The sequence below is a fragment of the Mirounga angustirostris genome, unplaced genomic scaffold (genome assembly GCF_029215605.1).
Source record: "Mirounga angustirostris isolate CCGP_5_RB_7025 unplaced genomic scaffold, mMirAng1.0.hap1 SCAF_16, whole genome shotgun sequence".
In the NCBI taxonomy this organism is placed as follows: Eukaryota; Metazoa; Chordata; class Mammalia; order Carnivora; family Phocidae; genus Mirounga; species Mirounga angustirostris.
The window spans coordinates 50,863,394-50,964,767 of record NW_026991724.1 but is presented as its reverse complement, the minus strand read 5'-3'; the positions used below and the strand labels follow the sequence as shown (position 1 = coordinate 50,964,767).

The following is a 101,374-nucleotide window of genomic DNA, read 5'->3' as shown; positions in this document are numbered from 1 at the left end:
TATAAAAAATAAATAAGTAATTATTCTCATAATTTTAGAACTGTCATTACTAAATATTTAGTTAAATGAACAAGGGTATAAATAATACCAGAATGAGCACGTTTGCCAGTTTCCCCCCCCACCTACCCTCCAGCTTGAGTGAAAACATTCCCTGATCATTTAGGTCCCTCTCAGCCATGTTCTTCTGGGGTCCTTACCTTAGGATATTTGCACTTGCTGTTTCCTGGGCCCTTTGCATGGTTCCCTTCTTGTCGTTCCAAACTGGTCCAGATGTCACTGCGTCTAAGAAGACTTACCCGGTTCCACCTAGCAAAAGTAGTTTTCCCCTCACACACACTCACCAGTCACTATCACATTCCTTTGGTTTATTAGTGTATCAGTTAGCATTCGCTGCGTAGCAAACAGCCCCCAGAGTGGTTTAAAGATAGTGCTTTCCCTAAAACTGTATTCCTCATGACAATGTAAGCCCCCCAAGGGTGGGCACCTTGTCTGTCTTGTCCACTATTATAGTCTCAGAACCTAGACAGTGTTTGCCACAGAGAGATGTTAAATCGTTCTTTGTTATATGAATAAATATATGTGTCTTGGGTTGGAAATGGAGTGGGCCATTTGGACCACTGTAAGTCTAACTAAAGCCAGAGAGTGAGACGCTCTTTAAAAAAAAGAAGAGGAAAGAGAGAAGGTTGCCTCTGTCTGCAGCCCTGGGAAAAAGCGAGAACAAAGGAGTGCTTATTCATCAGTGTAGACTCCATGGGAGAAACTCCCGCCCTCCCTCTGCCTTGGGAGGAGGGTTTTCCCAGTGCCAGGCGGTGAGGCCAGTCACTCCAGATGGCCCTGAGTCCTGTGGGTGGCCGTTCTCGGGGAAATGTCCAATGTGATCTCTCCCAAAGTGTGGCTCCCCCAGGTGCATCAAGTGGGGAGTAGTGACCACTAACATAGCCTTCTTTATATTCCCTCACCGTCCCCCCAACACACATATGTTTTCATGAAACTCCATCACTTGCATCCGGCCTTAAAACAAACATTTGTTTTTCAGCCTGGCAAACTTTCCCAGCAGATTTCTTGAATTCCCTCTCCCTAACGGTCCAGCTGAAAAAATCACCAGATGGGAAGAGCCAAGGAGAGCCATCTTCTAGGAAAACCCATGTGGGCCTGGCTCCTGGGTGTGCGGGGAACGGGAGAAAGGGAGGCCCTGAGTTAGGGGGGTGAGCTCTGGGGTGGGGCTGAGCTCTTGCAATTTATCACCACCATCACCATCATTAGCAAATTAATATATTCAAATAGTATAATATCAAATGCCTGCTATTATTTATTTTTTTAAAAGATTTTATTTATTTATTTGACAGAGACACAGCTAGAGAGGGAACACAAGCAGGCGGAATGGGAGAGGAAGAAGCAGGCTTCCCGCAGAGCAGGGAGCCCGACGTGGGGCTCGATCCCAGGACCCTGGGATCATGACCTGAGCCGAAGGCAGACGCTTAACGACTGAGCCACCCAGGCGCCCCTGCCTGCTATTATTTTTAAAGCATGGTTCTAATACCATGGGTACAGCAGTGAGCAAAACAAAATCCGTGGCTTTTAGTGGAGGAGATAAACCATAAACACATAAATGGAACAACAAATCCTGTTGGGGATGAAAGGTGCCATGAAGTGAAATAAGGCAGCGGAGAGGGATGAGAAAGTATATTTTCGAGAGTGCCGTCACAGAAGGCTTCTCTGAGAAGGTGACTTTTAAATGGAGACCTGAATGAAGGGAGAGAATGAGCTTTAGACATATGTGCGGTAAAGGCTTTCCAGGTGGGGGAAACGGCCCGTGCAAAGGCCCTGAGGTCAGAGCTTGTGAGCAGTTTGAGAAGCAGTGAGGAGGCCAGTGTGCAGAATGAGGGAAGGGGAGAGGGTGGGAGAGGTGGCCAGAGAGGGAAGAGAACAGTGTTTTGTTGGGCTCTGGGAGGACTTGGCTTTTCCTCAGAGGAACATGGAGCCACTGTGGTGATCTGAGCAGAGGTGTGATCTGGTCTGTATTTAACCCTTACAGTAGGCACATTGAATAGAGATTATGAACCCATTCTACAGATGAGGATACTGAGGCTCAGAGACTACAGTTCAATTTGTATAGGGAGCCAGGATTTGGACCTGCATCTATCTGGCTCCCTGTGCCCCTAACTGCAGGCTTGGACCCCAAGCGAAGAGGATATAAAGCCAGCTTGGTGACATTGGCTCTGGAACTGAGCAGAGGAGACAGGAAGGACGGAGATCCGCAGGGTCCCCTGAGCAGGGCTGGGCCCGGTACGGACTGACGGCTGCTCTCATCAGAGATGCTCCTCTGTTCCACCACCCACCACTCTACCAAGCCTCAGGGCCAGGCCTGAAATAATGTGATTACCTTAGAGTAGTTCTGGAGAGGCTCTGGAATGTACTTTTATTGTTTGGTTTGGACTTGTACATTTATTGTAAGTTTTTGTGGACTCTCTTAGTCCCCTGGGCTTCTCTCTGCAAAGCATTGATCACTCTTGACCTGGGACACGCCTCCTTGTCCTTCAGATCTCAGCTTATTCACCTCCTCCTCCAGGAAGCCCTCCTTGATCCCCTAAGCTGGGTTCAGTGCCCCATTTAGGCTCCTTTGTCTCACCTCTGTCCGCTCTGGGCCGTCACTGTCTTCAGATGGGTCTGTCTCCCCCGCTGGATTGTGAATCCAGGGAGGGCAGGCCCGGGACTGTCAGTGGTCACCTCTGTGTCCCCAGCACTGGCAGGACCCAGAGAAAGGGCTTAGGGGATATTTTTATTGGACGGATCCCATAAATTCTCCAAAGACATAATGCAAGCTGGGAGGAGGATTGAGGTGATGGTTAAGACAACTTGGGTCAGGCTCAGGTTCATATCTGGGTTCTGTGACCTCAGAGGCGTGTAGCTTTGAGCACATCACCCCATCTCTCTGAGCCTCAGTTTCTCTGTCTGGAAAGTGGGACATGGGGATTTTGGAGACAATGCAGATGAATCACGGGGCCTGGCGTCTGCCAGAACGTGTGTTTTCATCCTTTTTTATTATCCAAGATGGGGCAAGAAATGACACAAATGCTTTTCTTAAGCATTTAGTTTTGTCTTTTCCTGATTTGGGGGGGCAGGGCAGAGGGAAGCAGGTATGAATAAGCATTTTTATCTGATTATAGAATACTAGAAAAAAAAAAGCAACATATACCGATTATGAAGAGTTGAACAAATCCTGAAAAGAGGGAAATAAAAATCTCCCATAAACCCATGCTGCACGGAGAACTCTGTTGGCAGGTTTCTAAAATCATGACTCTCGTACAATTATCAAATGGAAGCATGTCAAGCATTTTAGTTATGATAACTCCATAAGATAGTATAGTCGGTTCAAAGGACAAATCCCAAGGGCCACGAGATACGTATGTAGGCATTCATGGAGGAATGCTGAAAGGAATTTGCTGAGTATATCAAGAAAATTGGCTTTTCCTCCAGGGGAAGAGCGAAATCAACTGAACCTCCAGCAGACAAAATTCGCTTGCATGTCTGCAAAGACCATTTGCATCGCTTTGTTATTTACAATTTACAGAAGCTAAAGAGCTCCAAGATGCAGAGACCCCAGAGGATCAGAGCACTTGGAAAGGTGCTCTGGACTGTGAGTTATTTCCCAGTAAAGACCCTGATGTGGGAAACAAAGGCAGAAGAAAAATTATTAAATTTCCTGACTAGTTACAGTCCATTGACAAGTCCTTGAAACAGGCAGAATGACATTCCTCTCGGGACTCAACAGCCTCGATGTTAATACTTCGCTAAGGGCAAAATGCAACCCTGGCCTGACCCTCCCCCCCACCCCCAATCCTGTGAGTCTACTTTAACATATAAAAATTCCTTTGGAAATTTCCTTTATCTCTAAACCCCCCAAGCATACGGCCCACTGATATATATCTGAAGGGTCTCATGACTAAGGTTTTATTAGACAGTAATAAATGACCTTTTCTTAACAATAGCTAGCCCCCTCAAGGTCCTGGAAACCTTGCTTCAGAAATTCCTTAGAGGGCGCCTGGGTGGCTCAGGTGGTTAAGCGACTGCCTTTGGCTCAGGTCATGATCCTGGAGTCCCGGGATCGAGTCCCGCATCGAGTCCCGCATCGGGCTCCCTGCTCAGCAGGGAGTCTGCTTCTCCCTCTCCCACTCCCCGTTTGTGTTCCCTCTCTCGCTGTGTCTTTCTCTGTCAAATAAATAAATAAAATCTTTAAAAAAAAAAAAAGAAGAAGAAATTCCTTAGAGACTTAAGCTATCCTTAACCCCTCCCAACTTGAAAGTATATAATGGGCCACTCCTCAGGACCCCCGTGCGGCTTTCTCCCCAGGGGTCCTGTCCCCATGCTTTAATAAAACCACCTTTTTGCACCAAAGACATCTCAAGAATTCTTTCTTGGCCATTGGCTTCAAACCCTAATGTTCTTTCCTACATCAGACCCCACGTATCTTGTTGGTATATTTCAAGTTTTCCCTATGGAAACAACAGAAGACAAAATAATCTGAATTCATCTCACATGGTAATATGTTTTAGGAAGTTTAAGTGTGTGTGTGTGTGTGTCCTAGGTCACAGTAAAATGTATTCTTACCATGGATCACGGCCAATAACGTGTGACAGTCTCTGCCAAATTCGTTAGTTACGGATAGATCTGTAAGTTTCTCCAGTTCTTTGCCATTTCAAATGAAGAGCGGACATTCGTGGGCGGGTGGTACCCTCAGATTTTGACGTGGCTTGGATTCAGAAGTGACTTCTCAGCTTGTTTGAAATGGTGATTTTTAAAAAAATTTTTATTGATTTATTTGACAGAGAGAGACACAGCAAGAGAGGGAACACAAGCAGGGGGAGTGGGAGAGGGAGAAGCAGGCTTCCTGCCGAGCAGGGAGCCCGATGCGGGGCTCGATCCCAGGACAGACCCCAGAGGCAGACGCCTATTGACTGAGCCACCCAGGCGCCCTGAAATGGTGATGTTTTTAAAAGACAGAGCGTCTGGTTTGTACATTTTCACTGCACCGACCGGGAATCTAAAATACAGCCTCACGCTTCAGTACCACAGACCTGGCAACCCTCTGTTCCTCCCCGGGGGCCATTCTGAGCTCCTCTCCCTCTCTCTGGAAGTAATCACAAAACCTTGGGATTTTGCGAAGGGAGAGAAGTGTTCTCATCTGAGCCAGGGCTCAAATGACAGCCTCCAGCTGCAGGCGCTGAATGAAATCTCCTGGCCTCCAGTCTACAGCCAGGGGAACAAGCTTCCAAGTGAGGAAATGTGGCCAGGAACCCCAGGGGCCCCCCGCGTGCTTTTTCTTTGCTTAATTTATTTTTCCTAAAAAAACAGCCACGCAGCAAAATAATCCATATAGTAAGATTGCATTAGCATAATGTTCAAAACAGTCAACACTGCAGGGTTGAGAAATATACAGCTTGGTAATAGCATACTTATCTATAGAAAAGTCAAGTTCTGTTTATCCTAAAAGAAGATATTATTTGCCCTGGGGGAGGGAGGGGTTTGTGATGGGCAGGACACAAGAGGGAGTTCTAGGCTTTTCCTGATCCGTCGTAGTATCCCGGAGTTTGCTATATAATTATCTGTTAAACTGTATGTTTCTGTTTGGTGCGTGTTTCCATACAGGTGTTAAATATGCCAGGATTTTTTTTTTTTAAGATTTTATTTATTTGACAGAGAGAGACACAGTGAGAGAGGGAACACAAGCAGGGGGAGTGGGAGAGGGAGAAGCAGGCTTCCGGCTGAGCAGGGAGCCCAATGCGGGGCTCGATCCCAGGACCCTGGGATCATGACCGGAGCCGAAGGCAGACACTTGACTGAGCCACCCAGGCGCCCCCAGGATTTTTTTTTTTAATGTTTTTAAAAAACAGTCACACACAGTACAGCAGTGAAATAAATGTTATACCTATTTTCTAGAATGTTCTGCAGATGAAAATCTGCACCCAGCGGTACAAATGTGCATTTTTAAAAAGACTCATAAATGAAATGCACACACACACACACACAAAAACAGTCAGGTGAAGCTTCTCTCCTGTGTGTTGGGAAGCTGATCATGTTTCCTCCTGGGGGGGGTCTGGAAAATGTCACGTGGGCAGAATAGCCTTGGCTGGTGACTAATCCTGCTTTTTGTCCGAAGCTCTTAACCAAGGAAAAAAAGAAAGAGAATGAGCTGTGTTGTTTATTATTTTTTTTAAAAGAAGATGTGTATTATAGTCTTTAAATTCTAAATGTATGATTTATGTTCGACAAATGTTATAAATATCTACTTAAAGATGGCACCATGTCAGAAAAACACCTCGTAAACCAAATTTAATAAACATAATGAAGAGAGGGTCTCTTTGCCAGGTGTTAAGGAGGGAGATCATATTCTCGTGGGGGCCTGGAAGATCTGTGGAGGGAACAAAAATCATGTATATGTAAGTCCTAAATGTAAGGAAACGGGATATGCAGGACATCAGGACTGGAGCTATCCTAATGAAGAGCATGCCTATGAGCCAGGAGATTTTATTGCAACTGAAATAAGGTTTACGCAGGAATAAGGCTGCCCTCTGGGGCCACCCACACACACTGGGAAGGTTTCTAGCTTAGAGGTTGAAGGGAAAAATGAATCATTTGTACATCTTTCGTTCTTTTTTTTTTTTCCTGGCTAGAGCTAGCATTTCCATTAAAGTGCTTCGTGTCCATCCCACCCTACTCGGCCCACTTGTTTTCGTTTCTTTCCCCCAGTGCTGTTGAGATGACATTCTTCATCTGTCTATAAAAGTAATTATGATCCAGGCGCCTGGGTGGCTCAGTTGGTTAAGCATCTGCCTTCAGTTCAGGTCATGATCCCGGGGTCCTGGGATTGAGCCCCAAGTCCGGCTCCCTGCTCGGTGAAGAGCCTGCTTCTCCCTCTGCCCCTCCCCCTGCTCATGCTCACTCACGCTCTCTCTCTCAAATAAATAAATAAGTAAATAAATAAATCTTAAAAAAAGTAATTATGACTGCTATAGAAAACCTCCAGTAAATACGGAAAAATTACCCATCATTTTTCCACACATGTAACTAACATTTTACTGCTGAACATTTTGCTTCTTAAAGTTAGAATACTGGTTTTAATTCAAAGACTGTGGAAGCCTTTATTTTTTTTAAAGATTTCATTTTATTTATTTGAGAGAGAGAGAGCACAAAAGGGGTAGGGTCAGAGGGAGAAGCAGACTCCCCGCTGAGCAGGAAGCCCGATGCAGGGCTTGATGCAGGGCTTGATCCCAGGACTCTGGGATCATGACCTGAGCCAAAGACAGTCGCTTAACCAACTGAGCCACCCAGGAACGACAGGGCCCAGGGGCGACATATGTAGTGCAAAGAAGCTTGGAGTGGGAGTCAAGACTCCTGGATTCGGGCGCCTGGCTAGCTCAGTCAGTTGAGCATCTGACTCTTGATCTTGTGCTGTGAGTTCGAGCCCCATGTTGGGTGTAAAAATTACTTAAAAATAAAATCTTTGGGGGAAAAAAAAGGTTTGTTAACTCACATGCTGGGACTTTTCTAGGGAGACCGGGGCAGGCATAGTAAGCCAGTCCCGTTGGTTTGAACAAAATCAGAGGGAGGGCGTTGGGCCTTTATAGTGGCTGGGGGCTGGGGCTGCAGGTTTGCAAGGCTTGACCTTCATACCAGCCCCAAGGGAGGGAGACTTTTCTTTCTTTTTCTAAAGATTTTATTTATTTATTCATGAGAGACAGAGAGAGAGGCAGAGGGAGAAGCAAGCTCCCAAGGAGCAGGGAGCCCGATGTGGGACTCGATCCCAAGACCCTGGGATCATGACCTGAGCCGAAGGCAGACGCTTAACCATCTGAGCCACCCAGGCGCCCGGGAGGTCGACTTTTCTATCAGCCTTCCTAGGTGTGGGGCATGGGGTTGGCAATTTAAAAGCTGTCCGTGGTCGGGCACCTGGGTCGCTCAGTCAGTAGGGGTCAGATTCTTGGTCTCAGCCTAGGTCTTGATCTCAGGGTCATGAGTTCAAGCACCCCTTAGGGTTCCGCGCTGGGCTCCGAGCCTACTTAAAAAAAAAAAAAGCTGTCAAACCTCAAAAAAACAGTCAGTCTTTTATTGCAGGGGCTTTACTTTTGGGAGTGCTATTTATGCATGATTTTAAAATGTAAGTGGCACGAAGACTGGACTGCTACACTTAACACAAATCCCGCTGGGTGCTGGGTACTGTCCTAAATCCTCTGTCCTTAATCCCTCATTGAAACCTCAGGGAGGCCCTGCGGGGGCGGGGCTACTTCCGGCACCGCCCCCTACCCCTCCCCCCCCGCCCGGTGGAAGCCTACGCCCACCGAGCTGAGTGACCAGCCTAAGGTCACAAAGGCAATGAGTTGCGGGGGCTGGGAGAGGTTAGGACCTGAACTCAGGTCGGACCTCCAGAGATGAGACTCCTGCCCACAGTGCTGTTTTCTCTCTTTATGAGAACCCGATGAAAACCATCTGTTGTTTATCCACATGTGTATTTCTTCTTTTTTTGGTAACTCGAATGGTAACACACAAATTAGTAACGCCTCCAAATCACCTGAGCCCCCTGTTACAAGGTAGCCCCTGACGCGGTAGGTCTGGGTGGCACCTGCGGGTCAGCTGTGTAACCAGCTCCTGGACTGTACATGTCCCTCTGTTGTAAAGGGATATAACGTACACCGTTCCACACTTTGCTATTTCCGATTAACAACGTACTTTGTTCTATCATCTACCATGGATCCATTTTTTTAATGCAGTGAAACATAGTATTTGAGAGTATCGTCTCTGCCATTAGACACCCCCCCACCCCCCATTAATCCCTCCTGGAGGCTTGATTTTTTGACAATTAATTAACTTCTCTGTGCCTCCGTTTTCTCATCTGAGTTTTTTGGGGGAGGTCCAGAAGCAGGACAGCTTGGAAAGGAGAGGCTCATTTTACAATTTTCCTTTTAAAAAGCGTTTCTACTTAATTTCTTTACACGCACATAAAACTTGACGTGAGCGGACAAACATTATCACGGGGTGGTGATCTTTTACCATCTTTGTGGTCTGGACCCACAAACCCCCTCTGGCAAGGCAGATCCTTTTTTTTTTTTTTTTTTTTAAGATTTTATTTATTCATTTGAGACACAGAGATAGAGAGAGAGAGCATGAGCAGGGAGAGAGGCAGAGGGAGAGGGAGAAGCAGGCTCCTCGCTGAGCCAGGAGCCCGATGTGGGGCTCGACCCCAGGACCCTGGGATCATGACCTGAGCCGAAGGCAGACGCTTAACCATCTGAGCCACCCAGGCGCCCCAAGGCAGATCCTTTTATCCCCATTTTACAGATGAGGACACTGAGGCCCCAAAAGGCCACACAGCCGAGTCACGAAGCCAAGATTTGGCTATGCTCCTGCTGCTACCTCTTGAGCTCCTGATTCAGCCTTAACGTTTTCTTTGTTCGACAAAGCCTGATATGGACACATACACAGATACAGAGGTTATTTGGGGGGTATTTAAAAACATTTTTTTTATTAAGTAAACTCTACCCCCAACATGGGGCTCGAACTCAGACCCCGATATCAAGAGTTGCATGCTCCCCTGAGCCAGTCCGGTGCCCCTGGGGTATCTTATTCTTTGACCAAAAAAGGAGATCCTATTACAACTTTTTTGGCTTCTCACAGCATTTACTAAAAAGGACCCCATGGAACCTATGCAGGCTGCGTGGAGCCCGCAGGCGGCTACACCCTCCAATCAATGGACGCGCTGAATTAGATATTTGCTGGGTCAGAGCGCCCTCTGGTGGGCACAGGAAACCACAAGGGAAAGGCCTATAGAACCAAAGTCTAAACGGAGAATTAATCCATTTCTTCATTCAACGAACTTCCTTGAACCCCTTCTACATCCTGGATGGTGCTGGGGACCCATCAGTGCCCATGACAGTCCTGGACCCGCCCTCCTGCGGCTCACAGTTCAGAGGCTGAGACATTAGTGACGGCCCAGAGGGGGGCACCTGACGGGGTCCAGGCACTTGAAGCTGAAATGAATGAGACCAGGGAGGAGTACACACCAGACCTTTTCAGACCTCCGGGGCCATGATGAAGGGCCGGGCTCTGTCCTGAGGGCACTGGGGAGCTGTGGTAGGACTTTCTGCCTCACAAGTAAGCCATCCCGATGCTCGAGACCCAAGGTCTGGGGTGCACTAGGAACCCTTCCTCTTTCCCGAGCCCCCTGCTTGTCTATAACAGCAGTGATCGCGTCACCTGATGGGCTGTGTGTATTCGAGCCTTCATCCGTTAAATGTACCTGATCAAACTATACCACCGTTTTGGGCGTGCTCAACATGTTTTGTCACTTCGTTTTTTTTTTTTAAATGAACTAGGAGCCAATTTTAAAAAGCGAAGAGATCCTGACTTTTCTGGTGGGCAAGAGGGAGCCTGGAGAGTTACCTGAGCCTCACTATCCAGGATTTTTCTGGGAGTTGGTCCCCTAGGCACAGAGCACGCATGTGGCGGGCCTGAGTTATCAGCCTTCATTCCCTCCAGAGGTCGGACTGATATAGGGAGGCTGGAGGCAGAGACAGGGGTCCAGCATAAATCACGTTAGCGTAGACTCTCTGGCCGGCCCGAGTCCCCAGGTTAGCAAAGACACCATTACAAAGAAAGACATTCCGGGGGCTTAGTGGTTCCCTCCCAGGAGGCCAGTTTCGTTTGTTGGCTTTTTTTTGGAATGTGCACGGGCCTGAGCCCACTAGGTTAACGCTCTCTGCACAAGGGACATCTCTGGAGCTGCCTGCAGAGGAGTCTTGGGCGCCAGGATGGGGGGGCGGGGTGAGGGTACACCACTGGCCACAGCCTAAGGAGACATCACCTGTTTGGGAATCTGCAGGGTGGGAGGCTGTGGGAGAAGCAGAGATGGTGGAGACACCACAGAGAAGAGTTCAGAGAGCAGGGAGGGGGCCACTGCCCCCTGCCCAGGGACTCAGCAAGGAGCACACACTATGGTGTTTTCCAGGAAAGCCTGCTCAAAGCCAGTGTGTCTTGCTGTCCTTTGATCACAGGAGCCCAGCCTTGTTACTCATGAAACTCTCCCTGATGAGGAAGCTGTTTCTTCTCTCCCTTCCTCCCCGCCCCCCCAACACACCCACAATCACAACCACACACACACATTTACACAGACCTGAGACTTGGGACAAAGTTGTTTCCTACCGAGTCTCAGTCTGTCCCTCCCTTGAGTGGACACAACCTTCTCTGCCCTCCCATCCCCAGAATCTCCAGCATGAGCGTCCATCCAGCGAGGCCCCAGAAACGGGAGGGCCCCTGGTAACCTAAGATGTGACATCAGGGCTTTCAATACTGTTTTTAACCCAAGGGGGGTTCAAATGGTGCTTGCAGGGCTCAGTCTCCAAAATGCAGCCGGTTGGCTTCTCCAGGGTTGTGATTTCAAATGTGCCAGGATTTTCAGGAAGGAAGCCCCAGGAAATGGAAACCATCCTTTATCTGGAACAGCCCAGCTGCCCCTCACCATCACCAAGGAGAAAAACAGTAAACACAGACAAGGAGGGGAGAGATGCCGCCCCATGACAGGTGGGGACCCCAACCCAGTCTCCATGGTGATGTGCCTGAAAAACAAAACCATTAGGGGGACAGGCTGAGGGGGGGGTTTGGATTATCCCCAGGCGCTGCCCCTTACAAGCTGTGTCACTATCAGCTGCTTACTTAACCTCTCTGTGCCTGCAATTCTCATCCCAAGGGCGGATCATTATAGAGCTTTCCTCCCAAGATTTGCGGAGACAATGGAAGAAGACGTAATGTGTTGGAGTTCAAATCAACCCCAACAGACCTCATCTCTCATCGTCCTATTCCTGTTCTACATCAGAGGTGGCCAGAACTTCACGAGACATCTCAGCCCTGATGAGGGCCCCTGGGACAGGGGCTGCCAATCCTGGCTGTGTGTGGAATGACCCGGGAGCTTTCCAACACCCCTGCCCAGCCTGCACGCTCAGAGATTCTCGTGCAAGTGGTGCAGGGTGTGGCTGGGGCTCCCAGAGCCCCGAGGCTTGCTGGGTGATTCCAACATGCACCCGGGACCGACAGCTGCCACCCCAGGGCTCCAGGAGATAATCAGACCCCACAGCAGACCCCTCTCAAGCTGGTGGCGCAGCAGAATCCATCGGAAGCTCTTCTAAAACACAGACTGCTGGATCCCAACCCCAAGTGATTCCCTAGGTGTGGGGTGGGCTCAAGAATATGCTTTTCTATCAAGCTCCAGGTGATGCTAATGCTGCTGATCCCGGGACCTCACACGAAGGACCGCTGGCCTCCAGAAACGTCCACTTTCCGCAGCCTGACATTCAGAGGTGGAGCTTTGGGCCTGGAAGGCCCTGGGCCAGTGCGTGCAGCATCCTGCGCCCTCGGCGGGAGGCTTCGCCGCGGCGCCTTTAACGAGCGGTCCTGCAGCGCCCCCTGGTGGGAACTGCGGGGGCTGCAGTTAGTGCGGGCTTTCTCCCGTCTCGCGGGTGGCGGGTGGTGGGGAGCCGGCGGCGTCAGCTGGTCCTGGAGCCCCCAATCTTCCCTCTAGAAGTTCTGGGACCCGACCCCATTGGCAGGAGTCCCGGGACTCGACGGGGCCGAGGGGCCGGGACGGGACAGGTTGGGCCTGGGAGTGCGGGGCGAGCTTGGGTAGGGGATGGGGCTGGGGGGCACCGCGGCCACAGGCTCTGGAACGGTAAGCGGTTATGCGAGGGAGCCCCGGAGGAGGACAAACCCAAGTTCGAGCTCCCTTCCCCGCCTCCAGAGCCTCACTTTCCTCATCTGGGAAATGGGAGTGAAAACCTGCCTTCCTCCTATTCCCCCAGCCCTACTCTATGCACAGAATCAAACAAAGACACATACAACCCAACCCTAATCTCGTCACCCCACAGACCCCCACAGGGACACCATCAGCACGGGAGGTGGCACTGGAGGGGTCCGTGATCACCCGTGAATGACCCCTCGGATCAGGGGCCTGAGCCGTTCCGCGGCCTGGACGCGCCTCCGTCGGGCACCCGCCGGCCCAGCCCTCCCCTCTTCGGGTCTTCGCTCAAAGGTCACCTTCTCCGTGACGGCGCCCCCGAACCACCCGAAATGCGCGAGGCTGGCAAACCCTGCCCAGCCGACGGCTCGCCCTGCCGCCTCCCCGGGTCGCGCCACAGCGCGCGCTGCTCCGGAAGCGTCTTCTCGGCGTCCCCGCCCCACGGCGCCCCGCGAGGGTCCGCGTTTGTGGGTGTCCGGCCGGCCGCCGCGCCAGCGCCGAGCGGGCCCCGGGCCTGGCTCCGCGTCCCCGCGGCCCGCACCGTCCGTCCCGCCTCCGCCCGGCGCCGCCTCCTGCCGCCGCCGGGCCCGCGGGCGCTCGGCTCGGTGTCCTCGGGGCTGCGCGCCACCGTGCGCGGGCACCGTGCTGGCGCCGGGGACGCGGCGGGGGACAGGGCGACCCCAGCCCGGGTCCCGGGGGCGGCGCCTGAGCGCTCCCGCGGCCCCTCGGCCCACGGTCGCCCACCCCCGGCTCCCGATTCCTCTGCCCGGTGCGCGGCGGCCGTCGGAAAGCCGGGGGCGGGGACGCTCTCCGGAAGCTGCTCGGCCTGCGCTGTGGGCGGCGGGGACGTGGCCCAGGGGCGCCTGGGTCCCTGGCCGGGGAACGCGGCTGCCTGGTGGATCCTCTGGAGCGCAGCGAGCCGGGCTCTGGGCCGCAGCGGCGCTTCCCGGGGCCGGAGCAGCTTGCTGCACTCCTCACCTTGGGGCAACCTGACCTTCCCTTCTGCACTTTGACCTGCAGTACCCGTGTCCTCAGCGGGGTGTCTGGCAACAAATTAGTGTGGCGGGTGACAACCCATCAGAGCTTGGAAAAGTGGGGGTGTGGGGGAAGTGTTACATTTAGATAGGGTGGTCAGGGAAGCCCTCCCTGGGAATGGGACAGTTGCACAAAGACTGGGAGGAAGTGGAGGGTGGGGCTATGCAAATATCCTGGGGAAAGGCACTCCAGGCCAGGGGGACCGCAAGTGCAAAGGCCCTGAGGCAGGAATGGGCTCCAAGTGCTCCCTGAACAGCAAGGAGATCTGGGTGTCTGAAGGCGCGGGAAAATGGGGACAGAGGAACCACACTGGTGCTGTCCCAGAGAACTTTCTGTGATGGTGGAAATGTCCTATACTTGCGCTGGAATGGTATGTTCAGTCTTACATTGAATCAGTTCAATCAATTAAATTTGATTTTAAATTGTCCCAATTGCCCAGTGGTATTGGACAGAGCATGTCTAACCCTTATGAAGACTTATGATTTGACCTTTAGAGACCTACGAAAACGTTAGAGAGTTTGAGGAAGGGAGTGATTGCCTGGGACTTGACTTCTTGGGGGAAACCGAGTCATAAGGCCGGACCAAATTCAAGCGGAGGGGAAACAGACTCGACCTCTTGATGGGGGCAATACCGGGCGCTACGGACCTGGGAGGGAGTGGAGCGGCCATTTTGGAGACAATTCTCCGCAGTGCGCCCTCTGGCGGCGGCTTGGAGAGATGACCCAGAGTCCGTCTGCCTGGCTCCAGCAGGGGACATGACCCTCTCTGAGGTCTCGAGTCCAGCGTGAGCACCAGCAGGGGGCTCAGATGTGGAATGCTCACTTTGGTGACCTGGAGATGGCAGCAAGAACGTTCACCATTTATAAAGCCAGGAGGGTGTAAATGGTGCCTGCAGGGCCTAGTCCCCAGATTCAGCCCGTGGATCCTTCTGGGGTTGTGGTTTCGGACTCAGCAGGATTATTAAGGCGGTAGTCCCAGGAAACAGGGATTTCAACTCCAAACCAGCGTTTATCTGCACCGGCCCAGGCTCCCGTGGCTGTCATCAAAGAGAATGTCGAGGGACGCCTGGGTGCCTCAGTCGGTTAAGCGTCTGCCTTCGGCTCAGGTCATGATCCCAGGGTCCTGGGATCGAGCCCCGCATCGGGCTCCCTGCTCGGTGGGAAGCCTGCTTCTCCCTCTCCCTCTGCTGTGCTCTCTCTCTCTGACAAAGAAATAAATAAAATCTTAAAAAAAGAGAGAATGTCGACAGAACACAGACGGAGGGGGAGAGCACCTGCCTGGGCTTGGGGGAGGGAGATAGATGGGGATATTTTCGCCCCCCCATCCTTATGTGGGGGGGAGGCGGGCAGGGCGAGATGCTGAAACAATAAAGCGTGGCTACAGGTATTTGGAGTGGAGCTGCCTGGGCTCACTCCCACTCTCTGCCCATCCTCCTTATGACCTTCGGCTGGTTACTGACCTCTCAGTGTCTCCATTCACTCACCCAAAAACGGGGATCATGTTTTCTTAGCGCCCTCAGGAAGATAGGAGAGTGTGAAGTACCCAGGCTTAGAGCAGGGCACCAGACTGCGTGGGGCTCCCCCCACCCGCAAACAGCGAGTCTTATCCACAGAGTGGCGCGTGGGACTCTGCCCGGTGACTCAGGGTCCTCCTGATCTGCCCTAGCTCACCTCAAGCACCTCCCCTACACCCCGCTTTCCCCCTTCTGCCGAAACCCTGCCGGAGGGTTGAGGGACCACAAGGGAGGAACATCACGGATTCTGGAGTCACACACATGTAGTTTGGGTCAAGGTAGACCACCTGCATTCAGATTCCAGTGCTGTGTCACCTTAGGCAAGTCATCTACCTTCTCTGAGTCTCCATTTCCTCCTGTATAGAATGTGAACAATAAGAGCCCAAAGTTGTGCTAAAACAATCTGAGTGTCATTGCTAAAACATGGCAGGAACCCAAGTGCCCATCCATCGATGGCTGGATAAGCAAAAAGATTATATACACACAACGGAATATTATTCAGCCTCAGCAAGAAGTTAATTCTGCAATATGCTAGAAGGGGATGCACCTTGAGGACATTGTTAAAGTGTAATAAGCCAGCCACAAAAAGACAAATGCTTCCGAATGGTTCCAGTTACAGGAGGTCCTTAGAGTAGCCCAAATCATAAAGACAAGAAGGTCTAACGGTTGTTGGCAGGGGTTGGGGAGCGGGGGGAAGGGGACAGGGAGAATGGGAGTTTTTGTTCAATAAGTATAGTTTCAGGCTGCACAAGGCGGGTGGATTTAATACCACCGAGCTGTACAATTAAAAATGGCTCTGAAGGCAAATTTTGTGTTAGGTGTATTGTAACTAAAAAAATAAGAATAAATTTAAAAAACAATTGGGGCACCTCAAACAGTGCTTGGAATATAGGAAGAACTATAGAGGAAATAGTGTTGTTTTTGTAATTAGTGTTGAATCCCACCTCCCCACCCCCCCCAGTTCAGAGCTGAACCGATCCCGGCAGGTTATTTCGCCTGCACACCCGCGGGCTCCGGGGCCTCCTGGTCGGCGAGTCCTCAGCCAGCGGTCCTGGAGCGCCCCCTTGTGGGGATTCTGGGCACCGCCACTTGCGTAGACAGCCTCCTGGATCTTGCAGACGGGGCGGGGGGGGGGGGGGGCGGGTACCGAGGGGAGGGGTTCGCCTTCTATCCCCGGAACCCTCATTTTTCCCTCCGGCGCTTCTAAGACCTGGTCGCACACTCGAGAGTCTCCCAGCGCCCCTTTCCTTGCCTGGACGGGCCAAAGGGCCGGGACAGGGTCAGCCTCAGGGGGTGGGGGTCGGGGGCTGGCTCAGGGACACTGGGACCTCAGCCCTGGGTATTCAATCTACACCCCCACGCAGCACTAGGGGCGGTAATAAGAGGGGCCCTGGGGTCAGACCCGGGTTAGAGCTCTTCTTCCGCTGCTCTCTGAGCCTCAGTTGTGCCTGGGAAATGGGGGGTGGAAACCTCTTTGTCCTGTTCTCCAGTGTCAGCCCTGGAAAGGCGCCCCCGGGGTCTGGCTTCCACCAGTTGGTGAGAAAGGGGGGAAGAACCTGAGGGAGCTGAGCTAGGAAGTAGGGTTTGGATAAATCTAAGCATGGATTTCATGTGAAAGAATAGTTGTCGTCTGAGATCATCTCCCACCTACTGTTTGATTTTGTGGTTTCCTGTCCTCACGTTGGTTGTATTTTTATGTTTGTTTCTATTTGTTTTTGGTTTTTTTTTTTTTTAAGATTTTATTTATTTATTTGAGAGAGAGAGAATGAGAGACAGAGAGCATGAGAGGGAGGAAGGTCAGAGGGAGAAGCAGACTCCCTGCCGAGCAGGGAGCCCGATGCGGGACTCGATCCTGGGACTCCAGGATCATGACCTGAGCCGAAGGCAGTCGCTTAACCAACTGAGCCACCCAGGTGCCCTGTTTCTATTTGTTTTGAGTTTATTTGTTTTAGGTCACATAAGAAGCCAGTGACCCTGTGTTTGGGAGTCGCCAGCATGCGGGGATTACGCTGAGGGCATCACCCGAACTTTGGGAGCCTGCTCAGGGCGCAAGCTCCCGGTGATGCTCCGCGCAAAGACGCAGGGAGGTTTCGTAGCTTCAAGGTGTGGTGTAGGCTCGTGTCAGCCTGTGTCACAATCACGCGAATGCACACGAACACGCTCACACACACAGATTCACTGAAACCAACACGCTCATAAGACACACACTCGGTCATAACTCACACATTCTAACATACACCGAGGCACGAGGCACACTCACGCACTCACACATACACCCGGCCCACCCAGATATACACAGAGACGCACACACCTTTGAGCATTCACACGCACCACACCTGGGGAGTGGGGTGGGGGCATCAGACTGGAGACCACCCCAGCTTCTCTTGGACTGGGACTGGCTGGGACCCTCCCTCTCTATGGAGCCCTGGGCTTCATTCTGCTATCTCCCCCACCCCCGGACCCCATCCCTCCTGTCTGGGTGACTCATTCCTGGTCCCCACTCCCCAGTGTCATCTCATCCCATTCACCTTCCACGTAGCTGCGCAAATCTGATCCTGCGCCTCCCCAGCTCAGAACCTGCCATGGCTCCCCAGGGCCCTCAGGACAGAGCCCAGCTCTTCATCATGGCTCCGGAGGTCTGAAAAGGTCTGGCGTGTACTCCTCCCTGGTCTCATTCATTTCAGCTTCAAGTGCCTGGACCCCGTCAGGTGTCCCCCTCTGGGCCGTCACTGATGTCTCAGCCTCTGAACTGTGAGCCGCAGGAGGGCGGGTCCAGGACTGTCATGGGCATTGATGGGTCCCCAGCACCATCCAGGATGTAGAAGGGGTTCAAGGAAGTTCGTTGAATGAAGAAATGGATTAATTCTCCGTTTAGACTTTGGTTCTAGAGTCCTTTCCCTTGTGGTTTCCTGTGCCCACCAGAGGGCGCTCTGACCCAGCAAATATCTAATTCAGCGCGTCCATCTCTCGCATTGAGAAAAGAGTAACAACTTTATCAACCTTTATTAATTTCAGCCCTGCTGCCTGCCAGGCCCCCGGCTAAGTGTTCCACACACCTGATCTCTACATCAACAGCGAGATGAGACCTAATCAAGATAGCCGAGGAAAGCAAGGCACAGAAAGATTGTTTAATTTTCCTAAGTCACACAGCATCTAAGCTTACAGATAAGCTTCCACTCCCAGTCTCTGACTTCATGGCTCCTTGCTCTGTTGTTTGCCAGGGTTCCCAAAAGAGACACTGGTGAGAAGGTGCTGGTGTCCTTAATGAGAATGAGGGCCAATGCTTGGAAACAGGGCCTCCAGCCAGGCATCCCTCCCTCCCTTCCCCCCCTCCCCAGCCCCCAACAGGGCCTGTGTACCACGGGGCAGGGTCATAGCCTTAGCTGCTGACTAACAGCACGGCTGGGAGGGGGAAATGGAAGTCCTTCCCGACAGAAGTAACTAATGGGTGACGGTCTGAGGAGAGAACAGGAGCCTATTTTAGGAGGAAGAAAGGCAATCCTTTGTAGGTCTGTATCAAAGGTTCAAGGGAGCCCAGGGAACCTCGACTTCTCTGAAGTTTATTTTTATTTTTATTATTTTTTAAAAGATTTTATTTATTTGAGATAGAGAAGCAGGAGCAGGGGAGCAGAGGGAGAGGGAGAAGCAGGCTTCCCACCGAGCAGGGAGCCCAACGTGGACTCGATCCCAGGACCCTGGAACCATGCCTGAGCCCAAGGCAGACACTTAACGACAGAGCCACCCAGGCGCCCCTGAAGTTTATTTTTAAAAGAACCCAAAGTAGCGGCGCCTGGCTGGCTCAGTCAGTAGAGCATATGACTCTTGATCTCTGGGTTGTGAGTTCAAGCCCCACGGTGGGTGAAGAGATTACTTGAAAACAAAAAAAATCCAAAAACGCGAAGGATGTGGAGTGAAGAAAAAGGAAGTAACAGCAAACTGCGCAGCTATTAAAAAGAGGAATCTAGGTCCCTTATGGGCCAACCTGGAAAAAATGTCCAGGTAATATGATTTAGTGGAGAAAAAAGCCATTGGTAGAAATATGAGTGTAGAGTGACTCCGTTTTGGTTCATTAAATAAATAATTTTCTAAAGCTGACATTTATTGACTGCCAACGACATGCCAGGAATGGTCTAAGAATTTTATCTGAACTTTTGTCATTAATTTCCATAACTTTTATAGTTCCCATCAGCAAAGAAGTGGTGCGAAGCCCAAGAGGGGCAAAGAGCATGGTTGCAGACCCAGGTTTTCTGACCCCAGAACCCCAGTTCTCTGTGCCCTGGTGCCCATAGCCCCAAACTTGTTCTGTGTGGGGGCTCTTCATGTTTCAGTCATATTTCCACGGTGCCCCAAAACAAATACCTGTTTCATCTATTGTCTCATTTGGTCCAAGCAACCTGGTAAGTCCTTATGTCCTAACAACTTAGCCATTTGAATATATATAAATTGAAAGAAAAAACCCAATATTTTAATTTCATTCTTTATTTTTTAAAAGATTTTATCTATCTATCTATTTATTTATTTATTTAAGAGAGAGAGAGAGGGAGAATGAGCAGGGGAAGGAGCAGAGGCAGAGGGAGAAGCAGACTCTCCACTGAGCAGGGAGCCCAATGTAGGACTCGATCCTGGGACTCCAGGATCATGACCCCAGCCAAACGCACACACCCAACTGACTGAGCCACCCAGGTGCCCCAATTTCATTCTTTTAAAAAAAAATATTTTATTTATTTGAGAGAGAGAGAGCTCACATGCACAAGCACGAGTGGGGGGAGGGGCAGAGAGAGAGAGAAGCAGACTCCCGGCTGAGCAGGGAGCCCCACACGAGCTTGATCACAGGACCCCTAATCACCACCTGAGCTGAAATCAGACACCTAACTGACTGAGCCACCTAGGCGCCCCTTCATTCTTAAATAAGCATAATTATTTACTAATGGGATATGTGTGTGTGTTGGGCACTGCACAACTTCTCAAACCTTGGGATCAAATTGAGCACCACCGCCTTCATTCTCTGTTTCGCATGTATTTTTGCGTGGGGTTTGCTTTTTATTCTCTGCCCTCCGCGAAATCGCAGCTTCACGAAGCTATGACGTCATCGAAAGGCCAGTAGCGAAGGGGGAGGCTGCGAGCTACCTGAGCTGGTAGTTCACACAGTGTCCGACAGATGTCGCTGTGTTCCAATAAAAAATTTAAAATACCTCAAGGCTTGGGAACCGCGGCGCTGGTGCTTTTCAACACGTTAAACAGGTAACTGTCAGAGCAGGTTTTTGTTTGAAAAGCACATATGGTTCACGAGAAGCTGAGTAAATATATATATAGGAAATGAAAACTGAATCTCTAATTCACACGGCTATGCACAAAAGTGGACTCTAGAGCTCTATGCAAAAATCACAAAAACAAATAAACAAACAACAAAATCCACACACAAAAAAATCCAGCTCAGAAGCCTAGGATGTAGGGAGCTATCCTGAAGAACTTGAGGGTTTGGGGTAAATAAGAAGTACATCTTAAACAAAACTTCAAAAATATAAACCATCAGGCAAAATCCATGTGAATCTGATTATATCAAACTTAAGGGTTTCTTTTTTTTTTTTTTAAGATTTTATTTATTTATTTGACAGAGAGAGACACAGTGAGAGAGGGAACACAAGCAGGGGGAGTGGGAGAGGGAGAAGCAGACTCCCCGCCGAGCGCAGAGCCCAATGCAGGCTTGATCCCAGGACCCTGAGATTATGACCTGAGTCGAAGGCAGATGCCCAACCAACTGAGCCACCCAGGCGCCCCAAGCTGGAAAGAATTTTTAAAGATTAAGAGTTTCTGTTAACACATCACCATAGACAAAGTAAAGACACAGAGAATGGAAGAGAAGCAATGCAAATTGCTACACGTTGGGAACACATGAGAAATGTACACAATATTAATGCATATCAGGGAGAAAAAGAAGGCAAATACAAGAGAAAAATGGGTGAGAACATGAACAGGCAGTGTAGAAGAGAGGGCAGCTCAAAGGTTCATCTACACAAGATTAGATGCTTAAAAATGATTGAAATTAGAGGGCGCTTGGGTGGCTCAGTTGGTTAAGCGACTGCCTTTGGCTCAGGTCATGATCCTGGAGTGCCTGGATGGAGTCCCGCATCGGGCTCCCTGCTCGGCAGGGAGTCTGCTTCTCCCTCTGACCCTCCCCCCTCTCATGTGCTCTCTCTCATTCTCTCTGTCTCAAATAAAAAAAAATAATTGAAATTAGAGATATACGAAAGAAAGTAACAACAAGTTACCGATTTATACCTGTGGGGCTGAAGAAACAAGAAAGCTGGAAAATGCTATTAATATACCCATTTTCCAGATAAGAAACCTGAGGCTTGGTGGGGAGAAGGGTGGGGTGACCTTGCCAAGTCCCACAAGCTGGGAAGTAGAAGGACAGGAAGTCATTGGTCTCTCATACCTCAAATCCCAAACAACCACTATGTCAGGCAGCCTTCAGCATCACCATCCTTGCCATTCATTCGTTTACTCTTTGATTCATTCATTCTCCCAACAGTCCGTCCATCCATCCATCCATCCATCCATCCATCCATCCATCCATCCATCCAAGAGAGCACCCACCACTGATGGATACCATTGAGATGAAAATAGGTCTGGTTCCAGCTGACAATGTTAATCACACAAAGAGCTGTTTCATTACTACCTGTCAACTCCAGGGACTGTTGCATGACTATTAAAAATCATGGGCAGGGTCCCAAACACTGACCTGGCAAATGGGGATAAATGAGTTATGGGGGAAGAGATCTAGTGTAGTCATTCATATCAATCAATGATAGTCAACCATCTTAGTCAACAACCTGCCAAGTCATTTAGAAAATGTATGCATTTTCTCCCCCCATTAAAAAAAACCCATTTTTCAACTCATATGATGAAAATGTTTAGATGTGATGTTTGGGAAGATGGTTGGTTTGTTTTTCTTAAGACTGTATTTATTTATTTGAGAGAGAGAGTGAGCAGAGGGGAGTAGCAGAGGGGCAGAGAGAGAGGGAGAGATTATCTCCAGCAAACTCCATCCTGAGTGCAGAGCCCAACATGGGGCTTGATCCTACAACCCTAAGATCATGACCTGAGCCAAAACCAAGTCAGAGGCCTAACCAACTGAGCCACCCAGGCACCCTGGAAGATAGGTTTTCAAAAATACTTTTTTTAGGGGCACCTGGGTGGCTCAGTCATTAAGCGTCTGCCTTTGGCTCAGGTCATGATCCCAGGGCCCTGGGATCAAGCCCCGCATTGGGCTCCCTGCTCCGCGGGAAGCCTGCTTCTCCCTCTCCCACTCCCCCTGCTTGTGTTGCCTTTCTTGCTGTGTCTCCCTCTGTTAAATGAATAAATAAAAATCTTTAAAAAAATATTTTTTTAGGGGACACAAAAAAATAAAGCTTGAAGTCCACCATCCTAGGTGACTTTCATTTACTATAAATGTTCTTATTTAACTTAAAGGGGGACAGAATCCTGACAAGACACAATCCTGAGAAGAAAGGAAATCCCAGGTAGATGGAGCAGGAAAAGCTCCTTTTGACCAAAGACCTGAAATGATTAAGCCAAGGTCAAGGAAAGGGGGTGAGGGTGGGCTGGGGCAGGCTCGACCTGAGCAGGGGAGCAGGGGAACCCTCCAGCTGTCTTGTGTGTCCTTCCAGAGGGGTACACACATGTACACACACATGCACAATATGATATATTCTTTCTGCCATACGAATGGCATCGCATTCCACACATCTTTCTACTCCTTGTATTTTGCCCTTAACAAGCACATCTCAAAGTTGATTTCTTATCAGGACACTTACAGCTGTGTCTTGACCACAGCTAACTTTGTCTTTTATTATTATTTTTTCTTGTTTTCCTTTTTCCTTCCTCCCTCCCTCCCTTCCTTCTTTTTTCTGGGGGTGATGGCTTTATTGAGATATAATTCACATACCATGCAATTCACCCATTTAAAGAGTACAGTTCAGTGGCTTTGAGTACATTCACGGAGTCGTGCAACATCACCACAATTTTTTTTAACGTTTTCATGACCCCCAGAAGAAACTGTATACTCATTAGCAGCCAGTCCCCACCTTTCTCTCCCCCACTTCCCTCTCAGCTCCCGACAGGCACTTATCTGCTTCCTGTCTCTATGGATTTCTCTATTCTGGACAGCGCATATAAACAGAATCATAGAATATGTGGTCTTTTGTGACTAACTTCTTGATTTAACATAATATTTTCTTTAAAGATTTTTATTTATTTTAGAGAAAGAGAGAATGCAAGGACAGAGAGGGGCAGAGGGAGAGAAGGAGAGAGAGAGAGAGAATCTCAAGCAGACTCCCCGCTGAGTGCGGAGCCCAATGAGGGGCTTGATTCCACGACCCTGAGACCATAACCTGAGCTGAAATCAAGAGTTAGGTGCTCAACTGACTGAGCCACCCAGGCGCCCCGACTTAGCGTAATGTTTTGAAGATTCATCCATGTTGTAGCGCATGTTAGTGCTTCGTTTCTTTATATGACCAAATAATACTCCATTTCCTGGATCTACCACACTTGGGCTATCCATTCATCGGTCAATGTACATTTGGGTTGTTTCTGCTTTTTGACTATTACGAACAATGCTGCGATGAACATTCATGGACAGGTTTTTATGTGGACAGATGTTTTCATTTCTCTCGGGTAGAGCTCTAGGACAGGACTGCTGGGTCATAGGGGGTATTAGTCTGCTCAGGCTGCCATCACAAAGCTTACCACAGACTGGGTGGCTTCGACAACCGAAACACATTTTCTCATAATTCTGGAGGCTACAAGTCTGAGATTTGGGGTGGAGGTGACTTCTTCTGAGGCCTCTCTCCTTGTCTTGCTGATGGCCATCTTCTCTCGCTGTCCTCACATGGCCTTCCCTCTGTGTGTCTGTGTCTAATCTCGTTATTAGGACACCAGTCATACTGGATGAGGACCCACCCTAGTGATGTCATTTAACCACCTCTTACTGTTCCCATTCCCTCATATTCGGAGGTACTGGGGGGTTAGGATTTCAACGTACGAACTTGGAGGGGACGCAATTCAGCCTGTCCCATGTGGTAACTCTGTTTTACCTCTTGGGGAACTGCCAGACTGTTTTCCACAGCAGCGTTTCTTTTTTAAGTTTTATTTTTTAAAGGGTTTATTTATTTATTTGAGAGTGAGCATGAGCAGGAGGAGGGGCAGAAAGGGAGGGAGAAGCAGGCTTCCCGCTGAGCAGGGAGCCAGAAGCGGGGCTCAATCCTAGGACGTTGGGATCATGACCTGGGCCAAAGGCAGACGCTTAACACTGAGCCACCCAGGCGCCCCCACAGCAGCGTTTTAATTTAAACGTGGCTGTGTTTTCTCTGCACTCATCCTGCCTTCTCAAGAATTCTTGTGAACTGAGACAAAGCTAACCTAAATTGTTTTCAAATGTAGAGACATGTAGGCTTATTTAATGGTTACTCAACTTGACTCACTGTCAGACATTGAAAGAGGCGTTAGCTACCTGCGATTTTGCTGGTTTCTTTCCGTATTTAGGGACTGGATACTTTTTTTCCCCCTGATATTGGGGAGGTGCTCAAAAGAGAGCTGCTCCTGCCCAGTGGACCTTGAGGACCAAGTATTAAAACAACTCAGCACAAACGTGTTAAGCTCGTGAATGTGGGCTTGATTTTCATAGCTATGAAAAGCTCAGCATCGTTCCTGGCAGCCAAGAGGAGAACTTTGCCATAATTCTTCCCGCTACAGTTTAACTATTAATAAAGTCACTTTGGACAGTTTTCCTGATACACAAAAATAATGCCAAGATGCTTATTTATGTAGATTCCACATATTCCTATTGCTAATTTTTTAGTTACATGTATGAGCACAGGGGAAAGAAATCTGGAAGGACCTACATCGAAATGTTAGCAGCGGGACGCCTGGGTGGCTCAGTCGGTTAAGCGACTGCCTTCGGCTCAGGTCATGATCCTGGAGTCCTGGGATCGAGTCCCGCATCAGGCTCCCTGCTCCGCGGGGAGCCTGCTTCTCCCTCTGCCTCTGCCTCTCTCTCTCTATCTCTCATGAATAAATAAATAAAATCTTAAAAAAAAAAAAAAAAGAAAGAAATGTTAGCAGCGACCCTCTCCGGGCTGGGGCAGGGATGGATGGGGGGGGGGGGGGGGGGGTTCATCAGCGTCAACTCTGTCCTGTTGTGTAACCACCAGCCAGAGCTTTGGGCTTCAGACAGCAAGGATCATGATCATCACATTTACGTTATCCAATTATTACCCCATTGCACTTGGGTTCACTGGGTGGTTCTTTGGTTGGTCTCACCTGTGGCTGCAGTCAGCTGGGGCTGGGGGCCAGGACGCCTGGGTTGGTTCCCCGCCACGTGGCCTCTCTCCCTCCACCTATTCGGTAGTGAAGCCCGAGCTGCCCTGCAAAACGGCAGCTGGTTTCCAAGAGATCATTGGTGGGAGCGAGAGGCCAGGCAGGCCTGGTGATGCCTAAGTTGAAACAGGATCACGGGCAGTATTCTTTTGGTCAAAACGAGTCACAAGGCCCTCCCGGCGTCAAGGGCGGGGAAGTAGGCTGCCCCTAGTGGTGGGAGGAGTGACATGCACGTACATACGGGCCAGGGAGGACTCCGCAGCAACCTCGGCAGGCAGATGGGCACGGCGTCTTTCTGTGTTTTCTAGGGCATCTGCACTGGGCAAGGTGTTTTCTAGATAGTATGATAAACTGTGGGAAGAGGATGGCTTGAATCGGAATCTGTAGAGATAACTAAGAGTTCGGACTGTGGGCCACTGCGGTCAGGTCGCTCTGATGAAAAGCTGGAACGGGATCTGCCGTGAACCACTCCGTTTCCTTCTTCAACCAGACAGCTAGCAACCAAAGGATAATTATGAACAACAACAACAACAACAAAAGGTGGATTTGTTTCAAAAGTCTCCTGTTGGTTCCATTCACCTGGGAGTCCGTGATCTCTCATTCCCATGGCGGCCTCTAATCAGATTTTTTTTCTGCATACTTTTTAAATTTTTTTTTAAGGTTTTTATTTATTTATTTGACAGAGAGAAAGAGCACAAGCAGGGGGAGCGGCAGGCAGAGGGAGAGGGAGAAGCAGGCTCCCGTCCTAGGAAAGAGCCGGATGCAGGGCTGGATCTGGGATCATGACCTGAGCCAAAGGCAGACACTTAACTGACAAGAGCCACCAGTCATCCCTAGATTTCTTCTTTTTTTTTAATTACAAAACTAATCTATGCTCTTTGAAAGGATTTAGATAAATACAAAATCATACACAGGAAAAACCAGCTAGGATTCTTCCACCAAAAATAAGATAATTCCTATTGTAAGTTGATTGCATACTTATAATCTTGGTTACATAGATACAGGGATACAAAGACAGGGATATGCACAGAGATAAGAATGTGGTTAGAAATATGGATATAGGGCGCCTGGGTGGCTCAGTCGTTAAGCATCTGTCTTCGGCTCAGGGCACGATCCCAGAGTCCTGGGATCGAGCCCTGCATCGGGCTCCCTGCTCTGCGGGAGCCTGCTTCTCCCTCTCCCACTCCCCCTGCTTGTGTTCCCTCTCTCACTGTCTCTCTGTCAAATAAATAAAATCTTTAAAAAAATATATAGATACAGCGTAGATATATATGCGGATACAGGTAAGGATGTAGATGCAACTGTAGACAGAAAGAGGCATAGATAGTATAGTGGGGTGAAGGACGACCCCTCAAAATATGTACACATCGGGGCACCTGGGTGGCTCAGTCGGTTAACCGCCTGCCTTTGGCTCGGGTCATGGTCCCAGGGTCCTGGGAGCGAGCCCCGCATCGGGCTCCCTGCTCAGCGGGGAGCCTGCTTCTCCCTCTCTCTGCTGCTCCCCCTGCTTGTGCTCTATCCCTCTCTCTCTCAAATAAATAATAAAATCTTTTACAAAATTAAAAAAAAAGTCCACATCGTAACCCAACCCCTGGAACCTGTCACTGGGGACCTCATATGGAATAAAGGTCTTTGCAAATGTGATAAAGATCTCGAGATGAGATCATCCTGGATTATCCGAGTGGGGGCTAAATCTAATGACAAGCGCCATCATGAGAGAGAGAAGAGGGAGCAAAGACAGAGGCGGAGGTGGGAGCCACGAAATGCCAGGAGCCCCCAGGAGCTGGGAGAGGCAAGCAAGATGGTCCCCTAGAGCCCTGGGATGGAGCGTGGCCCTGCTAACATTTTTATTTCGAACCTCTGGCCTCCAGCATTGGGAGCAAAGGAAAAAAAATAATTTCTGTTGCTTTATGCCACCCAGCTTGTGGGGATCCGTTAGGGCAGCCCTAGGAGAGGAACACAGATGGGTCTGGAAGGTGGCAGGGGGATCACTGCGGATCCAGATCCAGATGAGACGCGGTGGTGGCTGTGGATACGCACCCATGTAGCTGTCAGGGGAGGCAGATGTCTGGCACAGACAGACAGACAAAATCCAGGTGTTGAGGAAGCCCCGATGAAATACCAGAGCCAGCCCGGGCTGAGTGTGGGGCGCCGCCGCCGAAGTCACAGGCAGTCTCCCCCCAAAAACGCTCCGCAGCTGAACTCTCAAGGTTTTCTGGAAAATCCCAAACGTCCTGTAATCGCTTCAATGCCCCCAGCAAGACTGCTCGTTCCCGGCTTCTGGATAATAACCATTTTGTGCCCCAAAATGTAGAAACAAATCCTGCTCCCAGACTGTCTGCAGGGTTCTCGCTTTTTCCTTTCTTGTTTAAATCCTGTTTGCCTTTGCGCGTTACAGCGGTCCGGTGCCCACCTCCCTCCTCTTCACATTCCGGTAACTATTTTAGAATCAGGGTTTTGGAGCCTGGGAACGAGGAGGGAGCTAGAAAGGGCTGAGTGAGGGAGGGCAGGGCCAGTAAGGAAGGAAAGGAGGGGAGCGTGCACCCTGCCATCTGGGGATCCAGCTTCAGGCTCCAGAGAGAAACTGCCTCACATGGGGGACCTGTGAGAAAGAGCCCTCCCCCACAAAACTCCTTTAAACACCCCTGCCTTCCTGACAGGAAGACTGAGGCCCAGAAAGAAGGGGAAATAGAGAAGTGTAAGCCCCGAATACATTGATCCAGGCTTTGTTAAAACTGGTAGTTGGAACCAAATTACAGCAGTTAGAAATACATGTATCCTGTACAGATCATGAGGATTAGGGCAAATCAGGTGCATCAGGAAAAAATGACCCCTTTTACCGAGGGACTTCACTGTAAATTACGTCTGTCTCTTTTGTTTGCTGAAAGGGTCATAAGCTTTCCCCTCAGATGTTCTGCTTTTAGCGTTTGCATCAAAGGTTTTCATTTCCCGGGTGAGGACCCACCTCCTCGCCGTGTTCCCAGGCAGGTGGCTGACTGCCTCTGTGCCCGTCTCCTCATTTGTAAGATGCGGCAACATGTTGTGACCCCAGAGACCCCCAGGTCCGGCTCCCTCCCAAGTCTCGGCTCTGTCCAGTGGGGCAGCTGCCTGGGTCCATTGCAGCCGGCGGGGGTGGGAGACTCCTGAGACCCCTCCTGGTTCTCCAGCTTCCCCACTGCAGCCAACCCCAGCTCCAGCAGGCCCTTCTCACGTAGGGAGGTATCTTAGGGGCCCCTCATTCATGCACAGACTCCAGGGACCCCCGTATTTGCTCCTGCTCAGACCCCAAGACCTTCCAGTGGCCTCTGACCTGACCACGCATCACGGTGTCTACACCTGACCTCAGCGTCTCCCTGCTCCGCCACCCCTGTGCACCTCCCACGTCCCCAGCTTGGTGACCCTGACCTAAACTCTAACCAGGGTGGGGTCCCCCATCCCAGCATCTGCAGCCCTGCTTCTTAATTTCCTGTTTTCACGGACATCTCTTGGCCAAACTCCCTTCTAGAATTTAGACATTGGTTGTTTCTGTGGTTGTTCAACTAACTGCCTTGAACCTCATTCAGACCTATGCTCATATAGATCTGTTCCTACTGATTCCTTTAAAACTTATGGACAGATTGAGACCTTCCCCTAACGAGTCCCTCTCCTCCTCGGTCCCTCCTGCTCCACCCCCCACCCTCGTCACGCTGATGTTCACGGTTTTAGTGCTTGTGGGTATAACTCCTGATTTTCTTTCCTTTTTTTGTTAAGACAGTAAATGTTACCAAGATGTTGATCACCAGACCTTCCCACATCCCTCACAGCATCTCCTGAAGTGGGTTGTCTTTTCATTTAAAAAATTCCTCTAGTAGCCACTCAGGGAAAGAGAACACCCCAACGTACCAGAATAAACTCCAAACTGACCCGAGATCCAGATGTAAAGCACGAAATTGTACAAATGTTAGAATACCTGTCGAGATTCCTGTGAAACCTGGGTGTAGAGAAAGTTCTGACCCAGACTCACAATGCAGAGACCGCGAAAGAAAAACCAATACATTTGACCTCATCAAAATAAACTTTTGCCTGGCCAATGCAGCCCAAGCCAAGTCTAAGGAGAAAGGACTGGCACATAGACTGAAATATGGTTAAGACTTACACAGAACATAAGTACATTTTTACCACAATTAAAAAAAGGGGGGGGGGGAGAGAAAGCCTGGGAGGAAATTCTTTGCTGCTTATTTCCCAAACACAGGGTCTTCCAGTACATCCCTTACGTGCTGTTCCAGCTAGAGGTCCCCAACCCGAATCTCATGAAGAGACACCAGACCAACCCCAAATAAACAGTTCTTTAAAGGGGGAAGGAGGGGCGCCTGGGTGGTTCAGATGGTTGGGCGTCTGCCTTCAGCTCAGGTCATGATCCCAGGGTTCTGGGATCGAGCCCCGCATCGGGCTCCCTGCTTGGCGGGGAGCCTGCTTCTCCCTCTCCCACTACTGTTCCCCCTGCTTGTGCTCTCTCGCTCTGTCAAATAAATAAAATCTTTAAAAAAATAATAAAAAAAATAAAGGGGGAAGGATCGTATTCGTCAAAAATGTCAATGTCATAAAAGACAGAGGCTGAGGAAACGTTCCAGACCGAAGCAGAACAGGGCGGATGACTAAGTGTGACACAGGGCACGCCTGGGTCCACTGACACAGACGGATACGTAAATACAGACATGCTAGCACCGTGAGGCTTTCCTAGCGGGTGGGTGGAGTGTGGTTATGTCAGAGGACCCTGACTTGTAGGAAAAACACACTGAAGGACACAGGGGTAAAGGGCCATGACCCATGCTAGGCAACGGTCTCCCAAGTGGCTCAGGAAACACTTGTGCGTGCGTGTGCGCACACACACACACACACACACACAGTGTCAAGCAAACGGAACAAAACGGTTTGTTCATAATAGGTGAAGCTAGGTAAAGGGTATACGAGTGTTCTTTGCATTTCTCTTGCAGCTTTTTGTGCAGTTAAAAGATTGTTCCCAAATAAAAAGTCAAAAAACAAACCAATCAGGATTTTATGAAGAATGCCAGTAATATACAATCTGGAATCGAGTCATCCTTAACACATAAAGCCCAGCAGCTGACCAATTAAATGCTAGCTCTGGGCCTCTAGTTTCTATAGGAAAAACTGCATCTCTGGGCTTAAAGTTAATTCTGGCATTGTGAGCTCAACCCAAAACTCTACTTTGAGTCAGACATTTGTACAAATAACTGTATTTATTTCTATTTCTATTTCCCTGCCCCACTGAATCTGGGGTGGTCTTACTGACTTGCTCGACAGGCACAATGTGGTGGCAGTGGGACTTCCAAGATCAGGTCATGGAGACTTGTGGGCTCCCACCTGGGTGTGCAAGTGGCGCCCCCCCACCCCCGCCCCAGGGAACCCGGCTACCCCGCCAGGAAGAAGCCCAAGCCACAGGAGGTCGTGTGTGGATGCTCCAGGCACCATTCCCAGCCAGCGGCCTGCACCAACTGCCAGGCGTTGGAATGAGCCACGTGGATGTCGAGCTAGGCTAGTCTTCTAGTGTCCAGATGACTCCGGCCCCAGATGTCTCCTGACCGCAAATGCCAAAGACCTCAAATGGGAACCACATGGCCAAGCCCAGTCAACACACAGAACTGAGACAGATACGTAGGCACCTGAAGCCAGTAAGCAGTTTGCTGTGCAGCCGTGCAGTTAAGTAAAGGACTCTGGCCCTTGCCCAGCCCCTGGGAGGGGACCTCGAAGCCTTGGGAATGTCCTCCCTGATGAGGGTCTTTGTTTACCTAGCGCCCTGTGTCACTCAAGGTGGTTTATGCTGGGGACCCTGGGTCATATGACATCAGCTTGTGTCTCTGGAGACCAAGGTCAGTGTGTGGTCAAGGCAAAGTGACCAAGCCCAGTAAAGACCCTGGACACCAAGGCTTGAGTGCGCTTCTTCGGTGTGTGCTGGGAGAAATCAGTGCGTGTGACTCCACTGTGTAGGGGACACCTGGGAGCTCCAGCCTGCCCTGAACTCCTTGCTACATGCCCCTTGTCTCTGCTTACTTTCATCTCTTTCTGCTGTAATAAGCTGGAACCATCACAGCTTTGCTGAGTCCTGTGAGTCCTTCTAGCAAGTGATTAAACAGGAGGGGTGGCCTGGGGACTCCTGAGCGCAGCTCTCAGAGCCACGATCCCCAGCGTGCCTACGGAGACGGCGGCCTCTCACCAGGCCGGGTGCACGTACGTGCAGGGCTGAAGGCCTCCTCAGGACACGTCCTTCCCACGGGAAGGAAATGGACTCGGCACATTGGGATCCGTGCCTGTCCTCCTCAGGATACTCTAACCCCCAGGCCACGTCCCCCAGGACGGAGGTTCACACACCACGCTGCTCACCGGCTTGAGAAAGGACCCTACTGCAGAGCCTCTCGGGATGCCACAGCAGAACGAGGGCCGCCATCTCATTTCTGTCCCGGGGAGGCAACCCACGGGCTCAAAGTGCTCACAGGACTCCCCCCATCCTACTGCTGTCACCTGCCCATAGACAACATCTCCCCGGAAAAAGGTAGGTCTGGAGAAGCTCAAACCTGAAAACAGGAATGTCTCCGCAGGGCCACGGGCAGGCAGAGCAGCCTAGACAGGATTCGATATTAATCCCTGATGGAGAATGAAAGACGAGCGGTAGAAAATGCCTCTGGTCTTCCTTGGCGGGGGACATGTCTGCTTCGTTGGGTGCCGCGAGAGCCAGTGTGGGGTCGGTCCGGCGGACACTGTGAGCCACTGAGGGTACGCGGCAGCCTCGGTGAGTGCCTGCTGCCACTCACTGAGTGAGAGGGCAGGACGAGTCTTTCCAGCTTCCGCTCTGGCCCGGCCGCCCCGGCCCAGCCCGCACCTTGCTTCCCGGTGTGCGCCCTGGGGCTGCTGGGGCTTCTCCCTCCAGAGCTCCGAGCCCGGTGGTAAAGCCAATCCAGCCCCGGTGAGATGGAAGAGGAGGGGTGTGGGGCTTTGTGGAGCCCCCTACCCTCTGGACGCTGTAGTCATCCCAATCCCAGCAGCTCCACCATCTGAGACCAGCTGACTTACAATAACGACTTTATTTTAACATATTTAATTACAGACATAAAATAGCTGGGGAAGGGGGTGAGCCCCAGCCTCGCCCCATCTCGGGGCCGCAAGGAGGCGGGGGATGCAGGTGAGGCCTCCCTGATGACCCTCCTTCCGGGGTCTTCCTATGGCGGGGCCCTATTGCTTCAGGGGGATGGGGCCATGCAAATGAGGGAGACGGGGACGCCTCTGGGCCCCGCCCACCCCACCCCCTGTGGCCTCCCTCCGCAATGCCCGGGGGGGGGCCCCAACCCCAGCCTCTCTACCTCCTCCTTTCTCTTTCTCCAGGGAGCGGACCCTCTGGTCGGCTCCCCACCCCCTCTGCAAACCTAAAGGGGAATAAATACAAACTTTACAAAGTAAAAGGGGGTCCAACGTTGCCCTGGGCCGGGCCTGGGGTCACATGGGGAGCAGGCCCTGGGACGCGCGGGCCTCACATCATCCCTAACTGCAGCAGCGTGCTGGCGTAGGCCATGGGCTTGACGTCGGGATGAGGCTGGGGAACGAGAACACAGGGGGAGACAGAAATGGGGCAGCTTCACAGCACCAGATGCAGAGAGCAGCCCTCCCCGCAAGAGCTGTTGGGCACTGTGCCCTGCCCTTGACTAGGCCGCTCAGCCTGGTCCTCCCCAGACCCAGGCCAGGGAGAGCAGGGGGCTGCGCAGGTGACTCACCACTGCTGTGAACTGGTGGAACTGGGGCCGCAGGTCGGAGCCCCGGAGGTGGATGTAGGAGGCTTTATTCCCCATCTGGTCACTGTGGGGACAGGGGCAGAGGAGCCGGTCACGGGTGGGGCAGGGGGAAACACAAGGAGGGGCTGGGGGGAGCGGTGTAGAGAGGAAGGTCCAAGGAGGCTGGATGGCAGAAAGTCCGAGAGAAGAGGGAGAGCCAGACGGACAGAACCCATCAGAGACTCTGACAGAAACAGAGGGACGGAGAAGCTGAGAGCCGGAAGAGGGAGAAAGTCACAGACACAGGTGGACAGAGAGACACAGAAGTGAGAAAGAGGCCGACCAAGAAAGGCAGGAGGCACACACAGCCCCATGGAGGCAGGGCTCTTGCCAAAACCTGAACTCTGACCTGAGCACACCCTGCCCCTCAGCACCCGGAAACATGGGGGACAGAGGAACGTGGTGCCCAGCACCTGGAGGATATGGGTGGTCTGATCCAGAGCACAGGCAACTGCAGGACGAGCGGCCTGGTTTCTTCAACCAAAACCCGGCAAGCGGCAGGGGAGGGGGGATAGGGAAATGGAAGACAAGGAGACTGAGAGTGTGGCCCTTGTTCGGGTCCTACTTGGAAGACATCAAACTGAAAGACATTTGTGAGAGACATGAGGAAAGAGAGCGCTGGGTTCAGGTGACCTCTTCTGACACCTGACAGCGTGACAGTGGTGTTCTGCTTGCGTAGAGAAAAGCAGAGTTCTTTCTTCCAGACACGTACGGGGATGTCAGCGCATGAAAGAGGGGAGGACTGGGGTTTGCTTTAAAAGAGCCTGGGGAGTTGGGAATTGCTGAACCTGAGTGATGGCCACGTGGGCGTTCCTTATACTATTTTACATACGCCTGCCTGTCTTTGACATTTTCTGATCATAAAGTTAAAAAAAAAAAAATCCACAGCACAAAGTACAGTGGGTGGGAAAGAGGAGCCCAGACCAGTGGGGGAGGCGGCACCCACCAGTAGTTGGGGGCGGAGAAAACGGTGACACAGCGGCCGCCGTGTGCCACCTCGTAGCCCTCAGCCTTGACTTCGTGGCTGCGGATGATGTAGTCCAGGTGGTTCTCCTCCAGGAAAGCCTTGGTGACATCAGGGCCAAACTGGCAGCTCACGCCCCGCTTGCTGACCGAGCGTCCGTTCTGGGGAGACAGGGAGCTCAGGGTGCTGACCGCCCCACCCCTCTCTACCCCCAGCCCACACCTGCCGGCCACAGCCCTGGGCACACTGACCTGCGGCTGTGGGTCTGACCAGAGCAGGTCGCACATGGGACCTGGGGAGGGGGGGAGGAGAGGGGACGTCAGGGACTGGCCCACCCCAGAGCACAGCTGGGGTGGGGGCTGGGCAGGGCATCCCTGAGCAGGGGCCCGTGAAGTGGGGTTCTGAGCTCCGTGACCTCCCCCCTAGACCTGTTCAACATATTCTGGCCCCACAATGGGAGGAACTTTTAACAGTGCAGTTCAGATCACACCCCTCTGCTGCTCAAAGCCTGCTGTGGCTCCCACTGCCCTAGGAACCAAGCCCATGCTCTTCACCCAGGTGTGTGAGGCTCTGCAGGGTCTGGCCCCACCCACCCCTTCCCTGCTCACCCCCAAACCACTGGCCTGCTAGCTGTTCCTCCCACCAGTGAAGCTCACCCGACGTGGGACCCCCTTGTGCTTGCTGGCCAAGGACGTTCTTCTGGGTGGCAGGTGCCTGCTTCCCCATCAGTTCTAATGCGGTGTCCCCAGAGAGGGCACCCACCCACCAGATCCGGGCCCCATGCCACACTTCCCACAGCTGTGCGTGCGTGTGCACACGTGTGCGCGCTCTCCGTCTGCGCTCACGGCTCCAGGAGGAGCCCTGATACGTCACTCTCCGGGCTCAGCGGCCAAACTCACAAATAAGTGATCGATGCGTGCTCCCCGTGGTGAACACGAACGCTCCCTCGCCAGCACGGCCCCGGGAGGGGGGTGCGCCAACCCGAGTTACAGGTGAGGACACGGAGGCTCAGCCTTGCCATCTTTGCCAAGGGCGCGAAGCCCACCCGGCGCAGGGCCACCCCTCTCCACTGGAGATGCTGCAGCCCCGCGAGGGAAGGGGCTGCCACCCGGCCTGCCCTTGTCACCTGAATCTGGGGGCTGCCGGTTCCGCTCGATCTTCCTGATATCGTCCAGGGTGACGCCGTCCTCACTGAATAAGCCCCCGTGCATGATCTGGGGCGCGGGGGGTGGGGGGAGAGGGGAAACAGCGGTGTGGGTGGAGGCGCCGGCCACACCCCAACCCTCCGACTTGCTTCCCCAGCACGTGTGCCCGCATGCGGCCCCCCGGGGGTGCAGAGGGGCCCGCGGTCCTGCCGCCGCCCTCACCAGCACTTTGCCGTTGATACACTGGGCCAGCGGGAGCCACTCGAACACCTCGCTGAAGAGCTCGTACATCTGGGCTGTGTATTTGGCCTTCACCTCGCCCTCGAAGCCATAGATCTGGTTCATGTTGTCCGTCTCGTGGTTGCCTGGCCAGCAGCAGGATGAAGAGAAGCCTCAGCACCCCCTGCCTGGGCGCCCCCTGGGGCCCACGTCCAGGGGCCTGGGGAGGACTGCCTGGCGGCCCCAAGCCAACAACATTCACACATCAGCTGCTTGGCCCCTCAGCGAAACCCAAGGAGGTGCAGACACTGTTCTCAGTCCCTTTTCTGGAGGGAAAAACAGTCTGAGGGGCACACGTTGGGTGTGAGGCCACAAGGCACAGGCCTGGTCCAGCCCCGAGTGACCACGGCTGTGTCCTTTGCCCCTGTGGGCCTTGGGCTCCTGTTTGGAGAAGGGACATGCATTCCAGGCTAGAAGGACCAAGGAGGGGGCAAGTCTTAACAAAACAACGGGCCTACTACAGAACACCTAACGTGGGCCGGCCCCAGGCTGTGCCTCCAGCGTCCCCCACGCAACCCCATTCTTCCCTCCCAGGGCTCCTGGGGCTTGAGGGGGGTACAAGGAAGCTGTCTAGGCCCCCATGTCTGCTGCAGCCAGCTCTTCACCACCTCCTACAGGGAAGCCCACAACAGGTGGTTCCCAAACACCTACCATGTGCCGAGCGCTGCTGCATGAACCCCCTGAACCTGGCCACGAACCTGGCACTCAGGCCCCCCGGAACCCCCAACCCAGCCCACTGCCCTCACTCCCTCCTGCTCATCTCTCCATGGACAGGTCTCCTCCCCCCCGGAGGGGGCCCTCGTTCCCTGGCGAGCTCATCCTGCACAAGGCCACACTGACCCCAGAGCCTGCTGCTGCCCAGCTTACCTCGAAGTAGGTGAAAATGATCTGGGTACAGGAGCTTAAAGCCAAACAGGGTGAGGATCACTTCTACTGAGAAGGAGCCACGGTCCACGAAGTCGCCATTAAATATCTGCTCTGCTAAGGAAAACGAGGGGGGCGGGCACTGCCTTCTTCCTCAGCCTCCCCATGTCCCACAGCTCCTGCCATTCCCTCCCTAGGAGTGGGGGTGCCAGCAGGGCTGCAGGTCTGTGCTGCTGTCTGTCCTTGCTGTTTGGCTCTGGCCAGGCAGCTGGGCCTCTCGGAGGCTCAGCAGGACAGTGCTGACGTCCTCAACCTCACCTGTTTCTCAGGGAAACGGGTGGTGGAGGGGGACGTGGGGTGGTCAGCTTGCTTTGCTCCCCCCGCCAAACACAAGCCCTAAAGCCACAGGGGCACCAGAACACAGACCCTCCCCCCCCAATACTGCACAGGCCTAGTGGCCCCACACGGTGGCCATTTACCAAGCAACGGTCGTAACCTCAGCAAATACTTATACAGCTCTGACTGGGGGCCGCTCGGCTCTTCACAACCCTCTCAACAATCCCATGAAGCAGACCCTACAACGCCCATTTTGCAAACGAGGAACCTGAGGCCCGAGAGAAGAGGTCGTGCCATGGTCCCACAGCTCGAAGTGGCCGTGCCTGGTGCTGTTACACGTGCGCTCTTGTAGCAGCTTCCTCTGAAGATGAAGAGGGGCTGGGGCCCAGAGGGACCGGGCCACCTGCCCAGGTCACACGGCATGCGGGGACGGGCCCTGGCCCACCTGGTGCCGGCCGGCCACTCCACCCACACCCCCGTGCCCGAGCCACCACTCCGGCTTCTCCCTTTGCGGGCGCATGCCCTGCCAGCCGGCGGAGGCTCATCTCTCAAAGCCCGGTAGGGTACCGGAACAGGTAGGGTGTGCTCTTCTGCGGAAGGATACATAGGGGTTGGTCTCTGAGGGTAAACCATTGAGCTCAAATATGTTGAGAAGGTCATAGAACTGGCCATGGGTGTCCCCACACACTGTAATCTTCTCTGTCTGGAAGAAAAGAGGCCACCGGAGAGGGAGGGGCCCAGAGAGAGACGTGGGGAGGGGGCAGAGGTGAGGGGAGGGGCAAGAGGTCACGGCAGACCGAGAAGAAGCATGCAAAAGACACAGGCAGGGGACACAGAAATGAAGAGGGTGGGACAGAGATCAGGAGGCCAGGAGAGGGGAGGGACATCGGGGGAGAGGTTCGGAGTGGCGGGGGGCGGGGGGGAGGAAAGGCAGACCAAGCCAGGGGGGTCTGTGAGTTTCTGAGCTCCACAGCCCCTCCCCAGCCGGGGAGCCCCCCACCCCTGGCCCGTCCGCACACTGCCCCATGGCGCGCACCTCTTTGAGCGTGGTCTCCACGAGCGTGCTCAGCTTGGAGAGGGCCTCTTTGACCTGTACCAGGATCTGGAAGGCAGGGCAGGCTGTGAGTGTGGCCGGAAGGAGGGCCTGCCGCCCATCCCGGGCCCTGGGGAGCCTGGGCTAACCGGGAGATACTGCTGCGTGGAGGGCGAGGGAGAGGCCGGGAGGGGAGAGGAATGGGCAGGGGAGGCTGGACAAGTGAGCGCTGGCAGGAGCCACAGGCGGCCCTCAAGCTGGTGGCCCCAGCGGCCTCTGTGGCATTTCAACATCAGGATATTTCACATGAAAACGGAGATTCTGGGTTCCCCTTAATATAATCAGCAACATGAAGAAACATGGACGAATCCAGATGTGGAACATTTTCTAACCAACTGGCCAGGACATGTCTACATGTGTCATGAAAGCGTCTCCCCAAAAGGGCACGAGACTGTTAGATGAAAGAAGATAAAAATGCAACATTTGCTCTTTCAATGGATTCTGGATTAAAAACAAACACACACCCATAAAAAACAAAACCAACGAAATAGCTAAAAAGGACATTTTTGGGAGAACCGAGGGAAATTAAAGTATTTGTCTGGAAATGCAGACAATACTAGTTTTTGCTAAGGAAAGACTAAAAATGACTTTGACGTTGTCATGTATATTTGACAGTGTTTCCAGATTTTGTGGATGGACTGCGGACTGTTTGCATTAGGCAGTTTTAATTTTTTTTTTTTTTAAAGATTTTATTTATTTGACAGAGAGAGACACAGCGAGAGAGGGAACACAAGCAGCGGGAGTCGGAGAGGGAGAAGCAGGTTCCCTGCTGAGCAGGGAGCCCGATGCGGGGCTCGATCCCAGGACCCTGGGATCATGACCTGAGCCGATGTGGGGCTCGATCCCAGGATCCCGGGACCATGACCTGAGCCGAAGGCAGACGCTTAACTACTGAGCCACCCAGGCGCCCCAGGCAGTATTAATTTCTAAGGGGAGACACCTGAACTGTGGTCGCAGGACAACGTCCTGCTTTTAGGAGATACAGGTTATGATGCAACTTCTTTCTGGTTCAGGACAAGAAACGAGGAAAGAAAGACCGCAGTGAGTGTGCATGCACACACGTGTGTAGAAAGCTAAGGTAAATGTGTCAAAATGTTAACAACGGGCGCATCTGGGTGAAGGGGGCATGGATATCAGCCCTTGGATATCAGAACAGTACTGTTCTTCCATGTTTCTGTTTGACAGTTTTCAAAATAAAAAGTTGGGGGGGGGACCCAAAGTATCAAAAAAACGTAGATGTCCACCTCTGGTCAGAATGGAGAAGGTTACAAAAGACTGTCACTCTTGCCCTAATGACAACAAACCCCAAACCCACAAAATCCAACCAATCTCATGAAAACCATCTGAGAGCCGAGGGTGTTCACAAAGAAACCTAAATGCATCAACTGTAACAGCAACAAGCCCTTCCTTGGCACCTCCCAGCAGCGTGGCAGGAGGGCAGGAGGCCGAGAGGCTCCGCGAGGCCCAGAGTGAGGGCAGCCAGCAGAGCGCTCGGGCCGTGTGCGGGCTGGTGACGCGGAGAGCCCGGAGCAGCCCCCGCCCCCGAACGCTTCTGCTCTCACCTGCCAACCTGCTCACGCCGCCGTCACAGAAAGTGAGGTGTGAGGCAGCATGGTGTGCGTGTGAGGGGGGAGCCTCCTGAGGCACAAGAGTGGGGGCAACGCTGGAGAGCACAGAGCTCCCCCAGCAGCCCAAAAATCTGGCCGTGGGGCTGAAAATCAGAGAGTGCTCCCACAGTTCCAGAAGCTGGAGACTGCAACATAAAGACATCCCTGGGATCCTGCCAGGGCTGACGGGAGAGTCCTGATTCCAGTCTGAAAACAGTGCGAGCCAGGAGTGAACTCCAGCAAGAGCTGCATGCAACTGCAGATCGCTCAGATAGGGCCCCTCACACCAGCGGCCTGACGGAAGACAGGGCTGCCATCGTCTGTGCACAATTCTTACTTAGCTCAGTCCCTACTGTTCTTTTACCCAAAATGTCTGGCAGACAATAAAAAACGATGAGACACACGAAGAACAGACAACAGAAGCAGACCCAGAGATGACCCAGATGGTGGAATTACCAGAGACTTTAAAAATATCTATGATAAATGTGTAAAAGATCTAGTGGAAAAGACAACATGCATGAACATATGGGGCAGGGAGATGAAAACTATTAATAAAAATAACGAGATGGAAATGCCAGAAACGAAAACGCAGTATCAGAAATAAAGGCTTCCTCTGCACTGCGCTCAGCACGCTCCCGGCTCCGCAGTGTTGGCCGCCGTGGCCGCCCTGCCCCTCAACCTGCCCTTTGTGGCGGAGGTCCCAGGTGTGTGCAGCACCTGGCAGGTGCGTTACCTGGTAGGCGCATTTCCGGTGCAGTTTCTTCTGCTCCTTGTACCACTGCATGAGCTCCTTCATGAAGGTGATTGTCACTTTGCCATCCTCGAGCTTGGGACCGCTGTACTCATCCTCAATGGCTGGTGTGTGAATGGGGAGCAGGAGCGAGTCAGTGACCACAGCCATCATGGTGGGGGGGGGGGTCCCGGGCACAGGGTGAGAGGAAGATGGAGGGAGAAGGTCCCACTCCCCAGCCAGGTCCTTTCCCTGCCCGCTCCTTCTGTTCGGGCCGGCTCTGCTTTCCTCTCTGTCCAGTGGGCCCCCCTCTTCCAGTACCCTCTCTCCCCACTGCCTACTTGGTTTTACAGCACTTAACACAGTTAACTCATTTGTTGACTTGTTAATCATCTCTTTCCCTACCAGGGCATCAGCTTGGTGAGGGCAGGGATTGTTTTATTCACAGCTGTATCCCCAGTGCCTAGCACAGGGTTTGGCACGTAGTAGGTGCTCGGTAATTAGCTGTGGAACGAATAACTGAATCGTCGGAGGGCCTGCAGGACCTAGACAAGTCCCACAGGGAGGCCCGGGAAGGGTGGGCTGGGCGGTACAGAGGCGGGCAGGGAGTTAGACCCCGGCGGAGGGTAGGAGGGGCTCACCCACCTGGCCTGACCTGGGGAACGCAAGCCCCAGCGTGGGACTGTGGAGTTCCCAGGAACGCAGGAAGAGGAGCAAAAGACAGCAGACCGGGGCCAGAGGCCACCCGCGCCACCACTCCCCAGTGTGCGTGGGGAATGGAGAGGGCCCGTGCAAGGATGTGGAATGTTCGGGGCTGGGTGTGGCAGGGCACCCAGGCCCGACTCACTCATGCTCTCGATGTCCAGCGAGTCCACCACGGAGCGCTTGTGCTCATCTCCTGCAATGGCCCGCTCAAAGGCTTTCTGCTTCACGATCTTGTTGCACTCCTGGTACTTCATTTTGGCATCCTTGTCGTGGGGCTTCACCTTCACCACCTGGGCAGGCAGGCGGGCGGGCAGAGGAAGGAAGAAAAGAGGCATCAATGCGCCGGCATAGCCGGTCTGGGGCAGAGGAGCAGGCAGAAGAGGGGACGCCGTGGCTGTGCTCGCTCGGCCTGGCCCTGGGCGCCATGAACCTGGAGCCAGACCACCGGCCTCCATGCGCTAGCGGTGCGACCCTGACCGTGATCAACCTCCAGGCCGCAGCCTGTGCCTCCCGCAACTGGGCAAGGAGAGCTGCCCACCCAGGGCTGTCCTGAGGTTTGGTAAACACTGTTAACCCAAGCAGCTGGGATTTCTTACAAAAATCTTAGCTGTGTCGTTAAAATAAATGTCCCAGCTTTGGAGCATGTGCTCAGCTTGGAGCTCCTCGTGGGGACCCCAGCAGGCTGAGGCTCACTTTACTGACATGACCGTCAACACCGAGGGGAGTGGGAGGAAGAGGAGAGGGTGGGCCGGGTCCACAGTCATAAGGAGCAGCCCAGACGCAACAGAACCAACGACCTGCTGGATAACCTGGACCCCCTGGGCCTCCATTTTCTCGTCTATAAAACGGGCGGGGGGACACAACGGCAGGCTCCACCTGGCAGGGCCGTGGGGAAGCACAGGTAAGGAATCCAGGGCCCCCCCCCGCTGCAGCTAGCCCCGGCACCGAGTGCTGTCCCCTCAGTCTCTGCTTCTGAAGGGCAGCAGAGACTGGGCAGAGGCAGGCCGCCCGGGGTTCAAAGCCCAGCTCCACCGATCCTCAGCCGAGTCACGCAGAGCAGCCGGGCAGCCTCTCCGCGGGAGGGAAGAGGTAACGGTCTCCGCCTCCGAGGGCGGCCGTGAGGATCACAGGTGTGAACTTGCACACAGCGTGCGTGCGCCGCCGGGCTGGCAAGAGTAAAGTCCACACAAGCGGTGGCCGCACCTCATGGCCCCTTTCATGGGCCGTTGTGCTTGAGATGGGGTCACACGTAAACAAGCACCAGGCCCGGGGCTTGGAGGTACAGTAAGTTCTCTATAAAAGGAGCCCGTCCCACCACCCCCACCTTCTATCCCGCTTTCTACAAACTCTGATCCAATTCGGAAGCAGACAGGGCTCTGCCATTTCCTTATTGTGTCACCTTCAGCAAGGACGTCACCCACCACCCCCCTCAGTTTCCTTATCTGTAACTGTAATTGCTATGAGTGGACCCTGCCGGACGTGCCCACGTCGTGGTGGCCCAAGGAGTAGGTCCACAGCTCCTGTGCCGGGGGCCCGGAGAGAGATGCCAGAGCTGGCCCTCAAGTGCGGGGATGCCACCCCCCCCGGGGGAGTCAGGTGCCTGTGCGGAGGCACTTGCTAACCCCCGAGGATCACGGAGGCTCATCCACCCTGGGGACGGGTGCGCAGACCCAGCGGATGGCAAGGAGCTGGGTGGTGGCAGGCGATGGCTTCTTCCCTGTCTGGGCAGGCTCAGGCTAGGGCAGCCTGCCAGGCGGCTCCACCTGGGCTGTGGGTGTGGTGCGAGGCTCGGGAGGCGGCACCAGACATCCCCTGGAGTCCTTCCCAACAGGGAGAGGGTATGAGTCCACACCCTGGGATCAAGTCCAAACTGCCACTCGGCCAGGCCCACGCAGGCCTGCCCACCCCTCTACTTTCTGTCCGACCAGCACAACCCAGCCAGAGCAAACCCACGAGTGCCATGTGCTAGCTCCCGTCACCTTGCAGAGGCTGCCCCCGGCCCAGGACACCTCCCTTCCACCTCCAGCTCCTTCCTAGCTCCTCCTCCTCCAGGAGCACCCCCACCCCCCAGGGCGGGGTCAAGCACCCCTCTGTGCTCCCACAAGCCCTGGGGCTCACCAGGCCCAGCCTTAAACACAGCTGGAGGTGGGTGTCTCCCCACTGGAAGGTGGCCCCACAAGGGTGAGGCTGCGGCTGCGCCCCAGGAGGGAATGGACACGTCCTAGGGGAAGGATGAACCACTAAGCATTTCCTCCGGCCGGTCCCAGATCTCAGAGAACTCGCAGGGTAGGTGGAGAATGGGGACGAATACTAACAAGGCCGGGAAAAGAGGATCAGTAGCAGTAACAATACACAGCTAAATTTCGGAGCCCTTACTATATACCTGATGTTGTCGTCCGCACTGAACTGGCTCACTTTATCCTCCAAGCAGCTCTATCGGGTGTTAACACAATCCCCATTTGACGGATGAAAAAACTGAGGCCCACAGACATGAGGCAGAGAAACCGAGGCCCAAGAAGCCAGGATTCTGTTTTGTCCCTGCCTAGGATCCTGCCTTCCACCGTGCACGCTGGACTGCACCCCCTCCCTGCCCACTGCCACCTGTCCCCGGCCTGAGCCCCCCTTAGCTCCTAGGAAGAGGGCAGGGTGCCAGCACCCCTGCGGAGGGCCCATCACAGGGGCCGACAGCCAGTGAGTACTCACTCCAGGCCCAGTGGCTGCCGCCTCGACTCACTACGGGCTGGGAAACGGGAAGTGGCCCTGCCGGGCACCCCTGCTCCCGGGGAAGGTCATTCCCTCCAGACTGGAGGGGCCTGGCGAGTCAGAACTCAACGCTGGACTTGTCTTTAGAAAGTGGTATGTGGGTTGTATCACGGTCCAGATTCTGACCGTGGTGCCTACGTGGTTACGGGGGAAACCAGGAGCACGGTCTCACTTCACTTCTCACAACCGCGTGTGAAGCCACGATGCCCTCGAGAAGCTGTTTTGACAAGTGCCATTCAGCCGGGAGCGCTCACAGGCAAGAACCACGGTGTTCGACCTGACCGCACAGTAAGCCGGGTTCGCGATCCCTACATGACACTGTGGGGGCCGCCTATGGGTGGCAGCCGGGCAATGCCGTGGGGACCGTAACGCCCCCGGCAGGTCCGAGCGGCACTGGTAGCAGTATCCCCCTCGTAAGTTCGGGTCAGATCTGGCCACCAAACAGTTTGCCCGAACTTCACTCTAAATGTGCTGAGATGCGGCCCGGAGGGGCCCGTCCGAGGCACACAGGCAGCGGAAGCGGGGCCGGGTCTCGGGCAGGCAATGCAGAGGGACAGTCTCAAGCATGACACCAACGTTGTCATCCTCCAGGGCAAGACCCTCTAGTGACTTGATTTAGCGAGTCATACTCAACGTTCCTTTTATAAAACGCAACAGAAGAGGAGAGATGGTCGGAGTCGGGCTGAGCGATGGGAGAGCGCTGTGCCGAGGCGCTCTGCCTGCTGCGTACGGCCGGTGGTCACGCGCCTGACTCGGGTACCAGCCTGTCACTTCCTGGCTGTGGGACCTCGAGGGAGAGGCCCACACTCTGGGCTTCCGTTTCCTCATCTATAAATCAGGGAGCAGGACAGACCTCACAGCGCAGGGTTGGTGTGAAGACCGCCCGTTCCTAGGGCATGAAGGTCACCGTGGCCCGGCCCACGGTGCGGGCTGTACGAGACATCAGCTACGGCGACTCCTGGAACTACGGGGTCGCCATCCCTTAGGTGTACGCACGCCGTACGGGCTTGCAAGGCTGGACGATGCTGGAAGAAGAAACCCAAATGCAAACCCTATTATAAACCAAACCTCCAAAATCCGAGGTGGGGAGCGTAGAAGGAGTCCCCTGGATCCGGCTTGAGCCCAGATGACCAGCTGCATTCCAACCACAAACAGGAAAGAACACGGCAGGGGCGGAGCGGTCTTCCGAGAAGAGGACCCAGAAAAGGGACAAGGAATCCTGGAGCAAGGGTCCCTCTGAAAGGATTAACTTGGAGGTGCGAGGGATGGGGGGCGGGGTTCAGCATCGACCCACGGAAAAGGGAGACCCGTTCCTGCTGAGGCCCCTGGAGGGGCACACAGCCTTCCTACGGGCCAGGGGCTCTCCCCCCACACGACCCCAGAAGGAAGGGCAGTGAGCACTAAGTGGGGGCAGGCCCCACTCTCCACGTACTAATCTCGTTTATTCCTCATAGGAACCCTCTGAGGCAAGCCCTAGTGTTCTCCCCCTTCTACAGATGAGGACACCGAGGGCACAGAGCCAAAGCACTCAGAGCCAGCCCGTGGCTGGGCGCCGGGCTGCTGCCAGAGTCAGCTCCTCCATTAGTAGTAGCCTTGAGGCTTTGGATCATGACTCACGGTAAGGAAAGATACATTTTATACCACACACCCATATTCACATATGCGAGAAACATTTTTTCACGAATATATATACACACTTCCTCCAAAGGAACTGTTTTTTCTACTCTGTTCTATTTGAGGAAGGCACAGGTGCTGGTGTCCAAACCACTGGACTGACTTCATGGCCCACTAACAGTCACAAGACGGGACTCCGGGTTCCAGTCCCAACTCTTCCCCAAGGCCTTGGAGGAGGGGCTTCCCCTCCAGACCTCTGCTTCCTGCCTGCACAATGGACTGAGCCCAGGCACGTAGAGAGCTCACAACAGAGCAAGGCCCATGGTGAGCGTGCAGATGAGGACACTGAGGCTGAGAAAGGAAAGAGAAAGTCTCAGGTCTGTGTTCATCCAAGGCCACATCTTGGCTCTGCCTCCACGGAAGCCGCGATCTAAGCGGGGGCCTGAAGCTCTAGCATGTCGCAAGGCACCTCTGGAAGGCAGAGGGGCAGGAGGCAGAGACCTCTGGACGGGGAGCTGCCTGGCGCTCACAGAGCCTGATGAAATGTGTCAGAGTGGAGAAGCGGACAGCCTGAAGGCTTGGGGAGGACCCACACGGGCAAGGATCCCGGGCTCGTGTGGGGACTCGCCACTGCTCCTAGCGAAGCCTCCACAGGGAAATAGGCTGAGACAATTTAAATGCTGAGTGTGGCCCCACCTCAGGTTGGTTCCCAAAAAGCTGTGGACCCCGCCACCAGCCTTCCATGGCATCCAAAAGGCCTGGGAAGATGTTCATATGTGATTATGTGCACACGATGGCTAGAACCAACCATCTCAGTCTCATGGAGTATGTGGGATTAGGCCCTTGCTTGACCAGGGGCCAGAGCCATGAGGAGAAGGGGATTATACCCCAGGAAAGACTTTCCTACAACTCCACGCATGGTGAAGACCCTGCCACAGACCTGTGCTCAGGCTCATCGGTCCTCTGCCCTGCCCTGTCTCCTCCAGGCCTTTCCCCGCACTGGGAGCCCTGCAGAAAAACCCTGCCCCTGTCCAACCCCGAGGGCCCTCCTGGGTTACTCACTAATGGACCCTTCGCCCCAATAACCTCTACTCATGCCACGGCCACCCAGAAGGTGGCCACTCATCTTGTTGCTATTCTCTAGATGAGGACACCAGGGGACAACAAGGTGCAGGTTAGGCTGGGGAATGGCCTGGGACCTGAAGCTCCTAAGGACTCTGTCCCACTGTTCCTTCCCCCATCCTCCTGGGTGTCACCCCACTCCCTCCTCCATTTTGTCCCCCAGGCTCTACATTACTGCCTCTTCCATGCCCCTGCCCCCACCCTGATACAGGTGTCCCCTGGCCCAGGGCTTGGCTCGAGCCTTCACTTGCCTGAAATCCACCCTCCACCCCAGGCCAGCAGCCAGCCCCGCTCCCTCCAACTGCAGCCTGTGACTCTCAAGCCCCTAGGCGCCCCTCCCCACACAACAGAAGCTGCCCAGCGCCCGGAGGTGAATGAAACAAAAGGAGGGAGTAAGGGTGTGTGTGTGAGGGGGGGTGCAGAATAACGCAACACATTCTGACTGAGCCCCTGTTGGTGCCAAGCAACGACCCAATGAACAGAACAAGCAAAACCCCTCCTGTCAGGCTCTCCGAAGCAGGAGACACAGGTGCCGGGGCTTCAAACCCCGGGTCTGCCACCTGCCGGTCGCGTGGCCCGATTCCCTGGGCCTCAGCCTCCCTGTCTGCACAGTGGGTTAATCACCAGTCCCCCTCCCACAGGGCTGCCACAACGATTCGTTCCGCCCGTCTGCACGGAGGGCACGGGACATGCGAGGCAGGAACGCACGCGCCCTGACATCCTCACGCCTATCATGCCCATGAGAGGAAATCATAGGGCTGGGAGTGGCCGATGAGCGGGTGAACTGGTGACCTGCCACGCTCTAGGTCCCCTCCCTCGTCTCATCACGACACGTGCCCCATGTGCTGCCCTCTACAGCATACGGCCCTGTTCTGCCTTCTTCCAGGCACATTTCCTCGTCCGCCATGACTCTGTTTGCCTACTCTAGGTCATGGGTTTGGGTTTTGCCTTCCCCCAAATTATGGCTCTGCTGGAAGACGGGTTGCGTGGCTCTTGATCACCCACAGCGACAAAAACCCCAACGGTGTGTTGTAACAGGGCACGGGTTACGGGCCAGGCACTGGTCTGAACGCTTGAAAAACAGAAACTCATTGATTCTTCATGGCAACCCTTAGAGGCAGGTCTTGGCGTTCTCCCCATTTCATGCCGTGGAACAGGCAGCAAAGGAGGCCAGGGCACTCATCCCGGCTCACCAAGCAAGTGAGGGCAGAGCTGGGATGTGAACCCGCAAGCTGTGCTCCAGGCCAAGGGGCCTCTCGGGCATTTATCTGTCGGATGGGTGAGGGGTGGATGAACAGGCAGACGCCTCTTCACACCCTCCCTCCCCCGCCAGCCACGCACCCTGAGGCCGTGCCCCCGCCCCCACCGCCCCATCTGGCCAGAGGTGGCGTCCACCGGGCTCAGGTGCCGGAGGCGGCCCACTCCCCGAGGCCCGGCTCACCGTCTCGTAGTCACGCAGGGCGGCCCGGAACTTGCCCAGGGCCATGTTGCTGGCGGCCCGGCGGTAGTAGCCCTTAATGTACTTCTTGTCGATCTCGATGGCCCGTGTGGCGTCGGCCAGCGCGTAGCCGTAGCACTCGGTGCGCAGGTAGGCCAGGCTGCGGTTGCCAAAGTAGATGGCATTGCTGGAGTTCAGCTCGATGGCCTGGCTGTAGAACTTGATCGCGTTCTCGTAGTCCTTGGCTGTGGAGACAGAGGAGGAGGCGGCATGAGGCAGGGCTGCTGCCACCCAGTAAGAACGGGCCCTAGGCTGGGTACTGGCCCAATGTCCCCATGCGCTGATGGGGAAACTGAGGTCCGCAGCTGAGCTCAGAAATGTCTACTCAGCCTGTCCCCTCTTCCCTGTCCCAACTGTCCCCTCAGGTTCAAATCTCCAGGACTCAAAGTCACTTCCACACACCCACCCAGCCATCACCCCTTAAGGCCCCAACCTGGGCGATACTTCTTCCAGAACCTCAGGAGGGTCTTCTTGCAGTCCCATGGCCCGGAGAAGATATATTCGAGTACCAGAGCTGAGATGTTGTGAATCAGCAAATGTGAGTTTGTCCTGAGCCCCTTGGTTGTCCAGCCCCCAAAGGCAAGGAAACAAGCCCAAAGAGGGGGCCCAGTAGGGGAATAGGATGTGGGAAAGGAGAAGGAATCTACTTAGGCCTCAAGGAAAAGGGAACATAGCAGCAGAGACCCAAAAGAAGCAACAAACTGGACAAGAGGAAAAGCATTTCCAATGGAAGGAGCAGGAGGTGCATAGGCCCTGGGGCGGGGAGGGGAGGGGTGTGCTGCCAGCACAAGCCCGTGTTCCAGGACCAGTGAGAGGCTGGGGTGGCTGGGGTGGAGCGAGCGGGAAGATGGAAGGGGATGAGGGCGGGGAGGCCGGCAAGACAGACCCCAAAGGCCACAGCCACAGCGGGGTGCGGATGCTGAGGTTCTAGGTGCAGAGCGGCAGGATGTGCCGTCTGGCCACGGGGAAAAGGTTCATTTCCTCTGAAATGAGCTATGGCTGTGCCCTGCACTTTATATCTTGACCCACGGCTCCTCACATCTCCACGGCATAGGCACCGTCTGGTGCTCACTTTACAGATGAGCCACGGAGGTCTTGTTCAAGGTCAGACACCTGGTCTGCATCTGCAGAGCCAGGCTTGGACCCTTCCCACGTGCCCATTCGACAGGCAGGAGGCTAAGGCGCAGAGGCTTGCCTGATTTGGCGGACCATGATGTGCCAAGTCCCACGTGGGGCTCTTGGTACATGAGTCCTTTCCCTGAACCCTCACGATACCCCTGAGGACAGCTGCATTAGCCCCATTTTCCAGATGAGGGTCCTGACACTCAGCGAGGGAAAGCCCATGCTTGAGGTCACAAGGCAAGTGGTAGGCAGGAATTGGGGACAAGCTGAAACCCAAACACTCCCATTCTTACTCTGTGCCAGGTGGCCCCTGAGAGGGAGCCTAGCATGAGGGCTGGTGGCCTGGGCCCAATCCCCGGCTCCATCTCTTATTTGCCAGGTGTCTTTCGGCAACTTACGTACCCACTCTGGACTTGAGTTTGAGGGTCCTTCTCCTAGCACTTGGCCTAAAATGGGACTGCTTGCCCTAATTCCCACCTCTTTTCTCCAGTGCCATTGTATAAACCATGATAAACCTTTGTTTTGTTTGCTTATAATCCATTTCCACAATTTGAACCTAAGCCCTGTGAGGGCTGGGGCCCTGTTTGTCTTACTTCTCTGAGCCCTGCCCTGTCTGAAGACACAGCACCCCCTCTGTTCTGCCCTTCTGGGGCTCACGGTCCAGTAGGACACACGGACATACACACACACACACATCTCCAGACACTGATGACCCAGAGTGTTCAGCACAGGGACAGACCAAGAGGATGCCACAGTGGGAGACCTGGAGGATGAGAAAGATTGAGCAAGAGTGAGTCAGGTGAAGAAAATGGAAGAATAGGGTTCCAGGCTTCATGAATAGTTCTTCAATGAATAAAGGAAGGAAGGAAGACAGAGGCAGACAGACTGACACTAGGAAAAGCAGAAGTCAGGTCCTGGGGAGATGGCCAGGAACAAGAGAACAATTCCTCCTGCAGCCTAATATCTGGCAATCTTTCAAATGGCTCCGATGTCCCCTCTTTCAGGAAGCCCTCCTTGACCCCCAGGCTGGGTCAGGCACTCCTTCGGGCTGCCCCAGCCTCTGGGCTCACCTATCCCAGCCCTGCCCGTTCCGGGTTTGTCGCCGTTAGGTGATGAGTGTGTCTCTTCAGGACTGGGAGCCCCAGAGGGCAGGCCCAGGACTTCCCAGAAACAAGCAAGGGCAGAATCAGACAGCCTAAGTCTGACGGACCCTCCCTGGAATGCCAGTGCCTTCGAGGACTACCTCCAGCCTCCTGGCCACGTTCCAGAGGCCAGCTGGCCAGCTCTCTCGACGGCTGAGGTGCTGCTCAAGTGGCCGTTTGGCCTGGGGTTTGGAGCCAGGTGTCTCCGAGCCTGACACCTGGCTCTACGAATGCTGACCACGAGGCCTCAGGCAAACAGCCTTCCCTCCCTGCATCTCCGCTGGCTCATCTGAAAATGCAGGAATCACGACTGGCCGTGCCCTGCCTCGCCGAGCTGTGAGGGCTAAATAAACTTTCATAAGGAATGTGGCCACAGCAGAGAAAACCATCAGCAGATACTTGCAAAAGAAGTGAATACATGACTAACTGAAGAGAAGAGGAGAATCAGAGGAAATGCGAGCAGACTGCACTTCACGCATCTACCCAGCGACACCGTATCCCGGCCCTGTTCTATCTGCTTTACAAATTGGGTGCATCTAGCCCTCGAGACAGTCCCCACTTTAGAGATGAGGACACAAAGGCACAGAGAGGTTAAGTCATTTACCCGGAGGTCACACAGCATGTAGGAGAAAGAAACTAGATTTGGATCCAGGCAGCCTGAGATCTTAACCATGTCTACAAAGTCTTAGACCCAGAGGACTCTTTGGGGGTTAAATACAACCCCTCCCATTTTACAGAAGCGGGGACGATGAGGACCAGAGAGAGGGGAAGAGAGCAGAGCAACATCGGCTCTGTGCTCTGAGCTCACAGAGGGGATCCAGCCGTGTTGGCAGGGGGGCTATCCTCTTCCCCCTGCAGGCTCCAGGTAAGGACTCTGAACATGGGAGCCAAGCACATGGCGAGGAAGGGGGATATCCGGGCTCTGCTGCTCACACTCTGACCTTGGGCAAGTGGTTTCACTTCTCTGAGCCTCAGCTTCCTCTATAAAACAAACAGGGCTGCTCCCACCTACCTCCCAGTGCCGCGGGGGAAGATTGAGCAAAGTGGTGTACCTGGCCACCACAGGGGCTCAATTAAGGAGAGCTGTAATTATTCTTTTTATTGTTATTCCCACAGCCCCCGAGGCTGGGGCTCTGTGCCTGCCACTGCCTGCCAGACAGCAAGGGGCCTGGACCAGGAGGAGCTTTCTCCTCTGTGCCAGCTCGAAGCGAGCACCTCTGGCTGCCTGCCCAGCCTCAGGGCTTCTGAGCGCCCAGGTCCTGGGGAGCAGGGGGCCCCTCCCCATGGCTTACTGTTTCCCAGAATTCTTACTTCGCCTCAGCATCAATCCTCGTACTTGCTGCTCTTTCCTAGCCCCATTTCAGGGACAGCCCCACCTTCCTTGCCATCCCCCAGCTGGAGACTGTGCCTTGTCCTGGACACTTCTCCTGACCCTTCAACCCCCCAACGCCAGGCAGTGGCCATGTTCTGTCCAGTCAGCCTCCCCAACATCTCAGATTTATGCATCCACTTCAATCCCTACAGCCCCGCCCTGCCCCAGTCTGGCCTTCATCCTGTTCGGCCCAGGTTCCTGCCCCAGCCTCCTCCCTGCTCTCCCAGCCTCCAGTCCTGCTCCTCTGCAGGGGTCTGGCTAAAGCACAAACCTGACGCTGTCCTTCCCTTTCTCAGAACTATCCATGGCTCCCCAGGGTCCCCAGCCGAAAGCTCAGGCTCCTCCCTTGCCTCTTACACTCCAGCCCCACTCACTTCCTCGGTGCCAGGCTCTGCTCCTCTTTGCCAGGATAGGCCTTTGCCATCCTGTTCTTTCTGCCTGACATTCCCTCCTCCCTCTCTCCAGCCCTCATTTCCTCTCTGAAACATTTCTTAAGTTGGTCAGCAACGCCACCATCCCTCACCTGTCCACCATCCTAGTCTTCCTGGCTCCAGCTCTGCCTTTGCATCCAATCCCAGCCAGGAAGCTGGGGGATCTTACCATGCCTCCCCACCACCCTGAGGATGACATCCACACTCCCTGACCAGGCCTCCAACGCTCCACCTCCAGCCTCATCCCTCACAGGTCCTACCTCCTTGTGGCTGCAGCCCGACCAAATGCTCCCACTCTGAATCCCCTTGTGCTCCCACTAAAGGCCAAGTGAAGGCCGCTAAAGGCTCTAGATTCCTCCCCTGCTCCCTTCTCCTGGCTTTGCTGCTGTTAAGTCTCCCTTCTCTCCTGCAGGATCAATTCTGGCTATCAGACCAGACTCTTGGACTCATCCATCCTTAAAAAAAAAAAAAAAGGCAGCTCCCCCTCCCTGTTTCTCCACTCCCTTTTAGGACCAAAATACTCGAACCACTTTGTCAACATCTGCTGTCTCTACTTCCTCACTTCCTGTTCACTTTTGGGTGAGTGACTACCTAGCTGACTACCACCTTCATTATTCCCCAGAAACTGCTCTTGCAAACCGCTCTTGTTAAGGCTACCACCAACATTCGTGGAGTCAAATCCAACAGTCAAGGCTCAGTGCTCACCCTGGCAGCACCCGACCCAAGGCACAGCCCTCTCCTTCTAGAAGCACTCTCTTCTCTCATCTTTCCTGACACCTTTCCTGACATCTTTCCACTTCACTGACTACTCCTCCTCAGCCTCTTCTCCTTCTTTTCTAAACATTAAAATTCCTCAAGGTTCTGGCCCCTTCTCTCCCTATATGACCTCATCCATTCCCAGGTGTTCTATTCCATTCATAGGCTGACCATGCCCAAATTCTCCCTGGAGCTCCAGACTGGCCCATCTATCTACTCAATGTCTCCTCTTGGAGTAAAATCCAAACTAGCTTTGCAGTGACTTGTAAAACCCTATCTGGTCTGGCCCCTGTTCTAAACTCATCTTGTATCAGTCTCCCCGCTAACTTGCTAAAGTTTCAGCCACGCCAGCCTTTCATTTCCTACCTCAGGGCCTTTGTACATGTGGCTGCACCCACCTGGAACACTCCTTTGAGATTCTTTTCAACATAAATGCCTTCTCCTCAGTAAGGCCTTCCCTGGCCATGCTTTCTAAAGTAGCCTCCAGCCCTTGTTCTCTACTTCACACCCTGTGGGGGTTGTTTTCAAAGCATTCCTCACAACTTCTAAGTATTTTATTATTTCTTGTGTTTTTACCCAACGTCTGATTTCCTGCTAAATTACATGCTATAAAAGGGCAGGGCCACATCTGCCTCATTCACTGCTAAATCCCCAGAGTCTAGCACAGGCCTTAGCACAAAGCAGGTGCTCAATAAACATGTTGAATTAGTGAATGAATGAGTGCCCCATCATCTTACTCTTTCCCAAGATCTTAATGTCATACTATTCTTGGGATTTCCCACCTTTACTCCCAGGGCCTCCCACGCATCCCTTTTCCTCCTGCAACCCCAAATCTCCTATCTCCTTGCCCTCCCACCTAATGATCTATTCCCCACCCTTACAATTCCCTACTCTATTGGGACAGTGCCCCCCACGCCCCACCTGGTGCCACCACCCCAGATCTCCCCATATGGTAGCACCATCACTCCCCAGCCCCGTCACTACTTGACAGCGCCCTCTTCAGGTCTCACCATAACTAGCACCTCTCAAGGATCTCACGTATGGATATGCCCTCGTTCCCGTCCCCCTCCCGCCGCACACTTGGTAGCGCCCTCTCCAGTCTCCCCACTCAGTAGCACCCGCTCCGAATGCCACTACTAGGTATTGCCCCTTCCGTCAGAAGCCCCTTCTGTCGCCCCCTCGTAGCGCCATCCTGGGCCTCCCCACGCCGGGTCACTTGGTAGTGTCTGCCCCGCGCCCAGGCTGCCGCTCCGCGTTGCCATGGTTCCGCGCGGGCCGGGCACCCCTTGCCCTGGGCCGCTCTCCACCCTCCCTTGGTCCCCTCCGGGGTGGGCTCACCTTTGAAGTAGTCGTTCGCCTGCGTCTTGAGCTCCTCTGCCCGATTCAGAGCGCCATCAGCCGGGGGCTCGTCCCGGGGGGGCTCAGCACACTCAGTCCGCTCGCCCTCCGCCATCGCCATGCCGCAAAGCGACCCCCACCCTGGCAACGGCCGCCAGGGGCACCCGGCCGAATCGTCGCGAAGGAGTGCCGAGTTGCTGCTGCCGCTGCTGCACAAGTGTCGTAAAGCGCGGGCCCCGAAGGCGCCCTTCGCGCGCGTGCGCAGGGCCCTTTCGCGATAGAGCGCGCGGAGGACAAGGTGACCAGAGGGCTCCTAGACAGCGCCCTTCTTAGAACGAGCCAATGGGGAGGGCGAAAGGGGGCGCGCGGGGCGAGGGGGAGGAAGGTCTGGCCTGGCCCCCGCTCCCAAAGTTACCGTGTGCCAAGGCCGCAGAAGTTGGGGGGGGGCAGGGGGAGAAGGGCTTCCACGGTGGGATTTCCCCGCCCCGGCTTTTCGGGTGGGTGGGTATGGTTGCAGGGCAGCCCCGGGCCCAGCGCAGAACCAGAGCCGGGAGACTAGACCTCCTGGCAATTATTTGTGTGACCTTGAGCAATTAGGGGCAGTTCCCCCCCCCCCCTGAAAAATGCGTGGTTTCTCAAACCAAGAGAATCAAGTTCCAATCTTGAGGTCAGTGGTTCTAGCTGTTAACTGTAGGCGCCCTGGATCCCCTAGTCCTGAGCAAGGCTCAGAAGTTTGTTACACCATCTCCTTTCTTCATCCTCATCCCCCAGTCCCCAGCCTGCCAAGGTGCCTCAGTGCCCTTAGGAAAAAAAAAAACCCTAAACTCTTTCTAATGACCTAGGAAACCCTGAATAGTACAGCCTCAGGCGGTAGCTCCAGATGCCACCCCACCCCCCACCCTCCCACCGTACACCCTTGCAGGCCGTCCTTCCCAAGCCCTCAGCTGGGACTCCTGTGGAACTATAGCACTAAATCCTTTAAGGCCCTGCTGTGGCTTCCCCTCTTGGAAGCATGAGCTATCCCATTCCCCCGTCTCCTCGTCCTGGCAGCCTGATCCCACCACCTCCTGTCACAGCCAACCATCAGCCTAGAAGGTAGATACTAGTATCAGCTCCATTTTACCACTGAGGGCACTGAGATGTAGAGGTCAACAAACTTGCCCAAGGTCATACAATGAGAGTGGCAGAGCCAGGACTTCACCTTGTCCCACCTGATTCTGTGCTCTTCAGTCCTACTCTACTGTCTCTATGCTCCATAGCCCACCTTGTGGGTTAGATTTTTGAGATTTTTAGGAGTGTGTATGGGAAAACTGCTGTAATGGATTTGAATCCCAGATTCGAATCCAGCTCAGTCCTTCCCTGCTGTGTGACCTTAGCAAGTGATCATCCTCTCTGAATCTCAGTTTCGTCCTCTGAAATGGGGACGATAACTGTGCCTCTTATAGATGATTAGAGGAAAGTTTGATAAGACCATAGGAATAAAGTGTTTGGCAGAGGGCCTAACACAGAGTAAGTACTTTTTAGGATCTACTCCATTATAAATATCCAGAGTGGGACTGAGTACCTAGAGCTGTGAGGGGAGGGGCTCTCAGGAGGTCTTAGGAGGGACATCATCTTGCTGGGCGGGCAGGGAAGACTTCCTGGAGGAGGGGGTATCTGAACCAAGATCTGAAGTGTGAGTAGGAGATAACCAAGTAAGAAGGAGGAAGGGAGAAAGGCATTTAAGGCAAGGGGGCAACAAGTGTCAAGGCTTGAAAGTGTTGTCTTTCTTTGAAAAGATTCCTACATGATGGGGCACATGGCTGGCCCTGTAGAGCATGTGGCTCTTGACCTTGGGGTCATGAGTTCAAGCCCCCGTTGGGCATAGAGATTACTTAAAAATAAGAAAACATGGGCGCCTAGGTGGCTCAGTTGTTAAGCGTCTGCCTTCAGCTCAGGTCATGATCCCAGGGTCCTGGGATCGAGCCCCGCATCGGGCTCCCTGCTCCACTGGAAGCCTGCTTCTCCCTCTCCCACTCCCCCTGCTTGTGTTCCCTCTCTCGCTGTGTCTCTTTCTGTCAAATAAATAAATAAAATAAAAATCTTTAAAAAAAAAAAAGTAAGAAAACATGACCAAAAAAATGATTCCTACATGGAACATAGGAGAGGGGTTACAAGAATGATATACAGAGATGGGACACAACAGGCACACCCATCTGCCCATGAATCTGTAGACACACAATCTCTCTCACACATACACTCAAGTACAGAAAACCATGTCACATAGATATCAGTATACAGAATGATGGTGTCAAACACTCCTATATGTGTAAGCACAATTTTTTTTTAAAGATTTTATTTATTTATTCATGAGAGACAGAGAGAGAGGCAGAGGGAGAAGCAGGCTCCCAAGGAGCAGGGAGCCCGACGCGGGACTCGATCCCAGAACCCTGAGATCGTGACCTGAGCCGAAGGCAGACGCTTAACCATCTGAGCCACCCAGGCGCCCGTAAGCACAATTTCAACACCACAAAACCTCCCACACTCAGGAACACAGAAACCCGGAGTCACCAGAAACACACATAAAGCAGGATCATTGCACTCGGATACTAACACACAGGTAGATGGAATTACAACTCCCCACCCCCACAGAGTCACAGAATTACGTCACAAAGACACATATGTAGAATTACAACATCAGCAGACCCACAATGTTACATAGACCCATGCAGGAACACAGAGTCACACGTACAGACAGAATCACAGCCACACGGGGACAGCCAGTGTACCCACACACCCTGAGGCGACCCCAAAGATGAGTCAACACACAGAGCTCTGGTGCCTACCAAGGCGAGGTCTTTATGGTGGCGTAGAGATTAGTGGGTTTCAGAGCCAGAGTGGCTGGGCCAGTCCCTTCCCTTCCCCAACCCAGCCCAGTTCCCTCCATTGAGGGCCCAGGTTACCCCCTGAGGGAAGGAGGGACCCGACGCTTCTTCCCCATAGCACCAATCTGGATAGGCCATCCCATGACAAAACAGAGTGAGAAGTGCCTTCCAAAAAGGGGGTGAATTGGGCTGAGAGCGGGGGGGCCTTTTCGTGTGGGAGACCCAAAAGTAGCACCATCGTAGAAACAGGGTTGGAGGGTAAGAGCGACACACAGGTGGTGGCAGGAGTATTAAGGAGTCCTGGCCTCTCTCCCCACCCCGTGATACGCAGATAGGGCTGTGCGTGTGTCTGCACGGCTGGGGAAGTCTCCTGGATTGTAAGGGAGCCCCAGGCCCCCCAGGTACCTGGGGTAAAGTAAAGGTAAGTGCATCCCTGGAAAGCTGAGGGTTCCACAACAGGGAAACTGTAGGGATATGAGCTCAAGGATGGCGAGGCTTGAGCATGAGGTCCACTAGTGGAGGGACCTGGAATGGGAAGACTTCAGACAGAGCAGGAATTGGGGCAAGCTGAGTAGGGCAGGAAGCCCAGAATAGAATTAGGAGGGTGGGGTCTGGAATCAGAGAGTCAGAGGTCTTAAGATTCTGAACCAGAGGAATCCACAGGGTGACGTCCAGATTCTAGAATCAGAAGCACCTGGAGGCTGAGTTCTTGAACCAAAAGAATTTGGATCTGATATCAGAGACAGTTGAAGGCTGTGAGGCCTAGAACCAGAGGAATCTATAGTGTAAGAATAGAATTCAAAAAACTCTGAGGTCTGAGTTCTAGAACCAGAGGGATTTTGGAGTCATAAGATCTAAAATCAGGAGCTGGGCATTGTAGGGTCTAGAACCAGAAAAACTGGTAAAGGCAAGGTCTATAATCAGAAGTCTGAAGGCTAAGTTCTAGATCTAGAGTAATTTGGGGTCATAAGATCTGGAGAGCAAACTGGAGATTGTGAGGCCTAGAACCAAGGGAATCAATAGGGTGAGGTCTGGAACCCGAAGACCTTTGAAGCCAAATTCAAGAACCAGAGAAAAGTGAGATCAGCAGATACGGAATCAAAGGCTCCTGGGAACTGCAAGTTCTAAAGGCTGGGTGGTCTCGAACCAGTGGATGGTGGAGGTCACAAGGTCTAGAGCAGGAGAGACCTAGAGCATGGAGTCTGCCCCGGAAGTACTATAATGGTTATAAGATCGACTTAAAACTCATTTTACTTCTTTTTGATGGGAAAAGTAAGTCTTGAGGGTAGAAAGTTGAAAAGGAAGGAGCTGGGCATCATGAAGCGTACCACCAAAATGATTCAGAAATCAGGAAGTCTGGATTTGGAGCCCGGTGTATTCCGGATCAGGAAGACTAGAACCAATACGAAGCTTGGGTCATGGGGTCCAGAATCGGAGGCAGCTGTTGGTTGTAAGAGCTGGAATCAGCAGGAATCGGAGCATGTGACATCTGTTACAAGGGAGACTTATTTACAAGGAAAGGTCTAGAACCAGAGGACGTCAGAGTGAGTTCTAGAACGAGAGGACGCTGGTGGGTGTAGGCTCTGGAGCTTGAGGGACTTGGAGGCCGTGGAGACCTAGAACCAGATAACTTGGGAGGCCGTGGAGGTATGAAAAGAGACAGTGCTGGAGCCGGGGAGGTCCAGAACGAGAAAGCTGGACTTTGCGAGGTCTGGAGTCAGAGGGGTTTAGAGGATGTGTTGGGGGCGGGGCAGTCTAGAACAGCAGGTCAGAAGTTGTGTGGTCTAGAACCATAGAGAGCCCAAGGTTGCCTGGTCTGGGAGCAGAGGAAGCTGGAGGCTACCCCTGGAAATGAAACCAGTGTCCAGGCGAGGCTGGGGGCAGTGGAAGTCCCCAGTGGAGGGGCAGGCAGAGCGGGGTGGCCACTTGGAAGACTAAGGGGCTAATCAAGTTGCTAGGGGTGAGGTCTGCCCGAGACCCCCCCCCATTAACACCTGAGGGAGGAGGGGGGATCAGAGTCCTGCATTCCTATGGACCCCAGGCCATTCATAGCAATTCAAAACCTATCACGAAAACGACAAAAAGAAATAATAATAAAAGATGGATGGAAAAGAAATGTGATTATGGTTATCAATACTCCCCAGAGCCCAGAAACACAGATCTGAACCCCAACCTTCCCCACCCCTGGTCACCCAAAATCAAGCCAGGAGAGTTGGAGAGAGGGATGAGGTCACCAGTATTGAGAACCCCAAGGGAAGTCCTGAGAGGAGGAGGAGGAGGGCTCCAGGGGCCCCCCTCCCAGAGGTCACTGAGCTGAGACCACCCCAAAGAGCCCCCAGACGTGGGGGGCAGAGGGGTGAGGGCTGAGGTAGGCCCAAGGTGGGCGGGGGGCGCCGCTGAGAGGAGAGAGGGAACCCCTCTCCTGGTACCCCCATCCTGTGCGTTGGCTGCCGGCGTGGAGTGTGGTTGAGGTCCTTTCTGGGGAGTAGAAGGGAAGGGGGGCTGGCTCAGTTGGCCTGGGCCAAGCCTGCTGCTGGCTGGAAGTGGCTCCTGGGCTCAGCGGTGTCCTCATCCGGGTAGAGAGAGAGCAGCGAGGGGCCCAGGCCTGTGGGGGGAAGATGGAAGGTGGGGGATTACTCCCCAAACCCGTCTTCCCCTCTTGACAGTTAAAAGCGTGGGTGGTGAGGCAGGCGTGCCTGGATTCAAATCGTGGTAAAATCTTGGGCAAGTTCTATTCTCTGCACCTCAAGGTGCTCAGGATGTGTAAGGCAGTAGTTAAGAAGGCTGGAGCCACATGCGGCCTGAGTTTGAATCCCCGGCTCTGCTCTTTACTTGCTGTGTGACCTGAGGCAGGTGACTTCACCTGTCTGTGCCTGGGCTACCTGTTATGTAAAACGAGCCAACAATACTTCCTTTCCAGGGCTACTGTGTGTGGGAAGGAAATGAGTGAATCCATGTAAAGTGCTTTGAACAATAATTAGTACTGGTGAGTGCTCAGTTAAGTGAGCTCCTGCTATTACCCAGGAAACAGGGAGACTTAAACCTACCCCACTCGTGAGAATTTACCCAGTCAGAAAATATTTATTGAGCACCTGCTGTGTGCCAGGCACCCGGGACCCAGCAGTTAACAGGACAGACGAAACTCCCTGCCCTGAGTGCCAGGGAGGGGTGTCCGTCGGTCATGTACACGATAGGTTTTGCACAAAACTTGGCACAGAGTGAGTGCTAGATAAATATTAGCTCTTCCTTTACAAATATGTACGGAGACCCTGCTCTGTGTCCAGCCACTGCCCTGCCTCACAGACAGTAGAGTAGGGCCGTGACAAGACAAGCCTGGCCCCTGCCCTCACACGGCTCACACCCACAGAGAAAGGACAGCCAAAAATCAAATAATGACATAAACACCCACATAAATATGGTCTACGATGTTATGAGCCATGAGCTTAGGAAGTTAGGGAGGGCTTCATGGAAGGTGTAATATTTGATCTGAGATCTAAAGGATGCAGTAATTAGGCGAAGAATAGAAGGAAAAGCATTCAGGCAGAAGGATCAGCATATGCAAAGGTCCTGAGGCTGTCTCCTCAAGTGAGATTACTTCAAGTTCAGCACAATGCCCTACAGAGTCCCCATGCAATTAGCCCCCCCCCTTCTCCCCTTCTCTCTGCTACAGCTATCCTGGCCTTGTTTTCCTCAACTAAGATATACTCCCACCTCAGGACATTTGCATTTGTTGTCCCCTCTGCCTGGAATGCTCCTCCCCCAGAAATTGTCACGGCTCACTCCCTCACTTCCTTCAGGTCTTTGCTCAAATGTCACCTTCTCAATAAGACCACTCTTATTAATCGTACTACTTAAAACTGAAATCCCCCCACCCCCGAGTTCCCTTTCCCTTTGCATGCATTATTTTTTCCCAGAAGCACTTATCTTCCTCTCTAGCGCCCCTTCTTGTATTTGTGTCTTTATTCTGGACTGTGTTCCCCGCTAGAACATCAGCACTGTGACAGCAGGGATTTCTGTTTTTGTTCACAGTTGTGTCTCCAGCTCCTAGGACAGTGCCTGGTATTGACTCTGCATTCAGTAAATCTTTGTTACATGTATAAAGGACAGAATGAACCAAAAGACCGTAACCGTGGCTGGAACAGAGGATGTGAAGCCAAGTGTGGTCTGAGATGAGGCAGCGGTCAGACCCCGCAGAGATTGGAGCACAAGGTGAGGAGGTTGCTCTTTCTCAGAAGGGCACTAGGGAGCCATGGATGAGTTGGGAGCAGAGGGAGGCCAGGGTCAGATTTGTGCTTTGGGAAGATCCCCTAGCTGATGCGTGGAGGTTTGGGGTGGAGCTCTGGCGACCGACAATTGTGCTGGAAGATGAGATCGGTAACCTAAAGAAGCCTAGCAGTTGTCTCGCTCCGTGGAGGGTCTGCAGCACCAACTTCGCGTGAGGGCAGACGTTTCTCGAGCGTTTACTACCAATCAGGTCTTGTGCTAATAAGCTTTTCCTGTGCTGCCCCTCCACAGATCCTGAAAACATCTCCTTAAGGTTAGAACTATTGTAACAGGTCCTAAGTCTTTCCCAAAGCCACACAGCTGGGAACGACCAAGGAAGGGCAAGCCCAAATGGTAATCAGACACAGGCTTCCGGAGGCCTAGCCTGGGCCTGGACTCAGCTTCCACCCCAAGGGGCAGCTTTGGCAAGCCCCTGCCTCCCTGGGGGCCTCTCTCTCCCCCCCTCAGTGCCGCTGAGAGCAGGGTAGGGCTGTCTGTCTTTACCAAGGTCACGTCCAGCCACTGACAGCGCCCCCTCCCACCTTCTGGATTGCCCCACCCCTCCCCTCTCTCGGCCATCTGGGGCACCTGCTCGGGGACAGAGGGACGCAGGGCCGTGCTACTCACGCAGGGGCTCATTCAGTTCCAGGAGGTGGGTGCTGGCATCCTGCTGGCTCCCTGGGGCTGGCCCTCCTGTCAGAAGGAAGCTCTGCAGGAGAAAGACAAAGCTGCCACCACCACCGTCGTCACTGTCAGTGTCCCAGGAGGTACAACGGTGCAGTTGTGGTTCAGAGCCCGGCGGGGCCCAGCGGCCGCTTACGGGCTATCTGACTGTGGGTGAAGCGAGCGTCCTAGATCTCCTCCGTGTGTCCCCGCCTGAGCCTCGTCCTGCCCTTCGTCTGTGCCCCAGCAGGTGGACCGTGCATGTGGGCTCCAGAATCACGGAGTCCTTGCTGCATGTGCTCCTGCTGGGTCCACCAAACAGGAGATGCCAGCAGGAGGGAGGAGGAAGCGGGGCTATTCGATCCAGCTGCTTCTCTGCGATGAGCCACCTCTTGCTGATTCCCAGTATGCTGCCCACACCTTTGCCAGTCCTGCTTTTATTTATTTATTTTTAAAGATTTTTTAAATTTATTTGACAGAGAGAGAGACAGCGAGAGAGGGAACACAAGCAGGGGGAGTGGGAGAGGGAGAAGCAGGTGTCCCGCGGAGCAGGGAGCCCGACGCGGGGCTCGATCCCAGGACCCTGGGACCATGACCTGGGCCGAAGGCAGACGCTTAACGACTGAGCCACCCAGGCACCCCTATTTATTTATTTTTAAAGATTTTTTAAATTTATTTGACAGAGAGAGAGACAGCGAGAGAGGGAACACAAGCAGGGGGAGTGGGAGAGGGAGAAGCAGGCTTCCCGTGGAGCAGGGAGCCCGACGCGGGGCTCGATCCCAGGACCCCGGGATCATGACCTGAGCTGAAGGCAGACGCTTAACGACTGAGCCACCCAGGCACCCCAGTGGTCCTGCCTTTAAATGCTCCTCAATGCCCCCATGTGAGCGTGCTGTTTCCTGCCCAGACTCTGACCCATGCAGTTGCTTGTCCTCTCGTGTGCAAATGTGACCGCGAAGAATAACGATCACAGCGACAGTATCTGAAGAGTGGTCGTGGGGATGAAATAGTTTAATCACACGAGGCATTTCGTGCAGCGTCTGCCGCAAGGTGGGCACTCAGTAACCATCAGCTGTGGATACCGTCACACACCTCTCGCGTTCAAACAGCCCTGCTCCGAGTGAGGAGCCAGAGAGCCATGGAAGGTCCTGGAGGGAGGCCTGGTGGCAGGGGCGCAGCCTAGGCCAGGTTTTGGAAAGGGCGTCCTGGTTGCCATTGTGCTGAAAGGACAGCAGGGGCAAGATGGAAGCAGGGAGGTGGGGGAAGGAGGGGGACGGGGGATGTTGCCTTTGCTTGGTTGTTGTTGTTGTTGTTTTTTTTTTAAAGATTTTATTTATTTATTTGACAGAGAGACACAGTGAGAGAGGGAACACAAGCAGGGGGAGTGGGAGAGGGAGAAGCAGGCTTCCCGCAGAGCAGGGAGCCTGATGCGGGACTCGATCCCAGGACCCTGGGATCATGACCTGAGCTGAAGGCAGTCGCTTAACCAACTGAGCCACCCAGGCGCCCCTGCTTGGTTGTTTTTATACTATTTATCGATAGCCACTAAGGATCGGCCTATTTTCATTTGCTTCTCATGAGTCCTGTGAGATGTAACCATCCCACTTCCCAGATGAGGAAACTGAGGTTCATGGTGGTCCCATCACCTGCCCAAGGTCTCGCAGTTACTAGGTGGCAGACCTGGGACTTGAACCCAGGTCAGTCTGACTTCAGTGTCTATACTCTTAATGCTACACTAATAATCCAAGGCCAAGAACTGTTCTAGGTTTGGGAGGGAGGCCCACAGGAGAAGTTCCTATACATACTAACCTTTGTCATTTCCCCCCTTTACCCTGCTTAATTTTTCTTCTTAGAACTTACCACCAACTTACATAAATTTGCAGAGCCTTTTCATACCCATGACCTGAGCTAGCAAATCAGAGTCATAGCCTCACCTGGATGACTGACCTTCCATTTGACCTTCAGCCAGCCCCTGCCCCTCTGATTTTCCCACCCGTAAAACAGTAGGTTTAAGCCCACTAGGTTCTGAGGGCCAGAGAATCCCACAAATCCCCCAACATACCAGGCTGAGGGGAGGCAGCAGGAAGTTTTCGGGCTCTGGGCTGGGGGACCGTTTTGGGGGTCTCACTCCCAGCAGCTCCACCCCCTCGGCTTCGTCCTCTGAGCTCTGAGCCAGGGTCCTGGAGGGAAACAGGTCAGAATCTCAGAACACAACAAACCTGAGCACGTGTGGGCACTCATTCACTCTCCCAAGTGCCTATTTATTCCTTTACTCATACATCTACCCATCCTTCTATCCATCATCCATTCATCCACCCATCTATCCACCCACCCATGCATCCAGCTACCAATCATCCATCCACCCGTCCACCCGTCCATCCATCCATCCATCTGTCCATCCACCCACCCATCTGTCCATCCATCCATCTATCCACCCATCCACCCACCCATCCATCTACCCATCTACCCATCCATCCATCCTTCCATCCACCCACCAATCCTTCTTCCCCTTCATCTATCCAGTGATCCATCTACCACCCACCCACTCACCATCCATCCATCCACCTACTATATTCATTAATTCCCTCCCTCCCTCATTCAGTAAGTCTTTATTAGGCACCCACTGTATATCCAGCACAAAGCTGAGAGCTTTGGGAAATAATGAGATGTATCTATAAAACCTCATACGGATAGTAAAGGAACCGTTCTGGACACTAAATGGGCCCATGCCTGCAACATGGAGAGCAAAAGCTTGAGTATTAGTCATTTAATGTCTCTGGAAGGAGGACGTGGACCCTCTGAAATTATATGCAAAATTGTGCGTGTGTATGTATGTGTAAATGTTCTTGGGAAAGAGTCCATAGCTTTCAACAGATTCTCAAAGGTGTTAGGAAACTTGGTTCTAGACAGTTTCTTTGATACTGTTGCAATGTTCTCTTAACTGTGACAAAAATCCTGACGAGGCCAGATATAAATATGTCGTAAAGGAGAGGGCCCTAGTGGACTGGTGGGATTTGGATAAACGAGGAGAAGAGTGGAGGGCACTCCAGGGGGCACAGCCGAGGCAGAGCCGGAGGCTGGAACAAACATGGCATGGGCTGGGGACGTGGCCTGGCTGGAACAGAGATCAGCAGGTCAGCAGGAGGAATGATGAGGGATGGGGCTGGAGCAGGAGGCAAGAGCAAGACGGGGGGTCACTCCCTTTATATCCTCCCTCTACTGTGGCTCACCTCTTCCGAGCCCCAGCCATGGGGGAGGGTGCCAAGGGGTCCCCTCTGGAAGGGCTGGAGCAGCTCAGCCGGGGGTCACTCCCCCAGCGGGGCAGCAGGGAGGGCTCAGGGGTTGGGGGCGACAGGCCATGGAAGCTCCGAGCACGGGGCCGGGGGACAGCGCCTGGAGGTCTGTGGAAGGCCCTGGGTAGCTGCTCGCTGGAGTTGAGCTGGAAGTCATCATCCATGGAGATGTAGGGGGCCAGCATCTCCAGATCCAGAGCATCGACGTCCTGCGGGAGGCAGGAGGAGGTTAAGAGCAAGGGCCTCAGCCTCAGGTGGGCCTGAGCTGGACTCCCAGCTCCACCACTTCTGAGTTGTGTGCCCGAGGTCAAGAGTCTGAGCTTCACTTTCCTCATCTGTAAAATGGGTGGAAGGACTCTGTGGTAGCCAGTCACCAAGATGGCCCCCAAGGATCCTCATCTCTTGGTGTTTGAGCCCTAGTGTAATCCCCCACTACAGTGACTGGGGTTGAGCTGGGAACAATAGGATATTGAGGGGATGATAGTGTGGGACTCCCAACATTAGGTTATAAAGATACCGTGGCTTCTGTTTTTGCTGCAAACTCTCTCGGGTCACGTGCTCTGGGGGAAGCCCTACAGAGAGGCTCAAATGGCAAGAAACTGAGACGTCCTGCCAACGGACGAGCGAGTGATCTTAGAAGCGCATCCTCTAGCCCCTTGCAAGCCTTCAAGTGATGGCAGCCCTGGGTGATGACATCTTGATTGCAACCTCGAGAGAGAGACCCAGAGCAAACGCCACCCTGCTAAGTGGCTCCCAGGCCCCTGATCCCCAGAAATTATGTGAGGTTGTACATGCTTGTTATTTTCCATTTTACGGGAATTTGTTACCCACAAACAAATGACAGCTAGGATTTTGATCCCAAGGGTGGGGTGCTGCACTCTTTGGCACTGGGCTTTGGCACTGGGCTTTGGCACTGGGCAGTGGGTGGGGGCCAGAAGGGCTCTGGAGAGCCTGTCGGAGCCTAGACTGCCTTGAACAAACTATTAGTGGAAATGTGCAGCATGAGGAGCCGGCCCGTGAGGGCATAAAGGGAGGTGAGGAACACGTGACCAGAAGTCTGAGGAAAGGTCGTTTTTGTTGTGTGGTGGCTAAAGTTCTAGTGTCGCATGCAGTTTTGTGGAACTTGGAACAGGTAACTAGTGAGCTGGGCGATCCAGCTACGAGATTCCCAGCCCGAGTGCTGAACGGCTGCCTGATTTCTTCTTGCCACTTGGAGTAAAGGCAAGTGGAGAGGGGAGCTGAAGGAGAAATGTGGAACACGAAGGAGCTGGGGACTTGAAGGTCTGGAAGATGCTCAACCTCGCCATTCAAATGAAGAATTAACTTTACCCAAAACGAGGTACGGCCTTTGCCCCGGCTCCTTGGGATTTCCTGAGTGACAGGCGTGTCTTTGCTCCTCATGGTGAGCCTCTGGGGCCACATCTGACAGTATATGCCAACAAGATGACTCAGGCTGGGGGCTGGCCGTGCCCTAAGAGCCAACCATGTGACGAGAGGATTGGGGCCATGTGAGATCAGCCTGACCTCCAGGGGAAGCGTGTGTGTTGAGGAGGTAGAGATGAAGATCAAGGCCAACTGCATGGGCAATAATTCAGCCATGCCTACATAATGACCCTTCAGTGAAAACTCTGGACACCTGGGGCATCTGGTTGGCTCAGTGGGTTGTGTCTGCCTCTTGGTTTCGGCTCAGGTTATGATCTCAGGGATTGAGCTCCACTTCAGGCTCTGAGTTCAGCAGGAGTCTGCTTGGATATTCTCTCCCTCTGCCTCTCCCCCTGCTCACACACTCTCTCTCTCTCAAATAAATAATACATCTTAAAAAAAAAAAACTCTGGACACCACAACTTGGGTGAGCTTCCTGGTGTGGCAATACGCCACGTGTGCTGCTGGGAGCATGACATGTCCCCAGGGTCATGAAAGTTTTGCATTTGGGACCCTCCCAGTCCCAGATTCCAGCCTATACATCTCTTCGTTTGGCTATAATATTCTTTTGAAGTAATAAAACTATCATCATAAGTCCAGTGCTGTCCTAAGTTCTAGAGCTACTTCTAGCAAATTATTGAGACTGGGGGAGTCAGTGGGGATCTCTGAATTTGTAGGCAGCTGGTCTATAGTGAGGGTGGCCCTGGGCACCCCCCTCTCAGCCCGAGCTTGCAGCTGATGTTAGAAGTCCTGGACAGACTTGGCAGACAGGAGGACTGCGGCCCTCACCTTGGGTTTGGCTGACCCTGGGAACTCCCCAGGTGCCAAAGGATGCGAAAACTGAGCAGAGAAGAGCACTCTTGGGAGGGCATGGTCTAAACATGAAGCCCAGGGTATGACTATAAAATTCTTTGTTAAGGAAGATCAAAGATGTTGCCTGGAATATCCCTCAGTCAGACAACGGCACTTTGGAGTTTAAGGATGTGCCTCACATATCCTCTCAATCAGACAATGGGGCTTCTGTTAAATTTCTGAGGACTGTCACTCAGCATCTCAGTAAAAGCCCAAAGTAGAGAAGGGCTTATCTCAAAGAGATCGTGGGCATGACTTTTGTCTAAAGGAGTAACCTCCGAAGGGATTCACATAAGACCCACACTTTTTTTTTTTTTTAAGATTATTATATAAACAGAAATGTTGGCAGCTTGGACTGGAAGGGACAGAGATGGTACTAAATGAAAAGAGACCTTTGGGCCACCAAAGTTCCCTAACGAGAAAGGTGGTCATGAAAACCCTCTCAGCTGCAAATACACGTTATCCTTTATGAAAAAGCAAGGAGGACTCCAAGTGAGGAGTCCAGCGTCTCGACAGTGGAGACAAGAACCATGGAGAGAGGCCCCAGGAAGTAGTAGGAATGAGTTCTGATTAAGGAACTTCCCATGGTTGCCCAACCGGATTTCAAAACTGCTGTGGACCAGTGACACCTGTAGGCATGCCAGTCCTCTCCCTCTAGTTGAGTAGGGGAATGCATGGCCTTACTCTGTGCCTGTCCCACCACTGTATGCGGGGCATGTGGCTGGTGGCACATCACTTGTCTCTTTAGTTTCACGGGCCAACAGAGTGAGCGCTTCACGCCCAGACCCGATGTAGGTGATGAGGTTCCAGACATTAGGCTGATACTGTCATGGGAAGAGAATTTGGGGCACTTGGGAGGGGGTGAGTGTGTTTTGCATGAGGCAGAGACATGAATTATTGGGGGCCCCAATGACCCTTGCCTTCTGGTGTATGCAGATGCCTTCTGCATTGTACCAGGGTTGGTCTCTATGACCAATACAATACAGTGAAGTGATGGTATGTTGCTTCTGAGATTAGGTTGTACAAGACTGCATTTTCTGTCCTGGGCTCACTCTCATTATCTCTTGGGTTCCTTGCCTTCAGGGAAGCCAGAGAGCCTACGTGGTAAGGAACTGAGGCCTCCAGCCAGAGCCAATGAGGGACTGATGCCTGCCAACAACCATGTGTGTGAGCTTGGACATGGATCCTCTAGCCCCACATGACTGTACCCCTGATGGAGAGCTTGACTTCAGCCTCACAAGAGACTCAGCAAAAACCATCCAGCTGAACTGCTCCCAGATTCCTGAATCTCAGAAATGGTGTGACATGATAAATGTTAGTTGTTTCAAGGTGCTTGGTTTGGGGGTGATTTCTTATGGAGCAATAGATAACTACTACGTTACTGTCATTCATCTAGCCGCTCAATCATCCAAACATTATCCATCCATCTATCATCTATCCAATGAACCAGTGGCCTAACTACCCATCCAAACATCCATTATTCATCCATCCATCCATCCGTCTAACCGTCACCCATCCATCTATCCCCCACCCTCCACCTAATGAATATAATGGTCCAGCAAGCCACCTGTCCATCCATATATCTAACCATCACCCATCCGTCTATCCCCCATCATCACCTAATGAATACAGTTGTCCATCCATCCATCCCTCCATCTATCTGTCTAACTATCACCCATCCATCTATCCACCATCATCCACCTAAAGAATACAATGGCCTTTCTATCCATCCATCCACTCGTCCCCTCAACCATGCTACCACCCTCTCTAAAGCTCAAATATGTCAGCCCCCAGAGCACAGACATAAAGACTGTTCCTTCCAGGCCAGCCCTTACCTGAGCTATATCTAGATCCGTCTCCACAGCCTCAAGGTCTTTCCCCGAGGCCAAGAGTTTGTGTGTATTCTCCACGTTCATGAGTGGTTCATCTGGGAGATCGGCCTGTGGGGAGAGAGTAGACACTTAAGGAAATCTGGAGTCTAGGAAATGTTAACAGTAAGATAGTGTGGACATCTGAGCTCAGGGGCAGAAATGAGGGTTCAATGTCAGATAGCTGGGACACCAAGGGGGTCAAACAGCAAAAGCCAGTGAATTCTGGACCTGGGTGTTCAGAAGGTGGAAGTGGCCAGGGATAGATTGACAGGGAAAACTCGAAGATTCAAAGACCAAAGCCTGAGGCCAAGATATTCAGGCCCTCTTGCTGTCTGGAGTCTGGGTAAAATGATGCAGAGTCCACTCTCCGAGGTGTACAGGTGAGGTCAAAGGCCACAGTCTTATTTCTCTGGTGGAGAGAAGATCTTGGAGGTGTGGGGGGCTGGGGAAGGATGAGGAGAGTCAGTACCAGATAATATGGGCCCCCAAGTCAAGTCACACTATCTGAACTCAAGTGAAAAAAAAGTAACTGCTATGGTATATTGAGCACCTACTAGGTATCAGGTGTCTACTAAGTGTTTCCCATGAATGATCACAATGAACCCTCACTTACACCAATGAGATGGCTACTTGCTATGATCCTAATTTTATAGATGAAGACACTGAGGGCCCACGTGTCCAGCTGGTAAGTGGCAGATTCAGGATTTGAATCCTGGTCTTTGTCATTTAAGACTAATATTAGACATTCTTGACTCTTTGAGAGCCTGGATGATGGGTCACAAGCGAGGAGGAGGGAGGGGTCACCCATGCCAGTCCCAAATAACCTAGGTTTTGGTCCAGATAACAGTTGAAGAATCTGGGATCTAGGTCTTAAAGGAACCCCATCTCACCCCAACCTTCCCACTGCACAGAGGGAGAAACTGAGGCCCGGAGAATAGCAAGATTCAAGCCCAAGGCCAAAGCAGCCTGGATGCTGAGGGTTTACTTGGGAGGGATGGCTTACTGGAAGAGGACTTTGGGAGCGCCGTGTGGCTGGGGGTGCGTTGGGGGTGGCAGCTCCTGAAGTCCCATCCAGGATAGGTGCCAGGAGGCGACGCAGGTCAGGGCTGCAGAAGCGGCGAGGGTCAGCGGCCAGGGTGGCCTCGCTCAGGGCGGGGGGGTGCAGGAAGGCCAGGATCCGGGGACCAGAGGCATCTACGGGACACACAGATGGGGAGGACACAGGATGGTCATCCAGGGCTGAGGGGCAGAGCCCTCCCCACCAACCCCAGGGAGCCTCGTTGACATTTTCTATAACCAGTCAGGGTGGAGGCTGTTCACAGTGCTGGGGAGCTGAGTTCTGGACAACCCTTGTGGGACCAGGTTCTATCCCTCCAGTTGCCAGACTGTGGTGAGAATCTGGAGGGTCCTAGAGGGGCCAGTGTGGGGTCGGGGGGCACACAGTAGGCTGGGCAGAGTAGCAACTGCCCAATGGTGGGGAAACGTTTTAGTATTTAAAATCAGCATGGCCAGACCAAGGCACACGACTGACCCAATTCTCCAATGGCACAGAGCAGCAATCAGCCACTCCGCTCTGGGGGGCTTGCATATTAGGAGAAAAGACTGGCCCCAGGCCCTCAAGGAGGTTCTAAGGTCCCTGGAGGTGAGTTTTGAGCCAGAAAAGGAAAGGATATCAGTGACCCCACACCACACCCAGGAGCATGGGCTGCCAGCAACAGCTTGAAGAAGGTGATGGCCTTGAAGAACCAACTGGAAGAGAAACTCCTCCGGGATTGGGGGGGGGGGTCAGGTGGGAGAGAAGGAAGAGGGAGAAAGGAGCCAGACTCAGGAGGATCAGGATTATTGGATGCCAGTGAGCAGTGAGGTGGGAGCAGGGAACCAGCTGAAGGGTGGGGGCAATGAGGAGCCATAGCAGGATTCCGAGCAGAGGAGCAACAAGACTGAAGCAATCATCCCAGGGACAGAGGATAAGTGGAAGGACAGAAGAGAGAAGAGCATTCTGGGCAGAGGAAGCTGGCAGTGCATAGGCCTGGAGGCATGAGAGACTAGTATTCCGACAGCACTAAGGAAGCTGGGAGCTCAGAGAGTGAGTGAGAAGGGGAGGAAGGCGGGAGTCAGGTCACACAGGGCCTGGTGAGCCCCATTCAGGGGAGGAAGGGGAAGGCGGGAGTCAGGTCACACAGGGCCTGGTGAGCCCCATTCTTAAGGTGTCTGGGCTTTCCCTCAAGCGTCCTGGGGCCACAACCCCTCCCAGTCCCAGCCCTGCCCCATACCAAAGCTGTCCCTGGAATTAGGGGCATCCTTCTGGGAGGGGGTGCCCCTCTGAATGGGTCTGCGAGAGTGTCTCTCCGTTTGCTCCAGGGACAGCACCACTCCGGTCTCTTCCACCCGGCTGGGGTATAGGGCAAAAAGGGGAGCGGAAGTCAGGGAGCGTCCTCAGGCCCCAGCCCAGGCAGCCCCCTTAGATGATGTCCCATCACAGGAGGTGATCTTGTTCAGGGGCAGGAGGGCATTGTGCAGGAAATAATTTGCCACATTTACTTGTTTCTTTTACGGATTTAATTTTGGTTGGATGCTTTTTATTATAATAGCATTTAAAATAAAGTTATGTGTGTCTTCCCAAGCTCTCTCTGTGGAAGGAGACGGGGAGAAAAAAAAAAAGGTTGGCATTTAACACAGCTTGGATAGAGAGGGGAGACGGGTGGGGGGAACGGGGCACAGAGAAGGGGAGAGTCAAAGGCGTAAGAACGAAATATTCTCTTTATATTTACTTATAAACATACTCTTATAAATGACTGATGAAGTATATATATTTAACATTCTTACATTACCAAATATGAAGAATTCAGAGGGATATATTTTAATGAATAAGATTTTATTTATGAAGTTTCTATTCATAGACATTTTTCATATTCAAGGGAATGGATTTATAAATATATCCTTCTTATGCCCCCGCGCCTACCTTCTCCCCAGTCTCTAGCTGCTGAGACAACCCAAATGTTCTGAGCCCAATCGGCTTTTGGAGAATTGGCCAGGGGGCTGAAAACCAGGCCCTCGTTTGCATCTCATTTGCATAACCATACCCAGGCTGGCACCTGGGTGGTCCTCCCACTGGCTCTTTGAGAAGCTATGCCCCTTCCCCACCCTCACCAAACCCCTTCTGGGCTGGACACCTCCCAGTTTAGGCTGGACCAAAGCCACACCTTCCCCTTTGAAAAAGGCAAGCACGCACCTGGCCCACATGTATACGCACGGTTCACGCAAGCACAAACAGGAGCACTCATATACATCCAAGTGTATACACAGACAGACGTGCACTCATAATCCCTATTCCCACACTCACGCATATTCGGCACATGAAGTTCACTCATTCGTTCATTCATTCGTTCATTCCATAAACATGTCCTAGACAACTAGTACTGTCTGGTGGCTAAGAGCAATGGACCTACAGCCAGCAGCCTGGGGTCAAATCCCAGTCGTGCCACTTAGAAGCTGTGTGACCTCGAGCCTGTGGCTGAACCTTTCTGCGCCCCAGCTTCCTCCTCTGTAAAGAGGAGGAATAAAATAATACCTCCTCCCAGGCGCCTGGGTGGCTCAGTTGGTTAAGCGTCTGCCCTCAGCTCAGGTCATGATCCCAGGGTCCTGGGATCGAGTCCTGCATCGGGCTCCCTGCTCATCAGAGAGTCTACTACTCCCCCTCTAATCCTCCTCCCTGATCATGCTCTCTCTTTCAAATAAATAAGTAAATAAAATCTAAAAAAATAAAACAACCTCCTCCCCAGGTTATTAGGAGGCCTAAGTGGGCTAAAACACATAAAACGCATAGAACTGTGCCTGGCAAATGGTGAGCTCTATGTAAGTAGTTGCGATTCTTGTTTATTGAACAACTATTAGGTGCCAGGCGCTGTTCTAGGTGCTGAAGATTCAGCCGTGCCCTGTGTAAATGAGTTTTATTCTTTTTTTTTTTTTTTAAGATCTTTTTATTTATTTGACAGAGAGAGAGACAGCGAGAGCAGGAACACAAGCAGGGGCAGTGGGAGAGGGAGAAGCAGGCTTCCCGCGGAGCAGGGAGCCCGAGACGGGGCTCAATCCCAGGACCCTGGGATCATGACCTGAGCCGAAGGCAGACGCTCAACGACTGAGCCACCCAGGCGCCCCGAGTTTTATTCTTATAAAGCGATTGCTCACTGCAATGGAGGGAGGCTCAGGTCTGGAAGGGGAGGAGTTTTGTTTTTTTTTTTTTTAAGATTTTATTTATTTATTTGAGACAGAGAGAATGAGAGAGAACACATGAGAGAGAGAAGGGTCAGAGGGAGAAGCAGACTCCCCGCTGAGCAGGGAGTCAGATGCGGGGCTCAATCCCAGGACCCTGAGATCATGAGCTGAGCCAAAGGCAGAAGCTTAACTGACTGAGCCACTCAGGCGCCCCTCTTTCTTTTCTTTTTAAGATTTTATTTTTTTAAGTAATCTCTACACCCCATGTGGGGCTTGAACTCACAACCCGGAGATCAAGAGTCACATGCTCTACTGACTGAGCCAGCCAGGCGCCCTTCTGGTTTTTTGTTTTGTTTTGTTTTTAATTGGAGGCTTAAATCATCGACTTTCAGCCTTTCTTCCATTTTTTTTTTTTTAAGATTTTATTTATTTATTTTAGAGACAGAGCACAAGAGCGGGGAGCGGGAGAGGGAGAAGCAGACTCCCTGCCGCGCAGGGAGCCCGATGCGGGACTCGATCCCGGGACTCCAGGATCATGACCTGAGCCGAAGGCAGTCGCTTAACCAGCTGAGCCACCCAGGCGCCCCAGGGGAGGAGTTTTTATACTACAAAGTATAAGCACCCGAGCACACACAAATAGCCACACAACTGCACACCACACAACATACACAGAACAAGGACAATTAATACCATATGCTCCTTATTTCACTGGAATTAAGTAAGCTATTCCTTCTTCACCCATGTCTGCCAATAAAAATGAACTCTCCGGCCTGCTCTTTGCTTAGAGTACAGAAGACTGAAACCACAGGGCCTGGCCATAGAAAGGCAAATCTTCACAATTAATAAAAGGAGTTTCCAGAAGATGCGGGGGCAGGTCCCCTCTCCTTCACAGTGACAATGGCGAGGCCCCTCTTGCTACGTGGACAAGTTATTCAGACCCTGATTTGGAAGAGTGTTAAAATGAGAACATTCCACAGATGATCAGTCTTGTTTTCTTGTGCAATACAAAGACTATGGATATTCCTGCTACCCGCTTTTTTTTTTTTTTTTTTAAGTAGGTTCCACACCCAGCATGGAGCCCATCGCTGACGACTGTGAGATCTCGAGACCTGAGCTGAGATCAAGAGCCAGATGCTTAACTGACTGGAGCCACCCAGGCTCCCCTCCCCACTTCCGTTTTCGAATAGAACCTGTCCTTGATCAAAAAGACGTAGGGAAACACCTAAGGCTTTAGAAATTGATACCATGTCCTGGAAGATAATTTTCAAAGAAAAGCTGTAATTCTCTGTTTTCTGTGCTAATTTGCTGCCCCTTGTCACAATGTTGTCGTGGTGAAAAACTTCTAATATGCTGAATGCAGTGGAGGACAGCCTGTGATTTACCACTGCACATCCATTAGAATGGTTAAAATTAAAAGCAAAGAAGACAAAAACAGACAACACAAAATGCTGGCAGCCATGCAGGAGAACGGGAACCCTCACATTGCTGGTAGGAAGGCAAAATGGTGCAGCCTTTTGGGAAAATGACCCGGTAGTTTCTTATGAAGTTAAATATACACTGACCATGCCTAGGTGTTTACCCAAGGGAAACAAAAACATGACCTCACAAAATCTTCTATGAGAATGTTTACAGTAGCTTTTTTCGTAATCACCCGAAATAGGAACCAGCCCAAATGTCCTCCAACTGGCGAATGGATAAACAAACTCTGGTCTGTTCATATTCATACCATAGAACACCACTCAACATTAAAAAGGTGCAACTGATACACACAGCAGAGATCCATTTTAAATATATTATGCTAAGGGAAAGAAGCCAGACTCAAAATGCTCCATCCTGCAGGATTCTACGAACATGACATTCTGGAAAAGGCAAAATGCTAGGGGTCAGAGAACAGCTCGGTGGTTGCCAGGGACTCGGGGTGGGGGTGGGGGTGGTTAGGGGAGGTGGGATTCACTATGACAAAATATTTTTGGGTGATTCTCTATAGCTTGATTGTGGAAGTGATTACACAATCCCACGCCTTTGTCAAAACTCAGAGTACCGTAGAGCAAGAAGTGAATTTATTATATGTAAATTACACTTCAATTTTTAAAAAGCAAAAAAGCCCCCATGATTCTGCTAGATTTCTTACTTTAATTTGGATATAGAGTACTTTTCAATTTCAGTGAACCACACTCATGCAGACCAGACCCACGCACACCCCCTCCCACTTACCTGATCAGGAAGTGGACGCAGACGATACTCTCAGACTGGGGACCCCGGCCCCCTGACACCACTGTGGCCTGAGTCTGGGTCCACAGATAGCCACCACTCCGGGCCAGGAAGCGATACTGCCCCGTTACTGCCTGGCCCTTGCTCAGCACTGGGGAGGGGGACGGGGAGGGGTCAGGGCCATAGAAGGGGCAGATGGGGAGAGAAGGCGCTGGGGGCAGGGGCTTGGGTACGAGGGACCAGGGAAGAGAAGGTTCCTTGGGGCGTGGGGAGCAGGGAGCTGGTGTCGGGGTGTGGGGGGAGGCTCCCTGGAGCATGGGGGGCTGGGGAGCTGGTTTCAGAGTGCCAGGAGGTCTCACGTACGGGTGTGGATGCTCTGGCCAACAGCGTCCGAGTCCAGAGCGTGAATGTACTCGTAGGCGGAGCAGCCGATCAGGTCATCGGGGCTGTAGCCAGCGACCTCCGCGATCCTGGGGTGGGTGCAGTGGGGCCTGGTCAGTTCAACTGGCTAAGGTGGAGGGTGGGGCTGGGGGACACGGGGATGAAGCCAGCAAGGCAGAGATGGACAGGGTTGTAACAGAGAGAAAGGGAGAGTCAGAAAGAGAAAAGGGACTGTGATAGGCTGAACAATGGCCCTCGGAGAGGTCCGCCTCCTAATCCCGGGGACCTGTGACTACCGCGACCTCACAGGGCAAAGGGCACTCTGCGGGGCTGATGAAGGGAAGGGTCTTGAGATGTGGAGCTTCACCTGGACAAGCCAGAGGGGCCCCTGTGGCGACAGGGGCCCTTACAGAGGGATTCGGAGAGCACCACAGGTTCTGTTCTGTTCTGTTGTTGGCAGATGGCAGGGCCATGGGCTTTGAAGATGGAGGAAGGCACTCCAAACCAAGGAATGTAGGAAGATTCCAGAAGTGTTTAAGGCAAGGAGCCTCCAGAGCTGTGAGATGGTGAACGTGTGTTGTGCCGAGCCCCTTGGCTTGTGGTGATTGTTACCGCCACAGCAAGAAAGGGACAGGGGTGACGGGGATGGGGAGAGTAAAGAAAAGAAAGAGAGGAAAGGAGCAGGGAAGAGAAAGGAAGAAAGAAATCCAGAAAAAGAAAGACAGGAAGCAATGAATAAAATAAGACGTAATAATGATGATAATGATTAAAAATATACACTTCTAGGGCGCCTGGGTGGCTCAGATGGTTAAGCGTCTGCCTTCAGCTCAGGTCATGATCCCAGGGTCCTGGGATCGAGTCCCACATCGGGCTCCCTGATAGACAGGGAGCCTGCTTCTCCCTCTGCCTCTGCCTCTCTCGCTCTCTCTCTCTCTCTGACTTTCATGAATAAATAAATAAAACATTAAAAAAAAAAAAGAAAAAAATATACACTTCTGGGGGCACCTGGCTGGCTTAGTCGGTGGAGCATGTGACTCTTGATCTCGGGGTCATGAGTTCGAGCCCCACTGAATAAAAAAAAATTTTTTTTTTTCAAAACACACCTCTGTAGTGTTCTGCACCAGGCAACGCGCTGGGTGCTCAGAACAACTGCTCTAAGGAGGTTCTGGTTTCACTCCACAGGACAGACCAGGAGAGCACGGTGCAGAGAGGTGCCCACGTCTGGCCAAGGGTACACAGCCAGGCTTTAAACCCAAGCTGACGGAGCCCAGGCTTGCCATTCCCAAGCATGACTCCAGGCCAAGGGAAGGAGGGAAGATGCAGGAACACGAAGGGCTGAAGGGAGAGAGGGGGAGAGGGAGGAAGAGAAGGAGAGAGAAAGGGAAGGATGGGGAGCGATGAGTAAGGACAGTGTGCTGAGTGCTGCCTTCCATGTTGGGCACTGCGCTAACTGCTTGAGGCGCACTGACTCATTTAAGGAAAGCAACAGAAGGACAGGGAGGGAGTAATGAAGACTCAAAGGGGACAGGGAGAAAACCCAAGGTAAAAAGCCCCACAGAGAATGCCAAGATGGACAGCCACAGAGACAGAGATAGATGGCATCAGAGAGAGACGGAGATGGACCAGAGGGAGAACCGGGGGGTGGGAGAAGAACCAGTGAGGGACCCTGGGCAGAAAGGAAGAGGAGCTGGGCCAGTGGAGGGGTGGGGGGGCAGCGGGGCTCCTGCCCACCTCTCATCACAGTAGGTGAACTTCATGTCCAGGCTGTGGCGGCTGAGGAAGGCCCCCCGGCCTAGTGGGGGCTCCAGGCTGCCCGGGTGGGGGATGGCTTCACAGATGAGCACCAGGCATTGCAGGGGGGGCTCCGAGTTGGGGCTCCCTGCTGGGGAAGTCTGTGTAGGGGGCTTGTAGGCCCTCATGTGTCCAGAGCAGTGCAGCACCTGGTTGGGGTGAGGGGGGCAAGGCGGGATGCACGTGGGCCTGGGGCTCCCATGGGGCTGGGAGGTATGTCTCTGGGGGCCCCACTGGGAGCTGAGAAGGAGAAACCTCTACCCTCCTCCAGGCCAGGCCCTGCCCACCTTCCAGGTGGCCGCCTTGAGGTTGAGGGTGCGCCCGCGGCTGGTGAGGGTGCTCTTCATGCGCAAGGAGAAGCACCGCTCGGTGGGGGCCTCCAGCTTCTTTTTGGACAGGCCTGGGGAGGGCCACGGGGAGGGGGGTGAGCAGGTCACCAGGAGGCTCTGGACAGGGCCCAGTTCCCTCCAGCGCCCCGCCAGCCTCATTCCCCAGGGTTGAGACCTGGAACCGGGGAGGGACCCCCACGGGGAGGGAATGCTCCTCCAGATACCCCAGGGCAGGGCCATGTCCCCTCTTCCATCTTCCTCAGTCCAGTCGTCCAGAGGAGGAGGGGATATGCTGAGAGGAGGGTGGAGCCTCGGCTTCTATAACCAGGGTCAGAGGCCTCTGAGAAACTCACTTTGCTGGGGGGTCAGGGCATCCTGGAGCTCCTCTTGGTCACAGGGATGGATGAAATCAAAGATACTGTGTCCGATGAGCTCAAGCTGCCAGGGAGGGAAGCAGGGGGTGTCTGGGAGGCAGAGCACTTTCACCAGAGTCCTCCTTCCCATCCTCACCATCCCTGCCCTGATTCACGAGCCTGGATTACTTCACTAGTCCATTCATTCATTTGTTCATTCATTCATTCATTCATTCACTCACTCACTCACACGCTCACTGAGCAACCATCGCTTTAGCACCTGCTATAGCCAGGCCCCCTTCCAGATGGGTAGGCAGAGCTGTGACCACACAGACAAAATCCCTGCCTCTCAGAGCTTACTGGCTAGCAGGGCAGATGGTCAATAAGGAAGCAAATAAAACAAAACAACACAGATATAAAACAAAATGGTAAGTATTAGGAAGAAAACTAGCATAAGGCCATGAAATGATGGCATGCTATCTTAGAGGCCGTAGTCAGAGTCTGTGTCTTGAGGTGATATTTAAACAAATTGCTGAACCAAGCCAGGGAGGTGGTCATGTGGCTCTCTGGAGTGTTCTGGAAAGAGGGAACAGCAAGTGCAAAGGCCCTGAGGTGAGACCCCATTCAGATCCCAATCTTTGCCAAGCCAAAGATTCGGCAGGTTGTTTCAATTCAGGAAATGGGCATGGTGCTGGCAGGAGGGGACCCTTACAGCTCACAGTCCAGTGGAGAGGGATCTCTCTCCTCTGACAGCACCTTCTATAGCTGGATTCAAATCCTGGCTCTGCCACTTCCTAGCTTTGGGGCCTTGGGACATTCACCTGTCTGAACCCAAGAAGAGCTCAAGCTAACAGAGAAACTGGTACCAGGAGTGGGATAACAAGGAAGGAGAAAGGAATAGATGCCAACTATGGAGCCCATTTGTGTGAAATAGGAAAAAGAACAATAACTCTCCTGTGGGGCATGCTGTATGGATTCGCTGAAATCAGTTCTCCCCTGTGTCTCCTGCCTTCCCGTCGCCAGACCGCTGCTCATACTCCTCTTCTCCCACCCAGGGCCCTGTACCCCTCCCTGTGGATGGACCCTCAGCCTCTAGTCCTATCCCTCCAACTCTACCTCTGTGGGCACCAAGAGGGAGCTTTTCAAATGGTAAATCTGATTCTGCCTCTCTCACAGCCTCTCCCCTGATAAAAATCCATCCACGGTTCCCCAGTGCCCTGGCAATAAACCTAATTTGGCCCTAAATTATCTAGCTCTGTTGACCTCTCTAGATTTTTTTCTCTCACCTTTCCCATTGCACTCTGCACTTAGCCAGGATAAACATCTTTATTCCCCGCCAGTGCTCTGTTTTCTCTCACCTCTGGGTCTTTGCATATTCTGTTCCCTCAGCCATGCACATTCCCAGTCTTCGCTGTTCCCATCCGTTCCCCATAACTTCTGACGGGCTAAGTCCTTCAGGTTTCGGCTCAGATGTCTTCTTTTCCAGGAAGCCCTCGACTCCCCCTGAGGCTGGCTCAGGTAACCCCCTTCCCCTGGCTCACAGGGCCCCCTAGGCTGCCCCATCCCAGCCCTGACCCTTCTGCATCTTCCTGGCTGGTGACACATCTGTCTCCCCTCTGTGCCGTGAGCCCTGTAAAGGCAGGGCTAGGGCAGTCTCAGTCACCTCTGTATCCTGGCATCACCTGCACAGGGCCAGGCACAAAGCAGACAGCCCCTCTCACCTGACTGAGGCCCAGGTGTTTGCTGACATTCTCCGACAGGTAAGCCATGTCTCCCTCGGCAGTGAGCACCATGACGAAGCCCTCCAGGGCCTTCAGGTAGCAGGCATCCAGAGCTTCGCCCCCTGCTCCCACCTGGTTCCACTCCCCTGGTGTCCGCATCAGGGTGGATGGAGTGTCTCTAGTCAGCCACGGAGCCACCCTGGCTAGCCTCCCTCTGCCTTCCCTCACTCAGAAGAACTTACAGGTGCCCCCAGGTGAGCAAGAACATATGCCAGTGGTTTGGGAGTCCCAAGGAAGGGGGCAGGGCCACCAATGATTATAATCCTCAGGGGGCAGGGCTTCCCAAGGGCACAGAATTCTAAGGAGGTGGGGGTCTCCCACGAGAATCAAATTCTAAGGGGGTGGGCCTCCTAGGGGGACAGACTTCTAAAAGGATGGGATTCCCAGGGGTCAAAATTTAAGGGGCCAGGAGCTAGAGAGAGTCAGAATTCTAAGCGGGGGGCAAGCCTCCCAGGAGTTCAGAATTTCAGAATTCTTGGGGCAGGACCTTGTAGATGGGGGGTGGGGGTGGGCAGAATTCTAAAGCAGCAGGGACTCCCAGGTGACCTCGTAAATAAAATCTTTTCAGGGTCTCGGGGATTCCAAGGGGTGTGTGTGTATGAAAGCCCCCTGCAGGGTAGAATTCTAACTGGCTGGGAATTCAAGAGGATGGCACTGAGGGGAGGGGAGACAGACCTAGGGAGCTAGGGAGGGGACTCTCTCAAGTGGTCATTAAAAATTGGGCAGCTAAGCCTCGCAGGGATATTTATTGCAAGAAGGTCTCCCTGGGGACCAAATCCTAAGGGTTGAGGCACCCAAGGGAGTTAGCTGGCCTCCCTACTCCTTAGAATTCCACCTCGAAGGAGGTGGGGCTTCCCAAGGGGCGGGAATACGTTAGGGGGCGGGGCCTCGTCGAGGTGGGACTTCCCAGGGGCGGGGCTCACCTGCGGCGCAGAGGCGGTGCATGCGCAGGTAGCTGATGGTGAGGCGCATGATGGAGGCCTTGTCCAGGTGGGCGCTGACCCCGCGAGCGAAGGGCAGCGTGTGCGCCAGCTGGTACAGCACCTCGGTCTCCTGGCTGCGCCGGCTGCGGGCCGCATCCCGGGACTTCTCCTTGCGCAGCTCCGTGCTCGACCTGCGGGCATCGGCAGCGTTCACTGGCGGCGCCCCCGGAAGGGAAAGAGTTGGATGGGACATGCACGTGGGGCGCTGCCACATGGGGCCCGGGCTCACAGAGGGCAGGGCCGCGACCGTGCAGGGCTCGCTGTGTGGCCCGGGCGAGTTCCCGGAGCTCTCTGGGCCTGCGAGGGTTATACTGCGGGGCAGCGCCTAGCCGCAGATTTTATCTGTGCCTGCGCCAGCCCAGGCTGCCCCCAGCGCCTCGCTCTCTGAGGCGTGCCCGGGGCCCGCTGTCCCCTCCCTGACTTATCTGCTGTTTGTTCCCCGGGCTTGGGACGCCTGGGGGACAGGGAGGCCTCCTGCTGGGAGGGGGCTGGCCGAGCTGGCCCCCAGCCAGGGAAGGGAGGGAACCTGAAGATGTCAGCAGCCTCCCGGCCCCCTGCCCTCCAGCCTCCCTGAACCCCCTCTCCTGCCCTTTCCCTCCTCAGCTGAGCTGAATCCTCAGAATCTTAGAACACAGATCTCAAAGTCCAACCACCCACCAACAGGGGCCCTGCCGATGTCATACAGCAAACCAACCCTAGTGTTGCTGGAGCCAACAGCTAACCACTCACCCCTACCCTTTAATCCACTTCAAATGTGGGATGGGGGGTGGGTAGAAGGATGAGGACTGTTTTGTCAGAAATACCTGCCACTTATCCAGCTTTTTTCCGTCAGTGCCCTGGGCCAAGTGGGTAACTTACATTAACCCACTAAGAGCTCAGACAACCCCAGAAAGAAGGTAGTAACGTTATCCCCATTGAACAGATGAGGAAACCAAGGCACAGAGAGGTTGTAGTGCTTGCTCCTAAGGAGTGAAGGCAGGTTTGAACAGTCGTCTGCCTGAACTCTTCAGTTTTCTCTGTTCTTTGGCCCTGGGTTTATCTCCAGGTTAGTGCTTCTCACTGTCTTAAATGTCTGAATCCAAACAACATAGGTTTTGAGAAAAAAAAAACAACAACTGGAGTATATTACATATAGTACGGTATGCATAATCTTCTGTATATTTATAATATTGATAAAACCGTTAATAAGCAGTTACGATTTGCTGAGCATGCATGGGTCTGGCACTGTTCTAAATACTCTGCCTATGTGCACTCATTCAATCCCAGGACGCACCTTAAATTTTCACTTTACAAAGGGGACACCGGGGCTCTGAAAGGTAAAGTCCTTTCCCCAAAAAGTCACAAAGCTAGTAACTGGCAGAGCCGGAATTTGAACTCAGGCAGTGCAGTTCCAAAGCCTTCCTTCTTCTCTCTGATTCCTTCCTTGTGACCCACCCCAGGGAAGCAGAACTCTAGGAAGGGAGGCTGTCCCTTCCAAAAACCAGAGGCCACTCCTGGGGATGGCATCAACCTCGCCGCCAAGCAGGAGACCTGCAGCCCCACCCACAGGTCTGATGGGGAGAGGGGAGGGGACTGTTCTGTCAGGCTGCAGACGGAAAAAACTCCATGCAACCAGTGGGAGGCACAGAAGGGGGCAGGCTGGGTTGGAGGGGTGGAGGGAGCCAGCAGTCACCCCCATCCCCTCCCTCCTGGCTGGTGGGAGGCAGGGGCCTCCCTCCAGTCCTACTCTGCCCAGAGGACATTCCGTCCTGTCCTGTTCTGTTCCAGCCCTGTTTGTCTTCCTGCCCAGAGGGTGGGGGTGGGCGGGCCTCACCGAGCCGGGGGCCCAGACAGAGGGAAGAGGGAGTGGGAGCGGGGAATGGGGTGGGGCCGGCCCCCACCTCCTGGGCAGCTGGGCTCAGCTATCCTCTCTGTGGCTGACTTCTCCCTCCATAGAAGGAGCCAGTTGGTGGCTGCACGGGACTCTCCTTCCAGCTCCCAGTCTGACCTCTGGATGTTCTTCTGATAGGAAGTCCTGGCTTCAGAGAAGCCTGGGTCTCCGGCCTTTTTCGTTAAACTGAGTAGGGATGAGTTCGCCCGGTGCAGGGTTCCAGTGTCGACTCCACAGCTTAAGAGCTGTGTTACTTTGGGACAAATTGCAGGCCTTCCCTGAACATAACGACACGACCCCACAGGGTTGTTTTAAAAGATTACATGAATTCATATATGTCAAGGACTTGAAACAGGCCTGGCAATTGATAAGTGCCATGAGAAGGCTAAACTTTTTATTATTCCCTCTTTGTCCACATCAGGGATGGAAGGCTCCGGAGTCTCCTGCGCACTGGAGAGACCCATGGGCTTTGGTGGTAACCCCGTGGTGTGGTGTGTGTACACGATCTTCACACAGGCGCCTTGGAAGTAGACCAAAGCATCCTGAGAGTAATCATCATGATTGCTTTGCTGTACTGAGTGCTCAAGGAGCTAGAGACACCCTTAAATCCTCTCAACAGCCCGATGCAGCAGGAAAAGTGGTCTCCCTTTCACAGGGCCTGAACCCGAGGCTCTGAGCAATGGCATCACTGGCCCAAGTAACCCAGCTGGTAATCAGGGCCCCCCCCCCCAGGGCAACTATGTTCCACCCATCTCAGTGAGTCCCATGGTGTATCTACTTCTACCCAGAACACTGTCTGACTTGAACACAGTTTATTGCAACCCGTAGGGTATCCTGCCCCTAAAGATCGGTTCCCTCACTGCTCCTTATTTTGATGTGGTGCAGGGGAGGGGAGGTATGACCCCCCATTTTCCAGGATATGTCACTGAGGCTCAGAGAGGCAGTCACTGGCCCAAGGCCACACACCCAAGAAGGTGATGAGCGGGGATCTGAACCTGACTTTAGGGCCTCTGCTCTTAAATGCATGCCTGGGTGGGCACGTCCACCCCAGGGGCCCCTGCCCTGTCCCTCCTTTGCCCGGTGGCCTCAATGCCTTCCCCTTGTCCCACCTCTGCTGCCTCCGGATTTCCCCAGCTGGCCAGCCTCCCCAGCTGGCCCCATGCCCAGCCCTGGTCCAGCCCCCTGGCACTCTGCCCAGCTTGGGACGTGCAGCTGGAACCCTGCCACCCTTCCTCTGTGTTCCAGCAGAGAACAGAAGGCGGGGCCAGGGTCTGGAGGCCCCAGAGTGAGGCCTGGGAATGGGGGCTGGGGCCCAGTACCCCCGCCCCGCCCAACCATGAGAGGGAGAAGCCCACCTCTGAAGAAACTGCCACCAGAGAGCAAAGGCAAGGAGAAAGTAGGAAGACCCTGAACCACATTCAGGGCTGCTCTTGGCCATCTCTCTTCTGACACTGAGAGGGTAGTGGGGGTCTTGAAGAAAGTATAGAGGATCTATGGGGCCTTAGGTTGTCCAGAAGCAGGGTTTGGGTTTGAGAAAGGACTTGGGGTGGGGTCAGTCAGGAGGAGTCTCTCTGCCTCTGCCTCTGCTCATTCCCAAGGACATGGTAATCCAGTGGGGTACCTGTACCCAAAGTCCATCTTCTCTGGGAACCCTCAGATCTGGGGGGCACCCGGGCGCTTATACCCATCAGGGACTTCCCAAGAACATTCCTGCCCGGGGTAGGATGGCAGTAAGCCTGAGCTGGAAGAAGGGAAGGGGGTGAGGAGGTATGGGGGCCCACTCACCATCACCAAGGCCCCCAAGGGCCATCCTAGGGGTGCAGGAGGGGATGGAGCGTGGCCAGGATCTGGGTGCGAGTTATGAGTGGGTGGTGCACAGCACTGGGATGACACCACAGGAAAGGGCTGGCCTTGGTGGGGAGGGGGGAGCGCCCCAGCTCAGCCAAGAGGGGCCCCCACCTAGCCAGGAGGGGGCGCTGGGAGGGGCTGGGCTGAGACTGGCCCAGAAGGGGTGGGATGGAGTTCCCTGTCAGGCCCAGAGCCAGAGACTGGAATAGAACTGAAGGGGGGAAGAGCAAGGGAGGGGGGACTAAAAAACATGGGGGTGTGGACAGACCCAATCAAACCTGGGAAGCCAGGGAGGAGGGAAGGGGGTGAGGCTTCCTGGATGCCTCAGATTGGACAAGGGAAACCAAGGGCCTGCAAGATTTTCCAGGGTCCCAAGAAAACATCACCAGGTAGACCCCCTGGCATTGGACCCAGAGCACTCAGCAGATGGAAGTGATCACAGAAACCTACTCTCTGGCCAGTAGGACCCAGCTGAACACTTCGGCAGGGGGTGCTCCCATCAAGGCTTGCACTGAATCAGGCACAGCACCCTCCATGGGGGACTCCCCAAATAAGTCTTGGATGGTGTGCCCCTGTCCACAGTCACAGGCACTGAGTGGGGGTGGAGAGGGAGATAAGGGGCTAGACTTTGGGAAGTAGGTCAGGCTGTTTCTCTGTTATTAAAAGGGGTGACTCTACCTTTCAAAAGGATACAAAAAGGTCTCTGGGAATGGTCCCAGGTAGTTGCTGAAAGGGGACCCCCCCCCTTATTTCTAAGGAACCCAACGTTTGAGAGACTGTCAGGGAGCATCCAATTATAAGGGATCTCTCTGCTCTTGAACTCAGAATCTGACTTCCCATTTCAAGGGACCCCCTGAATCTGGGAAGGCTTAGTTTTGGGGTATCCAATATACCCTAGGATCCCCTGGGTCCCGTGGCAAGGAACAACCTCAATTCTGGGAATTCGGAGGCCAGTAGGTTCAATACGTGGAAGGAGAACGCCTTCCGCAGAAGCCCGGGAACTACTCAAACACAAGCACCCCCAATTCCGTACGGACCCTAACCAGGAGGGAAAGCGAACCCGGAGCAGCAGGAAATTGGGGTTCACCACCCTGAAGTCACTCCGGGCTAAAGGGGCGGGGCGGGGCAGCCGGGGACTTGGGGAAATCCCCCTCGCCTGCAATCCCGTAGGGTGGAGGGTGCGCCGGGGATGTGCCTCCAACCGCGCGTCCCGGGGCGTCCTCGGCTTGCACCCGCGCATCCCCCACCCGGCTCGGGGGGGGTCGCTGGAAGGAGAGCCCCCCGCTTCCCACCATTCCTGCCCCGAACCCCAGTACCTTGCGCGCTGTAGCCCCAGCGCCATGGCTCGCCGTCGCCGCTCCGGAGCCCTTCGAGGCCCCTAGCCCCCTCCCCTGGCCCAGCGAGCCCCCTCCCCAGCTCCGCCCCCCGCCGCGCCGTTGGCTGCGCCGCGCCCGGCCCGCGGCTCCGGTTGGACGACGGGTGTGCCACTTCCGAGAAAGAGGCGGGACCAGAGGCGAAGACCTGGAACTCCCGGAGTGGGGGGACACCGCGGCGTACACCGCCCCCTAGCCACACCCCTAGCCGCGGGCTTCCTCGGCGGTGTCACCCGCAAGGTCCGCGGGACGCGCCTCCTGGCCCAGCCTGTCTCGCTAAGTTCCGACACCAGCCCTCTCCCGAACCACGCAGTTCACTCTGACCTGACACCGCACCCTCTAACCCTCGGCCCCGGCCCACCCCTCCCTTTCCCCCACCCCCGGTTGGGCCCCTCAGACCACCAGTCCCACCCCCTGCAAGTCGCCCAGCTCTGCTTCTTCCATCTCCTCCTCCTTATCCACTGAGAACCCCCGCTTCTCGCCACCCCCACCGCAGCTCTACAATCCCTCCCCCTTTGTACTCCACCATTCCCTCTCTGTCCGCAGCCCCTCTGCCCCATCCCTGCAGCCAGTACCCCCACCTCACCCCGCTCCTCCAGTCTGCCACCCTTTGTACCCCAGCCCCACCTCCTTGCCTCCCTCCCTCCCTTTTCAAGTTCCCACTGTTGAATGATTACGTTTATGTCAAGTAAATATGTAAAACCCAAACACACCCACTTTTTAAAAGAGCAGAGAAATGGTATCTTTCTACTAGTGAAGTAAGAAGAGAGAGGTACAAGGTCACCAAGGAGTGGCTAAAGCATTAGGATTGGCTAGGGAAGTGTGTGTACACGTGTGTGTGTGTGTGTGTAGGGGACGGTTTACTAATCCACAGGGGACCGGTATTTTGTGTGTGTGTGTGTGTGTGTGTGTGTGTGTGTGTGTAGGGGGCGGTTTACTAATCCACAAGGGACCGGTATTCTGGATGAAGCTTTGGACAGGGAAAAGGATACTATAGCCAAAGTTTGTAGGATTTGCCCTCCCCAGCTTTGCCCTCACTCAGCTTTCTTGTGGGGAACCACTTCTTTCTGCTCTCACTCTATTAAATTTGAATAGGGCTGGCCATAACCCTCCCCTCACCAGCTCCAGAGACACAGGATCCAAACCTAGCCAATCAGTTTATTCTGTTTCCTTGGTCACAGTAATTGGTTCAGGGAAGACATGTGACCTAACCTGGCCAGTGAGAACCAACCCTGAGACATTTGCTGCAACTAAAGAAAAAGGTTCTTTATTTCTACTGGAGTTGCCCAGCTGGTGGGAGGTGAGCTGGTCACCAGGAAAGAAGAGGCTTTATGAGATGAAAGTTTATACAGAAGAAAGCAGAAATGAAAATTTGTGAAAGACAGTTCTGACATCAGCACTTGGGTACCTGGATCCAGCCGTACATGAACTCCACTTTAATCTCAGAACCATTATGGGATTTTTTGGCTGTTGCTGTTGTTGTTAAATATTACTTTATTCATTTACTTTGTGCTTAGATTGGTGTGAATTGATTTTAGCTGCTTTCACCCAAAAAGAAAGAATCTTGATAAACAGAGAAAATATCTCCCACGCTCCAGTGTGGAGGCATGTGGAGTATGAGAAAACAAGAGGCCTAAATTAGAAAGGGCTGCAGGGGAAGCAGTATCCTACACGAAGAAGTAGGGGCTATGCAAGACACAGCAGAGAGCCAATGTGAGGATCTACAGGACCCAAGGAAAACTGGCACTTGTTAAACACACATCAAAACAGAATTTACAAATACGTATGGATGCACCAGGCATCTATGATCTAGGTGAGCATGAAGCTTCACTCGGTGCTTCCTGGCAGCTAAGGCAATAGGGGAAATGTGTTCATTGAAATGGTTTCCCATTTTTGCTGAATGGATGTGTTCTTGTTTGTCTTGAGAAACAAGGTTTGTTCCTGGAACGGAAGTTTAGCAGAGACCTTTTTGTTATTAAAATGTAGAGTGATCTGAGCCACCAGGGACCATGGGAGCTCTGTGGAGGTGTCTCACCCAGCCTCTCAAGAAGGTTTCCTAAGGAGGAGACATCTGAATGAATAGGATGAATAGCAGTTAGGAAGGTAAAGAGAGGGCTAGGGAAAAGTACTCTGGACAGAGGGAAGAGAATATAATGGTGCGGAGGCAAGAGAGCTTGGTACCATGAGGGACCTGAGAAGGAGACTGCCTGCAACCTGGAGCGTAAAGAGAAGAGGTGGGAGGTGATGCTGGAGTGGTGCATGCAGGTGAGATAGAAGCAGGTCTGAAAGGCATTGAAGAAGACTGGGCGATCTCCTGAGGGCACTAGGGAGCCATGGCAGAGTTTTGAGCAGGACAGGAACACAATGTGTGCCTTATAAAGATTCCTCTGGTTGCTCTGTGGAGAGCGGATGGTGGGGTGAGACAGGAGGTCAGAGAACAGGAAGGAGGCTGGGTATAAAGAAGACCGGGGCCAGGGCAGGAGCCATGGGGGGTGAAGGAGAGGAGATGGATTGAAGAGATATTGAGGTTCACATATCAACACATCATCAATATATCAATATGAATAACAAACTGTGGTATACCCATATGGTGAACACTGTTCGGCAAGAAAAAGGATGAACTATTGATACACATCCGACATGGATGAATCTCAAGATCATTACGCTGAATGAAAGAAGCCAGACACAAAAGGAAGTATGCTATGTGATTTCAATTACATTAAGTTCCAGAATGGGCCAGGCTGATCGCAGGTGGGAAAAAAAAAATCAGGACAGTGGTTCCTTATCTTGACAGATTTTGGGTTACAAAGGTATATGCATTTGTCAAAACTCAGCAAATTGTACTCTTAAGATTTGTGCATCTTGTTATATGTAAGTTTTATCTCAAAAGAGAAAAATCTGAAGAGCAAACAAATATTGATAGATAGGCCGAAGGACTCAGGGGACAGAGTGCTAAATATACAGGAGGAGCTGTTGTAGGCACTGGGGATACGGTGGTGAACAAGACAGGTTAAGATCCCTGACCTGCCTTCATGGAACTTACACTCTATTTGGGCAAAATGACTATACACAGAAACGTAAGTGAAATATACAGCACATTATAACAAGTACTATAGAAAGATATAACCCAGAGAATGGAGGGCGTAGTGATTTTTGGCAGTGGGAGCTATAATATTAAATGGTTTGGTTGTGGAAGAGCTTAATGAGAAGGTGACATCTGAGCAAAGACTTGAAGATGAGGACGGGGGAAACCCCATGGATTTCTGGGAGAAGAGTGTGCTAAACGAAGAAACAGCAAGTGCAAAGGTCCTGAGGTTGGACTGGCCCATAAGTTCAGGGATCAGCAAGGAGACCAGTGTGGCTAGAGCAGAGGGATGGATGGGGAGAGTGGGAGATGAGGTCAGAAAAGGTGGTGTGGGGTATGAGGTGGACAGCAGTATGGGAAGATCATGTAGGATGGGTTTTTAGGTTACGTGTGGACCTTGGCTTTCACTCAGAGGGTGATGGGAGCATGGGAGGCTTTTGAACAGGGACATGACATCTGGGTTAGGTTTGAATGAAGTCCTCGTTCCCTTCAGGTGGGAAAGAATTGGAAGCTCTCTCGTTTACAAAACAAACCATCCCATGGAGAGATTTATTTTGCTCATGAATTGCCATCTGGGCAGGGCTCTGCGCAGACAGCTCACCTCCACCCAACTGGCATCAGCAGGGGCTGCTCAAAGGCAGTGGGCTGGCATGATCTGCAGCTCCCCCACTCACCTGCTTGTTGTTGCTGCTCTCAGCTGGGACCTCACCTGTGGGCTGTGGCTGGAACCTCCGCAAGCGACCTTTCCACGTGGTCGCTTGGGCTTTCCCACATCATGGCAGCTGGGGCCCCAGGAGGGAGGGAGGGAGGAAGATCTATCGAGGGAACAGGCAGGAACCGTGTCTCCTTTATGACCTACACCTGGAAGCCATGCAGTGTCACCTCCATGCCCCTTTCTCAAGTCAGTCACGAGGTCCTGCCCAGCTTCCAGGGGAGGAAGAGACTCCACTTCCTGATGGATAGGGGCAAGCTTGCACAAGGAAGAGCGCGTGGGACTCAAAATATTCCTGTGGCCATTTGGCAGGGGGAATATCAGCCACACTCCTCATAAGACCATCTTGGAGCTCTGCCTAGGAGCAGCCCCAGGGTGGGGGGGAGGGTGGAGTCTTGAGCTTTGAGATACCAGAGAAGGAACAGGGGGATAGGGTCCCCAGAACTGTGCACACACCCAAATCTGATAAGTCAGGATCTCTGGCCACTCTCTCCTGTACATCTGCTCAGACATTTTACCCCTGGTGTTCACCTCCCTATGTTCACCCTCCCTGCTGCTGGAGACAGGCGGGAGTTGCTTCTAACCTCTTTTTTTTTTTTTTTTTAAGGTTTTATTTATTTGACACAGAGAGAGAGAGCAAGCGCGTACGTAGGGGGGAGCAGCAGAGGGAGAGGGAGAAGCAGGCTCCCCGCTAAGCAGGGAGCCCGATGCGGGGCTTGATCCCAGAACCCCGAGATCATGACCCGAGCCGAAGGCAGATGCTCAACCGACTGAGCCACCCAGGCGCCCCTGCTCCTAACCTCTTTATGGCTACCTCTTGTGGTCTGATTCTCTCTCCACTCTCCCTTCCCCGGACTCTGACTCCTAATCATATGGGTTTATAAAGGCCAGCTGGCATTCCTGGAATGCTGCCAGGGGCAGAAAATCCCTCCAACCTCGAGCCAAGACTAACCTGGAATTAGATGATGGAAATAAACAGCACGGGTCAGAAGTATCATGCACCGCTCCTGGGCCAAGTGCCGTACTAAGCCCTTCGCATTCCTGCTCTTACTAGAACATCACGACAACCCCATCAGGTATTTCCCCTGTAGTATTACCATCCAGGGCACTGGTGCCTGCCTGCCTGGGTTCAAATCTTGGATCCCTCGCTTGCCAGCTGTGTGACCTTGGGCAAGTTACTTAACTTCTCTGCGACTCAGAGAGTCATTTCCGAAAAATGCATTTGATAAAAACCACACTGTCACCCGGGGTAGAGTGGATTATTGTCTCCCGATCTCCATTTCCTCCTTGTTATAGAACCGCACATCCATGATTTCACTATGTGCCCATGGAGGCCCTCCTGAGTAAATCACATACATTCCCTGGCCCATGTGGTCATGTGACATCCATCGCTTGGCCAACGAGATGGGAAAGATGCTGCTGTCCTTACACACACACCAAAGACTCCACCAAACGTGATGTGCCTCCTGCTGGGAGGACACAGCAGCGCCCATGAAATACTTCCGCCACAGTAACCGAACCTGAATCAGATCAAGCTTCCGGATATAACTATCCATTCATAGGAAAGACAGTGGACAGAAGAACACATTAAACAACACTATGAAAAAACAATCAGCCAGATGGAGAGTGCGGGAAACCCTAGACCAGCACTGTCCAGTAGAACTTCCCACGATGATGGAAATGTTCTCTGTCTGTGCCATCCAGTATGGTAGCCACTGGCCCCGTGTGACTACTGAGCCCTTGAAATGTACGCAGTGTGACCGAGGAACTGAATTTTTTATTTTTAGTTTCTGGGGTAGCTCCTTCTTTGCTTTTTTTTTTTTTTAAGATTTATTTATTTATTTACTTATTTTAAGATTTTATTTATTTATTTGAGAGAGAGAGACTGAGAGAGAGAGCACATGAGAGGGGGGAGGGTTGGGAGGGTCAGAGGCAGAAGCAGACTCCCTGCCAAGCAGGGAGCCCGATGCGGGACTCGATCCAGGGACTCCAGGATCATGACCTGAGCCGAAGGCAGTCGCCCAACCAACTGAGCCACCCAGGCGCCCTATTTATTTATTTTTTAAAGATTTTATTTATTTGACACAGAGAGAGAGAGACAGCTAGAGCGGGAACACAAGCAGGGGGAGCGGGAGAGGGAGAAGCAGGCCCCCGGCTGAGCAGGGAGCCCGATGTGGGGCTCGATCCCAGGACCCCGGGATCATGACCTGAGCCAAAGGCAGACACCCAACGACTGAGCCACCCAGGCGCCCCATGATTTATTTATTTATTTTAGAAAGAGAGAGGGAGAGCACGAGGGAGTGGGGGGAGGGGCAGAGGGAGAGAATCTCAAGCAGACTCCCCGCTGAGCGCAGAGCCCCCCACGACCCTGAGATCACGATCTAAGCCAAAACCAAGAGCTGGACACTCAACTGACTGAGCCACGCAGGCGCCCCAGAGGCAGCTCGCTCTTTATCTTTTTCTATTGAGGTGAAATTCACATACCATAAAATGAACCGTTTTAAAGTGTATAATTCGGCGACATTGAGTATGTTCATGATGCTGTGCACTCGTCACCTGTATGCAGTCCCAAAACACTTTCATCTGCCCAAAAGAAAACCCGTCCCTCTCAGCCCTGCCCCCTCCAGCCCCTGGCCACCACCACCCTACTCTTCGTCTCTGTGGATTTACGTATTTTAGGCATCTCATATAAATGGGAGTCGCACGCACACTATGTGGCCTTTTGTGTCTGGCTTCTTTCACGGAGCACAGCGTTTGCAAGGTTCCGGCAGTAACGCATGGTGTCGCGGGTATCACGACTTCATTGCTTTGCATGGGTGTTACTGCGTTATGCCATTGTTTGGCTCTTTCACATGTTGCTGATCCATTCATCAGCTGATAGACATTTGTGTTTGCTTCTATCTTGTGGTCCTTATGAATGACGCCACGGTGAACGTTCACGGACAAGTATTTGCTTGAACGCCTGTTTTCGGTTCTTTGGGGGTACATGCCTGGAAGGTGGAATTGCTGCTATTTCTAACTTTTGGAGGAACTGCCAAACTGTTTTCCACAGCGGCTGTGCCACTTTATATTCCCACTAGCAATGAACAAGGGTTCCGATACGTCCACATCCTCACTAACATAAGGGCTATGGATCCATGATGATGGGGGAGAGAGAAGGACCCCCTTCTTCTGCTTGTAAGTTAATTGTCCACTAGGCACCGCCCCCCCCCCACAGGATCAGGCGTTCCTGAATTAAATTGGGATTAAACTGTGTCTACCTCTTTTCTTCTCTGAATTGATGATAGAAGGCTGCCTTCTGTTCTTCTAGCTTGCCGAGTGCCTGCCTTAGAAGGATGGCAGTGGATCCCAAGAATTGGGGGAGGGGATCGGAACAGGCCAGTGGTTAAGCACACTCAGTCTGAAGTTTATGAGGCCTGGGTCAAATCCAGGGTCTGCCAACTTTTTTTTTAAAGATTTTATTTATTTATTTGAGACAGACAGAGAGAGATAGAGCACAAGTGGAGGAGGATCAGAGAGAGGGAGAGGCAGACTCCCCGCTGAGCAGAGAGCCCGATGTGGGGCTCGATCCCAGGACCCTGAGATCATGACCTGAGCTGAAGACAGACGCTTAACCGACTGAGCCACCAAGGCACTCCCTTTTTTTGAGAGAGAGAGAAAGAGAAAGAGAGAGCGAAAGGGGAGGAGCAGAGGGAAAGGGAGAGAGAATCCCAAGTAGGCTCCATGCCCAGCGGAGCCCGGCGTGGGGCTCGATCTCACAACACTGAGACCATAACCTGAGCTGAAATCAAGATGTGGCCGCTTACCCTACTGAGCCACCCAGGCGCCCCAAAGTTACATAGTATCTTGATGACTCAGTTTTCCTCATCTGCAGGGTGAAGATATAGTAGTCCCTATGTCTCAGAGACTGTGATGTGGGTTTAATGAGAGCAGGCATGTGAGTGCTTAGCACAGTGCCCCACACGTGGTAAGCTCAAGTATCAGGTGCCATTCGCTTGCTCATTCATTCAGGCATTTATGATTCATCTATTCTCCGCCCGATGGAGAGGACACAGGATTTCACCAGAACTGCCCCTGCTGGGCAAGGAGCTCCAGTCTGAAGGGTGGATGGAAAAGGCTCAGACAGGCACTTTCGCGACCCACGTGTCCACATGCAAACATGTCATGTGTGTGTCGACATCACACATGTAGGTGTCACAAAACAGGCTGCCGTTAACACACATCCATATCAACCGCCGTGGATTCTGACACATACGCGTGTTGTAGCTCAAGATTGAGCTCTGTGTCTTAGCCTTCGGCACACCTTGATTACTAGCATGCCTGTCGATGTTGGCACGTGGATGCATGTTAGCACCAGCGCATATCTGGGTTCTGCAAATAAGGGTACCTGCTCACATTCACGTCTATGGTCACACGCATGTCACAGTTCCCTGTACAGATGCTGATGTGTATGTTTGTGTTGGTACAGGTAAGTGCCCGGGACACTGGGATGATGGATGGACGCTGTGGCCCAAGTCCCCGCCCTCCCCTCCTGCTCACTTCCTCAGCGCCCTGGCGCCCCCTGCAAGAGAATCTCTCACTAGACTCTGCGGGGCCAGGGAGTTCCCCCCCCAAGAGCCCTGATCCCCCCACCTCACCTGCTCACACCTTTCAGAGTTCAGCGAGCAGCCTCAGGAGCCAGGGCGCCCCCAGGAGGTGTATGTAAACCTAAGGTTTCTGGCAACTGGTGGCTGGGATCAGGGACCCTAGGCCTCTTGTGATGCACTGGGCAGCCCTGATGAGGTGGGGTTTCCTGGGTCCTGCTGGAGTCTGCTTGTGCAGGAGGAATCTGTTCCTGTCAGAGGCTACAGCGGCTCCCATTATATATCTAAACAGCAAGAATTTTGCACTATTTTCATCTGCTCTGAATTTTCCAGAGGAGCAAGTCCATGTGAATCAAGGGAAGATCATACCCTGTTTGGGGCAGAAGCTGGTATTGGGAGTGTTCGCCATTTCAAAGAATCCGATCATTGATGTCTCCCCTCATCGTGGTATTTGAACCCCAGACAATCTAGCTGGCCACTCTGCTCTGACTTCTCCTGTAGTCCACATGGACAGATCAATGTTCTTGCTTAGCCCTTATTCCAACATGTCAACGATAAATAAAATAGACATTTCACTGACTCTTGTCTTTTTTTTTTTTTTAAGATTTTATTTATTTATTTGACAGAGAGAGACACAGTGAGAGGGGGAACACAAGCAGGGGGAGTGGGAGAGGGAGAAGCAGGCTTCCTGTGGAGCAGGGAGCCCAATGCGGGGCTCGATCCCAGGACCCTGGGATCATGACCTGAGCCGAAGGCAGACGCTTAACGGCTGAGCCACCCAGGCGCCCCTCACTGACTCTTGTCTTATTCACCCGAAATCTAAACGTGTAATTCACCAAAAGCAGGGACAGCTGGCTCTGTTACGTCTGTGAGCATTGAGCTAATGGAGCACTTCCTATTCCTTATAAATTACAGGCTCTCCATCAGCCACTCATGATTCCACGATCCAAATACCTCTGAAAAAGGAAAGACTGTTGTCTAATTTGATGGCAAAGCCTGACCTGACACAGGCTCTTCTTGGTAATCTCTATACACCCCACTTTGAGGTGAAGAGCCACATTTCCCTGCCATAATACTGAAGAGCTTGAATCCAGGAGCCACCCTGACCCCAGCTGGGCTGTTAGAGCCTAGGCACTGTGTATGTACGCCGCCCTTCTAAAATCTAACCACCTCCTCGATCCTTAAACGCATGTGTCTGGTGAAGGACAGAAGATTGTATTTTTCCTTTGTTTCTTCTCTATATTACAGACAATATATCCCAATGAATTTTAGAGATCATATGCATGGGTAAGGTGGGCTGTGTACGGATTTCATTTCACGATAATAAAAGGATATTATAAAATATCTATTTTTATTTTTTCTAAGATTTTATTTATTTGACAGAGAGAGAGAGAGAGCACAAGCAGGGGGAGCGGCAGGCAGAGGGAGAAGCAGGCTCCTTGCTGAGCAAGGAGCCCAATGCGGGGCTCGATCTCAGGACCCTGGGATCATGACCTTGATCAAAGGCAGACACTTAACCGACTGAATCACCCAGGCGCTCCTAAAATATCTGTTTTTTTTTAAAGAAGGGTACTGGATTGAATGGAGTTGAGAACTGAAGTTTTAAGCCAGTGGTTCCCAAAGTATGGTCTACAGACCCCTGGCGGTCTCTAAGATCCATCCATGGGATCCTCAAGGTCAAAACTATTCTCATAATAATTCTAAGATGTTATTTGCGTATTGTTTTCCCCAGAGCGCAGGGAGGTTTCTCAGAGGCTATGTGATATGTGATGATGTCATTGCTCTGACAGTAATGTAATGGATTTATTATTGCTATTTCAAAATGAATAAGTAGATCTTTAAAAACCTTGTTTAAATTCATGTAACGTAAATACAGCTAGCCATCCAGTGGCATGCTAGTGCCAGCCCCTACTGACCCGCAGACCCAACTGTTAAATTTTCGGGATCACGTGAGCCAGTTGTTAGAACTTCGGTAGCTTGCAATGGGCCATGGTGGGAGTATTTACACTGGGGAAACACCACATCACGGGGTTACTTTTCCTTCAGACAGCTGGTTTACCCATACACCACCCTGTATACAACCTGCATAACTTTGGGGGTCCTCAATAATTTTTAAGAATATAAAGGAGTTCAGGGGCGCCTGGGTGGCTCAGTTGGTTAAGCGACTGCCTTTGGCTCAGGCCATGATCCTGGAGTCCCGGGATCGAGTCCCGCATCGGGCTCGCTGCTCGGCGGGGAGTCTGCTTCTCCCTCTGACCCTCCTCCCTCTCATGCTCTCTGTCTCTCATTCTCTCTGTCTCAAATAAATTAAAAAAAAAAAAAAAGAATATAAAGGAGTTCAGAACCTCTGGTCTATCTAAACTAAAAACCAGTCAAGCCCTAACCTAACCTGAGGTGCCCTCTAGTGGTAGAAATTAGGGTGGATGTGACGATCTACACACTGCTACACCTGAAGGGGGTGTGCGTGTGTGTGTGTGTGTGTGTGTGTGTGTGTAGAAATAGCAACAAAAAAAGGCCACATCGGTTAAATATTTTTAGTGGCTTGATTTTACATTTTTTAAAGATTTATTTTAAGGAATCTCCACATCCAGGGTGGGGAACTCACAACCCTGAGGTCAAGAATCGCATGCTCTATTGACTGAGCCAGCGAGGCGCCCCTGATTTTACATTTTAATTATCGGTTTGTTGAAAGATGATGTGCCAGGGACTATTACAAGCTATTTCACATCACCAAACTCAATCTTCACGTCTATCCTGTGAGTAAATATTATTACCTCACTTTTGTTTCCTGAGCCATTCGAGGGTAAGTGGCCAGTGTCATGCCTCATCACCTCACCTCTGAATCCCTGGCGTGTTACTGCTGGAAACAAGGGCACCTCTCCTACTTATGTGTACTTGTGACTTCTCCTCCACCTCTTGCGCCGCTCAAATTTCTTCCCACCCTCATCTTGCCCGGGCCTCTCATTCTCTCGGCCTGTCCACCACAAAACACCCCACTGGACTCCTTGCTCTTGCCTTTGGAATGGGTCAGCACAGAATAGCCTGGTTTAAAGAACTCAAGAGGGAGGCAGCTGTTAGAAACTTTGAACCTGTCAGGGAGAATCACCTGTGTGTCCCTCCTCCCTCGGGAACCCTCACTCTCCACTAGGACCTCGTGGCTCTATCTCTGGGTGGGCCTGGGATACTCTGATGAGATCTTCTTGCACTGTGATAAGTGAGAGCCACAGGCCAGGGTCTAAGGAACCAGGAGCGGAGGCCTGGGAGGGAGACCAAGGGCCTGAAGGAGAAGGAGTGGCAGCTCAGACAGACGCTGGAAGAGATGCGGGGGGGGGGCAGGCCCAGAGGCACGTGGGTCCCAGCTCTAGTTCTGGCCCTGTTCACCCTACTGCTGGGGGAGGGGAGGGCGCAGCAAGGCTGGAATTGCACAGAGAGGTGAGGCTTCCCTGAGGCTGCTCCAGGTACGCCACACTCAGGTGGAAGAGAGGACATACCCTCTGAGCTGGAGTCTCATTGGATCGAGAAGGTCAGGGACAGTGAGGTGACAGGTCACTGCCTGGGGTGGGCCAAGCCTTCACTCCCACCAGGCAATTCAGGGCTCTGGGCTCCAGGGAGGCCTCAGTACTAGAGGCTTCTAGCACTTGGGCTACAAGGGGCGGGACTTCCTCACCTTTGCCCTGGGGCCCCTCTTGTCGATGGTGGCCTCACTTTCCTCCGAGTGCATCAGGAAACTCTGGGAGACACAAGGCCTCAGAGCTGATCTGGTTAAGGCTTTCCTGCATGAGACTTGGCCTGCCCAACTCCAGAGATACCTGGTCTCCAGCAGGGGCCTCCTAGAGAATACAGCACTGACAGGACAGTGGACCCAGGAGGAGGGTCCACTGAGTTTGCCCTGGTTCCTACAAGGACAGTAACTTTCCTGTTGTTCTCTGAGTGGCTGTTCTCCTCTGGCCCTGAGAAAGGGTCCAGGTTGCTGGAGGCAGTCAGTGTAAGAGCCTGGTATGAAGAAGGGTCCACTGGCTATAATCGCAGCCCATTTCAAGGCGGCCTCCAGGGCACCAAGCTCAGCGGGATGTCCGTGCTGCTCCAGCGATGCTCCTCTGGCTGAATCCACTCTGGCTGCCATATTATGTTCTGTATTAGCTCCCAACCGGGCTGGCTCCCTCTTAGGGCTTCCGCCAAGTGGTTCACACAGAGATGTCTCCCCACCTCAAAGTCGGTATCCCAGAAAATCAGGGTCTTGGAGAGAAAAGGTTTCTCTCTCTCCTGCTTGCCTGTGGCCTGAGGTCTGAGACCCAGGCCCACACCTGGGGACCCTCTGCTTCTCCAGTTGGAGGATCATCAATGGGTCTGGAAGACACCCCTCACCCACCCGCCCACATGGGTGTGTCCTTAGGCTGTGGCACCCTCTAACAGTTCAGTCAGGACTCAGCCACCTAACCATTTGCAGGTAGTACCATCCACCTCCACGTAATAAAGGGGAAGACTCCATTTTTGATGTTAGATCCTGACAGCTTCAGCCCCCCATTCTCCCACTTCTGCTGCACATGGGCAGGCCTATAGGAGAGCCAACATGCTCCCTCCCTTGGTACCAACAGCAACTTCCAACCACATAAACCCATCCCACATCCAGGAACCCTCACTGACCCCAAGTCCCAGCCCCAAAGACCAAAGCCACCCTTCACCTCATCTCACGTGGCCTTCCCTCCAGACCTCTCATGAGCCTGCTCCTTACAGAGGGTTCCTGTTGCTGTCTATGTGCACAATCAACTTTATTTTGCACTCATGGGCACCTGTGTGTCATCTGTCCCACACCAATATAAGATTCCTGGGCAGGAGTTGTCCAGCCTCCCAACAGGAGACACTAGACCCTCAAATAAAAAGCTCCACAACCAGCTGCCCTCTTGCCCCCCATCCCAGCCCTCACCCCTCTGGTTGTCACTGTTTGGGGACTAGTTGACTCATCTGTACTGGTCCTAGAGCTCTATGAGGACAAGGACTAGGGCTGCCCTGGTCAACGCCACGTACCCAGTTGTTGGGGATTCTGTTTCTCTCCTCAGGATGCTCAGGGTCTCAGAGGAAAGAAGAGTATCTCCCAACCCCCATCCTGGGGTTGGGGTCTTCTCTCCCCCCTGGGTCCCAGGATACAAGGAAGACCCCAGCAGGAGTCCCCTGCAGGTCACAGATATGGGCTGGGCTGCCACTCCCAGCCCACCTCCCTCAGTCCGGGGCCAGCCCCTCCAGAAAGGACAGGAAGGTTCTGACCTCAGACACCCCTGGACAGGCCCCCAGTGCAATATTCCCACAGCTCTTGGGTCCGGCTGGCAGATCGGTACTTTTGGAAGGTGAAACAGAAAAGGACGTTTCCTTTCCTCCCGTCACTGGCTTCCCCACTGGCTTCCCACTTTGCTCCAGGAGGAAGTAGCCAATTCTCCCTCCTGTTCTCCCTCCTGGCCGCGTGAGGGCATTATTTCCATCATAGCTCAGACGCAGCACCCCCAACCCTCCCCCCACCCTCGCCAGGTGAAAAGCAGGAAGTACCTCTTCACACCCACTTGCACAAGAATATTCACAGCAGAATTATTCCTAATAGCCTCAAACTGGAAACCTACATGTCTATCACCTGATGAATGGGTGTTGTGTGGGTCTCAGATTCCAACAGTGATGCTACCTGCTAGGAATGCCTGAGGCACTCACCTGGGCCCATACGTGTGTGCGGGTGAGCCCCCCACAAGCATTTCCCCAACCGGAGCCAATGCTGTGGCTGGACCAGCCCTTGTGGTTCTTATTAAGATCACAGGGCACACCTAAGCAACAACCACCAGAGAACTCTGAATAAGACTGATCGCTCGCGGGGCGCCTGGGTGGCTCAGTCGTTAAGCGTCTGCCTTCGGCTCAGGTCATGATCCCAGGGTGCTGGGATCGAGCCCTGCATCGGGCTCCCTGCTCTGCGGGAAGCCTGCTTCTCCCTCTCCCACTCCCTCTGCTTGTGTTCCTTCTCTCGCTGTGTCTCTCTCTGTCAAATAAATAAATAAAAATCTAAAAAAAAAAAAAAAAAAAGACTGATCGCTCGCAAGTCCTGGGGGGTACATGGCATGCCTGGGGCCACAGAGTGAGGTCCCAGCTAGCGAGAGAGGGAAGATGCATGCACCCGGGGGCTCCGCCTCTGTTAGGGGCTGAGGATGGAGTGTCTAGGGTTTCACAGGTTCACTCTTTATTGGAGAATTTAAAGC

At 53.1% G+C, this 101,374-nt stretch overlaps 2 protein-coding genes and 1 long non-coding RNA gene across 6 annotated transcripts; 1 reads left to right on the top strand and 2 right to left on the bottom strand.

Moving 5' to 3' along the window:
• Positions 1 to 32,760: 32,760 nt before the first annotated feature.
• Positions 32,761 to 54,617, bottom strand: PPP5C (protein phosphatase 5 catalytic subunit). Its single transcript, XM_045891788.3, has 13 exons — positions 54,402 to 54,617; positions 48,184 to 48,425; positions 41,386 to 41,533; positions 40,542 to 40,663; positions 38,145 to 38,210; positions 37,713 to 37,811; positions 36,776 to 36,881; positions 35,852 to 35,994; positions 35,611 to 35,698; positions 34,736 to 34,776; positions 34,467 to 34,645; positions 33,464 to 33,545; positions 32,761 to 33,285 (listed from the first exon to the last, which is right to left on the bottom strand). Exons 1-13 carry the CDS (start codon positions 54,520 to 54,522, stop codon positions 33,223 to 33,225), a joined length of 1,500 nt encoding a protein of 499 aa, XP_045747744.1. The 5' UTR covers positions 54,523 to 54,617; the 3' UTR covers positions 32,761 to 33,222.
• A 20-nt stretch (positions 54,618 to 54,637) lies between these two features.
• Positions 54,638 to 69,086, top strand: LOC129046310 (uncharacterized). The gene is made up of 3 exons (XR_008507352.2): positions 54,638 to 54,699; positions 61,295 to 61,474; positions 68,842 to 69,086. It is a non-coding gene; the product is annotated as an uncharacterized LOC129046310 (long non-coding RNA).
• On the bottom strand, positions 58,538 to 87,085 carry HIF3A (hypoxia inducible factor 3 subunit alpha). Of its 4 annotated transcripts, XM_045891786.3 has the most exons (15): positions 86,708 to 87,085; positions 81,614 to 81,804; positions 80,631 to 80,776; positions 78,910 to 78,994; positions 78,515 to 78,627; positions 78,168 to 78,376; positions 76,419 to 76,525; positions 76,059 to 76,206; positions 71,903 to 72,021; positions 70,633 to 70,823; positions 69,594 to 69,698; positions 65,422 to 65,693; positions 64,254 to 64,371; positions 62,156 to 62,237; positions 58,538 to 59,870 (listed from the first exon to the last, which is right to left on the bottom strand). In XM_045891786.3, exons 1-15 carry the CDS (start codon positions 86,731 to 86,733, stop codon positions 59,773 to 59,775), a joined length of 2,010 nt encoding a protein of 669 aa, XP_045747742.1. In that variant the 5' UTR covers positions 86,734 to 87,085; the 3' UTR covers positions 58,538 to 59,772. The 4 variants fall into 4 exon arrangements, with proteins under 4 accessions (XP_045747742.1, XP_054367440.1, XP_054367439.1 ...); XM_054511465.2 differs by lacking the exon at positions 80,631 to 80,776; XM_054511464.2 differs by lacking the exon at positions 86,708 to 87,085 and having other exon boundaries at positions 81,614 to 82,095.
• Positions 87,086 to 101,374: the final 14,289 nt, after the last annotated feature.

Excerpts from the sequence above, each read along its gene's own strand:
- HIF3A (XM_054511464.2), bottom strand. The coding sequence starts at position 81,887 with ATGTGGCAGCGCCCCACGTGCATGTCCCATCCAACTCTTTCCCTTCCG. Across the intron at positions 78,995-80,630 it reads AACACCTGGGCCTCAGTCAG|CTTGAGCTCATCGGACACAG; the intron begins GTGAGAGGGGCT and ends CCTCCCTGGCAG. Across the intron at positions 72,022-76,058 it reads TGCGTCCACTTCCTGATCAG|CCGGGTGGAAGAGACCGGAG; the intron begins GTAAGTGGGAGG and ends CCTATACCCCAG.
- PPP5C (XM_045891788.3), bottom strand. The coding sequence starts at position 54,522 with ATGGCGATGGCGGAGGGCGAGCGGACTGAGTGTGCTGAGCCCCCCCGG. Across the intron at positions 48,426-54,401 it reads GGCGAACGACTACTTCAAAG|CCAAGGACTACGAGAACGCG; the intron begins GTGAGCCCACCC and ends CTGTCTCCACAG. Across the intron at positions 35,699-35,851 it reads GTATCAACGGCAAAGTGCTG|ATCATGCACGGGGGCTTATT; the intron begins GTGAGGGCGGCG and ends CCCGCGCCCCAG.